The sequence below is a fragment of the Gossypium hirsutum genome, chromosome D01 (genome assembly GCF_007990345.1).
Source record: "Gossypium hirsutum isolate 1008001.06 chromosome D01, Gossypium_hirsutum_v2.1, whole genome shotgun sequence".
Taxonomy (NCBI): Eukaryota; Viridiplantae; Streptophyta; class Magnoliopsida; order Malvales; family Malvaceae; genus Gossypium; species Gossypium hirsutum.
The window spans coordinates 43468549-43591033 of NC_053437.1; the positions used below are offsets into that span (position 1 = coordinate 43468549).

At 33.2% G+C, this 122485-nt stretch overlaps 4 protein-coding genes, 3 long non-coding RNA genes and 1 pseudogene across 28 annotated transcripts; 6 read left to right on the top strand and 2 right to left on the bottom strand.

Annotated features, from left to right (window-relative positions):
* The first annotated feature begins 42764 nt into the window (after window positions 1–42764).
* LOC121213515 (uncharacterized) lies at window positions 42765–44894 on the top strand. Its single transcript, XR_005908890.1, has 3 exons — window positions 42765–43460; window positions 43735–43805; window positions 44572–44894. It is a non-coding gene; the product is annotated as an uncharacterized lncRNA (long non-coding RNA).
* A 1788-nt stretch (window positions 44895–46682) lies between these two features.
* On the top strand, window positions 46683–48238 carry LOC107921848 (lignin-forming anionic peroxidase). The gene is made up of 4 exons (XM_016851683.2): window positions 46683–46987; window positions 47087–47278; window positions 47402–47567; window positions 47668–48238. The coding sequence occupies exons 1-4, from the start codon at window positions 46772–46774 to the stop codon at window positions 48060–48062; spliced, it is 969 nt and encodes a 322-aa protein (XP_016707172.1). The 5' UTR covers window positions 46683–46771; the 3' UTR covers window positions 48063–48238.
* Window positions 48239–62932: 14694 nt separating this feature from the next.
* LOC107921602 (uncharacterized) lies at window positions 62933–65716 on the bottom strand. 21 transcript variants are annotated; one of them, XR_005908900.1, is made up of 6 exons: window positions 65503–65678; window positions 65021–65061; window positions 64865–64923; window positions 64349–64431; window positions 63587–63710; window positions 62933–63223 (listed from the first exon to the last, which is right to left on the bottom strand). XR_005908900.1 is itself a non-coding variant. In XM_041086268.1 (6 exons), exons 1-4 carry the CDS (start codon window positions 65699–65701, stop codon window positions 64408–64410), a joined length of 333 nt encoding a protein of 110 aa, XP_040942202.1. In that variant the 5' UTR covers window positions 65702–65716; the 3' UTR covers window positions 62933–63223; window positions 63587–63710; window positions 64349–64407. The 21 variants fall into 21 exon arrangements, 10 of the variants coding, with proteins under 10 accessions (XP_040942202.1, XP_040942203.1, XP_016706921.1 ...); XR_005908893.1 differs by having other exon boundaries at window positions 64342–64431; XR_005908894.1 differs by having other exon boundaries at window positions 64860–64923.
* Window positions 65717–66436: 720 nt separating this feature from the next.
* LOC107945915 (uncharacterized) lies at window positions 66437–78226 on the top strand. Of its 2 annotated transcripts, XM_041086276.1 has the most exons (10): window positions 66437–66560; window positions 72291–72836; window positions 73209–74426; window positions 74541–74865; window positions 75095–75350; window positions 75446–75662; window positions 75888–76240; window positions 76353–76892; window positions 77429–77483; window positions 77648–77836. In XM_041086276.1, the coding sequence occupies exons 1-10, from the start codon at window positions 66489–66491 to the stop codon at window positions 77696–77698; spliced, it is 3633 nt and encodes a 1210-aa protein (XP_040942210.1). In that variant the 5' UTR covers window positions 66437–66488; the 3' UTR covers window positions 77699–77836. The 2 variants fall into 2 exon arrangements, with proteins under 2 accessions (XP_040942210.1, XP_040942209.1); XM_041086275.1 differs by lacking the exon at window positions 77429–77483 and having other exon boundaries at window positions 77648–78226.
* A 7424-nt stretch (window positions 78227–85650) lies between these two features.
* Window positions 85651–97366, top strand: LOC107942898 (uncharacterized; annotated as a pseudogene).
* A 1563-nt stretch (window positions 97367–98929) lies between these two features.
* Window positions 98930–101199, bottom strand: LOC121213516 (uncharacterized). The gene is made up of 2 exons (XR_005908902.1): window positions 101107–101199; window positions 98930–99371 (listed from the first exon to the last, which is right to left on the bottom strand). It is a non-coding gene; the product is annotated as an uncharacterized lncRNA (long non-coding RNA).
* Window positions 101200–109224: 8025 nt separating this feature from the next.
* Window positions 109225–111120, top strand: LOC121213517 (uncharacterized). Its single transcript, XR_005908903.1, has 3 exons — window positions 109225–109686; window positions 109961–110031; window positions 110798–111120. It is a non-coding gene; the product is annotated as an uncharacterized lncRNA (long non-coding RNA).
* Window positions 111121–112907: 1787 nt separating this feature from the next.
* Window positions 112908–114463, top strand: LOC107945916 (lignin-forming anionic peroxidase). The gene is made up of 4 exons (XM_016880076.2): window positions 112908–113212; window positions 113312–113503; window positions 113627–113792; window positions 113893–114463. The coding sequence occupies exons 1-4, from the start codon at window positions 112997–112999 to the stop codon at window positions 114285–114287; spliced, it is 969 nt and encodes a 322-aa protein (XP_016735565.1). The 5' UTR covers window positions 112908–112996; the 3' UTR covers window positions 114288–114463.
* The last annotated feature ends 8022 nt before the right edge of the window (window positions 114464–122485 follow it).

Here is a 122485-nt window from a genome sequence, read left to right on the forward strand (position 1 = left end):
CGGGGTGATAGCCAATCACTAGCTCATAATGTTTTATTAGTTCAAGCCACCTTCATTGTTGTAAATTCAGGTCCTTTTGATTTATTAAGTACTTCAAACTTTTATGATCAGTGAAAATTCAGCATTTCTCACCATATAAATAATGACGCCAAATCTTTAAAGCAAAAACAATAGCAGCCAATTCCGAATCATGTGTCGGATAATTCTTCTCATGCGGTTTCAACTGTCTCGATACATAAGCTATTACTTTGCCTTCTTGCATTAACACACATCCAAGACCATTCAGCGATGCATCACTGTAAATTATAAACTCCTTCCCTGATTCAGGTTGTACCAACACTGGTGCCTCAGTCAATAATACCTTCAATTTATCGAAACTTTGTTGACATTTATCTGTCCATTCAAACTTGACATTCTTTTGCAATAACTTAGTCATGGGAGAAGCAATCATCGAGAACCCCTTGACAAAACGTCTGTAATACCCGGCTAAGCCCAGAAAGCTTCTAACTTCTGATACATTCTTTGGTGGTTCCCAATCAACAATTGTTAAGATTTTTCTTGGATCAACCCGAATACCCTCACTTGAAACTATATGTCCCAAGAATCTGACCTCACGAAGCCAAAACTCACTTTTGCTGAATTTAGCATACAATTTCTTCTCCCTTAGAATCTGCAACACAGTCCTCAAATGTTCGGCGTGCTCGGATTCATTCCGAGAATAAATTAAAATATCATCTATGAACACCACCACGAACTTATCCAGATACGGCTGAAAAATTCGATTCATCAAATCCATAAAAAATCAGCACATACATGACTCCCTAAATCTCAACTGATAGTAACCAGATCTCAGATCAATCTATGAAAATACTGTTGCTCCTTTTAGTTGGTCAAACAAATCATCAATTCTCGGCAAAGGATACTTGTTCTTTATAGTCACCTTGTTGAGCTGACGATAGTCAATACAAAGTCTCATAAAACCATCTTTCTTTTTCACAAATAATACAGGAGCACCCCAGGGAGAAAAACTCGATCTCACAAATCCTTTATCGGTCAACTCTTGTAACTGAGTTTTTAATTCTTTCAATTCAGTTGGAGCCATCCGATACGAATCAATAGAAATTGGTGCAGTACCAGGTAACAAGTCAATAACAAACTCAACTTCTCTGATCGGAGGTAACCTAGGCAATTCCTCTAGAAATACATCTAGAAATTCACAGACAATCGGCACTGATTCAAGCTTCGACCCAGTTATACCAGTATTCAACACGTAAGCAAGATAAGCTTCGCACCCTTTTCTCATGCATTTCTGAACAGACATGTACGAAATCGCTATAGGCAATTTATTCGGCTCCTCAGCTTCAACCCGAAGAATTTCACCATTTTCACACTTCAATTCAAGGATTTCCTATCTACAATTTACCTTGGCATCATGCAATTTCAACCAATCCATCCCCAGAATAACATCGAAATCATCAAATGGTAACAACATCAAGTTAGCCGGGAAACAGTGACTTCAAACCATCAAAGGACAATTCTTGCAAACCTTATCAACTAAAACATATTTTCCTAGAGGGTTTGATACTTTAACCACAAATTCATTATTTTCTACAGGCAAATTCTTTTTAGATACTAAACTAGCACATACATATGAATGAGTAGACCTAAGGCCAATCAAAGCAACAACATCAATATCATGAAGAGAAAATGTACCAGTAATCACATTAGGGGATGATGCATCCTCACGAGCACGTATGGCATAAGCTCTGGCAGGCGCTCTGATTTCTGATCTTCCAGCTATATCTTTCACTACACTTTTACCGCTAACTTTACTCCCAAAATTTCTTGGTGGTCTGCCTCTACTAACAGTATCACCTGATCCAACTCTTTGTAATCTTTCTTCTTCTATCCTCTCAGGGCAATCCTTTATGTAGTGTTTTTGAGAGCCACATTTGAAATAGGCTCGATTAAATCCCCAACACTCGCCTACATGTCGCCTGCCACATTGTTGACACTCGGGTCTAGTATTCCCCATATTGCCCACACTTGCCACTGAGGTAGCTTGAGTTTTAGCTCCAGAATATGTCTTCCATCGATCCCTGCGTGGATACCCAGCTGAACCAGTTGATCGTGGATTCATCTCTTTAAGCTTCTTTGGTTGAGGTTGAAATGTCTTACTCATTGACCTTTTTCTTACATCTCGAGCCTCAATCTCTGCCTTTCTCTTTTCTTTACTCAATTCTTCAGCCTTGCAAGCTCGGTCAACCAGTACTACAAATTCTTTTAACTCTAAGAGCCCAACATAGAATCTGATGTCTTTGTTTATCCCTTCCTCAAATCTTTTACACATGATGGCCTCCGTGGAAACACATTCCTGAGCATATTTGCTGAGCCTGACAAACTCCCTTTCATACCCTGCCATAGCATCCAGCCCTGCTTTAATTCGAGAAACTCCTTGCATTTTTTATCAATGAACCGTTGACTTATGTACTTCTTTCTGAATTCTTCCTGAAAGAAATCCCATGTAACCCTTTCTTTCGGAACCACAGATATTAATGTTTTCCACCAACGGTAATCTTCAAGTTTCAATCCACTGGGGCATAAAATTTTTACCATCTTCATCCCACAGTAATTCAGGAGTACAAGATTTGGCTCTTTCTTAATCCTCTCCTACTGCAATTCAAGGATACAGGATGTGAATCTCTTTGGTCGCTTACACCATTCCAGGGTGTCGTACTAATGTAGGATTTTCTTTTCCAAAGAATAACCCCCTCTTATACTTGGTGATCATTGCTCGTTTGTTCACCAACACAATATCTTGTTGTTTTGTTCAATCAATATTTTGACAACAAAATCCGAAGGGATAGTCTTAATTTATACTCTTCCTTTAAACTCGATGTGTTCTAAACAATAGTCTTGTTTCGAGTTCTTGTATTATTTTGAAAATTCTAGAATAATATGCAGAACTTCCTTTGTGAAAATATTATTAGTCCATTAATCATTATTCCAATGCAACATTCTTGCAAAAGATCATAACCATGGATAAGAATAGAATTGATTTGGGGCATAGCTCGAACTGAATAAATTACCAAGGATAAAGAAGAATAAAAAGGGAATTTATTGGGAACATGCATCTTGAAAAGAATAAGTATTCCAAGAATAGCAAATTCAATATAAATAGTATGAAGACTAAGTGCCCCAGATATCGCAGCTTGAACTTCTTTGTACAAACTTCTAAGAACCGGTTTGAGTTTGACATGTGTTTAGGAGATCTATAGTACTTTGTCGATGCCTCAGATGTCGCATACCCCTTTCTTGTTAATTCAGGTATAGCAAGATCACCGCATGCCCCATTTTGATCACTTTGAAGCCACCCTTTTAGGGTTTTCAACTCAAATCCCCTTTGTTTTCAAGGTGCCCTTTTTGGGTTTTCACCTTGGCCTTTCCTTTTTTTAGGACTCAAAACACCCTTTGCGGGTTTTCACCTTGGTCGTCTCATTTTTTTTAGGACTTAAAGTGCCCTTTGCGGGTTTTTACCTTGGTCCCTTCTCCTTCTTTAGGTGAAGTATTTCTTTACAACATAAGGCCCTTCCCAATTTGGCATCCACCTTCCTCTAAAATCCTTTTGTAAGGGAAGGATCTTTTTCAACACCAGGTCTCCCTTGTGGAACTCTCCGGGATGAACCTTTTTGTTGTAGGCTCGCATCATTCATTTTTGGTACGTCTGACCGTGGTGAATGGCTTTTAGCCTTTTTTCTTCAATTAGGTTCAATTTATCATATCAAGATTGGATCCATTCTGCTTCATCCAACTATAACTCAGCCAATACCCGGAGAGAAGGAATTTAAAAAATCATGATAGGCCAAAGAGAAAGGCGTTGCTCCAGTAGAGGTTTTTGTTTCTTTTTTAGTTTTGTTCTTTGTTTTGTTTTTTGTCCTTTGTTTTTTTGTTTTTTTTGTCCTCTACTGCCGTTCATTTTGGGGCGACATGGCAACAAGTTATGGTGTCTGATCTTGAATTGACTGTAGACCTCCACTATTATGCCGTTGTTCAAATTTAGCGCATTGTCAGATATGATTCTTTCTGGCCTTTCATACCAACATATGATCTCATTTTTCAAGAATTTGCTGTTTACCGACTTTGTGACATTAGCATATAAGACAGCTTCCACCCACTTAGTAAAGTAACCAATGATCGCAAAGATGAAGTGATGCTCATTAGAAGCCTTCGGTGATATTGTCCCAATGACATCCATGCCTCACATGGAGAAGTCATAACGTGAAGAGGAGAATGAGGTATGTGGTGGAGGTAATTCTCGTATCACTTTGACTTTATCTGGGTTGATCTCGATTCCTTTTTCATTGACTATGAAGCCTAACAGTTTTCCTGACCGAGCTCTGAAAGTGTATTTTGCTGGATTGAGCTTGAGCTAGAACTTCCCCAATCTTAAGAACAATTTTCTCAGGACTTGTACATGTTCCTTTTCTATTCAGGATTTTGCAATCATATCGTCGACGTAAACCTCGATTTCCTTGTGGATCATGTTATGGAATAAGGCTACCATGGCTCTTTGATATGTTGCTTCCGCATTCTTTAATCTGAATGGCATCACTTTATAGCAAAACGTTCCCCACAGGGTCACGAATGTGGTCTTTCCCATATCTTCAGGATGTATCTTTATCTGATTGTATCCAAAGAAACCATCCATGAAGGAAAACAGCGACTAGCTTGTTGTATTATCCACTAAAGTGTCAATATGAGGCAATGAGAAATTTTCTTTTAAGCTGGCCTTGTTCAAGTCCCTGTAATCCACACACATTCGTACATTCCCATCTTTTTAGGGATTGGGATGATGTTGTCTACCCACTCTGAACATTTGATCGTATGAAAGAACCCAGCATCGAATTGCTTTTTGACTTCTTCTTTTATTTTTAGCACAATATCAAGCATCATCCTCCGAAGTTTCTACTGAAATGGCTTGCAATCCTCTTTTAAAGGAAGGTAGAGTACTACAATGTCAGTGCTTAACCCGGGCATATCCTGGTATGACCATGCAAAGACATCATTGAATTCTTAGAGTAACTCAATGAGGTCTCGCTTCATCTTTACGGTAATGTCAATTCCAATCTTCACCTCCTTTCCTTCTTCCAAGCTCACAATTTCCATTGATTCCTTATGAGGTCGGATTTGTTTCTCCTCCTATTCTACCATCCTTAACAAGTCCAGAGATAAGCCACAGTCTACGTCATCTTCAAAGTCATGAGATCCCTCTAAACACATGTCTTATTCAAAAGGAAATTTTGAGTCTGTAGCAGCGTCACTCATGTCATTGATATCCAGGGACCTATTGTAGGTAAAAAAGAATATACAAAGAATGTATGAATTAAAGAATAATTATCTATACAATATGATTATGAATAAAATGAAAGAATGATTTGGAAAAAATCTCAAAAGAATGAAAGAATTTAAAATAATTTCTCATATGGAAAGAATGAAAGAATATTAGCTCGAAATGAATGCAAAGATGTATTTCATTGAAATAATGGTGTTCAAACATGAGCCTTTTCCATAGAATGATTCTTATCACTTCTAAGCTAAAAACAACAAGTGTGTTTTGAACATTACTCTTAGTAAGTTCTAAAAACTACAGGAATTTCCTCTGTAGTCCAATTGTTTAGCACACTCCCAGGTTCATAAGGGCGGATATCTAACAAGGTCCCTCCTTCAATTGCTTCTTTTTATATGGCATTGATGCCCCAATTTCTGGACATTCCTTCCGAGCCTTCATTATATTCAAAGAATTCTAGTTCCTTATTATCCATTAGGCCTTGCACCAAGGCTTTGAATTCATTGCACTTTTGAATCTCGTGACCCTTCTCAGTATGGAACTCACAATAGTTCCCCATCCTTTCAGACCTCTTTTCTGAATCCTGTTTGATTAATCCTCCTTCTACCATCTTTTTCTATACCCATCTTAATGGGTTTTTTACTTCCGCCACATCAAATTTTGTTTTCCTACTCCCACATTCAATTATCTCATTTACCCCTTGGTCAGGATGACTGGGTAACAGATTTCCTGCCACATTTGGTTCTGATGGGTCGTCAAACTTTACAATTCTAATTTTAATGAACCTCTCAATCAACTTTTTAAATGTAGTGCAATTTTCAATTGAATGTCCAATAATTCTCGCATGGTATTCGCACTGGGCTTTTGTGCCGTACCATTTAGGAAATGGGGGCTGCATTGGTTTTAGGTAAAAGGGGGATACTACATGTGCGTCAAATAGGTTTTGATATAGCTCTCTATACGTCATTGGTATAGGCGTGAACTGAGGCCTTTCTGTATTTGTCCTCGTGTAAGATTCGTAACTTAAGGGGTCCTGATGGCTAGTGATTACTGTCTTTGGTTGGCCCACAGTAATTGGTTTTGAGTAACCCTTGTTATACATGCTTGTGTTATTCACCTCATTCTCCTTCTTCCTCAGGTCCTTTAAAGTATTGATTTGGGAATTCCACTCTCGCCTTTTTGTTTACACTAGTTCATCCAAATCAAGGACAACGGGATTGGTTAGATTGTTCCCCGGGTTAGAACCTGAAATTTTTGGGAAGTTTGTTGGTTTTCAGATTAACTCTGAAATGATTTTAACCAATTAGGATCTTTTGGTGGACTTTAATGCATATGATGTAATGTAATGCAAATGCATGAAATGAATGCAAAAAGAGACGTTGATTCTGATTCAATTCTATTAGAACAACTTTACTAGAAAATAAATCTCTTTACATAAAATAGATATATATAAGGCTTTGCCCTCATACTCCAGGCGAAGACATCAATCCTTTCCTTCATCCGGATGTTAAGATAAACCTCGCGAATTTTCCAATAGATGTCTCTACTAGCTCCTTTTTGCTTGATCTGAGACGCGACTCATTGCTCGCTCATCCTCGTGATGCTCGTCAGCTTCTTTAAAAAAGGTCGGGACATTAACGACTCTCGAAGGATCTTTGTCAACTTGAATCTTCAGGCAACAAAATCAAGTCGTGTACTCCTCTGTTAGACTATCACCCTTCTCTTGTTGTGTTTTCTCGGAACATATTCAGACAGCCGTATTATTTTCCACTTTATCAAGAAATCTATTTTCCATGACAAGCTCTCTATTTAGTAACTAAATGCGAATCAACACCTCTTTTCTATGATGAAAATGCAATGCAATCATAATCAAAACAAAAGAAAACGTGTCAGTACAAAAACATAAATAACAAAAAGAGTACCTATTTGGATTACCACTAGGGGTTTGGCGTGGTTCTACCTAGGGTAGGCTCTTAGGGTTCACTATATGTGGTTTGGTTCTAAAGTAAAGGTACCTGAACCAGCAGATTCCTCGATCCTCACCCATTATAGGTTCATACAGATCGAGTTCAGTTCAAAGGAATACATTTCCCTATGACTAAACGGAGATGAAAATCTCACAAAGGCATAGGTACGTATGTATCCCGAAAGTGATCCACTATCCTATACGGAGGTGAAAACCTCACGAAGGACTAGTTTCTCACTCCCACTTAAGATAGTATAACCGAACGGTTATGCAGTGCAATATGTAATGATTTAAAAACTTAAGCCAACAAAGCAAATATACCACAATGATGCAAACTATAACAATGCAATGAAAGAATCATAAATTTAAATTGAATTTTCAAATTTCGACAAAAAGATAGAAATTAATCAATTTGTGACTCGACTCTCAAAACCAGTCGCCTAGCTGTCGAAACCAATTTTTTGATAAAAGGGATTAACTTTTATTTTGAAAACGAAAATGAAAAAACGTGAGTCGCCACCAATATTTTTTTTGAGGTGTGATTGGATCACCTTGCGATTCAGTCATTTTAATAAAACATTTTAATTTTACTAAAACAATAAATTTGGTCTACAGAATTCAAGAAAAATGGGTTCGGGAGTCAGTTACATGAGATGAAGGATTAGCACCCTCTTCATGCCCAAAATTGGTACCTAATTGATTAATTAATGTCTTAATGTCGAAAAATTGAAAAATTCGAAAAGAAATTTATAAATATGATCCTTTTATTAAAAATTTAAAGAAATGTGTATTTTACATTAATCGAGAAAAAGAATTATATCCAGTGAGTTAGGACACAATACCTTTAATCTCAACACGAGAATAAACACCAAAAATTTATTTATTTTTTAGAAATTTTGATCATCTCAGTTTCGAAAAAGAAATCATATCCCGTAAGTTGGAATACGGTCCTTTTCTGATTCCCGAGATAATTTTGAAGAAATGTATTTTTTAAAGAAAAAGGTTCGTATATTTAAAATTATCCAAAAATCGAGACCCCGTAAGTTAGGGTACGATCTTTTCAAAAATCCCAAATACCGAGTGTTACGCTATCTTGTAAGCTTTTGGATAAAAATAATTTCAAAACTTTAGCCATATTAAACGTAATTTTTGAGCAAATAAAGCGTGATGGAAATGATAATATACAATGTGAAGTGATAATTCGTAAACCAAAATATACTCTAATGAACGACAAATAATCAATAAATATACATAAGCAATACAATACACATAAGAGCAATAATCTCACATCACATATTATGTGAATACTAACATTAATATTTGAAAGCTAGTGAAGAAAGCTAATTAAAAAAAACACCAAGCAAATTAACACAAACACAAACAAAATGTACAAGTTTTAAAATAGCTAAAGAAATGAATGGCAAGAAAGAAAGGAAATTGTAATCAATAAATTATATGTACAAAAATTTTAAAATAATATATGCGTAAGTTTGAAATAAATAAAAAATAAAGTAAAAATAAATAAATTCTATATGAAATGGTAATATATAAACATCTCAAGATGATATTTAGTAGGGAAACTCCTCTCCACTCAAATCCTTAATACGCTAAGCAATTATCCGAAGTCCCCCTACTTGTCCAACTTTCGACCCTTGATTGGGTGAACTGACCTTCCTTGACACCCCCTGTTGATAACTCTAAAATATAAAGTTATCTTCAACACTTTTAAACTAGTAATTCATGCAGATTTTGAGTGTTTGATAATAAATTTTGAAGTTTTTATTATAATTTTATCTTATTAGCTTATACTAAGATGAATTTTCTAATTTGATCATTTTATATACTAAAACACATTATTTTTTTAGTTTTTGAGACAACTAATGCTCTAGAGGAAAAAATAGTCTTGAAGATCACCCTTTTGGTGCTCAATGCTATAGCATTTCTACAGTATAAGACATCTAAGGCTGATATATGGTCAACTTTTGACGCCCAATTAAAGGAATATTGGACCTTGGAAATTCTCTTGACCCAGCTCAAGAATTGGGTTAGCAAAATGGATAGCTTACTAAAAAGATAGGAGCCTAAACTGTCCACTAAGCAAGAAAAGGCCCAACCATCAATAGAGGTGCCAAAATAAACCACCCAAGACTTGGTAAAACATTTAAAATCAGCCACAAAATTTCCACATGTGAGCGTCCAACTCCCCCCTCATTTCAGTGTTTCTCTCCCATGAATCAAGCAAAAATAGCAAAGTCATTCACCCACTTTCCTTAAAGCAAGGGCCGACCATGTGAAGAGAGATTTTCAAGGCTCTCATTTGCTAAAAGTAGCAAACCTCTACAAGTATAAATAGCCCCTAGCTATTCACTCATTTCACTAATCCCTCACTCACCATCTCTTCTCTCATTCTTAATTCTTTCACTTCCCATTTTAAAGAGCAACACAAGAGTTTGAGAGAAGCATTTCACAAGTTCTTTGAGCATAAAAATTTGGTGACCTAAAGGAAATTGAGCAAAGGAGCAAAGCAGAAAGAAGGAGGAAAAGGAGCACAAGCTGAGCTATGGAGAAACACCAAATTGCTCTTCTAGTTTCTTTTCCTTTTAAATTTTTATTTTGTTCTGAATTGATGAACATGATTGTAACACCCCGAATTTTTGGCCTAGAAGAAATAGGTTTTGAACAAGAGACCAGTTAGGAGACTGCACATAAATATTTAGTTGTGCAAGGAAGTGGCATAAATGAATGTCTGCTTCAGTGGTTAAACGATTTAGGAGTGTTTGAAAGTGTCTGAGAAGTCAGGAGTTCAAGACTTGGCTTATGCAAAATTTTTATTTTAAGTGAATAAAATCTTTGGATCTAGATAGTAGGTTCTTAAATTATTGTGGTTAAAATATGATACAAAAGATTTATTGGTCTAGTGGTAAGGGGCGTGTGAGTGTACATGGGGTCTAAGGTTCGAGAGGTGGCGCATCAAAAAGGGAGTATTTATTTTGCTGCCTAGTTCATGTGGGTGGTAGAGTTGGATTGAAATACTGCTAAATGGAGTTTGAACTGGCCATAGGGAGAATTGAGGAGGGATATTTGGAGAGATTTGAGGAGAGAATATTGAGATTTGGGGAGGTTGTTGTTGTGGAGAGATAATAGTAGAAAATTAAGGCTTAGGAAGTGGATGGAGAGTGTGTAGCCGAATTGAGGAGGGATTTTTAAGATTTGGGGTTGTTTCCGATTTGGTGAGAGTTAGAATTTGGGTTTCATTCATTTTCTTTCAACCTTGGCCGAAAACAGCTTCTCTCCTCCCTCACTATTTTTCTTTTCAGTTTTTTAAGCTCTTCCGAATAGCTCTCAGCTTTAGCAAAGGTTCGTTGATCAATTTGGAATGCACGATTTTTCTCGTCCTCTCCCTTAACTGCTCTCCATTGGTCGAATACTGATAGATTAATCTCGATTCTCGGTTCTTTGTGCGCTACATCTCTGATCTGCAATATGTTTTATCGTTGTTGGTAAGTGGTTATGGTATGATAAGGAGTCATCTGTTACTTTTTGAGAAACAGTATTGAGTGGTAAGTGGGGTGGAATTGAGATGGTTTGTCAAGTATGAGTCTAATATAAAGATGGTGACTTTTGTGTAGGTGGTGGTCGAGGTTGATTGGCACATTACCTGGGAACCAAGGGTGCGATGATCATTGATTTTCAGAATAAGAGTGTTCAAAACAAAGGGAATCTACAAATCGCATCAGGTGTGTAAACACCCCACTGTAACTGTAGAACGGCAAAAGCTAAAAAGCCGAAAATACCACGTTTGAGACCACACGAGCGTGCGATCGCTCGTGGGGTAAGCCAAACCCACGAATCATGGGCGATAGACTGTGGAGGCCTCCATGAGCATTTTCATGGGCTTAGGTAGTAATGGGCCACATTGGGCTAAAATGGGTCGTGTGGGCTCATTGGGCTCATAGGCCTCGCAGGGATGAAATCCATGATTTGTGGCAAATACTGGACTGGGCTATGTAGATCTCATAGCCGTGGCAAAATCTGGGCTAAACGGGCCACACGAACGTGTGGGCCCACTTGGGCCAAGTAATGGGCCTTGGGCCCATTTACATTCTTATGACCATTTAGGTTACCTAAGTCGCTCGAGGTAATTGTGGACCTTTCGAGAGATCAATATCTGCACCAAAATACCCCCATAGGGTAAATGACCAAAATACCCCCATAAGGTAAAATGACTGAAATACCTTCATAGGGTAAAATGATCGAAATACCCCTATAGGATAAAATGATCGAAATACCCCCATAGGGTAAAATGATTGTTATAACCCTAGGAGATGAAATGACTGTTATGGCCTTATGTTATGTATGACTGATTTGCTCTATGATATATATTGACTATGATTGAGCATAACATTTTGCATACACGTATGATATTATGTCACGATATATTGCATGGGGATGGGTTGTTATATTTGGAGGAAGTGTACCGTACTGATAAGGTTGCACGGGTCGCCCAAGACGACTGTGGACCTACTGATGGCTATATGTCATTTATTTTAACGGCAGCTTTGCTGCAATACTGTTTAATGCCGTAATCGGTGCTAATATTGGTGTGTCTGGCTGGGTGGGTTGATTTTATCCCCACATGGTGTCTTTGGCGGGATAGAGTGGTGTGTAGAGGCTGGATTGGGTAGGATTTCTAACTGCATATCTGCACTGATTAATGATTTTGTACTGTTACTGCATCGATTAATGATATTACATATTGTTCACTGCATGACTGATATATGTTACTGTTATGGGCAAGGCCCCACTAATACTATTACTGAAGTTGAGCAAAGGCCCTACTGGTTACTGGCATTGTGATGGGCTCAAGCCCAATCATTTACTGTTACGGGAAAGGGCTTAGGCCCACACTAAGCTGGACTGTTACTGTAATGGGCTCAGGCCCAAACTGCATTTATCTACTATTTAATTAACTGTTTGCTTGTTAGGGGATTACACACTGAGTTTTCGCAAACTCACCCCTCTGTTTAACTGTATAGGTAATCCCAAGTTGTAGGCAGGTCGGTGCTGCAAGGGACTCGATGATGGCCACACACCCGTATCAGCTTTCGTTTTTAGCCTTTGATTTAAAAGTAACTGAATTTGGGTATTTTTATGTAAAAAAGACTCTTTAAAGTTATAAACTTTAAATTGGGGTTTTTTTATTTAATTTGATATAAATTGTTAGTTGTAGAAAAAGACAGGTTTTCAAAAGGTAACTGTTTTCAAAGACACCATGTTTTCGCAACATTTCCAAAAAAAAAAAACTTCGGCAATAAATGAGATTTTAGAAAATTTATAACGTTTTAAAAGTGATTAGCTTTTAATGATGCACGCTTGGAAATAAACAACCCATTTTGGAATCACCGTTTAATAACAAAATAATTAATTCATTTTAAAGATTTAAACGACAATAAGTTTTACGCTAAACACCTTAATGTGACACCGCCAGATTCGGCCATAACTCCTAGGCCGGGTTTGGGGTGTTACAATGATTGCTAAATATTTTTCTGCTTTTGATTTAATTAAAATGACTTAATTTTGTTGTTGTTAGATTGATTGCATTCTTTTAGCTTAGACTATTAAAGTTCTTTTAATGATGTTATGTGCCTTGATTGCTTATTCATTCAGATAAAATAATGGACATGTTATTCATGCATTATAAATGTAAGGATACAATTGAATTAATTATTTAATTAGAACAAGATTGTAATTAATTGACACAGTATTTGAATGGTGCATGTTTGATATTTTTATGATAAATTAGGTCAAATTAATAATAATATCGAAAAAAACTAATACCTTCATAACTTTAGGATTAAAGTGATTAAACTATTTCAGTATAGAAATGTCACTATTACCTCACATAATATGATGTCTATTTTAGAAAATTAATAAGTTGATGAAACATTGAAATATGCTAGAAAGTGTGACTTCATGGGTTCATAAATAGCGGAGTGGCCATGGATATCTTCCCTAACATCATTAGCATTGTTTTAATGATTCTAAGTTAAAGAAGTGAATTAATCTAACTCTATCACGTCATAGTAATTAAACTTATGAATTGTTGCTCATACTCTATGTATACGTTTTTCATTCATTTTTAGTGTACTTAGTTAATTTTTATTTAAGTTAATTAGTTAAGTCAATCTACTCCCAATTACTTTCATCACCAATTAGCTAAGATTTTATTTTCACCATATTTGCCTATACAGTCTCTGTAGAGACGATACTGTTTACTTACTACTTTATTATTTGTTGACAACAGCACATCATTCGAATATTTCTTAACACATGTCTCCTTCTTCTCTATTTCCATTGATACTATGTATCAACAACAATAAAGAAGATATGATAAAAAAACATATGTAGATTAAAGAAAATAGAATTAATTTGGACTGTTGAGTGATTGCTTTAATTTGGGTTTGATTGAGCTTTGACATTTTTTTAATGGTTTTGCAATTTAAAATGTAGATATTTTATTGCTAGTTTTTTTATAGTGTTTGGAATAATGTCATCTTTTGTTGGTGCGCTGGTTGAGTGAGATACCACACGAAAAACTTAAATTAGAAATATATAAAACTATATAAATTAATAAATAAAAGTATAACTTTTTTCACGTCAACAATGAATCTGGACAAACGATTGCCAGATACATCTAAATGTGTTCCAAGTGTATTTTTAATAAGTTTGTTAAATTTTGCGAAGTTGTGCTCAATGAATAATTTTATTCAATAATTATCAGCATCACCTTTAACTAAAACCCAATCTACCCTACAACACCTAGAGTGACTCCAATTGTTACAAATCACTTACTCGAAAACCGCACTTACATCAAATATTAATCATCCAAGAAAACTTAACAAGAGTGTCACAAAATAACAAGTGAAAGAACAAAGAAACTGCTTACAAAATACACTGCACTTGGGTGTGCAACAACCGACAACCTATTTATAGGTCGATACAAGAGCTTTTAAGCAATATTTTAATAAACTTAAAACTATTGGTAAAAGATTAAATTGATAACCTAAAATATCTTCAATAATTATCTCTTAACTTCCTTCATATCTTAGTAAAATAGCTAGCTTGGTCTCTATGTAAAAAGATAAGTATAAGGATAATGCTTGAGATGATATTGCTGAATTTTCTTCTCTTCCTTACCCAAATTTGATCACCATCAATTATAACGAGATAAAACATAGCTTGAGGATCATTTGTTGATAGTGCAGAGACCATGAAAATCAAAGTAAAAAATGTCAATTTTATAATGCACTTAGGATGTCCTAAAGGCATGTCTACACTACTATCCAAAGGCCTATTGAGATAGTTGCTTAAACAAGAGATAAAACATAGTGACTAATCATGCAATTCAAGGAGCTATTCGAACATGATGAGAAACTTGAAATACAAGGACAAATAAGTCCCAATAGTGTATTTTAACTAAAATTTAGGAGAATGAGTATAAAGATCTCAAGGGGTTTTTGTGAGATTTTCTTCAAAGCTGAAAGGCTAAGCGGGCCTTCTTGTAATCATAGGGTTGTGTATTTTACACTAAAATTGATGAGATTAAGTTCCATTTATCCTTAATGTTATATATATTAGTAGAAAAGTCAAAATATTAGGTAAAATATAAACTCATTTAACTAATTATAAGTTTTGTATTGATTTTGATATCATGAGTTAGCATCAAAATAATTAGTTAAATTATAAAGTAAAACAAATATAATACTATTAAAGTTAAAATAAAAATAAATATGTTTTTTAAAATTTCAAATAAATATATTTGTTTTCAAAATTAAAAAAAATGAAACTCTATGTTTTATGGGGTTTTTGTACAAATCAGGAGAGGATAAGGCCATCAAAAGCTAATAAAAGATTTTGAAGCACATGTTGCCCATTGTTTAGCTTCCTTGGATAGTTGGTTTCTATCCATTGGTCCATTTTGTATGGTGACAGACTAGAGGAGATGTCTAATGTCATCAAGTGTTGGTTGAAGTTTCCATTCTACCTTGGTACGTCCATGTATGATATTTTATGATTTCTTGTCACTTTTAGGAGCCTGCAAGAAGTAATATTGTTGGTTTTGAAAGTGAAAAAGAAAGATTGAAGAGTGAGAAGTCTAGCTTGGGTTTTTTCACAAATTTTATGCATCGACTAGACAAAAATGGGGAGTCTTTATTGTCTTAAGCAATAGCAGCTCCACCTATCATATTATCTCGTATGCAATGGATAATACAGACAGAGAGTAGTGGGAGAGGGGTTCTTGCATAGTCACTAAATTTTGGACCATTGGTTGATGATTTGGAGAAGTGTCAAGGGGATAAGCATTCAGGCTTGAGTCATGAAGATTTTGAATCCTTATGATTGTCCTTGTTGGTGAAGGATTAGTCATTTTGAAGATGAGTTGATTCCTTGATTTCCAAATGATCCAAAGAGTACAAGCCACCAAAGTATAAAAGCCCCTCGAGTCATGTGAGTTGATACTATTTAAATCGACCTAATAAAGGAACCATATGAATATAAAAGAGATCTACAGGAAATCAAATCGAAGAGGTAAAAGAGACCCAAACCAAACAACACAAGCGAAGTTGCATTAAAGGAAGAGGTGCTCAATGGATTCCCTATTAGCCTTACAAAATGGACAGGGATTATCATCAAGGAAAAGACACCTCGAGAATAGATCCTTTGTTGAAAGGAAATTATTACAAATTTCCTAGACAAAGATGATAATTTTATATGGGAGTTTGAGTTTCCAAAGTTTTATCCGTGTTTATGGGAAGATAATTTCGTAGGTGTAATTGCAGTAGACTGAAGCAGAAGGGCATAGGTGTTTTTTCTAAAGAAGCTACCATTAAAGTCAGCTTTCCATACAATTCTGTCTTCACCCCCTTGAATCGAGAGGGTCTTTCTGAAAAGGTCAAATGCTTGACTATGATCAAGTATATTTAAAGGTTTATTTTGGTCCCAAATGTTGATGTATGGAAGGAAGAATGATTGTACTTCAAAGGAGATGATAAAAGGTTTGATAATGTTAATAAAGGGAAAGTTTGAATTTTTATTTTTCAGTATTTCTTACCTCCCTAAAGCTAAACACCCATTCTTTGTAAACATTTGTATCTACATCTATGAATTCCTTTCCATTCCCCGGTTTAACATATTCAAAGGGGTGATGACTATAGTACTTGGATAACAATTTCCAAGAAGCAATTTCGATTAGTCATTATGCTCCATATGATTTTTGAAAGAAAGGCTTCATTGAAAATTCTAGTCTTCCAAATCCCCAATCCTCCCTCAGACAAAGGAGCACAAATTTCATCCCAATGCTAGGTGTGAATTTTTCTATCATCATGGTTATGTCGCCACCTAAAGGTGCGAATAGGCTTCATTATAGCCTACGCTTCTAGACAACTTAAGCCTCATAAAAAGAATTAGCTTATTCATGAACTGGAGTTAGCTACAATTGTGTTTGCATTGAAGATCTAGCGACATTATTTATATGGTCAAAAATGCCACATTTTCACCGACCACAAAAGCTTAAAGTATTTGATGACACTAAAAGAATTGAACCTAAGACAAAATTGGTGGCTTGAGTTGTTGAAAGATTATGATATGACCATTGATTATCATCAAGTTAAAGTGAATGTGGCTATTGATGCTTTGAGTCGAAAGTCTTTGTTTGCTCTGAGAGTGATGAACATGCGCATGACTTTGCAGTGTGACAGTTCCATTTTAGTTAAGTTAAGGGCTAAACTGATATTATCACAGAGAATTCAGGAGTTACAGAAAGATGACCTTAACTTGCGAGCCAAATGGAAACTGGTTGAAATTGGTCAAACAATTGAGTTCAACATTGGTGATAATAGTAGTCTATACTTTCATAACCATTTGTGCGTATCGAAAGATTTGGAATTGAAACACGAAATTTTTCACAAAGCTCATAAAAGTACCTATTCGATTCATCCGGGTAGTACTAGAATGTATTGTAATCTGAAACAGATGTACTGGTGGTTGGGAATGAACAGGGAAATCTCATAATTTGTTTCAAAATGTTTAGTACGTCAGAAGGTGAAAGCCGAGCATCAGGTTCCGTCAGGTTTACCTATAATGATTCTGGAATGGAAATGAGAGAGAGTCATTATGGATTTTGTATCGGGTTTGCCTTTTTCGTCAAAAAAGAAAGATGCAATTTGGGTTGTTGTTGACAAACTAACTCAGTCCACACATTCTATCCTCATCAGGATAGATTACTCAAACGAGAGATTAGTTGAGTTGTCTATTTTCGAGATTGTTAGATTACACGGTGTGCCACTATACTTTATTTCTGCTTGAGATCTGAGATTTACCTCCAGATTTTGGGGTAAATTACAAGGAACCCAGAGTACAAAATTGAATTTCAATATAGCATTCCATCCTTAAAAAGGCGGACAATCAGAGCAGGTGATTCAAACACTTAAAGACAAGTTGCGATGTTGTGTAATTGAGTTCGAAGGTAGTTGGGAAAAATTTATGCCGTCATCTAAATTTTCTTATAATAACAGTTAGCAGTTAAGTATTAAAAATTGCACCGTCTAAGGCTTTATACGAACACAAATGTAGAGCTCCATTGCATTGGCTAGAATTGAGTGAAAGAATGTTAGTAGGGACTGATCTGATATGTGAGATAGGAGATAAATTTAGGGTTATACGAGACTATTTGAAAGCTTCTTCAGATCGTCAAAAATCACATGCTTATTAGAAAAGAAAATATATTGAGTTTTAGATTGGTGATGAAGTATTTTTTAAAGTATCACCCTAGAAGAAAGTTCTGCGTTTTGGCCTAAAAGAAAAACCCAGTTCGAGGTTCATTAGGTCGTATAAGAGAGAGAAGAGTTATAATAGCTCATTTTTGAAACCCCATTTCTAATGAGTGAGTCCGTAAATATTATTATTTAATAGTTCAAAGTCTAAATTAAAGCTATATTGAGTTTTGGTCCCTTAATTTTATTGAATAGATAACTAATTAAGGTATAAGCACTAAATCGTAAAAATGGTAAAATTTTAATCGATATAGATTTTTAGTTAGCTAATGGTCGAATTATGCAATTGGACCAAATTATTATACTGAATAATGGAAAATGATGTAGGAATGCACTAACTTAAGCTAATTGTGATTAAGTTTTACTAATTAAGGTTTAATTAAGTTAATTAATATTAATTATGTTTTAATCTAATTATATATATTAAATTAAAATGAAATAAAAAATATAGATGCTCATCTTCTTCCTCATGAAAGAAAGAACTAAAACAAAGGGTTTCAACATTTTCAACTTAAACTCTTCAAATAGTAAGTGGTTTTTAGTCATTTTCTTGTAACTTTTATGTTTTTAAGATCCCATTAACTTGATTTAGTTGACCTATGTACTATTTTGTAAAATTTTTTATGTTTTTAAAAATTTTCATTAATGATTTCTTGAAGTTCTTTGTGACAGCCCAAAATTGACCCTAGTCGGGAAGTGGTTTCGGGACCACAAAACCGAGTCTTATAAATAATTAAAGATTATATTCTGTGTTTATGATGTGCGTAAATGCTTGTGTGATAGTTCCATACTTTAATTTGGTCAGTGTATGTGGAATTTATTAGTAGGGACTTATGTGAGACAATTTAGAAATATGCTAGGCAAGTGTTCAAGTGGCCCATTAATATATGTGGGAAAGTGTTTGTCCTTGCATGTCAAATTAGCCAAATTAAAGCATAGTGGCTGGCCATGCTATGGGTGGAAACATGTCACCAACATGTTATGCTAGTGATGTATGCTAAGAAAAATAAAATAAAGAGCATGGTAATTAAACAATGAAAAGGAAGGGTGATGAAAAAAAAAATGGTCTCATCCATACCCCCCCCCTTGTTGCCGTGAGTTGAGGAAAGAAAACAAAAAAAAAATGTGTTCATTCTTGAACACCTTTGGCCGAATAGAGGAAAGAAAGGAAGGGGAAGAGCTTGAGAAAATCGGCTATGGTGGTTTGCTAGACTAAGGTATGTTTGATGTTGTTCTTGAGATGCATGCATGTTTTAGTAGTTGACTTGAGTTCTAAAAACCCATGGTTCAATTTTGTGGATTGATGATGATTTTGTGTTTTGCCATTGATGAGTGCTTGAGCTTTTTGATAGTTGTTGATGAAAAGTGAAAGATATGTTAAAGATTAATATGTTAAATTAAGGCTTGGTAAGCTAGCTATTAAGGTGAAATGCTAATGTTAGTATTTGATTTGGTAATAATCTGTTTGGGGACAGCAGCAGTAAGGTGATTTTGGAAAATCGCCATAATTTGTAGGAGTTGAATTAGAAGCTGAGTGAATTATGCCATTAAAGCTTGAAGAGTCTATTTTCTTACAAAAGAAACTATAAAAACAAAAGAGTTACCGATCTTGAGATATTTGAAGTATTGTGGGGCTGAGTCAAAATGACTACTAGATTCCCTGTTCTGTTTTTAGGAAATCATTATAAATTGTACAAAAATGATTATAAGATAAAATTTATATGCTTAGACTCCTTAATGAGTCTAGTTTCAAATGAGATTAAATACAACACATTTTGAATTCTGTAAAATGAGAAATTTGATTCGTAGTGAAGAGTGGTCAGAATAGTCAAACAGTGAAACAGGGGAAACTTTAAGAAAAATCTGGTATTGATTGGCCAAGCCAAAAATTCTGAAAATTTTATGGATGGAAGATATACGAGTCTATATTCAGGGAAAATTAACGGCTAGTGATTTGGAGTTTTGTAGCTCCAGTTATAAACAATTTAGCGACTACTGCTCAGGAAAACAGCTCGTAGTGAATATGTGATTTTGTTGTAAACATTAATGAAAATTTGCCAATGAGTTATTTATTGACTATTATAAAGCTTACTATAATCTATGTGTGTGAAGGTCAAATCAATATATATATTATTCTGAAAGTAATACTTGAATAGTCGATTAATGACTATTTTAAATTTTGTTGAACTTAAGCTCAAGAGCAAAAGGGAACTAGATCCGATAAAGGCAAAGAAAAGATCACTGAGTAGTCGAGTTGGAACCGTCTTACCCAACACAAGGTAAGTCATTAAGCATGTAGTTGGTATTATTTCAAATGGTCATAATGTTTATGTATTGATGCTGAATGGAATGAATAAATACATATATATATATATGCATGTACGTATGTGATGATGAAATTGTTGAATGAAAAGAAAAGAGGTAAGATGTACTGAGTTGTTGATCTCGGCACTAAACGTGCGGGTATAACCATTTATGACCATGAGATTGGCGCTAAGTGCGCGGGATTAAATTGTACAGCACTAAGTGTGCGATTTGACTATGTTGCACTAAGTGTGCGAAATGAATATGATGCACTAAGTGTGCAAATTGACCATGCGGCACTAAGTGTGCGAGTTTGACTATGTAGCACTAAGTGTGCGATTTGATTACGTAGCACTAAGTGTGCGAGTTGATTATATAGCACTAAGTGTGCGGACTCAATATACATTCGTGAATCATTATGGACACTATGTGTGCGACACTATTGAGTCGATCGCGGACAGCGGATCGGGTAAGTGTCTTGAGTACATGGCTAATAGGTGCTATGCTTATACTTGGTGTTGAGCTCGGTAAGTTTGAACCTATGTGACAACTATACTTGAAGTCACGTACATAAAATTTATCGTAGGATGGGTGAAAGGCCGTTTAGTCGTTTGATTGTAACGAAAATAAATTGATTTATGAAAATGCTTCAATGTCCTATTGATGAGTATATGGAATGTGAATGCATGAATTGATATGAAATTGAATCGATAGGTTGGAGGAACTATGGTATGGTTCGGAATGGATGGAGTAATTAGCCTCGTTCCATTTTGTTTTCTCTTGTGATAATGTTATTGATGGATGGTAGTGCATAGCTTATGACTTACTGAGTTATAAACTCACTCGGTGTTTCCTTGTCACCTATTCAAGGTTTCTTGGACACATCTCTTTTTGCGTGATCGGGCCGTCATCGAAGTCATCACACCGGATAGCAAGTTTTGGTACTTTCTTCTTAGTTGGCTTAGAAGAACATTTTGGCATGTATAAGCTATTACGTTGTGTTTGAACTTTGGCATGTAAACTTTAAGCCATGCGAAAATGGTACGAATGTTCGATTGAGTTGGATCAAGGGTAGGCATGAAATGGACCTAGTTACTTTCGTAACAGATGCTGGCAGCAGCAGTGTCATGAGATTGAAAAATCACTAAAAATAGTAGGAGTGGAATTAATTGATGAATAAATTATGTAATCGAAGCTCGATGAGTCTGTTTTCATGAGGAAGTAACGAAAAGATCATATGGGCAGTATATTAAGAGATAATCAGATTTTTGTGGGACAGGGCCAGGACGGTTTCTGGATTCCCTGCTCCGACTTTGGAAATTCATTATAAATTAACCAGAGATAATTAGGGGTCGTACCATATATGTATAGATTCCTCTCTGAGTCTAGTTTTCATAGAAACAAACGGCATCAGTATTGAAGCCCCGTGCAGGGAGATATCCAAGTCGTAATGGGCAAAGGTCAGTGTAGTAGACCCCTGCAACATGGGAGACTTTGACTAATAAACTGTACTAATTGACCCGACCAAAAATTCTAGAAAAAAATACATAGATGGGCACATGAGTCTAGTTTCTGGGAAAAATTACAAAACTGATTTTCGAGTTACGAAACTCAAGATATGATTTTTAAAACGACTAGTACACAGATTGGGCAGTGTCTGGAAAATAAATTTTATAAGGGGTTAAAGTCAGTTAACACCTCGTGTTCGACTCCGGTGTCGGTTTCGGGTTCGGGGTGTTACATTCTTGGTGTTAAATGATTAGATTTGAAGCTTATATATGAAAAAAAGACTAATTTGTAAAGTGAAAATTGTTAGTTTTGAACATATAGATTAAAGTGTAAATAATTTGCAATTTTTATAATTATGGATAATATAGGGCTATATAAGGATGGAATTGAGATCTATTTCAAAATTGAAGCTCAAATTTGATAGTAATAACAAAATTGGTTTTAGGGACTAAATTGAATACAATGTAAAACTTTAGGGAGCATTTGAAAACTAAAATTGAATTGTTATATGAATTCAATAGGATGTTATAAAGTATTTGAAATTGATAAATTGAAATGAATTATCATATAGATCAGGAATTGAACCAATCGGAAGATAACCAAGGAAAAGACAAAATTACAAATTAGTCCTTCACAACTTATTCTTGCAGTTTTTTCCATTTAAGTTCATATGGCGTGATTATGTGTAATATTAATATAAGTATGTTTCAATTATTAAATTTCTTGTGTAAATAAAATTTTGAATTTGGTACAATTTGGTACAAAACAGTGAGACGTGGATTAAATTGTAAAGAAATGTTCGATTATGGGATGATATGTATGTAATTACTCTATAATGAATTAAATGATACTAATATAGTCTTAATGCCCGCGTGAACTTAGTAAGTAATTAGAATACGATTGGCATGTCAATAGGGTTAATTGCGCGCTTGTACGAGTTTAACACTTATATGCTCTCTATTCAGAACTTTGATACTCTTTGTTTATCACTTTTATTCTCTCTGGTGTGGTGTAGTTACCCGTATCCAAGTTGATTTACTAGAGTTCATCAGGCTAGTTGGATAATGAAAAGTGAATTGAAAATGACATGTTATGAGCTTGATGATTAAATGGTATATGATGATTCAATAAGGTACATGATATTGAAACGTGAATTCTATGTGAATGTTACTAAATTGAATAGCATTATAAATGTTGAAATTACTATGTTATTCGTTTATACTGAACTCCCCTATTTGTTGTGAATCTGTTACATCAAGTTAATTGTATTGTGTTACATTATTTAGTTATAAGATTAATTTTTATATTGAGGTAAGTTATCATTATTTATCTATAAACTTACTAAGCATTCGAAATACTTACCTACTTGTTTTTCATTTAGATCGTCGTTTGTGGAAATCGTCAGTCAAATATGCTCTAAGATCACACTATCCCTCTATCTACTCAGTAGGCTTTACTTATTTTAGCTCGGTATTATGGCATGTACTTAGGGGCTTTTGTATGTCAGCTTGTGAGTTGTTATTTTCGTTAAAATCATGTTTGAAGTTTGAATTTGGAAAACTAATGTTCAAATTTGCTATATGTGTATATTAGCAATGTGATAGGCCTTATATGTGCATCTTGTGGTATGACAAATTTTAATCATGATAATAGTATGATTAAGTGTTGTTTTGAATGGTTGAAAGTATGATAGTTAAGTTGATATTTTTGCTAAGTTATGTGAAGTGTTTTGGTGTCAATTTAAGGCAAAATGAATTGGTTGATTTTGGCATAAGCTAATTGATGAAATGTGTTAAAACTGAACATCGATAATGGAAATATAGAACGATCGCAAAGTAATAAGAAAAAAAATAAAACACAGATTGACGTGGAAACCCTATCGGGAAAAAACCACAGGCAGGGGAGAAGAAAATTCACTAATGTTGAAAATTGAATGATGCAAGAGGAGTTTCGACTACATCTATTTAAAGGTTGAAAAACATTATTCTAATCAATATCAAATAGAAGAAGTGTAGTTCTATACAGATTCTACTTTTGCAACATAACCCGTATCCCCTAGTTTTGCCACTAATTTTATTTTAACAAGGATTTGGGTCACACAAATTTAACGAAATGGCATGTATTTTGAAGTGTTTAAGCATATTTGAGGTGTGTCTATCATCACCATCTGATTTTGACTTGGCCTGAACATGTAAAAGTACCAAAATGTGAGATTTTTTACCATCTGGAGAAAGATACCATGGATTACAGAATCGGTACTTTACCAAATTATCATGATTCAAAATTGACAGAAGCCAATTTGGTATTGATACCAATATAAAGAATCAATACTTATTCTCATGGATTGATACTTTATAATGGTGCTAATACAAATTGACTTGTGTTCAAATTTTGAAAAATGGCAGAATGTCAAAACGGTACCGATACTGAATTTGGTATCGATACCTTATTCCAAGTATCTATACTTGTAAATTTTACTTTGAATTTTGAAACATTGAAGCTGAAAATGGTATCGGTACCTATTGTCAAATTTTGAAAATTTATCAATATGATCCTTCTTCATGCTTGGGTCAACTTGGGGAGCTTTCGTAAGCTCGATTGAGACTCAGAAATATTCATTGATCATGTTGTGACTGAATATGTGAAATGCTTATATGTTTGGAAGGTTTAATTTCAATATTTTCGTCAGTACTTTTTCCAATAACGGTTTTAGCATTCTATAACTTGGACCGGGCAATCGGGTCGAGCAATGGGTGTTATAGGAGTTTTCCCAGCTCTAGTCCCAGACCTAGAAACTATCAAATCTAGTGTAACAACCTATTTTTAGTGGTTTTGGGACCACAAATCCTACGAGTGCGTCCGTATATATTATTATTTAATAATATTTACGAGTCAAATATAGTATTATATTAAATTTTAATTTTATAATTTTTTGTTATTTAAATGAATAGTTAAGTTCAAGTAGTTTGCCCCTAAAGTTAAGTGGTTTTGAAAAATGCGGTATTGGGACCTCATTTCTATAAACTGAGCCCATAAATATTTTTATTAATGTTTAGATAGTGATTATATAGGTATATTGAAATTTGGTCCAGAAATTTTAATGTTTAGATAGCTAATTTAGTAAAAAGGATTAAATCGTAAAAGTCATAACAGTTAATCGCTATTAGTTTATTTATGCTTAATAGCCATAAAATTATGATTGGAAGGCCTTATGTTGGAATTAGACCATATTAAAGTGACTTGGACGGTTAGTGGGTTGTTTTCAAGTGTTTTATATGTTAAGTTATATTTATTTTATAATATATGTTGAAATAATAAAAGTAAAACAAATAATAAAATGAAAAGACAACCATTGATGATCGAAACTCCATGGGTGAGCAAGGAAGCATTCGACCAAGCTTTAGGTCTTTTGCATGGTATGTGATTTGAGTCTGTTTTTATTTTTTTTATGTTTTTGAGATCGTTCTAACTTAATCTAGTTAACTCAGGGACTAATTCGAAAACTATTAAATTCTTTTAGTTATGCCATTGATGAATTTGTGATGTTTTTGAATTTTGATGATAGATTATTAAGCTTGATAGTTAAATAGGATTATTTTGTAAAGTGATTTTGATTAGTTTTATGTTTAGGGACTAAATTCAATAAAAGGTAAAAGTTTACGGTAAAAGTGTAAAATATTGAAAAAATGTCAAATATGTGAATTTTAGTATTTAAAAGTATTTGAATTGGATAATTGAATTAAATTACTATATAGATCAAGAAACGGATTAATCGATAGACAAACGCAAAAAAGGAAAAATTGTCGATTAGTCTTTGGAGTCATGTTTGCTACGGAATCAGTTAGGTAAGTTCGTATTAGATTTTGGTTATGTCTATTGATGTTTTGAATTAAAATTGGATATATGTGAATAGGTATACAAATATGTATATGTGTATACTTATGATTTACATACTTAACTAGGTAAGTTTGAAAATGGAAACAAAGAACCAATTTGTAAAATATGGCAAAGGTATATGTATGAATTGAATTGTAACAGTATTATGGAATTGTAAAGGATTTTGTGATCAATTGATTAGTTATGAAATGGAACGGTAATGGATCAAAGTGTAAAGTAGTGAAATGTTACAAGTTGAAAATGAATTATATTATGGAATGGTATGCGTTGATTTTGTGAAATATGATATTATGCTATAAAGATGGAAAGATTATGGAATGTATGTGATCAAGAAAAAAGCTGTAAGCATGTATAGGTGATGGTATACAGGATAAGACCATTTGAACTTAACGAATAGCTAGGATACAAATGACATGTCACTAGGGAGTAGCAGGCTTTGTGTTGGTGTATATTTAGTAGCCTTCATACCGGTGCATATTTAGCAAGCTTCATGCTGGTGTATTCAGTAGCAGGCACTCTATGTTGGTGTCTTATTTAGCAGGTACTATGTACCGGTGATGTATACTGTACCGATGGCTTGAGGTCCTACATGTGTTGTAGATTCTCTGAAGCTTGTGTGAGGAGCATCGTGTATCAGTGAATGTCCTTGTGTTAGCTCGTATGAGCATTAACCTCCTTCGTATCCAAAGTCAATTTACTATTATTCTCTGATTAAAATAGTTAACTATCAAAATGGAAATGGAATAGAAAGATACGAAGATATATATCTTGATATATGATTATTGACATGTTACGTTTGGTTATATGAATCGGTTATATGAAAATATAAATATGAAATGGTTATATGAATCAGTTATATGAAAATCGATATATGAATGGATGGAACTTTGGATTTAAATATTTGCAACGAAATGAGAGTTTTAGATGTGTTTACTTGTAAGGTTTATGACATGATAAAGTTATATGTTTTGTATATGTGGACTCACTTACCTTATGAGATTACGGTGTGTATAGGAAGTAAATGAACTCATGACCTTATTTATGAAATTAATTGCAAAATGTTTTAGTTACCACAGTTATGGTAAGTTAAAGTTTACATTTAATACGGACTTACTAAGCTTTACGTAAGCTTAATTTGGTTGGTTTTCTTCTTTGTAAATCATCGGACACTTGCAGCCGATTGGAACTTCATTGGAGATCACACTATCCATAAAATCTTTCGATAGTTATTTGTTAAATTTGGTTAGTTATAAGTGGCATGTAAATAGGGTTTTGATATATATATATATGTTATAAGCATTTTGGTTACATGTTGTGCACTTAAAATTATGGTGTATGTGTTGGGGTAAATCCTAGTTAGTAAATTGTTTGGTTATGGTTGTGATGGTGGATGCATATGGTGATATCTAGAGGCATTCAAATGGTTATTTTTGTATTTTTTTTTGTTAATATGCAATTTAAAATGTTAGGTTATGCATTTGGAATAAGGTTTTTGAACATTTAAAGGTTTGGTTTGTGGATAAACTTTGATATTTTCTATCTAAAGTTTAAAGGATGTTTGAATGAAACCAAATTGTGTACATGTATTGATTGAATCGTTGTTGTATATATGTCTAAATTATTGTGCTAATGAGAGCATATTGGTTAGGCACTTACATTTATTGTGAATTGTTATGTTTTGGCTTGTTTAGGTACATTTTGGATAGGTTTAATTGTTGGTTATTGCATAGTTTGGAGCCCAATCATTTGGATGTGAAATGGCTTGATTTTGAAGGTGCATTTGGGCACACACGGCCTGTGGCACGGGCTGCCACACGGTCATGTGCCCTACTCGGTCATATGACATGACTATGTGATCCTTTAATTTTTGGTGCAGGAATTGTCCACACTTCTCAAAGAGTTACATGACCTGACGACATGACTCGGGTCAACAACCACACTAGGTATAGGGTGTTACACCACTTATCATCAGTTTGAACTTAGAAAATCAATAAGCCAATACTTTCTTGTCATAATTTCGCTATATATGCAAAATATGAAAGACAAAAACACAAAAGATATAACACTGAAATGTGAAATTAACTTTATTTATTTATTCATCATTCAAATACATAGAAAATAGTTATCTGTTTACTACAAGATGGACACATTTCCCAACATGTAGAACCAAATAGATAGAAATGAATAAGCAAGAGAAATGGGTCACATTTACAAATAATGTGTTTTCTCGCTGAGTATTAAACAGGGTTTATTTCTCCTCTAATTTAAGCACATCAAACATGGATCAATAATCTGGAAATATTAAACCAAGAATTAAGCACACATAATTAAGTACAAGATCTAAGTATTTATTTCGTAAAATAAAAATCAAAAGACAAAATTCATCTTAGGGTTCATCTCCCCTAGGTATTTAAAAGATTAGTTCATTCTTGCAAATAAAAACAACAAAGAACATATAACCAAAAGAAATAAAGAAACTCATTATAATCTCCTAAGAATCAACTTGGAATCTTCAATATCAACAGAAATCTGCTTCAGAATCGGCTTTAATGGTGTTTTTCGAGTTGCTTTCTTGAATATTCTATGATGGCTCACTCCTATCTTTTTATTGTTGCCATAAATATGTCTTAGAATGTTTGAAAGACCTAAAAAATGTGATTTCATATAACACCCCTTACCCAAGACCGTTGCTGGATTCGATCACGAGGCGTTACTTGACTTAACTTATTAGTTTGAGGCATAAACATTTGCTTTTAAAATTCATTTCACTATTTACAACAAACCTGTCTAATCGCGTAGCAGTTACTAAATTAATTATAACTAGAGCTAAAAAACTCAAAATTTAGATCCATAAATTTCCCTGAAACTAGACTCATATATCTTCTTACCATAAATTTTTCAAAATTTTTGGTTCAGCCAATTAGTACATTTTATTAGTTAAAGTATTCCCTGTTTCACGGTTCGACTGTCTTGACCTCTCATCACTAAAATTAAAATTTCTCATTGTATGATTTTAATATGGTGTTATCACTTGTTTATACAGAAAATAGACTCATTAAGGAATCTATAAATATAAATTAAAACTCATAAATATTTTTTTACAATTTTTAATGATTTTCTAAAGTCAAAACAGGGGACTCCAAAAATAGTTCTGCCCATATCTAATTAAAATCCACAAATCTCAGAATATAAAATTCCTTTTTCTACACCGTTATTTTTCTATGAAAATAGACTAAATAAGATTTAATTCTATATATCATTCACCCTCTAATTCATTTTATACTATTCTTGGTGATTTTTCAAAGTCACGTCACTGCTGATGTCTAAAATCTGTTTCATTGCAAATTTTTACTTTTTCACAATTTCTAGGTATAAACTATCACCTAGGCATACATAATACCAAACATATTCTTACTTAGCCATTTTAATAGCTAAAAATTATCAAATATTTACACATCATCCTTTAGCATTATCATAAGGACATAAATTCAAAATGACTAAGTCCCTATACATGCCATAGTTCAACATTGATCATCATAAAATACTGAGTTGTTGTGGTTGATAGTGTGGACGCTCTCCGACGTCTTTAAGATCCCTGAATTAGCTTTGCAATACTATAAAAGAAAGAAAAATAAAAGAAGTAAGCATAAATATTAGTAAGTTTACAAGTAAATAAATAACAACACTTAACACAAATAATTATACTCAAGTAACATGATCCCTAATTTCCTCTTTACTTAATCTCTTACTTGTTCTCTTGCTTGTTTACTTAGCTAACTCATTATTATAACTTACTCTTCTCTTGCTGAAATGTTTATTCTCAATTGATAACATAATATGTTCTTAACTCTTATAACTCACCTGAATTTGCTATTTATGTTTTTACCTGAACTTTCATGGAACATAATTTGTTTACTAGCCCGTTGAACCACATTGGAATAATAGGGATACTTGGGTCTCATATCTGATAATAACATGCCAAAGCCATGTCCCAGACATGGTCTTACGAGGGACCTCTCATCTCGGTGCCAACGCCATGTCCCAGACATGGTCTTACATAGGACCTCTCATAGTCTCAATGATGCCAATGTCATGTCCCAGACATGGTCTTACATGGGATCTCTTTACCCAAATGTCATGACATTTGTATCCAATACATTCCTAATGTTTCAATGGGGCTTTTATCACTGATTCTTTATCATCTCATACTTAGGTCAACATTAAATAATTTCATGAAATCAATAAATAACTGTTGGAAAATAGCAGCATTAATAATAATTATTGAAATATTGCATTTATTTTCCGTAAACTTACCTCGGTACAAAAATGTAATCAATCTAACACTTTAGTCTTCAATCTTTTTCTTTCCCCAGTCTAGCTCCGGATTTCCTTCTTCTTGATATATAATAGCAAATTTAGCTTATTTAATACTCACATTCATCAAAACAGTCCTTGACTCAATTTTGGAAAAATTACAGTTTTACCCCTAAACTTTTGTATAATTACACTTTTGCCCCAAAACTCGAAAATTAAACTTCACCTCTTATTCTTATGTTTTATAACATGCTGAAAATTTTCCATTCTATGAAAATATCAAATTCTTACTCTAACACTTACTTATGAACATTAGGTATTTTTGCCAATTATGTCAATATACTCGTTTTCACTTAAAATCGACTAGCAAAAGTTGTTTAACATAATTCCTAGCTTCATATTTTACCATAAAACATCAAAATAAACATATTTCACATATGGGTATTTTTCCATATATGAACCCTAGGTTAAATTATTGCTAAAATAAGCTAAATTACGCTACCGGGATTCTAAAAACGTAAAGAACATTAAAAACAGGACTTGGAATCACTTACTATGAGCTTGAGAACATGAAGAAACCCTAGCTATGGCTTCTTTCAAATTTGGCAGCAAGCAAAGATGATGAACACAAAATTTTCACATCTTTTTCCCTTTTTAAGTCATTTATTTACTAAATGACTAAAATGCCCTTACTTAAAAAAATCCTATTTCACTTATCTCTTGTCCATTTTTGTCCATCACTAACTAATGGTCTAATTACCATATAAGGACCCCTAATTTATAGTTCCATAACAATTAAATACCTTTAACATATAAAACTCAACTTTCACACTTTTTACAATTTAGTCCTTTTGACTAAATTGAGTGCCCAAACGTCAAAATTTTTGAACGAAATTTTCACGAAATCTTTTCGTGAAATTGTAGGCCATAAAAATATAGTAAAAATAATTTTTTCCTCATCAGATTTGTGGTCACAAAACCACTGTTCTGACTAAGCCCTAAATCGAGATGTTACATTTCCTGTAGTTTAGGGTGCAAATTTGAAAAATCGACATGACCTACCACATGACCATGTAGTAGGCCATGCGGAATGGGTCAGCCCGAGTGGTTCCTATAGCTTTATCCACTTTTTTGATTTTCGCTCATTTTGCTCCTAAATGCTTTATCAAGCATAAAAGCGTGAATTTAAAGGATTAGGAGCATAAAATTCACAATTAACATTGAATAATCATCCAAAAACACATTAAGAATGAAATTAAAACATGCTCCTTTTAGCACTTATCATAGAATAAAATAGATAGAAATGAATGAAAATGATTAAGTAAAAGAAATGTATCACATTCACAAATGAATGCGTTTTCTCTCTAAGTAACCACAATTTTTTATAAAGGCTTTAGAATATCTACAAGCATGAATGGAAGAGTTAAAAAATATTTTACAATGATTAGCAAAAAGAAAATGATAGATATATGGGGCCTTTCTAGAGATCCTGATATATGGAATGGATCCAATTGCTTCAGCTTTCTAAAGCATGAGTGAGAGGATATTCACGCAAAGGAAAAACAAATGGGCTGAAAAGGGATCACCTTGGCAAAGGCCCCTAATTGAGGAGAAACTTTTAGAAAGCGAGACATTGACTATAAAATGATGGGAAACTATAGAAACACATCGATAAATTAAGTTCATCCATCTCTAATCTAAACCTATTCTTTCTACGACAATGGTAAAGAAATTCCCAATTGTTCCTACCAAAGGTCACCCATGAGGCTCAAGGTTGATCCCTAAGAACAAGGATCTAGAAGGTTCTTTTAGAGAATTAGTCGGTGGGATTGATTTTCCAAGTAAATATATATGGTTTTCAAAAACTATATTTTACAATTATTTTTTAATTTATCAAAATTTAAGTGGTAATTAGCTTCAAACTCAAAAAGTTATACTAACAATAGCTAAAACAGTCTTAATTGTCTAATTTTCTAAATACCAATCCCACATAAACCACATAATGCACAAGCCAAGTTTGTTCAAAGTACTCAATCGTTAATTTTATGTGAGTTAGAATTTTGGAGATAAAGAAAAGGATTAGACAAACAAAGAGACGTGGTTTTTCAACTAATATCTTAAACAAGGCAATCTAATGCTTACCACTAGACTTTGGCAACCAATGCATGAAAAGTAAATGTTGAATTTTGGCTTCTCAAATTAGGTTTGAGAAATATGTAATTATTATGTGCGATTTTTTTTTACTATGTGCAATTGTTGTATATGGATTTTATTCGATTATATTTTAAACATCCGTTCACTTATAGTTTGTATTGATTTAATTTTATTTTCTTGTTGCTCAAAGTTGTATTTGTAATTGTATTGAGCTTGTAAACCCTCAAAAATATTTATATTTAATATAAAAATTTATACTTGACGCACACACGAAATATAATTTCATGCAATATCAAAAAACCCAATGTCACATCATTAGAAATATTAGAAATGAAAATAAGTGCATTGAATTATACATTGACAGTACATCAAATATTAGCCCTTAATATATTGTTTGTCAGACTATAAGTTTAACCTTAAATCTTAAAAGTTCAATTATTTGTATCTACTTGTAAAGTCTATTATTCATAGGTATATGAATTGGGGAAGAATGCACTTATATTATTGTAAAACTAAATTAGTTTTAGACATTTTCATAAATCTTTCTACCATTAATAATGGGGTGAGCATTTGGTATACTATCAATCTACCTTTTTTTATTCTACAAGTAGTCTCAAAAAATTGATATGTTTCTATTTTTTAAAAACATTTATTTTTAAATAATTTACTATACCCCTATAGATCACTTGTCAACCTCTTGACCCTGCTTGTACCAAATAATTTACCTTAACATTTAAACAATTTAATTGCTATATATCATATTTAGATTATGCATGGTAAGTTTTTAATAAATTAAAAATGTTTAATAATTTATTCAATATAAACTTCCAACCATTAAATATATATCAATAATGATGGTTTTTTTCTAATATGATAGAGATATCCAAAATTATTTGAAATTTTACATGCATGATAGACTAATAAAAACAACCCTCAAACTGTTTAAGTATTAATTACACAAAGATAAGGAGAATATATAAGATTACACTAATTTTAAGATAAATTCATTAATTAATTCAATGAATGGAACTATACAATTTAGGGGAAAAAAATAACAAACACTTGTCGTAGATGGGGAACGACAAACTCCGTCAACACAGTAAAGGCTTTAGCCTCGGCATCGATAGAACATTCTGACACGTTGACAATTGGCTTTGTCACAACTCAAGCACAACATATCTGGAGTGATTGTAAGTACTTAACACGATAAGATTACACTAATTTGCTGATCCCTGGCAACGATGCCAGAAACTTGTCACGTGTGAATATGATATGCAAATTGTGCAAGTATACACGTCGGATCAAGTAATAAAGTGATAAGTGAGACCGTCTCCACAAGGATTGGATTAGGTACAAACATGGTCAAATTATTATAATGAATTACGAGTAATGTTATGGCAAAACCAAGATAAATATACAGTGGTAGATTAAAGTAGTAAAGATGTATGCGAAATGTATATTGACTAATACTGGAAAATGCTAAGACAAGAGTAAAAATGCAACGACAATGACGAGAATAATCACTTGAATAAAATGCGAGCTGATAAATAAATAACTACAAATGCTATGGAAAATATACCATGGCAAAGGCTAAAAGGTCTATGATGTTGATTTGGAAGGTTGGGATTACTAAAAATTTGTCCTTACTTTCAGTAATGCCTCGGCAAAATTGTACTCAATCTACTCATCAGAAGAGACCTAAAGTGACCTGCTTCTTTCGAGAGCAACAACTCAAGTTACCTAGCCTGTGTCTACAAGCCTTAGCACGATACACTGCACTATTTTATCTTCATTCAAACATTGCTCTATGTCTAGAGTCCATTGCAAGTATTTGGTCGAATACCTGCTTGTATCATTCAACTATGGTTCAACTATTCTAACCTTTTCAGAATTAGGTTTAGTTTATGGGCATACTGCACATTCAACTATTTCTAGAGAATCATGCATACAATTGGGAAATAAAAGTAATTGAATGAAACAGTAGATTAAATTGAATATATGCTTCAACCAAGGAAATAAAAGTTCATCCTGTAATCCCAACCCTATTAGATTTAGTTCATGGATTGGCAATTAAAATTCAAGTTCAAAATAACACCCAACATCATTTCAATCAAATTAATTCATGGGAGAATAGATTAAGAAATAATGGAAGAACTTAGGAAGATGGTTGTCGCCAAACCAATACGTAGTCCAGCAATATAGTGTCCTGTAGTGGCTGAGAGGGACTGCTTTTAGTTTCCTCTTTCCGTCTTTACCCAATCGCTACCCTCAATTGTTGCCTCCGGATCTTCACACTTAGGGCTTTCTCCTTTGGATTTTTATAAGCTTTTCTTCCTAGGGTAACTCCAACAACCCACGATATTTTCTCCTATTTTTTAGGCAGATTTTTCTGGTACAAGTAGAGTTGGGCTGAGACTGGTATGCGTTGAGTGCTGACTCGGTCATCTTCCCGAAATTGCCATGGCATTCATGTTGGCAAAATATCCAACCATTTGCCCCCGCAAACCTTCACTTATTTATTTCGCTCTCCACATCCTACACCTGCCAAACCACCAAACACAACCTTTCCACATGCAATTAAAAGTATCTAACATGTAAACACAGCCCAAGCTCATAATGCAATGATAAAAATACTAATAAAATGTCTTACAATGCCACTAAATGTACCCAAGTACAAGCAATTAGCTAGGCCTAAAGATATGAAATATAACTCTTTTCAAGAGTTATCACACATCAAACATGGATCAATAATCTAGAAATATTAAACCAAGAATTAAGCACACATAAGTAAGTACAAGATCTAAGTATTTATTGCGTAAAATAAAAATCAAAAGAAAAAATACATCATAGGGTTCATTCCCTAGGTATTTATAAAATTAGTTCATGCTTGCAAATAAAAATAGCCAAAAAAAATATAATCGAAAGAAATAAAGAAACTCATGATAATCTCTTAAGAAATCAACTAGGAATCTTCAATCTTTACGGAAACCTACCACATGACCATGTGGCTCACACTGTCGTGTGGCCAGGTCATGTGGAAAAGGTTAGCCTATGTGGCTCCTATAGCCGACTCTGATTTTTTTTATTTTCACTCATTTTTCTCCCAAATGCTCTATTAAGCATAAAAACATGAATTTAAAGGATTGGGAGCATAAAATTCATAATTAACATCGAATAATCATCCAAAAATGCATTAAGAATAAGATTAAAATATGTTACTTTTAGCACTCATCATAGAACCAAATAGATAGAAATGAATGGAAATGATTAAGTAAGAGAAATGGGTCACATTCACAAATGAATGCATTTTCTCGCTAAGTAACTGAAATTTTTGACGAGAACTTTAAAAGATCTACAAGCATGACTGGAAGAGTTAAAAAATATGTTACAATCATTAGAAAAAAGAAAATGATTGATCAACAATGGTAAAGAAATCCCAATTGTTCCTACCAAATGTCACTCATGAGGCTCAAGGTTGATCCCTAAGAACGGGGGTCTAGAAGGTTCTTTTAGAGAATTAGTCGGTGGGATTAATTTTCCAAGTAATTATATATGTTTTTGAAAACGTATAATTACAGTTGTTTTTAAATTTATCAAAATTGAAGTGGTAATTAGCTTCAAACTCAAAAGTGATACTAACAATAGCTAAAACAGTCTTAATTGTCTTATTTTCTAAATACCAATCCCACATAAATCACATAATGCAAGGTCAATTTTGTACAAAAGTACTTGATCATTAATTTTATGTGAGTTAGAATTTTGGTGATAAAGAAAAGGATTAGACAAACAAAGAGACGTGTTATTTCCACTAATATCTTAAACAAGGCAATCCAATGCTTACCACTAGACTTTGGCAACCAATGCAAGCAAAGTAAATGTTGAATTTTGGCTTCTCAAATTAGGTTTGAGAAATATGTAATTATTATGTGCGATTTTTTTTTACTATGTGCAATTGTTGTATGTGGATTTTATTCGGTTATATTTTAAACATCCGTTCACTTATAGTTTGTATTGATTTAATTTTATTTTCTTGTTGCTCAAAGTTGTATTTGTAATTGTATTGAGCTTGTAAACCCTCAAAAATATTTATATTTAATATAAAAATTTATACTTGACGCGCACACGAAATATAATTTCATGCAATATCAAAAAACCCAATGTCACATCATTAGAAATATTAGAAATGAAAATAAGTGCATTGAATTATACATTGACAGTACATCGAGTATTAGCCCTTAATATATTGTTTGTCAGCATATAAATTTAACCTTAAATCTTAAAAGTTCAATTGTTTGTATCTACTTGTAAAGTTGATTATTCATAGGTATATAAATTGGGGAAGAATACACTTATATTATTGTAAAACTAAATTATTTTTAGACATTTTCATAAATAGTTCTACCATTAATAAATGGGTGAGCATTTGGTACACTAACAGTCTACTTTTTTTTATTTTATCATAATCCATATGTTATAAAATTTTACAACATCAAAAAGTTAGAACATTGTAATGACATTCTATCATGTCATTATACATCCAAATATTACAAACACAAAAAGTTACCAAAATATCATCAATACAACCATGATTTTTAATGGCCAACAACAAATTTTCTGACCCATTCCAATTGCACAGAAGAATGTAAACTAAAGAAAATGAGCATTTGCGTTGGATGATCTTGAATTTTGCTCAATGCGCGATAGCGCTCATCCTCAGTTAAACCTCCCACTTCACATAATGTTGGATATAAATTTAGAGCTCTTTCTTGAATGATCATTTCTGACTTTTGTTGAATTAGCACTTCGGAGGCAATACTCCTACTGATTTCAACGCTAACGGTCTGTATGTTTTCCGCCAATAAAGTGGCAGTATCATGAAATGAAGTAGAAGAAATATGATCACTTACATCAGAAATCTTTTTTATTCTTCTTTAAAAATGTGGAATCACCTTGGTTTCTAGCTGGCTGCGGTTGTGTAGCTAAAACATCCATGTCATCCAAAGAAACATCAGCTTCGCATCCATAGAAATCGTTTCTTTCTTCATGAATATTTGTAGTAGCTACATCCTCAACATCTATTTCTTCAATAATATCAGCGGCTGTTTGAGCATCTTTCCCAGTGGCTTGATCTTTTGCGTAGATGGCAGTAAATTAGCCATAATAAGGGAAACTACGATGTTTGAATTGACCGGCTTCTTTGTGACTCTATAAAAATGAGGAATTCATACTAGATATAAGTTTGGTTAAAATAAGATAATAAAGACTTGAAATAATTCTTACATTTATATATGAGTTCCATACCGCATCTTCAGCAACAACAAGCTGCCTATGCTCATCCCAACCAAAACCGCTATTTCTTTTTCCACTAAGCATGTCATAAACGATTGACCAATCCCTTTTCAATGTTCTAATCCTCGATTCAAGATTAGGTTTAGCCTTCAACATGGCATTGGGTAAAACTTTTTCTAATATTTTTTCCAACTCATTTAAATAACCAGCTCTGAATCCCGTATCAGCATTAAAGGTTCCAATATTGTGCAAGTCAACCATACAGGCAACCAATGCAACATCTTCTTCTGGAACCCATTTCCTTTTGGTTCCTCGAGAATTTTGGGAAGAAACACTTGATTGTGAAAAACCTGACATAACTGTCGTAAGAAAAAAACAAATTAAAATTAAGTTCAATATTATGAATCAAAATATCAACACTTTATAAAATTATAACACGTGATGAATCAAAAGAAAATAAATTATAATTCAACAAGTCTAGTATAATACAAAAAACAATTCAAACACCACCAAACTTTCATAAACTAGATGCATGAAATAACATAAACTTAAATATTAGCGTTTACTATTTTTACCCTAAACTTAACTAATTTTTAGATGCTTGCCATTCATCGAACATTTGGTTGTCTAGTTCCATCCTCCAAGTGGCCCATGCATCCGATGGATGAATATTTACGATATTCAGTTCATCGTCATCTATCACATTACTAGGTAATCCTTCTCCCAACTCCACTTCAATAGGATCAAGACTCATATAGGTTCGAATAAAATTATGAAGCAAACAACATGCAATAATGATTCTATTGTGCACCCTCACAGGATAAAATGATGGACTCTTAAGTATTCCCCATCTAAGTTTTAATAACCCAAAGCATCTTTCAATAACATTATGTGCTTAAGCATGTTTCATATTGAAAAATTATTCCAGAGTACTTGGCTGGTAACCCTGACGCCACTCATTCAAATGATATATTTGTCCTCTAAAAGGTGTAAAAAATCCCTCACAATTTGTGTATCCAGCATCAACTAGATAATAACAACCTATAAAAAAATTATTTGTCATGGTTAATTTCCCAAAAAAGTATGATCTTAAAGATTAATTCAAAGTCCTCTAATTTTGCACTTTACCATGAGGAACTTTTAATCCATGTCTCCTACTAATGGCATCTTGAAGAACCCGTCCTTCAGCAACAGAACCTTCCTAACCAGGAAGAACATAAACAAAATGCATATCAGGTGTACAAACACCTAACATATTTGTTGCTATGTCACCTTTTCACGTTTGATATCTGGGTTTATCAACTATTGGAACCCTAATCTTGATGTGGGTTCTATCTAAAGCACCTAAGCAATTCTACATCACATGTATAAAACCTTGAGTTAGGATACTATATTTAAATCTAAATCAACTATATGTACAAGCTATATATAGAACTCACTCCAATACCTTAAACCATTTCCACCTTGGGTCTGTAGAAGCTATAATTGGCTTTGCTTTTTTAAATAACACATCTTGTAAACGTATGACAACATTTAAAATATTGTGAAATGATCTACTAATGGTTTCCCCGGACCTATTAAAGTGATGCTTGATAACTAGATTTTTAAGTTGATGAGAAACGATATGTAAAAACATTGCCACTTGTTCATCAACAAGCATGTTCCTTGACGACTTCAATCCCTCTAAAGTTTGCAACATCTCACATAGTTTAAAAAATCACAGGTCTAGTCACTAGCATATACAAGTCTTTTCACATAATCTCGTTTTGCAAAAAAAATCTAAAATATAGGATCGAATCCTTGGTCTATAAGTATGTAGGCTATGGATGGCACCCAATGTAAGTAAGAACCAACTCACAACTGTACACATTTGCAACCATATTTTCAATGCAAGACCAATTCTTTTACACCTCACACTTTGTACTATTAAAGGCAGACGAGCCATTACTGCAAGATATAAAGTGTTACATATCTTCAAATCGTAGTAAAAGGGTCACATTTCTCCAATACTAATTTCAATAACAGTAAAATAAAATCAAAGAATTTAATTGCCAAAGAACTTACAGTGATTCAGTGAATACAAGACACTCAACTGTGGGTGGAGAAAGCAATCAAACAAGCCAAAAAAGAAGAGGAAGCAATAACACACTATCAAAGAAAAATGAACAATATATATTAAGAATCTTTACAAAGCACAAAATAGAAATTACAACTACTTTGCAAGTAAAAAACTAGAAATTCTTTTCTTTATCAATCATTAGTAAAAGAAAAAAAAAGAAAGAAAAGAAAAGAATGTGTTTTTGTAGATTTGATTAATTGATGACTGACGTTTAATAATTATTTTTTAAAAAAATACCCATTTAACACATCCACATCCAAACAACAAAGTTTCCAATTCTATAGAAATATGCATATATATTATATGAATTTTTTTTAAAATATCTGATCCTTAATTTACCTTCTAAAAAGTTTGTATTCATCCTCACATTGTAATTAACTAATGTTTTATTTGAATTAATAATTGTGAATAGAAAAATATATATTATTTTATTTGAATAGTTAAAATTAGTAAAAGGAAAAAAATAATATGAATTTAATAATTTTTATGAGAAAAGAAAATAAGGTCTTAATTTCTTTTATTTTGTATTAACTCAATTCGATTATAGGTATATAGTGTGTTAAATATCTTAAAAATTATGTATTTTAAAATATTCGATTATTATTTGTATTTAAATAAAATCTAAAACTCCATATACATTACATTCTTACCATAACATGATTTGTTTGTAGCATTTTACTTTCTTTTTTTTCTGTTTCATGATTATTATTTGAGATGATTTTTGTAGTGTTAATTATAATTTTTAATCGAACAATATAAGTAATATAAAACATTGTTTGAAGACCAAAATTAAATATAACATAAATTAAAGATATCAAAAATAAAAATAGTTTAAAAATATATTAAAAGATTAAAATAGTTTTAAACGAAACATATCAAAAATAAAAAAATATCGAAAATTAAATATAACCAAAATGTTCTTGTTTAAAGTAAAAAGATCAAATCCGAATTGTAAATGTAGTTTAACATGTATATATTGTCTTGTTGCTACCTTAGCATACCCTTAAGTGATATTTTTCCCCTTCTTGTTGCTACCTTCAACCACTTCTTTAGCTAAAACACAAACTATTCCATTATTTCAAGAGGATACACATTTAAAACATAATGGTTCCAACTAAAAAATCCAAATAAAAATAAACTTAATAAAAAACCAAAGGCCAAATGAATAGAAAACATGAAAATATCCTTAGCAACCATGTAAATGCCAAATAAAATCTGCAACTTTTGAATCAATCAAAATAGATGAAAATTAGTGGTACACAATCACCAATTATTTGAGCACATATATATGCAAAATATATATTTGAATTCAATATGGTAAGATGGTCCATCCCATGCAAATGTTATCAATACAAATCAGCAATGATTAAAAAAAAAAAACCAGCCCACATTAGCTGCAATCTTAAAGTCAGATCATACAAACAATTGACTATCAAATGATTAGGATGGACTAAGATTCATGTTTGTGCTAAGCAAGAATTGCAAAAGCACAAAGCCTGAGTCAAATTCATGCTTGTGTTAACTAACTATACCACAGCAACATAAAGACCAAAAGAACATCCATAAAACAAACTTACAAATTCACGAGATTTGTAATAATATCATGAGTCATGGAACTGAAAATTCTGTAGAATTTAAAGAAAATCATATCTTCGTTAAGACTATTGTGAGGGTTCCTACTTAGAACTAACCCATTAATATTTTAAATAGAACACAATTTTCAACATTGGAACTGAATACCGCAGAAAGTTAGCATCACATAATTAATGCCAAAAAAATGCAATAAAGGGCTTTATCTGATCTTTAAGTCTGAAAATAGGTACATGCATGGTAAACACTTTTTACTTGGTACTATAAATACTAAGAAAATGAAAAAGATTAAATGAATTTGCTACCTTAGCAAACAAATTTGAATCCAGCAAAACAAAAAGGATGGCGAGATTACAGACAAAAACTAAGTAGGTATATCATTTTCTTGCATTCCACTTCTAAATCTTTCCTAGAGAGCATATGAATGATAAAGTACGCTCATTTTCTTTCATTCTTCCTACCAATCCTCTATCCTCCTAGTTTTCAAAACACTCCACCAATAAAATTTAAAAGTTAACCACAACAACATAATGTATACGGTACATTCCAAGAGGGAAGAAAATGCAAAGAAATAAATGCTCTTACTTCTTTCAACTTAGAACATTATACTAACAAAATTTAAGAAAAAGAATGAAAGAAGAGGAAGAAAAAGTAGCATTTAAGGTTAAGAACACAGTTTGAAAATTACCTTGTTCTCACCGTATTCTTCTAAATACTCTGATCCATCTCATCTGAAACATGTGATCTAAAAAGCACATCAAACTGTATCAAATAAAGCATCATTAAACAAATCCAGTAAAAAGTAGTGCATAAAGTCTCGATTTAACAAACTTGTTATGGAATTCATAAGCATTGTCACAAAGCAATTCAAGATCAAAATAATGATGTTGGTAAAACTTTATCTAAAACCCAATGCAATAGCTAAATCTCTATGCAACTTATAATTCTCTAAGCATTAAGATTCAAAAATAAACAAATCGTAAATTATGTTCATGGGTATAAAATTTTAATCATATTTGTGGAATTAAAAATTATCAGTCTAGATGTATCAAATAATTATTCATTTTGTAATATTTTTAGAACTATTTTTATCGTTATATTTTAATTTTAATTAAATGTTTCGGTCCATTATATTTTAAGTTGTTAATATATATTGCATTTTCATGCTGATTGAGCATTACTACAATCAAAATTAATATGATTGCTAACTCTTAAAAATTTTCAGTTTACGAATAAAAATGTATCAAAAGAAAAGAAAACGTTTTCATCAACATTTTGTAATTAAAAGTAAAAATGATATGAAGAACAAAAATTGACCAAATACTTACATTTTGTTTTTGGCCAGTATGTAATATTTTACGTGGTAAATAGTGTGCGTTTTGCAGAAAATACAAAATGTCAGATCAGAACCGAAGAAGTAGCAAAATGGTTGTCCTTTAAAAGTGTCAGAGAAGCCATCCAACCAATATAAAACCCAGCTAACACATAATGGAAACAAGGAAGAAAAGAATAGAAAACCAATCTACTTTTATTGATAGAAGCTTTAATAATCACATAATGATTAGATCGAGCTTAGCATTTGTACAAATAATTAGTAGCTGTAAATACTAACCAGTACTAATAAGAATCTTACGGCATGTTTGGTTCGACAAAATGGCCATTCCATTCCGTCCCTATTCCACGTGCTATAGTGATACATTTGTATGGTTGAAATTTGATTATCGAATCATTTATTCTGTACGGGCCCTATTACGTGTAAACATTGCATATCCATTAAGAGGGTCAGGTATTGAATTACCTATTCAATGCTTCTCGTAATAACTCTCTTATTTTAAGACGAAAATCTTCTCCCACCTTCGCTCATCATTTCTGTAACAAGAGCAAGAGATCTTCTTAGGTTTTGGATAAAATGTATCAGAAGACTCTATTATTGGGTTTTGCGTGTGGCGGATTTGTGTGTGGTGGAAAATATGGAGAAATTGATGTCGAAGGCAGAGCTTTCCAAAGAAATGTGCACGTTTCCCGCCGTGCATCCCAGCAATTGTGGGATCAACGAGGCTCCGATCAACAATGACGTGAATGCTGGGAAGGGCGAGACTTCTTCGGCTACTGTGGCCGTGGCAATACCTATTGCTGATAGTTAGTTCTTGTTCTCAAATTCAATGTCATTTCCTTTCAATCTGAAAAAATAAAATAAAATAAAAGAGAGAATGAAATCAAATCTTTAGATTTATTTATTTAAATTTTCTCTCATTTCCTGCATCTCCGATCTACAAAATTCTATCGTTTGTTGGAAAGAGCAAGAGAGGAAAATTAAATCAAAAGTTCTAATTCCTAATTTTATTTGAAAAATCATTTAAATTTTGGTTTCCTTTTCTTATCTACTAATTATTTTAGTCTATTTTTGTTTTAGATAAAACGATTATTAGCAATAAAAAATGACAATGAAGAACTGTGAAAGACTCGCCAATTTAGCTTTAGCAGGTTTACTTTTCTTTTTCTTTTTTATTATTGGTTCATTTTAGTTTATTATTTAAATTTGTTTTGTTTTGAACTTTTTTTAGACAATTTATGTTCAATTTCGTTATTCAGTTCTTGAATTTAGTTGAATAGGAGAATATAGGACTCGGTTAACTACTTAGCTATATTGTCTGGGTTTTATTGGTAAAGAAAAGAAGAGAACTGAAGGGATAAAAGTGATTTGGGTTGAAATTTGACTTCCTTTCAACCCTGGTATCTAGAATTTGTAATTTTGGGTAGAAATGTGATAGCTTTGTTGTTTGATGGTATGAATGATCAATCCTTTCTTTATGAAATATTGATGGATTGTATTTGTAAAATTTAGAGCAATTACATTTAATTGGTCTCTAAATCATTATCGATTTCGAGGAAAAAAATTAAAAGGAATGTAAATTTAGTCTTCGGTTGGTTGTTGCTTTGGACAGAAAGCCTAATAAATTTGAAGAATTAAGAAGCAACAAAATGCATAAGTGTAGTTTTATGTGACACAACTATGTTTACAGTTTGTCTTGCTTTATAATCTTTACCTTATTTTAACTATGTATGATATTTTATTTTCCTTTCTAGACATTTTTTTTCTTTTTAGCAACTTTTTACCAACATAAAAGTAATGAGCAAAACAAACAATCAAATGGATACTCAGCAAATAATTTAAGTTGTGGTTGTTGGCTTGGTTATGTTTAGTATTTTCTCAGGTTAAATTAGATTTAATGAAGTTGCCGATACTCAGGTGACAAAGTGGATGTTGAATAAAGGCCAAGGAGCTACGATGGGAACATATGACACCCTTCTACTTGCATTTGATATGGATAACAGAGTGGATGAGGCTAGATCATTGTGGAACATGGTTTTACATACACACAATTGTTCGATCTCAAAATGGTTGTTTTCTAGGATGATTTCTTTATTTGATTATCATAGCATACCATATAAGATAATAGAGGTATGCCAATCACCATCCCGAATGCCATGCAAAACCAATTCCGATTATTTACTTGATACCACTATTATGTTTGTGAGCATTTATATCAAATGAAGCACAATTATCCCGAATGCAAGGTCAAGTTTGTACAAAAGTACTTGATCGTTAATTTTATGTGAGTTAGAATTTTGGTGATAAAGAAAAGGATTAGACAAACAAAGAGACGTGTTATTTCCACTAATATTTTAAACAAGGCAATCCAATGCTTACCACTAGACTTTGGCAACCAATGCAAGCAAAGTAAAGGTTGAATTTTGACTTCTCAAATTAGGTTTGAGAAATATGAAACTATTATGTGCGATTTTATTCGGTTATATTTTAAACATTTGTTCACTTATAGTTTGTATTGATTTAATTTTATTTTGTTGTTGCTCAAAGTTGTATTTGTAATTGTATTGTGCTTGTAAACCCTCAAAAAGATTTATATTTAATATATAAATTTATACTTGATGCACACACGAAATATAATTTCATACAATATCAAAAAGCCCAATGTCACATCATTAGAAATATTAGAAATGAAAATAAGTGCATTGAATTATACATTGACAGTACATCGAATATTAGCCCTTAATATATTGTTTGTCAGCATATAAATTTAACCTTAAATCTTAAAAGTTTAATTGTTTGTATCTACTTGTAAAGTTGATTATTCATAGGTATATAAATTGGGGAAGAATACACTTATATTATTGTAAAATTAAATTAGTTTTAGACATTTTCATAAATCGTTCTACCATTAATAAATGGGTGAGCATTTGATACACTAACAGTCTACTTTTTTTATATTACAAGCAGTCTCAAAAAATTGACATGTTTCTATTTTTTTTTTTAAAACATTTATTTTTAAATAATTTACTATACCCTTATAGGTCACTTGTCAACCTTTTGACCCTGCTTGTACCAAATAATTTACCTTAATATTTTAACAATTTAATTGTTATATATCATATTTATATTATGCATGCTAAGTTTGTAATAAATTAAAAATATTTAATAATTTATTCAATATAAACTTTCAATCATTAAATATATATCAATAAAGATGATTTTTTTTCTAATATGATAGAGATATCAAAATTATTTGAAATTTTACATACATGATAGATTAATAAAAACAACCCTCCCACTATTTAAGTATTAATTATAGAAAGATAAGGAGAATATATAAGATTATACTAATTTTAGATTAATATAAGTGAGCACTGACCATATATGTATATTATAAATATTACAAAAGCCTTACTGTATATTCTCTTCTAATCAAAATTCATTATTTCAACACTTCACTTTAAAGATTGAGATGCCAATTTCCCCTGGCCGTTGAAGTTTTGAAGAAAAGAAAACGTGGGCTGCCAACACCAAGCTAATCTCTTTTATAAAGATATTTGGGTAAATGGTTGTTTAAGTAAGATGCAAATTTTGAATTTTATAGATAGAAAAAAAATATTAAAAGAGTTCGAATTTCATTTACGAATTCAATTTTAGGTATAATTAATGTCTAATAATGCGAGATTTTAAGAAAAAAAAAACAATAATATATATGCGGTGATGCGAACTAACTAAATTAATTAAAAAAAAAGAAGCGCAAATTTGCTGAAAAAAAAAAGAACAAACAGACATTGACAAGGACAACTTTTGGTACATTTTCCACGTAGAATGTAAGATCAAGTAACGCGCCATGCAAGCCAAATACGAATGAGTCATAATCATAAAGTCAGCCGTTGGAAAACAGAAAAATTCGTTAATTACAGCCATGATATCATATCATATGGCAGAAAACTATGACCAACGCAACCTCCAATAAAGTCTAATCCTAATTTCTTAAATACTCTCTATAAATACAACTTTAGCCACAAGCTCTTTCTTCATCACCCATTCACTTTCTTCTTATTAGATATCTTGTGTATTTAACTCTAGTTTTTGTTTTCGGTAGTGAACAGAAAAAATGGTAACAGCTGCAATATTTAGAGCTGCTGCTACGGTGATGCTGCTGGTTTTGAGCTTCAGCGCATGCCAAGCACAGCTTTCTTCTACGTTTTATGGTGACACATGCCCCAATGCACTCGGTACCATTCGCACATCCATCAGATCCGCCATTGCAAGAGAACGTAGGATGGCTGCATCTCTTATTCGGCTTCATTTCCATGATTGCTTTGTTCAGGTACTTGTTTAATATGTTTATACTCGTACGTATATTACAACAAATTTCAATTGCATGCGTGGATTGTATTAAATGGAGTGCTTGCTTTGCTTTATTCAGGGTTGTGATGCTTCAATCTTACTGGACAATTCCCCTTCCATCACAAGCGAGAAGTTCGTAACTCAAAATAATAACTCTGTAAGAGGCTTTGAAGTTATAGATGAGGCTAAATCTGCAGTTGAAAACGTATGCCCTGGGGTTGTATCTTGTGCCGACATCCTTGCCGTCGCTGCCAGGGATGCCTCTGAATACGTGAGTCAATATCACTATTCGCCGCGTACATATATATATATATAGAGACGTTAAATATTCTACTTAAATTTTTCATATTTAATTAATTCTAATTGATTAACATGATCTCCTGGAACAATCCAGGTAGGTGGTCCATCGTGGACAGTGAAGCTTGGAAGAAAAGATTCAACCACTGCAAGCGCCAGCCTAGCTAGCAGAGATCTTCCTCGTTTCGCAGATGGTCTTCAAAGGCTTATCGATCTCTTTGAAAGCAAGGGCCTTAGTGAAAGAGACATGGTTGCTTTGTCAGGTTTGGGCACAACTAATCCTTTTAATACCATTTCATTTTCCCTACTAAACAAACAGTACTGATAACTGAGATAATTAACTTAAACCATTTGTGGGTACAGGTTCTCACACCATTGGACAGGCGCAATGCGTGACATTCAGGGATAGGATATACAGTAATGGAAGTGACATTGACGCTGGGTTTGCCAGCACTCGCAGACGCAATTGTCCAGCTACTTTCCCCAACGGAAATGGAAATTTGGCACCACTTGATTTGGTCACACCAAATTCCTTTGACAACAACTACTTCAGGAATCTACTGCAAAAGAAGGGTCTTCTCCAGTCGGATCAAGTGCTGTTCAGCGGTGGATCCACAGATAGCATAGTCAACGACTACAGCAGGAACCCTTCAACTTTCAGATCCGATTTCGCTTCCGCCATGATCAAGATGGGAGATATCGAGCCTCTAACAGGTTCTGCAGGGATCATAAGGAGGATTTGCAGCCGTGTTAACTAGTTCAAGTATCTGTTTCTTTTCCTATTCATAGTCCTCTTTTAAGTGTTTAAAGTTGTTGTAATGCTTCTTTCCCATACCTTCATAGTTTTGTTGCAAGACCTCAGTAAGGAGGATTTTGCAGCCATTTTATTTTTCCTACACTTGTAGGTTTATATATGTAATTTATTAACGAGGAAGGAAATGCCTATGTCAATTTAAAATAATTTTTTTTACAATCTTTCATATAATTCTTTTTTTTTTTAATGTTTTAGCAAAAGAAAGCATAAAGTAGTAAAAATTGAAATGAATGAAGTCCCAAAAACAGTACCGTACAAGTAATTAAAGGATTAGTGAATTATCATCATATGTCAACATGAGTGGCTCCCAAGTTTTTGCATCTTCAATTGCAAAAGCAGTAGCAAATCCATCCTCACCTCATTTTTACTTTCCCCCTTAAATTATTTATTTTTACGAAAGTTGTCTAGGCAACTTATTAAAATTTTAAAAAGTTTTCAGCATAAAATCTTAAAGATTTATTCACATTAACAGAACACACGAGTTGCCAATTTTAATAGCTGAATCCATTTTTTCCATAAAAACTTTAATTTAACTAAAATTTAAAAATTGAGAGTTAAACCGATAAAAAAAAGATTAAAGTGAAAAAAAAACAAATAATTTATTTTCAAAGGACTAAATTTTAAATGATGATACATCCTCCAAAATAAAATTAAATGGGTTTAGTTAAAAATTTTGAATGATGCATGCTTATAATTCATTGTTAATATATAAATTTTATACTCTTAACATAATTTATACAATATTGCACGCCTTATACGAACGGGTGTGTACGATTTGGTATCAATTTCTTGGATGTTTTGGGTGCTCTTTGTGTTTTTTTAAATCGATTTCCAATAAAGTAGCCTCAAAGCAATTTTTTACTCATAAATTTTTCGAAAAAAAATGTTTTCCAGCCAAGGAGTCTGGCGAACAGGAAATTTCCCAAGAGTGTGACAAACAGGTACTCGTTAGTAAGATTGGTGAACAGGGGTTCGCCGAAGGAAATGACAAGAATGTATACGCCAGTAGATTGGCGAACAGGTGTACGACCAACAAGTTCGACGAGCTAAAGTACGCAGTGAGCTTGGAGAGTAAGAGTTTGCTAGAAGGTTTGGTGAACTGGAGTATGCCAAAGAATTTAGTGAACTTAGATCGCCAGCAGGCTTGGCGAAGTAGGGATCTCCAACGGGCCGACGAACTACAGTTTTGGGCTGTGAGTCATAAGTAATAATGGCCAAAGTAGAGTCATTATTTGAGGAGACTCTAGTTTAAATTCTGTGATTTTTTTATATTAGGGACTGATAACACTCTAGAATAATGTATTTTTATGTATTTATTCTGAGTATGATCCTGCTAATTTGAGCTATTTATGATCTTTTATCTCATAAGGACTAAATTTGAGGCAAAAGCAAAATTAAGGGCCAAAAGCGTAAATTTAGAGATAAAATGGGCCAATGTGTGACACAAGGAAAAGTTGGTGCCAAAAGTGCAAGCATGGAGGACACAAGGGTTGAAATGCAAAAAAAAGAGATTTTATTCTATCAGACTCTATTTTAATTATATTAGGATAATTAATATTAAGATAATTATTAAGGATTATTTAATTTTAGGATTTTATTTTATTTATCTTTATTTATCTTCAATTAAATGTATTTATCTTTTGGGAATTTAAGTAGGATTAGACTATCTCCCCTAGCACTATAAATAGGGGGTGAAGTGACTCAAAAGAGATACATCTTTTTCTGTAAACACTCTCTCCCCAAAAGTCTAGGCTTTTGTTCTTCTCATATTTTCTTTCAATAAAATCTCCATTTTTATTTTATTTATTTTCTTTTCCACCACAACCATGAGCCACTAAACCCATCTAGCCGAAAGTTGTCGATATTCCCCAAAAAGGGTTCTTGAGGCTTAGAGTCCGTACTTAGCCTCCTTGCTGAGTATTCATCATTTCTCCACACTACGGGGATGACGCTTCCGTCCATGTCCCTTAAAAAGTAAGCTTTTCAACGTATGCAAAGGTGGCCGCTTTGTATGTTTTGGGAAAGTTGCACAGTCGGTTCATTAGCTTATTACGTCAGAAGTTGGTGAGCCTAAGAGACAAAATGGCGTGGGATTCGCCATTGAGAAGCGTTGATCTAGCATAAGACGATCCCACAGAAACGATTGTTGGCTAGAGTCAGGTTCCACTAAATCGTATCCTTGGAGCTGGTGGTCGTAGGCATCCTCTTCCACTATAAATGACTTATTCAGTTTGGGAAGGATCATCTAAAAGCCGATGATTGAACCCAAGGTGGAACGAGGCAACTGGAGGTTGGAATCTCCCATAATAATTTCCTTTCTCTTAACTCTATTTTTAATTTCTCGAATTTTCGATTCAATATTCTTAATTCTATTTTTATTTTATTTTTCATTTCCAGATCCAAACCTTTAATTCTGTTATTTTTATTTTTTTTCAGGAACACAGGTTTTCTTGAGCAAGATTCTGCCGGGATTTCACTGAACAATATATTGTGCAAATCCAGTCCCTGAGGATTTGACCCTACTTCCCTTTTACTATTCTTTTTCATTATTTATTAGGGATAGGATATTTTTGGTGCTTTCAACGACCGCATCAGGGACACCTCAAACAAAGTTTGTCAAGTTGCTCAGCAATTTTCTGATTTTTGGGTTTCAACAATTTTCGTTGACTCTTAGCCTTAGGTTTTTGTTTTCTTTTGTTTTTATAGTTCCCGTACGCATTTTAACACTTTATTGTTTCTTGTGTTAGCAAGTTTAAGCACGTTGTACATTCATTCCTTTGTGCAACACGATTATTTTGTGTCTAGCCGATTTTGGACTCCTAATTCCAATAGGTTTGCTTTGCTTGTTCGATTCTCACACATTCTGATTGGTTGATATAAACACTTTTAATAGACTCACAAGATTAATTCTTACTTCATTGAGAGTTTGAATTTATTTATGATTGTATAACAGTGAGGTTTGCTTAATTTTTCTTTTTGAGTGTTGTGTTCTTTTCAAGCTTTCACAATGACTCTTGATACTCATAATTGTAAAAGGAGTGATAATCTGACTAAAAAGCCATCGGTTACCATAGACAACCTTGTTGGTTTCTTGATGATGTTGAAATAAGGCCTCTTTAAGGTCAATGATAAATTCAAAATGTTCGCAAAGTTACCAAAAGATCAAGAGACTCAAGATGCTAGAGAGGCTCAAAAGGACATTGTTCTGCAAATGATCAGCAACACCTTGGCTCGTTCGAGTGTCCAAATAGAATGTCAAAATAATGATTGGGATAGTAAGAATGTTCTCATATATATTGTTAAATGTTGTTGGTGGTAGCAAATGTCAAAGAAGTCTCGAATGTCCAATTCAATACCCACCCATAGAAGATATTTACTATCACTTTGTACCTATTATTGAATCCCCTGATAAAGATATTTGTAATGATGAACTTACTAATCATGAAGATAGTAACAGTGAAAAAAGTTCACAAGAACCTATGAACTTAGAGGAACTCGAATTGTCATGTTCTCCTAGAGAATTGAATCATGATGCGTTACATATTAATAATTTTTGAGAAAGGGATATGAGAAGTAACGAAACATCATGTGAAAAGACTGAGAGAAAAGATACCTTAAGTGATAAAAGTCTACTTGATGGTCTAATTTTGGTGAGTGAAAATACATATGAGGTAAAATTGAAGAGTTATCAAGTGAGAAAAGAAAAGGAAAAGAAAGAAAATCCTCATAGAAAAGTGAGGAATGATTATGTTTTAACTGTAAAATAGAATTTCGGTAATGGCAATATATCACAAAGAAAATAAAGGAAAATAGAACACAGATTTTACGTGGAAAACCTTTCAAGAAAAAACCACGGATAGAGGAGAAGAAAATTTACTAGGTCGAATTCGAATGATTACAAGGAGTAAGAATGTGCGTACTTATAGGTTTAGAAAACCTTATTCTAATAAACATCTAATAGAAGAAATGCAATAAGGTTGAAACACCTTATTCAAATCAATATTAAATAGAGGAAGTAAACTTTTATACGGATTCTTCTTCTGCAGCCTGTGTCGTACCTTTAAAGATGACTTTTTACATAAAACCCTCAACCTTTTTTTTATTATTATGTGAAATTATTAACTCGTCTTTCAAAATTTTTATGGATGACCATGCATATTCAAAAAAAGTAAGACGTGATATTTTACTTGAACTTTCATGTGCCTAACAATTTTTTTTTGTTTAGTGTTGATGGTTTGTCTTTGAAGGAGAAGTGCTTGATCCATGTTGATCTGAGGATCACAATCATATCTTTGATCCTGAAGATAACTTTTGTTCACAATTTCTAAAGGGGTGCTTAGGTGAGTATTTGTTAAATTCATTACTATTAAGCCTAATCATGTTTCTTTTTATGCAGCTAAAGATTTAAGGACAAATCTTCTTAAGGAAGGGGGAATAATGCAAGTCTCAAGGCCCATGGATATGATGGGCTCTTTTTACCTCATGGCCTAATAACAAGTTCAAAAGCAAAACAAATCAAGGATAGATTGAACAGAACTTTCAAAAACTTTGTTACAAAGCCTTAGAATCACATACGATGAGAAAATAAAATTAAGATTCACTTTCTTGTTTTCAAGAAACCGAATCTTTGTTCAATTTTTCCATTTCAACTTATTTTAAGAATTAAGAAAATCAATATTTTAAATCATGAAATTCTTGGCCCAAGAAATGGAATCTTGAAGCTGGTGGATTACATCTACGAGCTTAAATGAGCCAATTTCAAGAGCGAACTACAGTTTTAGGCTATGAGTCATAAGTAAGAATGGTCAAAGTAGAGTCATGCCTCGGTTAGGAAAGTCAGCTTACTTTTCTCTTTTCAATACTATCTATATACGTAATTAATTCCTACTTATATTACTATTAAAGTATCCTAATGACGTTAGGACACATAAAGCCAATAAATTAAGCCTTTACCATTAAAGGAATTTCATATTTTGTTCTCCTAAATTTACTATCAATTGTTCTATCATCTAAAAGCTCAACACTTACAACTTAAGAACCATCTTCAAACAAGGTTAAGGGAATAGCAAAGCTTGTCTAAGCTTTCAAGCAAATTGGTGAGTGTTTAGGGATCGCCACTTGTATGTGTGAACCATAATGTTAATCAGGAACTTTGGGTTTTGACCTAAGTTATGAGAGTAAGTCTTTCCTATTACTTTTTTTTATGGAACTATTTAAATATGTATTTTCATGAATAGTTACATCTGAGCTCTATATGGTGAGCTCTATATGATTATGTGTTTTGCGAACTCTATGCTAAGTAAATGTTTTAAAATGACCTTCTTAACTTTTTGGATATAATGGCATGTCATAAGATTGTAAGTACTCACCTATAAGTTTTATGTTTTGGGCGTTGAAGCCCTGGAGCAGACTAGAGAGATAAGGGAACGTCGAGCTGAGCTCCATTCATTGGGACATGTTGGTGTGCTGGAGAGTGTTTAGCTTTATGCTACACTTATGAGACATGTTAAGGACTCATAGAGTCATATTGAAGCATTATAAGGAGACTCGATTATCCAACAGGAATGAACAAGTGAGTAAAATTAAATGGATTTATTTAAAAAACTTGAATGATGCATGGTTATATTTCATAGTTAATAAATAAAATTCATACTCTTAACATAATTTACACAATATTGCATGCCTTATACGAACGTGTGCGTATCATTTGGTATCATTTTCTTAGGTGTTTTCGGTGTTATCTGTGTTTTTTTAAAACTGATTTCCAGCAAAACAGCCTCAAAGCAATTTTTTACCCAGAATTTTTTTAGAAAAAAAATTTTTTAATAGGTAAACATTTTCCAAAGATCTAAAATTTTACATTCTGATTCTTGACACTCTCTTAGAATATTAAAAAATATTTCTCACAAAAAAAAGTGATCAAAAAAGGGAAAAAAGAGAGCATAAAATACGAAAAAGAAATAATAATTTTAAAAAATATTTCGTGGGCTTAATTTCATGCCAAAACTTTTTAATTAAATCTAATTATTTTAGGAGGCTCCAGTTTAAATTCCGTAATATTTGGAAATTAGGAACACCTTAAACGAAGTTTGTCAAGTTGCTCTGCAATTTTCTAATTTTTAGGTTTCAGCGATTTTCATTGACTCTTAGCCTTAGTTTTTCATTTGCTTTTGCTTTTTATAGTTCATTTACGCATTAGAACACTTTATTGTTAAACTAAAATTAAAAAAAATTGATAAAACAATGATTTTTAGAGTTTAAATTTAACTAAAATTTAAAGGTTGAGAGTTAAGCTGGTAAAAAAATTAAAGTACAAAAAAATAATTTATTTTAAAAAGGACTAACTTCAAAATGATGATACATCCTCCAAAATAAAACTAAATGGATTTATTTAAAAAAAACTTGAATGATACATTATTGTAATTCATTGTTAATATATAAAATTTATACTCGTAACATAATTTACACAATATTGCACGACTTATATGAACGTGTGCGTATCATTTGGTATTCGTTTCTTAGGTGCTTTGGGTATTCTGTGTGTTTTTTTTTAAACTGATTTCCAATAAATCAGTCTCAAAGTAGTTTTTTACCCATAAGTTTTTCAGAAAAAATATTTTTTAGCCAAGAAGTCTGGAGAACAGGAAATTTCCCAAGAGTGTTATGAATAGGTACTCGTCAGTAAGATTGGTGAACAGGGGTTCACTAGAGGAAATGACAAGCATGTAAATGCCAGTAGATTGGCGAGCAGGTGTACGACTAGCAAGTTCGGCGAGCTAAAGTACACAGTGAGCTTAACGAGTAAGAGTTCGCCAAAAGACTTGGTGAACTAAAGTATGCCAAATAATTTAGTGAACTTAGATCTCCAGTAGGCTTGGCGAAGCAGGGATCGCCAATGGGCCAACGAACTATAGTTTTGGGCTATGAGTCATAAGTAAGAATGGTCAAAGTAGAGTCATGCCTTGCTTAGAAAAGTTAGCTTACTTTTCTCTTTGCTACACTATCCATATACGTAATTAATTCCTATTTCTATTACGATTAGAGTATCCTAAGGACGTTACTTAAAGCCTATAAATTAAGTCATTGTCGTTAAAGGACTTTCATATTATATTCTCCTAAATTTACTACCGATTGTTCTATCGTCAAAGTCCTAAGAACCCAGCACTTAGAAATCAAAAACCATCTTCAAACAAGGTTAAGGGAATAGCAAAGCTTGTCTAAGCTTTCAAGCAAATTAGTGAGTGTTTAGGGATCATCACTTGTATGTGTGAACCACAATTTTAATTAGGAGCTTTGGGTTTTGACCTATGTTCTGAGAGTAAGTCTTTTCTATTACTTTCTTTTATGAAAGTATTTAAATATGTGTTTTCATTAATAGTTACATACGAGCTCTATATGATTATGTGTTTTGCGAACTCTATGCTAAGTAAATATTTTAAAATAACCTTCTGAACATGTTGGATATAATGGCATGCCATAGGATTGTGAGTACTACTAACCTATATGTTTTACGTTTTAAGCGTTGAGGCCTTGGAATAGGCTGGAGAGATAAGGGAATGTCGAGCTGAGCTCCATTCATTAGGACATGTTGGTGTGTTGGAGAGTGTTTAGCCTTGTACTACACTTATGAGACATGTTAAGGACTCATAGATTCATTTTGAGATGTTATAAGGAGATCCGATTATCCAACAAGAATAAACAAGTGAATAAGAATGTGATTTCCAAGATACTATGCTTTTACTAAGCTATATGTCTGTAAGTAATTGCGAACTAGGCTTCGCACAAGAATGGCGAATCCTGGTTCGCAGCTCAGTAAAATTGGCTAAGTTTCTACTTAACTTATGTTTTATGTTTACTATGTGGTTATTATTTCTTCTTGTATGTTCATTGGGTTCGTAAGAACTCACACACTCTTTCCTAAACACCGCAAGTAAGTAGATCACAAGGTGAGCAGCTGTGAGACGAATGATCCAAGTGAAGCATACATGTTGGAAGGGTAGAGCAAGCGACCCTTGGACAATAAAGGCAATATGGGATCATCTGTTTGGGTTTAGAAATATATATCTAATGACCTCGCCAAGTGATTAAAATATAGAAAATTACTTTATGTTTCTCTGTGTTTTGTTTAAAGTTAAAATAATCGTTAATGTTTAACGAAAACATCTGATATTTAAATATTTTATTATATACGAAGTTTTCTTTGATGTTCTCTTAATTCTCTTGCCACTATAACTTTCTCTCACGCATTTGTTTGCGAACCCTTGTTACCTTAAATAGCAGCATGTACGAACCATTTTGACTATCTTATTGAAGTTCGCCAAATTATTATTACAGTTGTTGGTCTCAAAGTGCGAACCCCAAATGTGACAGACTACATCTAGCGAACCCTTAAGCATATTACGACAATATTTCTTAGAAAATGGCTCTACGATCCAAGTTTCTAGGATCTAAGTACTTAGGGGGAGTTCATGAACCTTATTTTGTTTTAAGTCCTTATTGTTTTGCAAACCCTATTCACAAAGCTAACCTTGTTTGGAAAATTTTAAGAATCTTCCAGTATGTAGCACTTAGCAAAGTCATTAAGCAGACCCCTAATAGCCAATAGGCAAACCCCTATGTGAAACTTTACTTGTTAAAGTATGTAAACCCATATTTGTTCTGAGCTGTGACTAAATGAAACTTAGTTAAGTGCTTTTATTTAAGCGTTTTTACCTTCATGAAATTTCGCTGCATATGAGTAACTTACGTATATATATCCTATTTTCATAGTGGTGTGATGGAGGTTAGGTTAGGATTTAACGAAGAGTCATTGATGTGGCTAATGTGGCGTTCCATAGCTCAGGTTCGACAATCAGACTGTGTATGGGGTGTTACATATACTACCCTCAATGGTTTTGCACGCAAAGCAAAATTGAAGCAAATATCAGTTCACTAGTTGTCTAACATTTAATATTAAGAAGTATTGCATTGACTGATCGTAATACGAAAATGCATCTTATATTAGTAGATCATCTAAATACATTATTAGTCTAATCAGAATTGAGCAGATCAATTGAAAGGCTAATATGTCGTCTATCAAGTCCAATTGGGGAAATATCTCGTCTTGAGTATTGGAGCGAATGACTCCTAAAAGATAAAGACATAGATGTGACTAATTACACTAATAGTACATCGAACAGGACCCAAGTAGAATAGATCCTAGATTTGTTTATGAATTTATTCCCTTGTGACATTCATAGTGTGACATACCTTAATCCTTAGTGGATGATGAATTATGTATGTGTGACTCGTATTCTTTGATGTACATGAAAGCCTAAGTTCAAATAGATAAGAAACTAAAAGCTAGAACATTGGGTATATAACTTCTGTCTGCCACCCCAACCTGACTGTTCGATGTTCTGCTTGCCGCGGTGTAAATCAAGGGTCGAGACAGATGAGTGTTTTCCCATTGATGATTCATGGATATCATAATGAGAAGTTTCTAACAAAGTGGTGGACCCACCACACAACTGTGTTGTTGGACTATCGTCATGTTCTTCCGTTCTGACATCCAAACATGAACATATGTCGACGTCTGAGGGCCTTGGTCTGGCATTGAAAACTCGACATATAACTCAAGAAACAATGATCCACTATCCAGATGCGTTTGCACAATCGCCTACAACCCCATCGCACTCTGATATCGAAAGCATCATATCTGACGGGGTCGTCCGAAGCACAAAATCGATATTTAAGGGACAATACTCTCAGTTTGTTGGATCCAATGATTTTTGCCTAATTCTTGTTTGTAGTTCTAGCAATTGTATGTTTTGGTTAAAAGTCAGTCGCACTGTATTCTTAGATTAAAACCCCATTTTCGTCGTCACACACTTCACCGTCGTAACAAATAATAGCATTAATCCATCCATTCATTTTCAACCAAATAATCAGTCGGGAGACTTTCGAAACAAAAGCATCATGCAAAAAATTAATGCTGCAACTAAAAATGAACAACAAAAATCAATGCATACTTTTACCCAAATTGTGTCATTGCTCCAACTTATTCGTACCCCATGAACTTCTCTTCTTCTAATCTCCTTAAGAACTTTTTTTCCTCGTAAATGGCTTATGCACTCGAGCCTGAAATATATTTCATTTATAGTCAAAGATGAACTCCAAGTTCATTCTAAAAATTTTCCTCGGCTAGTGAGGGGTTAAAATTTGTAGAAAGAAAACGCTCCAAGTAGGATGCACTGTCAGCAAAAGTATTGAAAGCGCGTCCAGCTGGAAGCGGTTTTAGCTGACATGGTACTGAAAATGCTTCCAACTGGACGCGCTTTCAATACTTTTGCTGGTAGTAAATGCTGCTTGGAGTATTTTCTCTCTACAAATTTTAACCCTACTTGGACATAAAACATATCATATATCCTGGGATATATTTTTAAAACCCATATCATAAGTATTAAAAATGTGCAAAAATTTTAAAACTAATATTTCATTCCAAACGAGTACTCCGAGTTTCAATGAAAATACGATGTTTTAAATTTCAAATGCAAAAAAAAACTTATTTAATATTTCAAAACCCTAAATAATCTTATCTCAAAAACTCTAACCCTAAATCCTAAAACAAATAACCTTAACCCTAAAAAAAACCCTAACACTGAAAGACACATGAGAAAAATGCTTCCAACTGGAAGCTTTTTCGGTTCACCTGTCAGAAAATGCGTCCACCTAGAAGTATTTTTCTGACAATACATTAAAAACGTGTCTACGTGGAAGTGCTTTCAGCTCACAACTCTAAAAACACGTCCATCTAAGAGCGTTTTTCTAAATTACACCTAAAAACGTGTCTACCTGGAAGCGCTTTAAAAAAGTCGGCCTATTTTCATAATTATTTCAAAAAATAGCCTATTATGGTAACTTTCAAAAAAAAAACATTCATTTTTTTGATAATTAAGTCCATTGGTTTTGAACATTTTTCTTAGATTATGATTTGGAATTTTTTAGCCGTTTAACTATCAGAGTACAGAAGCTTTACCAATTTTTGCAATTGTTAGAGTAAAATCAACCCAGAAGAAAAAGTGTTATTCATTGTTGATTGTTCCACTTCCACTGTCAAAAAGGAGAATGGGGGACGGAGATAGGAATGGTTTTTGGCATTCATGCATTTCAATTGCCCTTGTAATTATGTCAATTAAAACAAAGACAAAGAAGAAAAACACATTGAATCAATAATGATTCTAAAAAAGAACTAAAGAAGGAAAAAAAATGGCAATTTTGGTATCATCTTCTTCCCTCATTCTTGACTCATTTATCTTCCATATGCCGGAGAGGAAAACCAAATTGAAAAAAAAAAGAGTAGTTTTACCAATGAGATTTTTTTTTTGTTCCTTTCATATTTTAAGTTTTGCGGTTTTATTCAAAGATTTCTAGGTTTTCTAAGATTTTTGGGTTTTCTCATTCAGATTTGTTGCTAAGATTTCTAGCTTTCCTCTTTTCTCAGTGCTTTAGTTAAAAACAGAAGGAAGGAAACACTAATTTTTATTGTTTTTTTCCTATTCTAATAAGAATAATTAAGAAAAACCTGAATGAGAAAATGAAGAAGGAAATATAGAATTAAAAAACATAGGACGTGGGGAAAGATAGAATTAAAAATATATATATAATTTTTATTTTTATTAATAAAATCGTAAGTGTATTTTTAATTAAAAAATAATTATTTCTTATATATATTTTAGAGTTTATATATAATTTTTATAATTTATATTTAGATTTTATATAGTTTTTTTCTTATATATTTAATTACTTTTTATATAGTTTAGAGTTTATATATACTTTTTATAGTTTGTTTCCTATTTTTATATATATATTTTTAGATTGTATATATATATACATATTTTTTTGAAATTTTAGATATTTATTTCTATTTTTATAATTTTTTAAGGCTTATATATGTTTGGCAAAATAAAATATATACTTTTAAAAAAATGACAAGTGGTGTCTTCTTGTTGACTAAAAGACTTAAAAGTAGAGGTGCTCATGGGCCGGGCCGGGTTTGGGTCGGGCCGGGCCCATAAAAAATTTTGGCCCGGGCTCGGCCCGGCCCGAATTATGGGCTTGAAATTTTGCCCAGGCCCGACCGGAAAAAAAATCATAAGCCCGGGCCTGGCCCGGCCCATTTTTTAATAAATACCAAAAATTTATTTTAAAAATAAAAAAAAGTATTTTAAAAATATTTTAAAATTAAAAAATTATTTTAAAATATTTTAAAATTTAAAAAATAAATATATTTATTATATCGGGCCGGCCCGGCCCGTTTTCTAAATGGGCCTCATTTTTTTGCCCAAGCCCATATTTCGGGCCTATATTTTTACCCAAACCCTCCCATATTTCGGGCGGGCCGTCGGGCCGGGCCGCCCGGCCCATGAGCACCTCTACTTAAAAGTGACATTCTTTTATTGTCTATACGTTTTTTTAACGTCTAGGGCTAAAAAGTATAACTTATACATATTTAAGTACTAAGTTGGGATAAAAAAGTTGAAGTATCAAAATGAAAAGATGGTATACTTCAAGTGTAGAGTTGCTCATGGGTTGGGTTGAGTCGGGTCCTAACAAAATTCTAGGCCTGATCGATGTGCTTAGAACCCACCTAACACGAAAAAATAGGCTTAAATTTTTACTCAAACCCGACTTGGATAAATATGCTAAAACTTGGGTGTGACCCGCCCGTATTAAAATTTTTATACAAAAAATTAAAAAATATATAATACATCAAAAAAATTAAAATAAATGCTTCCCAACAAATTGAAAAATAAATTTAAAAAATCTTTATATTTAAATAACACTAGATTAGGTGCAATTTAATAAGCAAATGCCTCTAAAATAATAGCAAAATTCACAATAAAACAAAAGTTATACAATACTCAAACAATAACAACAAAATAATAGTAACATAATAGTGAGATGACAACAAAACAATAGAAAAATAGCAGCAAAATAATGAAAAACAACAACCAAACAACAAGTTTTTTTTTTGCTAAGTCGGCCCGGCCCGAGCCCAAAAAACTTACTCGAGGCTCGACCCATTTTTTAAACGGGTTTTATTTTTTGCTCAAACCTATTTTTTGGGCCTATATTTTTGTCCAAATCTAGCCCACTTTTCGGGCAGGCCTTCGGGTTAGGCCACTCGGACAAGTCTATTCAAGAGTCAAATCATGAATTAAACCTTTTAATTTTTTTATAAATTTTTAATAATTTATTTGATTGAATCAAAAGAATTAATCAAATCGAGAACTATTAGTTTGACTGGTTAATCCATTAGCCTAATCTTTTAAGAAAAAATATAAAAATAAAAACAATCTATATAAAAGAGAAAATAATACTTTTTGTCTTTTTATTGTTGCATGTCAATTTTTTTAATTGGTTATCTTTTTTAAGGAATAAACTTAAACAATTTAACTAATTATTGAATTAAGAGAGGTCCATCTTGGGAAAAGAAACTAGTTTAGGTACTAATTCTAACAAAAAAATATATTTAGGTACTAAAATGAGAAAAATATATAGTTTAAGTACTAATTTTTTTAAAACAGAATTAGTGGTTTGATTAATGAGGTACCAACTTGGAAAAAAATTGTTTAAGTACTACTTGTGACAAAAAAAATTTAAGTACCAATTTGTGAATTAAGTTATTTAGAAAATTTGACATTTTTTTTTGTATTTTTGGTCTTTATTTTGTATTTTAGAAATAAAAATATTCTTTTTTATTTTTGGGAATTTGATATAATTTTTTATAACTTTCCTATTTTCTAACTTTTTTATATTTTTTTTGCTATTTTCTAATTATTTTTTCATTTTCCTTATTTTTTAAATTTATTAAAAAAAATTAAGGGTACGTTTGGTTCACTGTAATGGAATAGGGCTGTAATTGAATAGAGCTATAATGGAATAGAGCTTTAATGGAATAGAACTGTAATCAGTAAGTCAGCTGTTTGGTTGAATGGAATGGAATAGAACTGTAATAGTATTCTTGTGTTTGGTTGAATGGAATGATATTGTAATAGCATAAGGAAAAAAACTAAAATGACTAGAATACCCTTAGTAGAATTTTTTTAGATAGATGATTATTGTTATTGTTATTAATTTATAATAGGATTATTATTAAATATAATTTAATAATAAATAATAAATAATTTAATCATACTTTAATATAATTATTATTAAATATAATTTAATAAAGATAATAATATATAATTTAATAACATTCTTAATATAATTATTATTAAAATATGAATGAATAAAAATCATAATATATAATATTAAAAAATAGTATATAATTATTTTATTATTTTTTAAATTACAATGCATATTTAATATGTTAAAATATCATTAGCGAAACAAATAATTTAATTATGTTCTATAAATTAATCTTCCTATAAATTAATCTCAATTTTATGGTATCATCTAAAGTTTCATTTGGACTATAATAACTGGTGTCATTATATTCCTATAAATTAATCCCAAATTTATGGTTTCAACTAAAATTTCATTTGTTATTTACATAATTTTTATATAATTTTTTCATTTGTGTTATTATCTAAAATTGATAAATTGTATTAAACATGAATTTTTATTAAAAAGAAAAAGTCACAAAGCACCGAAAAGAAAAAGTGTTATCTTTTTATTTTTCTACTTGTCCACCATTGGTATTAGTATTGCTGAAACATTTGTATAAATAGTCTGAAATTTGGTACCAACATAATAAAATTATATAAATTGTCTGAAATTTTTATTTTTCTACTTATCCATTGGTATTAGGATCACTGAAGCATCGAAAAGAAAAGGCACAAACATTTTATTTCTATTTATTCAACACTCGGAATCTTGTCAAGTTGCAATATCTCCTCTATTTCCAAAGAGACCAATTGGGGACAATCCAAAATCATAATAAAATGATGTCAAAACTTAACCCATATTGCGATAAAGATTCCAACTCTTTCTAACCAAATATGTCAAAATTTATTGAGTTTGCGAATCTCAACAATGCCTTCTCTGTTGAATCTCAACAATGCCTTCTTTGCTGAAATATCAAATTTATTGAGTTACTCGGCCTTGCATTTGCTAGTTTACCTGTTATTAGTAATTTAACACAAAGGCAAGGTTAGAACATCCAAGAAAAGAAAATCATTATTTAAGGTAATTAAAACGAATACTATTGCTAGCAGTGGCAGGTTAACATCCTTCATTACATCACTTTTAATATGACAGAACAAAATACAGCTACATTTGGCGAATATGATCGTTAATTTGTTAAATAGCCAGCCCCAGCCAATATGTATGCTATTCCCCCCTCCCCTCCCTACTCTTTTCTCAGATTAAAACCGGTTGTCATTGTTTCAGATTAAAAAGAATATGGTTTATCATCATGGACTTAACTGAGACAAAGAAACACAAATTAGGGAAAATAAAACAGTTAACAGGTGAAAGGCTTACTAGCTGATATGAACAAAGAAGCTAATTTATCAACTGCTTTTGGAGTTGAACCCAGTTGCTGTAATCTTGCACTAGTTGCTGAAGAAGCAAAGGAACAAGTCTATCCAGTAGAGCTTGTATCATTCTGTATTAATAACAAATCCATTTTATAATATATGCATGGAAAAATTAGAGAGTGAAAAGAAACAGCTAGAACAGAACAGAAAGATGAGATAATTAAACATGTTAACATACTAGAACAGAAGTACAATCACATTATCATGCTGACATTCAAAAAAATATGACTAGAATCAAGATTCTACAGAAGTAAAATATAAATCGAATCATATGAGCCAGAACTGTCTAGTCAAAGGGGCTCTCAAATTTAGGTAATGCACCAGGAGCCTGAAAACTTTGAAATTCATACAGACCATAGATCTCACTTGTTTAGGCATTAAAGGACATCTCTAAACTCTTTCTAAAGCTGATACAGAAAATCTGAATGATGCACCCACACTCAAAAATAGATAAACAGCATAATCCATTTGAACCTACTAAGGTACTATCGATTTGAACATTAACCTAAAATAATAAGTAGACCATGTTAAAGCACTAAAAGAGAGCATGCGAGAGTCAAATAGCAGAGTTTAAAACATTCATATGTTTTTCAGTATTCAAACATAAACAAATTCAGACACAATCACTTATACAGTCACTCAAATTTAAAATTTAGTCCAAAGTCTACAAAAAGAACACATAAAAAAAAGGGTACATACTAAAAACCTCCGAAAGCAGTGCAGGCAAGGCTTATGCATGCATATAGCTTGGTTTTTACTTCAACTTCACAACAAATTTTGACCAAATTCCTGAGAGAAGTAAAAAAAAAAAACAAAGGTATAAATAAATCAACATTTTGTTCAATAAAGACAAAATCATTTTTATAACACAAACTAATAAAGCAGCTGCCAGAGGGGTTGTGAAAAACTCACTAACATGTTGCTTTATTTAAAAACACTAACAACTAACAACTTGCTAGCATAAAAAACAATCGACAACTTTGATTTTCTACCATCAGAATATATAACATCCATGGCATGAAACTTCCTGGCTGCAATTCCGGGAATTAGAATCTTATTTACCAGTGCAATTTGCCCAGAAAAAAAAACTAACAATTAAAATGTTGACAGAAAGTAACATTAATTTCACTCAAAAATCAGTTGCAATTCAACTAATTTGAACAGATTTGCAAATGATATAGCCTATATCTATATAAAAAGAACAAATCAGTTAATACCTTACCACCGTGTTGTTTTAGCTCAGACATATCATCAAAATATCCTTTATTCAATTCATCAGCACTGCCCTAAATCAAATTAAAACAATTATTTATATTAAATTTCATGGAAAAAAGAGAACGTAACAAAATTTCAATAAACAAACAAAGGTTAAACTTACAGTCTTGCTCGTTCTTTCTCCATTTTTTCCTTGCTTGCAAGCTGCACACACAAGACAAAAAGTTAAAAAGAACTATAACTTAAAAAATCAAATATTTTAGAGTTAAAAAGGGGGAAATGGAGGAATTGCCGTGTAAATATCGAAGAATCGAATGGATGATTTTGAAGCAAAATGTTGAGGAGGTGAAGGGGAAATCTTTGGGTCATGTCTTAGAAGGTATTGACTAAATGAAATCGAAGCTTGTGCCCTGTTTATCACTCGGTTTACCCTCAACATTTTTGGTTTTCGATTTAGATTTCAATTCCCCCTCTAAGAACCCTCTTGCTCTTTCCAGCAATAGATGGAATTTTACTGATCAAGAAAAAGAAACGGAAGAGAGGAAAAGAAAACTCTATTGAAAGAAAAAAAAGAAAGCAGAAAAAAGATGGCTGAAAATTTGGAAGAGAGGAATATGGAAGGAACAGAGGGAGAAAATGTTTTACCTGACCCTGCGATGAAGGATTGTCCGTCTGCTTTTTTCAAGTGAGAAAGTGGGAGAAGGGGAGAGGGCAAAGTGGGGAGCGTCTTTGTATTGAGCGTTTCCTTAAACACCGAATCAGTAATCGGTGCTGATGAAATGGAATAGAAATAAGACAATTTCTTTGCATAGGCGCGTAATGGAATAAGCCCGTAATAGGGCATTCCATTGAACCAAACAAGTGTTTAGTGTGGGCCCACGGATTAGGATTGTAATGGCATAGCCATTACACTGAACCAAACATGCTGTAAATGATGTTACATGTTGAGACTGCATCTTTTACTAATGCTTAAAGTGTCGAAAATTTTAGCAAAGTGATAATTGAGAGTAAGTTTGAGGGTAAGTGATGCATTTATCCAAATTTTTTGTTCAATATGTAATATTTCATATCGTGTGTATTGCAATAAATACTAAACATTTTCCAAAGGAAACAAAATACGAGACGTGACAAAACCAAAAAAACAAAAAAAGAAAAAGAAAAATACGAGACGTGAGATCAGAGCGCTAAAGTAGAAGAAGGATGGTCGTCCTTTAAAAGAAAGAGAGAAAAAAAAAGGCAAAAGAGTTAGAAGACTTTTTTAAGACGATTAAGACTCATTTTTTCTCTGATTCTCCTTTTTAAGGTTTCTTCATTGTCATTTGGCGATATAAAAGCATGGCAATGGAAATGGCTTTCTATTTCTGTTGGTGATGTCGATTAAAGTGTGATAAAGCTTAGCTTGATCATGTATATTAGTGCTGGTACGGACGATTAACTTTCATATATGATACATTCATCTTTCTTCGGAGCTAAGAAACCGTACACTTTCTGTTTGTTTTTTTGTGGGTTTCTTTTGAAGGTTGAAAGTTGAAGTGAGCTTCTAACTGTGTATGTTTGCAACAGATATTCGGAGGAACGATAGGAGGTATAGGTTCAAGTGAGTAGAGTATTGAGTATTGATTAAAAAAGATATGGGTTTCATTGATATTGTGTTTCAATGGTCTCTTGAAGACATATTCAACGATAATCTTTATAAGGATCAGGTGGGTTTGCTTTGTTCTCCATCATAATCATCATCATCACCCTTGATTCTTTGGTTTTCTTTTTTTGTTAGACCTTATTTATGGGTTTTCTTTGCAGCTTTTGGAATATCCACTTTTATGGAAGTTGAAAATGATTGCTCTTATACTTAAAAATAGCTGTAGCAGTGAGCTGGAATAAACTTTCTTTGTCTGTGTGTGTGTGTTGCAGCCCTAGCCCATTTCTGCATTCTGTATTGTGTACGTCTTCCTTTTAGTCGGTCATTGGCAGCTATTTAAAAGTGGTATATAGTTACGTAGGTAGTGAATCGAGTATAAGTGATACGAGTCACAAAAGCCCAAATTCTTGAAGGCGAGGCCCAATAAGCAAATTCCCAGCCCAATCAAGAAATCCATCCATACTTAGTTGAAAATCAGGCCAAATTGTCAAAGTGGCCCAAGTTGTAAAGTTTTATTTTTATTTTATTTATTTATTTACTTAGTTTAAATTTTTATGTCAATATTCAGTCCAAGAGTCCCAGATAAAATGACCTTTGACCGAATTTCCATATTAAAATAATTAGGAGTTTTTTTATTTTAGTTTTCTAATTAGATTAGGACTAGTTATAAGGCCTATTTAAAGGCATGGCTATCCACCTTGTTAAACATTTATCATTATTATTAAAATTTCAGATTTGTTGAGAGCAGAATTTTCTTTGAGTTTTCTCCAAGATTTTTCTCTTGAGTTTTCTTTAGAAGTTGTTTTAACAATCTTTTTTATTGTGGGAGCCATCTTCAACCTTCTTCTTGCCATTGATATTCTTTGGAGGGGAGATTAGAGCCGTTTGAAGGGAGTTGTGAGATCTTTCGAGATTTCAAGGCTTCTTAGGACTTATCTTTTAATTTCTTACTGTCAATTCTTTCTTTATTTCTACTTGTGCTGAATCATTATCTAATCTATTTTCTGTTCTTATTGTGTTTTCAGCCTTTTTCTATCTTAAGGAATCAGCCCAAAAATCCCCAATTTCTAGGGTTTTTCCATACTCTTTTTGGGTGAAATTAGATTGTCGAAATTTGGGGAAAACTATCTTGGTGTTCAATTGGGCAGAATCACAATCTCCTTGAGGGTTTCAAGAACCCTAACACTTATTTCTATTCTCAATTTGATTCTTTGCTGATTTGGGGATTTTATTTCAGATCTGAAAATTCAAAAATCTAATCTTTTAATTTTCTGTTTCGTTTCAGATCTAATTGTTTAAGGTTTTCGTAGGAGTTTCTCGTGACTTGGCAACTCGATCTTGGTCCGCGCGCAACCCCGTATCATTTGGTATCAGATTTTGGGCGTTTTGGGTGTTCTTGGTTGATTTCTAAACTGATCTCTATTTTTTAAATTACAAACAGCAGTTTTACCCAGAAAAATTTTCGAAAAAAATTCATTTGAGTGGGTAAACGTTTTCTGATTGATCTGAAATTTTACATACATATTTTTGGCACTGTTATTGAATATACAAAAATATTTCCCGCAAAAAAATAAGTCGAAAAAGTCAAAAAATTGAAAAAAGACGAAATCCAATAAAAAATTAAAAAAATATTCAGCGGGTTGAATTTGGTGCCCAAATTTTCCAGATCAAAAATTAAATATATAAGGACACTCCAGATTTAATTTCGTGATTTTTGGAGATCGGGAACACCTCGAACGAAGTTGTCAAGTTACTCCGCAGTTTTTCGGGTTTTCTGTTTTCAGCAATTTTTATTGATTCTTAGCTGTAGGTTTTCATTTGTTTACCTTTATTCTTCCTTTACGTTATCTAACACCTTCTTGTTTCTTGTGTTAGTAGGATTTAAACGTGTGCACAACTTCTTCCTCGGTGCAACACGAATCAATTGGTGTCTCGTCAGTTTTTGGCATCCTAGTGCAAATTAGGATTCTTTGGTAGTTTGGTTCACACTCTCTAATTGGTTGATATAAACTCTGATAAAGAACTCACAAGATTGAATTCGACCTCATTGAGAATTTGAATTTTCTTTTTGAGTGATTAATGGTGAGGTTTGCTAACTTTTATTTTTGAGTGTTGAGTGTTTATTTTTTACAGGTTTTGAAGATGTCTAAAGGTGATAATAATGATGCACTTATGAAAGTCCAACAACAGTTAGATGGACATACTGCTGCAATCACACAAATAAATGCTACACTTCAAGCATTGAATACTACTTTGAATGAGGTACGAGTGAATCAAAAACATCAATATCGAGATCCAATTAAGGAAGATAGGGATAACCAACCCCAAAGGCGCGGCCCTCGACGTGTCACTAGAATGGATGATGATTTTCATGATCGTGGACAATCATCTTTGGCAAAACCAAGGAGCGAGCAGCAACGAGAACATCTCTTTCATACTCGCTGCCATGTACAAGGTAAGCTTTGTAGAGTTATTATTGATGGTGAAAGTTGCTCGAACATAGCTAGCACGACGATGGTGGAAAAGCTTTGCTTAACCACTACCAAGCATCCACAACCTTATCAACTACAAGGGCTTAGCAACGAAGGCCAATTTAGGGTCACTCAACAAGTGCGCATTGCCTTTTCTATCGGTAAGTATCAAGATGAAGTTGTGTGCGACGTAATGCCTATTCAAGCTTGCCATTTGTTGCTAGGAGAACCATGGCAACTGGATCGAAAAGTCACTCACGATGGTCGTACCAATAGGTATTCTTTCAAGCATCAAGGAAAGAAACTTACCTTAGTGCCGCTCACTCCGGAACAAGTCCATGAGGACCAAATCAAACTGAGAAATTCTGTTAAAACAAGTGAGGAAAAAGAAAAAGAGAATGAAAAAGAGCAAAAAGAGATTGAGAGTGAAAAGGAATGTGAAACAGAAAAGAAAATTGAAAAAGAAGTTGAAGAAAGAAGAGAAAATGAGTTAGAAAAAGAAACAAAAGAAAAAGACGAGGAAAGGCTAGTGAGGAATGTTTCCACTAACCAAGATATGAATTTTTCTTGTGTTGCTACTTTTCAGGTTCCCGAAAGATCGAAAGATAACTTTCAACTTCAATACCTCTCAAATGAAAGACGCTTTCATACGATCAACTTAAGCAAAGATGAAATCACACTACATGATCTCGAAGGTAAGCGAGGTAAGGAAATTTTAGAAACCGAGTCCAGTGCAGATTTGAAAATTATTGATAAAACTTTTGGTGACTTAGTTCTTAAAAGATCCCATCATTTTGATCCGATTAATTGTTACTCTTCGATTGTGGTTGATAAAGTCATTACGAAAAGAAGCGTGATTTGTTATTCTCTTGATTTACCTTGTGTAAAATCCTTGAATTTGTCCAAATCTGTTTTGGAGAATAAGGTAACGAAATTTGCCAAATTTGTTTTCAATTTATATTCTTGCCTTAAACAGTTTATGTGGTTGTACATGAAGTTTGAGTTCCATTTGACAAAGGTTAACTCAACAACGGAGATTCGACTACACTATGCCCCCGATGAACGAAGGTTTGTTTTAAATGAAAAAGGTAAAATCGACCCTTATTCTTTTGCTTATCGAGGTAAGATGCTTGAAACCTTTGAAACACTTTTGTACTCCTCGGATAGTGATAAAGATCGTGTTGATGAACACTTAGATCGAAACATGCTTGACTGTCCTATTTTATTTATTGATGATCTATCTGTTTTGATGGTTGATAAAAAGATTCTTGTTTTTGATAATGCATGTGTGAGTGAATCTATAGACCGTCGATTAATGCATGGTATGATTATGCAACTCTGTGAACCATGTAAATCTTTTCAAATACCTACTTGTGACGATTATGTTTACCATTTGATTTATTACTCGCAATTTATTCATGGTTTGTGGGAACAATGTGAGACGACTGAATGCCTTAAAACATGTCCATCTTTGTTTCAAATATTTGACGAGGCAGTGGTGAGTAAATTAGATTGTTTGCATGGTAATCTGAATCTGTCCATTCACATGCGTTATACCTGTTCTGTTATGCTTATGATTGGACTACAAGCTTGTTTCCGTTGCTATTTACTATCTCATGGCTATTCTTTTCAGTGGACTCAATTGCCATTAGTCCCGTTCGATAGAGGAAAGTCGAGTTCATTTGATTTTTCAGATTCGAGGACGAATCTTTTTGAGGAAGGGGGGAATGATACGAGTCACAAAAGCCCAAATTCTTGAAGGCGAGGCCCAATAAGCAAATTCCCAGCCCAATCAAGAAATCCATCCATACTTAGTTGAAAATCAGGCCAAATTGTCAAAGTGGCCCAAGTTGTAAAGTTTTATTTTTATTTTTATTTATTTATTTACTTAGTTTAAATTTTTATGTCAATATTCAGTCCAAGAGTCCCAGATAAAATGACCTTTGACCGAATTTCCATATTAAAATAATTAGGAGTTTTTTTTATTTTAGTTTTCTAATTAGATTAGGACTAGTTATAAGGCCTATTTAAAGGCATGGCTATCCACCTTGTTAAACACTTATCATTATTATTAAAATTTCAGATTTGTTGAGAGCAGAATTTTCTTTGAGTTTTCTCCAAGATTTTTCTCTTGAGTTTTCTTTAGAAGTTGTTTTAACAATCTTTTTTATTGTGGGAGCCATCTTCAACCTTCTTCTTGCCATTGATATTCTTTGGAGGGGAGATTAGAGCCGTTTGAAGGGAGTTGTGAGATCTTTCGAGATTTCAAGGCTTCTTAGGACTTATCTTTTAATTTCTTACTGTCAATTCTTTCTTTATTTCTACTTGTGCTGAATCATTATCTAATCTATTTTCTGTTCTTATTGTGTTTTCAGCCTTTTTCTATCTTAAGGAATCAGCCCAAAAATCCCCAATTTCTAGGGTTTTTCCATACTCTTTTTGGGTGAAATTAGATTGTCGAAATTTGGGGAAAACTATCTTGGTGTTCAATTGGGCAGAATCACAATCTCCTTGAGGGTTTCAAGAACCCTAACACTTATTTCTATTCTCAATTTGATTCTTTGCTGATTTGGGGATTTTATTTCAGATCTGAAAATTCAAAAATCTAATCTTTTAATTTTCTGTTTCGTTTCAGATCTAATTGTTTAAGGTTTTCGTAGGAGTTTCTCGTGACTTGGCAACTCGATCTTGGTCCGCGCGCAACCCCGTATCAATAAGACTTGTGAAATTTTTGCTAACAAGGGAATTAGGAACTAATGGCAGCTAAAACACAATAACTTGTTATTTTCTTGCTATTATAACTCTTTTGAAATTTTACTAATAGAACTTTTTGTTACTATAGTTGTTGTGCACGTTATAAAATACCTCAGAACATTAAAAGCCCTTGAGTTGATCAAGCTTGTTTAGTTCAACCAGAGAGCTGAATAAAGATTGAACATAATAAATTTGTTGAATGGTTGAGCTTGGCTTCTAAAGGTTGAAATTTCCTTAAGTTTAAGATGAAAATGAAAAATCAGTTAAAAAAGCTGAAGTAAGTAGCTCATATATGCCTCATGTGTGTTAGTGCATTCTTTAACCTTAATTATGTAGTTTGATCTAATCAGTACCTTTAGGCCTTCCATTTGTTATGAATTTAGTCCTTGAGTTATTTATTTTGGAAAGCCATGGAAAACGATATAAGAGATTTGTTATTGCACTAGTCTCCAAAATGGTTGTCTGAATCAAAGGATTAAACTATTGCAACTTTTTCTTCTCTCTCTATTGTTAGTTTGTTGACTGTTATGGATTGATTTGATCTGTTTCAATTTGATCTCAATTGCTAGGTGGAAATGATTCCAGTTTCATTTCAGTCGGTGGAACAATATTTTGGGTCATATCTTTTGCCTTTGTTGGACGAGACACGCGCAGCATTGCGCTCATCTATGGAAGTTATAGCTAGAGCACCATACGCCGAAGTGACATATCTTAATGAGTCAAAGTCACATGGAACATTGCTGCTTGATGTGAATGTTGATTACTGGAGAAACAGGTTCAGTGATCGTGAGAAGGAACCATACAAAACATTGCCTGGAGATGTTTTTGTGATAGCAAATGTGAAACCTGAAACTGCTTCTGATTTACAAAGGGTAGGAAGAACCTGGATTTTTGCCCTAGTCACAAATATTCAAGAGGATGATGATGAGGATAATAGCTCATCTACTTCCTTCAAAGTGAAAGCACTGGAAGACTTTGTTTCTAAAGATGAAGCGCAGAAATCACTATTTGTAGTTCACTTGACAAATCTAACCACAAACACACGAATATGGAGTGCATTGCACATGGAAAGAAACTTAAAGATTATCAAAGAGGTTTTGCACGCCGATTCCATGGTATGGTACCACAGTGCAAATATGTTTGAGATTTCCTTCTGTAAATGTGGCATTATACTGGATGATTTGCAATTGCTTTTCATCGTTGGTGGTTGCTTATGATGCAAGTGGCTATGTTTATTAAGCATCATGCAATATGCTTATTCTTTGTGTTGACAAGTTGAGACCTTGCGTTTGTCCTGCACAATTAACGTACCATGAGTTTTGCATTTCATATTTTCCTTTTGGTTTACATGTGTTTCAATATAACCTCATAAACAGTTTCCATAAACTTATTGTTATTACTTGAGGACCATGTCTGAGGAATTTATTGTTGCTTTAATGGTATATATTCGCAGGAATGAATTTTGTTAAATTTCATGTTGTATGTAGGTAGCAGAAAGCTGCAGTCTCTGTTCCTCAGATATTGGTGGAAACTGGAATGAGATTTTTCTGAAAAACTTGCTATCTAAACTGAATGAATCTCAAAAGAAGTCGCTTGTTGCTTGTCTCAACAAAATGTTGTGCAATCACAAGTCTCATGTGGAACTTATTTGGGGTCCACCAGGAACTGGGAAAACTAAAACTGTTAGTGTGCTGCTGTTTGCTCTGTTGAGGATGAAGTACAGAACACTCGCTTGCGCCCCGACAAATATTGCAATTACAGAAGTAGTTGCACGTGTCTTAAAGCTGGTAAAAGAAGCAAAGAAAGCATGCTCTGTAGCTGATGATCAGTTTTGTTCGTTGGGAGACATCCTCTTATTTGGCAGTAAAGAGAGACTTAAAGTTGATTCTGAGATTGAAGAAATATTTCTGGATTATCGTGTAAAAAGGCTTACAGAGTGCTTTGGGCCACTAGGTTGGTGGCACTGCTTTACTTCAATGATTACTTTTCTTGAAGATTGTGTTCCTCAGTACCATATTTTCTTAGAAAATGAATCAACCAAAAAGCAGGAACATGTTAGTGAAGATGAAAACCAGGAGAAAGGATGTTGCAGTGAAACTGATGATAAGAAGGGGATACACAAATCATTTCTTGAATATGCAAGAGAAAGATTTGCCACTACTGCATTACCACTGAGAAGATGTGTGTCAATTTTACATACTCATATACCCAAAATCTACTTTCAGGCACATAATTTCAAAGACCTTGAAACTCTTTCGGGCCTGCTCAATTCATTAGAAACATGCCTGTTTTTTGATGGTTTAGCTTCTGAAGAAGTGGAGGAGCTCCTTTTACGTTCAAAAGATGATAAATTGCTTCCCCAAAATCTTTGTGATCCATCTCGCTTGTTGTGCTCAATAAGAAGCCAGTGTCTTTCTGTTTTGAGAAGGCTCCGTGATTCTCTTGGTCAACTTAAACTGCCAAGTGCAAGGAACAAAGATTCCTTAGTACAGTTCTGCTTTCAAACAGCTTCTTTATTCTTTTCCACTGCATGCAGTTCTTATAAACTATATAAACTGGAAATGAAACCACTGAATGTGTTGGTAATAGATGAAGCAGCGCAGTTGAAAGAATGTGAATCAGTCATACCCATGCAACTGCCGGGTATTGTACATTCAATTCTTATTGGTGACGAATGGCAATTGCCTGCATCAGTTCAAAGCAATGTATGTAAATTATACTTGGTTTCTTGTCTTCTTTTATCTCCAAAATTCCTTTGCAAATTTCCCCTTCATTTATTTCCGAAAGCAACATTATCAATTTGTATCCTTTCATTATAGGTTTCTAATGAAGCTGGCTTTGGAAGAAGTTTATTCCAAAGGCTGACTACTTTGGGTCATTCAAAGCACCTACTGAATATTCAGTACAGAATGCATCCATCAATCAGTTTCTTTCCAAATGCGTGTTTCTATAATAAAAGGATCTTGGATGCAGCTGGTGTTAAGCATAAGAGTTACGAGAAACATTATCTTCCGTGGCCTATGTTTGGCCCCTATTCCTTTATAAATGTCTCTGGAAGAGAAGAAAAGGATGATGCTGGGCGTAGCCACAGAAATATGGTTGAGGTAGCCCTTGTGCAGAGATTGGTGCAAACTCTGTTCAAAGGTAATTATCTGGAGCTTAATTTGTAATGCTATAATATATATTTTAATATAATTTTGCTTATATCTGGATGATTAATTTTCTGCCCTTCGCTGCATTGCCTTAAAGGAGATGGTTCAATTTAAGGGCTAGATGAGGCCTTTCCAGTTCACTTTATATTAAAATCAGAAAGCAATATTCATGTATTATTAGATTGATTTATTTTTGTTATATTGGTTGCTTTTTCATACAGCATGGAATAGCTCAAGAGAGAGGCTCAGCGTTGGCATAATTTCTCCCTATGCTGCTCAAGTTGTCGCAATTCAGGAGAAACTTGGTAGGAAATATGAGAAAACTGATGGCTTTGCAGTGAAGGTGAAGTCAGTTGATGGGTTCCAGGGTGGTGAAGAAGATATTATAATAATATCAACTGTGAGATCCAATAGTTCAGGAGCACTTGGTTTTGTATCCAATGCTCAAAGAACTAATGTTGCTCTTACGAGGGCTAGGTATTTCCTTGGATTAACCTTTTTTTATATCTCTCCAGTTTCTGCACTGTTGTGATAAGTTGCTATATATTACATGTTTTTTTTTGCTTTCTCAGGCACTGCCTCTGGATTTTGGGGGATGGAAGAACACTGGCCAAACATGAATCTGTTTGGCAGGGTTTAGTTCATGATGCAAAGATGCGTCATTGTTTCTTTAATGCTGATGAAGAAAAGGGATTGGCTAAAGCTATATTTGATGCCAAGAAAGAGTTTGATCAGCTTGATGACTTGCTTAATCACGATAGTGTTCTATTCAAGAATGCCAGGTGGAAGGTTGTAACTTATAATGGTTAAAACTTGTTATCATGCTAGGTCTATCAAGTTATTTTTGTTGGCATGAAATCATGTTTGAATTTTGTAAGTTTGACATAAAATTTTTTTTATCGAAGCTAACAGTGACATGATTTGTCCTTATTTTAGTTGACGAGATTGCATTAGATACTATGACATTTTACACTTAGTGGTGAATTATTTTATTTTCATTTTCTATGACTTCAGGTTCTTTTCAGTGATAACTTCAGAAAGTCATTTGGGAAGATGAAATCTGCCCAGACTCAGAAATCAGTTTTAAACCTTCTGTTAAAACTTTCCTGCGGCTGGCGGCCTAAGAAGAGAAATGTGGATTTAATTTGTGAAAGCTCTTCTATGGTCTTGAAACAATTTAAGGTTGAAGGTCTTTATATTGTCTGCTCAATTGATGTAGTGAAGGAACAGAGGTACACTCAAGTATTGAAGGCTTGGGATCTTTTGCCATTAGAGGATATTGTGAGGCTGGTTAAGCGCCTTGATGGCATCTTCAAAATGTATACAGATGATTTTATCTGTCATTGCAATGAGAAATATCTGGAGGGGTAATGACCATAATGGTAGTTCAAACATGTAAATATGAAATTTTCCTTTCTTGAATATGATTATTATGAATATGCAGTAATTCTTAACTTTTCTTCTTTTTTATTTATTTAGGGATTTGGAAGTTCCGAAAAGTTGGACAACCTCATTTGATATTGTCAGGTTTAAAGCTTTAAGCCAAGATGAAATAAAAAATAGTTCATGTGGTAGTAGTGCTTCAGATAATAGATGTTACTTAGAGAACTCAAAAGTCAGTGAGAGCTTACTGCTGATGAAGTTCTACTCTTTATCATCGGGTGTTGTGAGCCACCTTCTCTTTGATCATGATGGAAGAGAACCAGAACTTCCATTCGAGGTGACAGACCATGAACGTGATATAATTTTATTCCCAAGAAGCACTTTTATATTAGGCAGGTCAGGCACCGGGAAGACTACTGTGCTGACTATGAAGTTGTTTAAGCAAGAGCAACTGCATCTGTTAGCAACTGAAGGTTTTGATGCAGTTAACACAAATAGGGTTAGTGATGTCTGTCTGGCAAACAGAAATATGGGTGGTGTTGGAGGCACTGAAGCAACTCTATTGCGCCAGCTTTTTGTCACAGTCAGTCCTAAACTTTGTTATGCGGTGAAAAATCATGTTCTTCAATTGAAAAGGTGTGTTGGATAATGAGATAAAGCGCTAGCTTAATGGTAGTATGAATACCTTTGAAATTATAGTTGGCACAGAAAAAAAATATAATATTTTGGATATATAACATGGCTTACCGCAGTGATAAAATGATAGGCTTAGACCTTATGAAGTTTGAACTCTAAGTCCTACCACCCTTTTATGTTTTAATGCAATGAAACCTTTTTCTTAAAATTTATTTTCTAATATTTTGGAAATGTCCTGTCATGTTTGTGGTTAAATCATAGCATTTGCATGTTTCACGAAGTGCTTCCTTTTAGGGTAGAACATCAAATTAACTTTTTTTTAAAGAATTCAGTAAATGTAATTGATGATCAGAGCATCATATATAGACCCTAGAGTGGAAAACAGAACTTCGATGTCTTGCTATGTAAAAGCTGATAACCTTGCATCTTCTCTTTGAATTTTGGAACAAAACAAATCATTGAAAAGATTTTTGTCTAAAATTGTTGGCAACTCTTCTCTATTGTATAATACTGAAAAGTGTTTTCTGACTTTTCAGCTTTCGAATCTATGAAGGTCTTTTGACTACGTTTAACGAATTCTGCTTTCCTATGGTAAAGTGTAGAGGTTTCTTTGTTACTGTTTATATGGTTTGTTATTTTGTTGACTTCCCTGTAAATTAATTTGATTAACTTTTCTTTTAATTAGCGCTCCGGTTAGGGTACTTTATTTAGATGCATGTATTTGTTTTCCTGGTTTAACAATCCTTGTTATTCAGGTTTGTCAGCGGTGGAAACTTTTCTCTAGAGGGTGCTTTTCAAGATGTTGATGATAATGATGGTGCAGCACAGTTCAAGGATATTCCAGATTCATTTGTGGATATTCTTCCCAAGGCATACCCACTTGTCATAACTTTGCAAAAGTTTCTGATTATGCTTGATGGAACAATTGGCAACTCATTCTTCGAGAAATTCTATGATGCCAGGGAGCTATCAAATATGGAAGTTGTAAATGCTCCAACTTTGGTACGAAATTGTATAAGAACAAAGGAGGTAACCTATGAGAAGTTTTGATACGAGATCAAAGGCCCGACAAATGTGTTCCAAACTAAATGGGATCATTCAGGAGTTTGTTAACAAGGTCTTAGATGCGTACACAAAAGAACGGGAAAATCAAGATTTCAAATATTGGGAATCTTGGTCCAAGAAACAAAATCTTGCAACCAAAGCGTATTGGATCTCCATTACGAGCATCAACGATTCAATTTCGGTAGGAAATGGATTACAAGCCCAAATTCTTGAAGGCAAGGCCCAATAAGCAAATTCCCAGCCCAATCAAGAAATCTACCTATACTTAGTTGAAAATCAGGCCAAATTGTCAAAGTGGCCCAAGTTATAAAGTTATTTATTTATTTATTTATTTATTTACTTAGTTTAAATTTTTATGTCAATATTCAGTCCAAGAGTCCCAGATAAAATGACCTTTGACCGAATTTCCATATTAAAATAATTAGGAGTTTTTTTATTTATTTTAGTTTTCTAATTAGATTAGGACTAGTTATAAGGCCTATTTAAAGGCATGGCTGTCCACCTTGTTAAACACTTATCATTATTATTAAAATTTCAGATTTGTTGAGAGTAGAATTTTCTTTGAGTTTTTTCCAAGATTTCTCTCTTGAGTTTTCTTTAGAAGTTGTTTTAACAATCTTTTGATTGTGGGAGCCATCTTCAACCTTCTTCTTGCCATTGATATTCTTTGGAGGGGAGATTAGAGCCGTTTGAAGGGAGTTGTGAGATCTTTCGAGATTTCAAGGCTTCTTAGGACTTATCTTTTAATTTCTTACTGTCAATTTTTTCTTTATTTCTACTTGTGCTGAATCATTATCTAATCTATTTTCTGTTCTTATTGTGTTTTCAGCCTTTTTCTATCTTAAGGAATCAGCCCAAATTTTCCCAATTTCTAGGGTTTTTCCATACTCTTTTTGGGTGAAATTAGATTGTCGAAATTTGGGGAAAATTATCTTGGTGTTCAATTAGGCAGAATCACAATCTCCTTGAGGGTTTCAAGAACCCTAACACTTATTTCTATTCTCAATTTGATTCTTTGCTAATTTGGGGATTTAATTTCAGATCTGATTAGTTTAATCTTATTCTTTGTTTTTAATTTTCAGATCTGTTCGTTTAGAGCTTTCGTAGGAGTTTCTCGTGACTTGGCAACTCGATTTGCTCCGCGCGCAACCCCGTATCATTTGGTATCAAATTCTGGGCGTTTTGGGTGTTCTTGGTTGATTTCTAAACTGATCTCTATTTTTTAAAGCACAAACAGCAGTTTTACCCAGAAAAATTGTTCAAAAAAAATTTATTTGGGTGGGTAAACGTTGTCCGATTGATCTGAAATTTTACATACATATTTGTGGCACTGTGATTGAATATAAAAAATTTATTCTCGCAAAAAAATCAGTCAAAAAAGTCAAAAAAATCAAAAAATACGAAATTCAATAAAAATTAGAAAAAGATTCAGCGGGTTGAATTTTGTGCCCAAAATTTCCAGATCAAAAATTCAATATTTAAGGACATTCCAGATTTAATTTCGTGATTTTTTGAGATCAGGAACACCTCGAACGAAGTTGTCAAGTTACTCCGCAGTTTTTCGGGTTTTCTGTTTTAGCAATTTTTATTGATTCTTAGTTGCAGGTTTTCATTTGTTTGCTTTTTATTCTTCCGTTACGTTATCTAACACCTTCTTGTTTCTTGTGTTAGTAGGATTTACACGTGTGCACAACTTCTTCCTCGGTGCAACATGAATCAATTGGTGTCTCGTCAGTTTTTGGCATCCTAGTGCAAATTAGGATTCTTTGGTAGATCGGTTCAGCCACTATCTAATTGATTGAGATAAACTCTCCTAAAGGACTCACAAGACTGAATTCTAGCTCATTGAAAATTTAAATTTTCCTTTTGAGTGATTAACGGTGAGGTTTGATAACTTTTATTTTTGAGTGTTGAGTGTTTTGCAGGTTTTTAAAAAAAATGTCTACAGGTGATAATAATGGTGACATATTTAAAAAATTCCAACAACAGTTGGATGAACAGGCTGCTGCTCTTCGAGCTTTGACTGCTACCATCAATGAGGTGCGATTGAATCAAGAACCTCAATATCGAGATCCAATCAAAGAAGATAGGGATAACCAACCCCAGAGGCGCGGCCCTCGACGTGTCACTAGAATGGATGATGATTTTCATGATCGTGGGCAACCTTCTTTGGCAAAACCAAAATTCACAATTCCCTAATTTCGTGGTAATAATGATCCTGACGCTTATTGTGAATGGGAATCTAAGATTGAACTTATGTTTCGGTATTATAAATGTCCGGATGATGAAAAGGTAGCGTTAGCAACACTGGAATTTTCTGATTATGCATTAAGTTGGTGGACTCAACTTGGGGTAAACCGCCATCGAAATTATGAAGGTGAGATTTCGACATGGGATGAGTTGAAACAGATTATGCGTAAAAGGTTTATTCCACCTCACTACTATAGAGAAATTAAAACAAAGCTGAGAAGACTTATCCAAGGTAGTAGGACGGTGGATGAATATTTTAAAGAGATGGAGATGCTCATTCAGAGAGCTAACGTGGAGGAGGATGAAGAAACAACTATGGTTCGATTCATTGATGGTTTGAACAGGCCGATAGCTAATACATTGAGGCTACAAACTTATATTGATTTGGAAGAAGCAGTTCACAAAGCCATTGAGATCGAGCAACAATTAAAGGAACAAAGGTTTGGGTCATTCTCTACTTCACAATATTACCGAGGTAACAATTCCAATTCTAATTTTAAGAGTTCAAAACCACCTTTTGCTACTAATAAGTCTTCTTTGAGTAACAAGCAATCAGATTGGAAAAAAGGGGCTCCTGCTAAAACGCAAACACCTTCTAAGCAGCCCAATTTAGGTGATTCGAGTGTGAAGAGGACTCGTGAGGTTGAATGTTTTAAGTGCAAAGGGCGTGGTCATTATAGTAGGGAATGCCCTAACACGAGATTCCTTCTTCTAAAAAATAATGGTGAGTATACTTCCGACTCTGATAAAATAGATCCAGATATGCCAGAACTTGTTGATGACAGTGATAATGGCGAAGAGTTGGTTGAACCACCCAGAGAAGGGGACTTTGCTGATTTTCAATGCCTTGTAGTTCGTCGAACCCTTAACATTCAGATGAAAGATGATGATAGTCAAAGGGCCAATATTTTCCATTCTCGGTGTTTTATTAAAGGTAACTTATGTTCACTCATTATTGATAGTGGTAGTTGCTCAAATGTGGTGAGTAGCTATTTGGTTGATTCTTTAAAGTTGCCTTGCACCAAACACCCTAAGCCATATCACCTTCAGTAGCTTAATGAATGTTCCGAAGTTAAAGTTACGAAACAGTCCTTGGTCACTTTTAAACTCGGCAATTATGAGGATGAAGTATGGTGTGATGTAGTCTCAATGCATGCAGCACACTTGCTCCTTGGACGACCTTGGCAATTTGATCGCGATGTTACACACCAAGGTAAACTTAATCGATACTCCCTTGTATTTAAAGGTAAGAAATTCACTTTTGCTCCTTTAAATCCTACTGATGTATATAAAGATCAATTGAGGATGATAAAATTTTGTGAGGGGGTAAGGGAGAAAGAGCAAGTACAAAAGACAGAGAGAAAAGAGGCTAATAGTAGTGGAAAAAGTCAAAATTTAAAAAGCCCAAAGGTGAGTGAATCCTCTAGTTGTAAAATGAGCGGAAAAAATCTTTTGGCAACAAAAAAAGATGTGAAGAGAGCCCTACTTAATAAACAGCCTTGTATCCTTGTGAGGTTTAGGCAAAATTATTTATCTTTATCTAACATTAACGAAAATTTGCCTAGTGTGTTTCAATCTCTTTTGCAGGATTATGAGGATGTTTTTAGTGAGGCCCCTAAAGGTTTACCACATTTATGAGGGATAGAACATCAAATTGACTTAGTACCCGGAGCTTCAATCCCAAATCGACCAGCCTATAGATGCAATCCCGAGGAGACAAAAGAATTGCAAAGGCAAGTTGAGGAATTACTAGACAAAGGGTACGTTCGTGAAAGCCTAAGTCCTTGTGCTGTTCCTGTCTTATTGGTGCCAAAGAAAGATGGTACGTTTCGTATGTGTGTTGATTGTCGCCCAATCAATAAGATAACGGTAAAGTATCGACACCCAATCCCTAGACTTGATGATATGCTTGATGAATTACATGGTTCAATAATATTTACAAAAATTGATTTAAAAAGCGGTTATTATCAAATTCGAATGAGGGAAGGGGATGAATGGAAAACAACTTTTAAAACAAAATTTGGATTGTATGAATGGTTAGTTATGCCTTTCGGCCTTACTAATGCACCTAGTACATTTATGAGATTAATGAATCATGTTTTAAGGCTTCACTTGGGTAAATTTGTAGTAGTTTACTTTGATGATATTTTAATTTACTCCAAGTCATTAGATGATCATGTTTTCCATGTTCGAACCGTTTTGGATATTCTGCGAACTGAAAAATTATTTGCCAACCTTGATAAATGCACATTCTGTTGTGATAAACTAATATTCTTAGGTTTCATAATTAGTGCTCAAGGTATTCATGTCGACGAGGACAAAGTCAAGGCAATTAAGGAGTGGCCGACTCCTAAATCGGTAACTGAGGTGAGATCTTTCCATGGTTTAGCTAGTTTTTATAGACGATTTGTGAAAGATTTCTCTACTATTGCTGCCCTATTGACAGAGGTTATAAAGAAATCAGTGGGTTTCAAATGGGGTGAAACCCAAGAAAAGGCCTTTCAAACTCTAAAAGCTAAGTTATGTTCTGCTCCTTTGCTTAAATTACCTGATTTTGCTAAAACTTTTGAACTTGAGTGTGATGCTTCAGGAATTGGAATCGCCGCCGTTTTAATGCAAGATAAGCAACCTATTGCTTATTTTAGTGAGAAATTGAATGGTGCACAGTTAAACTACTCGACCTATGACAAAGAACTATTAGCGTTAGTTCGTGCACTTCAAGTATGGCAACATTACTTGCTACCCAATGAGTTTGTCATACATACAGATCATGAATCCCTTAAATGGTTAAAGGGACAAGGTAAATTGAGTAAACGGCATGCCCGATGGGTAGAATTCATTGAAACATTTCCTTATGTAATACAATATAAAACAGGTAAAGATAATGTAGTTGCAGATGCTTTGTCTAGACAATATGCTTTAATAACTACATTGAATGTTAAAATCTTAGGGTTCGAACATATTAAGGAGCTATATGATGATGATGCTGATTTCGGCCATATCTATAGGAATTGTGGACATACTACTTTTGAAAAATTTTATCTTGTAGATGGCTTTCTTTTTCGTATAAACAGGTTATGCATACCAAAGTGTTCCATGAGAGACTTATTGATTCATGAGGCCTATAGTGGGGGTTTGATGGGACATTTTGGAGTGGCCAAAACACTAGACATCTTGCAAGAACACTTCCATTGGCCACATATGAAAAAGGATGTCGAAAAGGTATGTTCCAAGTGCATTACATGCAAACAAGCAAAATCTAAGGTAATGCCTCATGGCCTTTACACTCCTTTACCGATTCCTACTTCGCCTTGGGTAGATTTATCCATAGATTTTATTCTAGGTTTGCCTCGAAATAAGAAAGGAAGAGATAGTATATTTGTTGTTGTTGATAGGTTTTCAAAGATGGCACATTTTATTTCTTGTCACAAAACAGATGATGCTACACATGTGGCAGACTTATTCTTTAAAGAGGTGGTAAGACTTCATGGCATCCCTAAAACAATTGTTTCTGACAGAGATGTCAAATTCCTTAGCCACTTTTGGAAGGTATTGTAGGGTAAGCTTGGTACTAAATTACTTTATTCCACTACATGTCACCCCCAAACTGATGGCCAAACCGAAGTAGTTAATCGGATCTTAGGGACTTTATTACGATCTATTGTGGGAAGGAACATTAGAAATTGGGAAGAATACCTACCGTTTGTTGAATTTGCATATAATAGATCTATTCATTCTACAACTGGTTATTCTCCATTTGAACTTGTTTATGGTTTTAACCCACTAACAGTACTTGATCTTGCGCCATTACCACTTGAACACATTGTTAATTTAGATGATGAACAGAAAGCTGAGTTGGTGAAATCCTTACATGAGAAGGCTAGGCAACGAATAGCCAAAACAAATGATGCCAACACTAACAAAGCAAACAAGGGGCGCAAACGGGTTGTCCTAGAACCCGGAGATTGGGTTTGGGTCCATATGAGGAAAGAACGATTTCCTGCAAAAAGAAAGACCAAGTTGGACCCAAGGGGCGATGGGCCTTTCCAAGTACTCGAGAGGATCAATGATAATGCCTATAAAATTGATCTACCTGGTGAGTACAATGTAAGTTCCACTTTTAATGTGGCTGACTTGTCCCCATTTGATTTTTCAGATTCGAGGTCAAATCTTTTTGAGGAAGGGGGAATGATACGAGATCAAAGGCCCGACAAATGTGTTCCAAACTAAATGGGACCATTTAGGAGTTTGTTAACAAGGCCTTAGATGCGTACACAAAAGAACGGGAAAATCAAGATTTCAAATATTGGGAATCTTGGTCCAAGAAACCAAATCTTGCAACCAAAGCGCATTGGATCTCCATTACGAGCATCAGCGATTCAATTTCGGTAGGAGATGGATTATAAGCCCAAATTCTTGAAGGCAAGGCCCAATAAGCAAATTCCCAGCCCAATCAAGAAATCTACCTATACTTAGTTGAAAATCAGGCCAAATTGTCAAAGTGGCCCAAGTTGTAAAGTTTATTTATTTATTTATTTATTTATTTACTTAGTTTAAATTTTTATGTCAATATTCAGTCCAAGAGTCCCAAATAAAATGACCTTTGACCGAATTTCCATATTAAAATAATTAGGAGTTTTTTTATTTTAGTTTTCTAATTAGATTAGGACTAGTTATAAGGCCTATTTAAAGGCATGGCTGTCCACCTTGTTAAACACTTATCATTATTATTAAAATTTCAGATTTGTTGAGAGCATAATTTTCTTTGAGTTTTCTCTAAGATTTCTCTCTTGAGTTTTCTTTAGAAGTTGTTTTAACAATTTTTGATTGTGGGAGCCATCTTCAACCTTCTTCTTGCCATTGATATTCTTTGGAGGGGAGATTAGAGCCGTTTGAAGGGAGTTGTGAGATCTTTCGAGATTTCAAGGCTTATTAGGACTTATCTTTTAATTTCTTACTGTCAATTCTTTCTTTATTTCTACTTGTGCTGAATCATTATCTAATCTATTTTCTGTTCTTATTGTGTTTTCAGCCTTTTTCTATCTTAAGGAATCAGCCCAAATTTTCCCAATTTCTAGGGTTTTTCCATACTCTTTTTGGGTGAAATTAAATTGTCGAAATTTGGGGAAAACTATCTTGGTGTTCAATTGGGCAGAATCACAATCTCCTTGAGGGTTTCAAGAACCCTAACACTTATTTCTATTCTCAATTTGATTCTTTGCTAATTTGGGGATTTAATTTCAGATCTGATTAGTTTAATCTTATTCTTTGTTTTTAATTTTCAGATCTGTTCATTTAGAGCTTTCGTAGGAGTTTCTCGTGACTTGGCAACTCGATCTTGGTCCGCGCGCAACCCCGTATCAAGTTTTGTTCAATTTATTGGCCTCATTTTAATGCTAACCTGACAAATAAGCTTGACTCATCCAGAGTCTTCACAGAGATAATGTCTCATATAAAAGGAGGCTTGAGATCAGGGAATTCCTATGATGGTAGACTCAATGCGGAGGATTATGTAAAACTATTTGGGGGTCGGGCGTCTGCCTTAAGTTCACATGAGAGGCAAATGATATATGATATTTTTCAAGATTACGAAAAAATGAAAGGAGAAAATGGTGAGTTTGATATGGCTGATGTTGTGGTTGATCTTCATGATAGACTTCAAAATGAAAGGTATGAGGGTGACATCATGGATTTTGTTTATATCGATGAGGTGCAAGATCTTACAATGAGGCAGATTGCTCTTTTCAAACATGTTTGCAAAAATGTAAGTGAAGGCTTTGTTTTCTGTGGGGACACAGCACAAACTATTGCCAGGGGTATTGATTTTAGGTTTGAAGATATACGATCCTTTTCTACAATGAGTTTGTTTTGGAATCAAAATGTGAAACAAATCATGGGAAAAAGGAGAAGGGTCAAATATCTAAAAATTTCCACTTAAGCCAGAATTTTCATACTCATGATGGCGTCCTGAGGTTGGCGCAGAGTGTCATTGATCTTCTTTACCATTTCTTTCCTTCATTTGTTGATATTTTATGCCCTGAAACTAGTCTTATATATGGGGAAGCCCCAATTTGGCTTGAATCTGACAACGAAGACAATGTAGTTGCCAAAATATTCACAAACAGTGGTAATGCTGGGGCACATATGGTTGGATTTGGAGCAGAGCAGGTCATATTAGTACGTGATGATCCTGCCAAGAATGAAATTTTAAAGTATGTTGGCAAGCAAGCTCTTGTTCTGACCATAGTGGAATGCAAAGGATTAGAGTTTCAGGTATTTCGGGTTTAGTAAATATCCTTGTTTTCTATCATCCTATTATCTGCTAGTTTATGCATGTCAGTGTTTGTATTTACTAGAAATGCTCATTGATAGTTTTGTGTTGTCTAGCTAATGTTTTCTTTCTCGAAAGTTCAGAACCTAAGCTCAAGTTGGCTGGCTTGGCTTTGACCAAAAAAAAATATATGTTTACCATTTGTATTTACTAATTGATCGGGTCTGCATGCATCTCAGTGGAGCCTTTTTCACGTTTTCCTAGTCTTTGTTTCAGAAGATATCAAAATGATTTGTCCATGTTATGATTAGTTTTGTACATAACATTTCTGTAGGATGTATTATTGTACAACTTTTTTGGTTCATCACCTTTAAAGAATCAGTGGAGAGTTGTATATGAATACATGAAGGAGCATGGTTTACTTGATGCCAGTTGTCCATCCCCAAGTTTCAAACAGGCAAAACACAACATTATGTGCTCTGAATTGAAGCAGTTATATGTTGCCCTCACCCGCACAAGGCAAAGGCTGTGGATTTCTGAAAATGTCAAAGAGTTTTCCGAGCCGATGTTCAATTACTGGAAAAGGAAGTGCCTTGTTCAAGTTAGGAAGCTGGATGATTCTCTTGCACAAGCAATGCAAGTTGCAAGCAGTTCAAAAGAGTGGAAGTCACGTGGTTATAAGGTTTGTTGTTTCTTGCTTTAAGAAGGTGTTCTACAACTCATCTGGTTGTTCTAGTCAGATAAATCTTATTTGTAAATTCAATTTGTTAAAAATAGATTGTCGATAATGGCTAGAAAAGAGAGAGAAATAGAACACACAGATTTTAAGTGGAAACCCTTTTGGGAAAAAATCACGGACAGAGGAGAAGAAAATTCACTATGTCGAATTCGAATGATTATAAGGAGTATAGACTGCTAGGTTTAGAAAACCTTATTCTAATCAACATCTAATAGAATAAGAATTTGGGTCACAACTCTAACACAATTAATTTAATTGTATTAATAATCTATTGTTAATATTTTTCATACATGATCCAAGCTATATCCTGCTATTTTCCAAAGAATTGATCTTTGTGCAAATCTAACTACTCTTTTCTCCAACTAATTTGTGTCCTGCAGCTGTTGCATCAGGATAACTATGAGATGGCAACAATATGCTTCGAAAGAGCAAATGATACTTATGGCAAAAAACTAGCTAAGGCCCTTGGACTTAGGGCAAATGCTGACTGATTGCATGGATCAAATCCCGAAATGGCTTCTATTGCCAGGAGGCAGGCTGCTAATATTTTTGATTCCATTGGCAAGGCTGAGCATGCTGCAGAGTGCTTTTACATGTTAAAGGAGTATGAAAGAGCGGGTACAATTTCATTTTCCCTCTTTGTAACTAGTTTATACCAGGATTTATGATTCTGAAAGTATTGTTTTGAAAATGCAGGTCAGATTTATTTAGAAAAATGTGGGGAATCTGCTCTGGAGAGAGCAGCAGAATGTTTTGTTCTTGCTGGATGTTACATTACTACAGCAGAGGTGTATGCAAAAGGAAACTATATCTCAAAATGCCTGTCTGTTTGTACGAAAGGAAAACTCTTTGATATGGGATTGCAATACATTCAATACTGGAAACAACATGCAAAAGCAGATGAAGAAATGGTCCAAAGAAGTAAAGATTTGGAGGAGCTTAAGCAAACGTTTCTGGAGAACTGTGCCCGTCATTATCATGAGATTAATGATAAGAGAGCAATGATCAATTATGTCCGAGCTTTTGATTCCATGAATTCAAGACGAAAATTCTTGCAATCCTTAGAATGCCTCGATGAGCTCCTATCATTGGAAGAAGAATCAGGGAACTTCTTGGAGGCAGCAAATATTGCTAAGTTGAGAGGTGACCTTCTGTTTGCTGCTGATCTGCTTGGGAAGGGTGCACAATATGAGGAGGCTGTGCATCTTATTCTCTGGTTTGTGTTCGCTAACTCTCTTTGGTTAGCTGGGAGCACAGGGTGGCCGTTAAAGCAGTTTAAAGAGAAAGAAAACCTTCTATCAAAAGCTAAGTCATTTGCGAAGAATTTGTCACGCTGGTTTTTTGGGCTTGTTTGTTCAGAGGCTGACATTTTACTGAACAAGCCAAGCAACTTGTTCTTGATGAAACAATATTTAAGTGCTTCTCAGATGCACAAGAGTACCCGAGGTGAAATGTTAGTTGCTCGAATTATTCTAGATCATCACCTTCATTTAAATATATCGAATTATGAATGGATAGATGAATTGGTCTTTGATCTAGCAAGCTATTCAGAAGAGCAAATTTATAATAACAGGGTTTCCAGCGAGACACTGGTCTACTTTTGGAATTTCTGGAAGGATAAAATTTTGAAGATATTCGAGTATCTTGTGTTAGTACAAAACTCCGGTAAGGAAAAATCTCGAACACACAATCGGAACTCGAAAAGAAAAAGAAGAAATAGGACAGGCTCCAAGGCGTGTATCAAGCCACTATCTTTAAGGTTATATTCGCCCCCACTTATCTTCAGTGTGCAAACGAGTTCCAAGCAAATTAACCTCGAGGATACAATGAAGCCAATGACTATTTGCGTTTTGCACTGACGAGAATAGTCCACTATGCACTGAGTAATGTATAACAAAAACTCAATTTCTACAAAGGATTTCTGCAGCAATACTTTATAGAATAATCTAATAATATTAGAAAATGAAGGAAGAGAAGAAATAATATTAGAATTTGTTGATATGATTTCCAAATGAAATCCCATTCCTATTTATAGGAATTTTCATGTCTCTTCATAGAGACATCTTTCAATAGGTGTCTTTATGAATAAATAAATAATAATTATTCATTTAATTTTGTAACTATTCAAATAATAATTTTTGAATAGTTATAATTCTTTTTTAAAAATCAAATGATATAACTTTTGACCAATGACCAAAAGTTTTATCTTTTGATTAATTACACCCATTCATTTATAGTTATTGGGATACTATAAATATTTGAAAATATTCCAACAATCTCCCCCCATTTTCAAAATATTTAGATTTTGATATTCTTGGAAATCAATTTGCATAAATAAAGGTGTCTTACGATTGAACCTTCACTTAGTGAAAACATGTTAAAGTTAATCGAAATTGTATGGTAGACTAAGCTTTGAACCAACTATTCCATTTGATTAACTGAACACATCTCACACAATGATTTCAACATCAGTCAATGCATAGTATCTAGGGACACTATTATAGCCATGTGTCTATGTCCTCTTTTCATGAGTGCTGTCAGAACCAAGCCCTTAAGCTCCTAGAAGCGGCCACACTTCCACTCACATAGGTAGATCCCATCAAAAGTGTTCCCGTAATTATAACACTCTAACATATTTATGTTATGGGTCCATTAAGAGTACATTACTCATCATTCCCTTATCATTACGGGTACCTAGCACTTTAATCTTAGGATGGATTTCTTTATAGTGCTAACAGTCACATACTAATGATGTACTTTGTCTCATTGAACTCAAGACTTGACGTTATACCAAGCGTTGAGTCGAGTTTCCATCATGGGTGACTCTAATTAATAGGCTTGAGTCCCATCCCTTTTGAGGTCCTTTTTACTGCATCTCTAGCAAGACTTTTTGTCAAAGGATCTGCCAAATTTTCACTTGACCTCACATAATTAATAGTGATCACTCCATCAGAGATTAATTGTCGGACATAACTATGTCTTAATCCAATGTGTCTAGACTTTCCATTATATACTTGGCTATATGCCTTTGCTAGAGTAGCCTCACTATCACAACGGATAGAAATAGGTGAAATTGGCTTAAGCCATAAAGGTACATCATAAAGCAAATTTCTTAACCATTCTGCTTCTTTAGATGCAGCGGCTAATGCAATAAATTCTGCTGCCATGGTGGAATCAGTAATACATGTTTGTTTCTTGGAACCCCAAGAAATGACTCCTCCACCAAGAATGAAGATCCACCCACTAGTAGATGCATGATCTTCCAAACTTGTAATCCAACTAGCATCCGAATACCCTTCTAAAACTGGAGGATATCCATTATAACACAATCCATAGTTAATAGTTTTCTTTAAGTACCTAAGTACTCTATTTAAAGCTTGCCAATGCAAACTACTTGGATTACTTGTGTATCTACTCAATTTTCCAATAGCATATGCAATATCTGGTCTTGTACAAGTCATTATGTACATAAGACAACCAATTAGACTTGCATATTTCAATTGATCAATTTTCCTACCAGCATTAGATACTAATTTTAATTGAGGATCCATGGGTGTAGATGCTGGTATACAGTTGAAAAGATCAAACTTTTTAAGCACATTTTCAATGTAATGTGATTGTGATAAAGCTATAGTGCTTTCATCTCGGGTTATTTTAATCCCAAGAATAACATCTGCTACACCCATATCCTTCATAGCAAAGTTGTTTGACAAGAATTTCTTTGTGTTTTCTATTTGTTCTAAATCCGTGCCAAAAATGAGCATGTCATCTACATATAAGCAAATTATAACACCCTTTCCATTATCAAATTTACTATATATGCACTTATCGGATTCATTTATTTTATAGCCATTAGCTAAAACAACCTTGTCAAACTTTTGGTGCCATTGTTTTGGTGCTTGTTTAAGCCCATATAAAGATTTAACAAGCTTACATACCTTATGCTCTTGTCCTGGAACAACAAATCCTTCCGGTTGCTCCATGTACACTTCCTCTTCCAATTCACCATTTAAAAATGCAGTTTTAACATCCATTTGGTGAACAACCAAATTATATATAGAGGTAAGTGATATTAATAGTCTAATTGTAGCAATTCTTGCTACTGGAGCATAGGTATCAAAGTAATCAATACCTTGTCTTTGTGTAAAACCTTTTGCTACCAACCTTGCTTTAAATTTATCAACGGTTCCATCGACCTTCATTTTCTTTTTGAAGATCCATTTACAACCTATTGGTTTGGAACCTGGTGGAAGATCAACTAAGATCCAAGTTTGATTTCCCATTATTGAATCCATTTCATCATTTATTGCTTCTTTCCAAAAAGCAGAGTCTTGAGATTTCACTGCTTCTTCAAATGTAATAGGATCAGATTCGGTATTATAACAATAAGGTATCTTATTGCATATACTTTCACCTTTTCCTTCTACAAGAAACATAATGAAATTTGGTCCAAAATCTTTGACCTTTTTAATCCTCTTACTTCTTCTTAATTCTTGACAAGATTCATCATTATTATCAATTTGTTTCAATGGAATCTCATTCTCATTTGAAGAATGAATCAATTGTTGTGGTTGTAATTGTCTTGATATAGAATTAAATCTATTTTCATCAAAAATAGCATCTCTTGATTCAATAACCGTATTAATTGAAATTGAATCATTTGGTTCAATTACTATGAACCTATATGCATTGCTATTATGTGCATAACCTATAAATATGCATTCAATTCCTCTTTCACCTAACTTTTTACGTTTATGTGTTGGAACTTTTACAATAGCTCTACAACCCCAAACCTTTAAATAATTAAGGTTTGGTTCCTTTTCTTCCATTGTTCATAGGGGGTTATTTTAGTTTCCTTATTAGGAACTCTATTCAATATATGACAAGCTGTTAGAACAGCTTCTCCCCAAAAACCCTGTCCAAGACCTGAATATGATAACATTGAATTTACCATTTCAATCAAGACTCTATTTTTCCTTTCAGCTACACCATTTTGTTGTGGTGTGTAAGGGGCTGAAACTTGATGGACAATTCCAGTGAGTTCAAAATAACTTGGATTATAGTATTCTCCACCTCTATCCGATCTTAAGCACTTGATAAATGATTCACACTGAAGTTCAACTTCAGATTTATAAACTTTAAATTTATCAAGCGCTTCATCTTTTGAATGCAATAAATATACATAACAATATCTAGAACAATCATCAATAAAAGTAATAAAATATTTCTTTCCACCTAATGTAGGAGTTTATGCAAGTCACATAAATCACTATGTATCAAATCAAGCAATTTTGTTTTCCTTTTAACCTTAGGGAAAGGATTTCTTGTAATTTTAGTCAACATACAGGTATTGCATTTTTTAATATTATTATTAAAAACAGGAATTAAATCCAATTTATACATGTCATTCAATTTTCTATAATTCAAATGACCTAATCTATAATGCCACAAACAAAATGATTCAACCATATAAGCAGAAATAGTATTTTTATTCTTATTAATAATATTAAGTTTGAACATGCTTTCATACATATACCCTTTTCCCACAAAAATTCCTCCCTTAGACAAAATAAACTTATCTGCCTCAAAAACAAGTTTGAAACCAAACTTATTCAACAGACTTCCAGACACTAAATTTTTTCCTAAATTCTGGTTCATAATATACATCATTTAAGGTTAAAACCTTTCCAGAAGTGAATTGTAGTTCAACAGACCCTTTGCCTTTAATTGTTGCGGTGGAAGAATTTCCCATGTACAAGACATTGTCATTTTCACATTGTGTGAACTTTGTGAACATGCTTTTGTCTTTGCACACATGTTTGGTTGCTCCGGTATCAATCCACCATGTATTATCATCTTGTGCCATATTAATTTCAGATATCATTGCAACGAACTTTTCGTTATTATCAGCCTTAGAAGATGATTTCTTCTTTAAAAATCGACATTCATTCTTGAAATGTCCCGGCTTTCCACAATGATAGCATGAGCCCTTTTGTTTCTTTTTGAACTTAGGTGCTCTATTAGTCTGATTGAACTTTCTCTTGAATGGTTTAGTAGTCTGTACTTCCTCCGTAACATGTACTTTGGCATTTTCAGAATTTAGGTTCTGATCTTGTTTTCGATACTCTTCTTCAATATGAAGATGATTTGCCAAAGCCTCAAGAGATATTTCCTCTTTCTTATGTTTTAGACTTCTTTTAAAGTCTTTCCAAGATGGAGGAAGTTTGTCTATTATGGAGGATACCACAATCATTTCATCCATTTTCATATCATATTGCTTAAATTGATTCAGCATCTTTTCAATATCACGAAATTATTCCATAACAGAACGACCATCAACCATTTGATAATTATTGAAACGACTGACAAGAAATTTCTTACTTGTAACATCTTCGGTCATGTATCTTGCCTCCAATTTGTCCCATAATTCTTTAGCGGTGACGTCGTTTTGGTAGGTGTCGAACAAACCATCAGATAAACCATTCAATATGTGGCCCATGCACATGTAATCAGCATTGTCCCATTTTTGTCTTTCTCGGGTTGCAGCAATAGATTCATTTTCATTCTCTTCAGGTCTTGGAGTATCCAAAACATAAGCAATCTTCAAAGTTGATAACAAAAAGTGCATCTTTTTCTGCCATCGTCGAAAATTGCCACCATCAAAACGATCAAGTTTAACAAAGTTGGAAGCCAACTCCCTTAGTGTTCCACTTTCATGTGTTGTGGTAGTCATCATGAAATATAACCTTAAAATTGTTAGTACAAAACTCCGGTAAGGAAAAATCTCGAACACACAATCGGAACTCGAAAAGAAAAAGAAGAAATAGGACAGGCTCCAAGGCGTGTATCAAGCCACTATCTTTAAGGTTATATTCGCCCCCACTTATCTTCAGTGTGCAAACGAGTTCCAAGCAAATTAACCTCGAGGATACAATGAAGCCAATGACTATTTGCGTTTTGCACTGACGAGAATAGTCCACTATGCACTGAGTAATGTATAACAAAAACTCAATTTCTACAAAGGATTTCTGCAGCAATACTTTATAGAATAATCTAATAATATTAGAAAATGAAGGAAGAGAAGAAATAATATTAGAATTTGTTGATATGATTTCCAAATGAAATCCCATTCTTATTTATAGGAATTTTCATATCTCTTCATAGAGACATCTTTCAATAGGTGTCTTTATGAATAAATAAATAATAATTATTCATTTAATTTTGTAACTATTCAAATAATAATTTTTGAATAGTTATAATTCTTTTTTAAAAAATCAAATGATATAACTTTTGACCAATGACCAAAAGTTTTATCTTTTGATTAATTACACCCATTCATTTATAGTTATTGGGATACTATAAATATTTGAAAATATTCCAACATCTTGAGCATGCTGAAAACCAATATGGAACTAATGATTCTAGAAGATATGGAGATTTCTGCTTGAATTATTTTGGTGTATGGAGACAATTTAACAATCTGAATCCTATCTATCTTCTGAATTCTGACGCTGAATGGCTGAGAAAACTGGAGAACAAACATGTTTGCAGAAACCAGAAGCAGGTTTCTATTTCAATCCATCAATTTGTCTCAGCTGCAAGGAGTTATTGGTGTTCAGAATTGTTCTCTGTTGGCCTGCAAGTCTTGAAAATGCATGAGCTACTCTATAATTTCTCACACAGGAATTCTTCGTCATCTTTTAATCAAAGCAGGTCTCTTACTCATATCTATGAGGTTGCAAGTTTTCTCTTGAACTCCAAGTTTCTGAACAGCCAGCATGCAGAAAAGGATTTGATGAAGTTCGTCAACCTGTCAACAAAGCACTTCTTTGGCTATATATTTCCTCTTGATTGGCGAGAATCATTGAGAGAAAACATGATTTCTCTTAGAGAAACTGAAATCTCAAGGAAGTTACTTGAAGAAGTTATATTGGAAAGTACCGGATCAAAATGTAATAGCTTGTCATATGGGGAAATTGGAAAGGTGGCGTTGATAATTCTTGGATCTGGTGAGCTTACTACTGAATTTTATGGGAAGATTTTTGAATGTTTACACTGGAATAGAGCATGGAAGAACTTCATTGTGAATCTCAAAGAGGATAAAGGTTCTCCTACATTTTCTACGACCGACAATATCAGTGAATATGTTGGGGAGAATAGAAGCTCAGGAACTACAACTGAATCTGCTGCTTGTCATATCAAACAAATTGGGAGTATTGAGCCAGTTATTTTGAAGTTCCACGAAGCTTTACAAGATACGTATAAAGTAAACTGGAGGAAAATATCTGATTATATGTCACCGGTTTGTTTCTTGTATCTTGTTGAGCGCTATCTAATGTTGTTATGCTTCGTCAACGGATACTTCTTCTCTACAAAGACGACATTTGTGGAATGGGTTGTATACCAGGATGGGAGACCCAGCTCAACTTCCAGTTTTGTGGCTGTTGATAAACAATCCTTGGAAGACATTGTTAAATTTGTAATTGACATGGTTCAGCAGTTCCTGTTTTGTAAGAGAGAGACCATAGATTGGATCAAGAAGTCTCGTATAGCTGTGAAGGAGTACCATTCACTGCTGGTTTTGCGATTGGTTCTCATTACATGTTTTCTTCATTTGAACTTTGGCAAGGGCCTTGATTTACTTTTTGACTTGCTGGGCCAAAAGAATATTACAGAACTACTCCCCTGGGAGTTTTATGATGCTCTTCGGAGAAGGCAGAGAAATAATCGTCTGAATATTGATGTGAATCTGCTAGCTGATGCATTTAAGAAAATTGGAAACCCTCTGGTAATAGTGAGCATGCATGGAAACTGTCCTAAATTTGGATGCAAAGATGCTATATTTGTAGATATGAAGCTCAACCCATGCAAGGAGGAATTATTGAGAATTTTGTTCCCTAAAACTGGATGTTCTCAATATCAAGCTGCTGGTTTCTCTTGTGAAGTACTTCTTCCAGCCAATTACAATGAAGGGACGAGCTCAGAGGTTGTTCCGTTTTCAAGCTCGGTTTCTCTGTCAGATCAAGACTTGAATACCCAGAATCAAAATGTTGGTGATCTGCAGTTTAACCATGATCGTTTTTGGGAAATTATTGAAGCATTAACCGTGGTGAATGGTATCAAAGATCTAAGGACCTTTATCTCGTATGCTTCAACACTGATGGTAATGATTATATGCATGTTACTAAATAACCTCAGATGTCTTGCTGCTTTTTCCATGTATTTTATATTTCTAGTATTATTTCACTGTTATGATCTTTCTTATTGTTGTTTTTTGTTGTTTATCATCACCGTTTTCTGTAGGTGTTTCTAGGAAAACTTGTTTCCATCATCGATGCTGGAACAAAAGAATATTTGCTGAAGAAACCTGCAGGTGGTGAAGACGACGACTTTTCAGGGGATGCAATGAGCGTGCTCAATCTAATGAATCAACTGCATAGTGAACTAGAACCGAGGTTGGTATCGTGCATTGCTTTTCCAGTTGTAGTTGAAAGATGTCAATTTACATGAAATGATTAGTGAAGCATATTTCCTTACAAGTTCCCGCTGCTTTCTCTATTTCCATTTCAGTAAGCTGAAACTTGAATGTAGCGTTCCAATAATTGGCGCCCTTTGCGAGGAGCTGCGTTCAGGGTGGTCTATAATGATGCCTCTCCTGCAGCAGCAAGGCTACTTGGTAAAAGACGGCAACCATGCATCTGAAGAATCTGGTGATCATTGTGATGTGGAAGAGAGTATAAGTAAGGCTCAGGAATGTAGTAAGGGTAAGAAGCCAGCTTCAGCAACTACTTTCAATTCCAAACCCCAAGGAAACAGTAAATCTAAGAAAAACAAGAAGAGTCGAGGCCGAAATCGGAAGTAGATAAACATTCCTAAAATTCAGATCTTCGTTTTAACTTGATGGTTGAAAGTTATGATAGAAGTTCTGGGATGACTTGAAAGCTCATCTATCTACTTGATATTGAAATCTGTGGTCTGAATTGGGTTTGCATTCTGTTTTTTGAACTGCAACCTTTCTGAAAATCTCGGCAGATTCCCAACTTTATGGCCTAAACATATGGCCACCTTTCTCATAACTGATCCAGCTAATGAGAGCAAAATAATAATAATAAGAATAGTAAAACCAAGCTAGTTGAGCTTGTTATTGAACCCCAAAACTCTGGAAGCAACTTATTCCTTTAAAAAAGAAAGTCCCACCATCTTATTTTTGAGAAAATAAACAGTCTCATCTCGTTATTACCTCTGAATTAAAAATATTATATATTTTTTATGGGTAATTATTTGTTACGTAAGTGGTGGACAAACGAGTTAAATGTTATTTTTTTAAAGGGTAAATTATGTTCATGGGTATAAAATTTTAATCATATTTGTGGAATTAAAACTTATCAATTTAGGGTATGTTTGGTTCAGTGTAATGGAATAGAGCTGTAATTGAATAGAGTTGTAATTAGTAATTCAATTGTTTAGTTGAATGGAATGAAATAGAACTGTAATAGTATTCTTGTGTTTGGTTGAATAGAATGATGTTGTAATAGCATAAAAAAAATTAAAATGACTAGAATTTTCTTAGCAGAACTTTTTTTTAGGTATATAATTATTGTTATTAAATTTTAATAAGATTATTATTAAAAATAATTTAATAATAAATAATAAATAATTTAACCATATTTTAACATAATTATTATTAAATATAATTTAATAAAATTCTTAATATAATTATTATATTAATTAAAAAATCATAATATATAATACTATAAAAATCATATATAATCTACTTTATTATTTTAAACTGCAATACATATTTAATGTGCTAAAATATCATTAGTGAAACAAATAATTTAATTATTCTACAATAAAAAAACAAAATATTAGAAGTAATAAATAACTTGAGAATTATATTTCACATCCAAATATAATATTTATATATTAACAAAAAGTTACATGATTTCGTTAGTTTATATGCCATAATCCATATGTTATAAAATTTTACAACATCAAAAAGTTACAACATTGTAATGACATTCTATCATGTCATTATACCATCCAAATATTACAAACACAAAAAGTTACCAAAATATCATCAACACAACCATGATTTTTAATGGTCAACAACAAATCTTCTGACTCATTCCAATTGCACAGAAGAATGTAAACTAAAGAAAATGAACATTTGCGTTGGATGATCTTGAATCTTGCTCAATGTGCGATAGCGCTCATCCTCAGTTAAACCTCCCACTTCACATAATGTTGGATATAAATTTAGAGCTCTTTCTTGAATGATCATTTCTGACTTTTGTTGAATTAGCACTTCGGAGGCAATACTCCTACTGATTTCAACGCTAACGGTCTGTATGTTTTCCGCCAATAAAGTGGCAGCATCATGAAATGAAGTAGAAGAAATATGGTCATTTGCATCAGAAATCTTTTTTTTTCTCCTTTAAAAATGTGGAATCACCTTGGTTTCTAGCTGGCTGCGGTTGTGTAGCTAAAACATCCATGTCATCCAAAGAAACATCAGCTTCGCATCCATAGAAATCGTTTCTTTCTTCATGAATATTTGTAGTATCTACATCCTCAACATCTATTTCTTCAATAATATCAGCGGCTGTTTGAGCATCTTTCCCAGTGGCTTGATCTTTTGCGTAGATGACAGTAAGTTAGCCATAATAAGGGAAACTACGATGTTTGAATTGACCGGCTTCTTTGTGACTCTATAAAAATGAGGAATTCATACTAGATATAAGTTTGGTCAAAATAAGATAATAAAGACTTGAAATAATTCTTACATTTATATATGAGTTCCACACCGCATCTTCAGCAACAACAAGCTGCCTATGCTCATCCCAACCAAAACCGCTATTGCTTTTTCCACTAAGCATGTCATAAACGATTGACCAATCCCTTTTCAATGTCCTAATCTTCGATTCAAGATTATGTTTAGCCTTCAACATGGCATTGGGTAAAACTTTTTCTAATATTTTTTCCAACTCATCTAAATAACCAGCTTTGAATCCCATATCAGCATTAAAGGTTCCAACATTGTGCAAGTCAACCATACAGGCAACCAATGCAACATCTTCATCTGGAACCCATTTCCTTTTGGTTCCTCGAGAATTTTGGGAAGAAACACTTGATTGTGAAAAACCTGACATAACTATCGTAAGAAAAAAACAAATTAAAATTAAGTTCAATATTATGAATCAAAATATCAACACTTTATAAAATTATAACACGTGATGAATCAAAAGAAAATAAATTATAATTCAACAAGTCTAGTACAATACAAAAAATAATTCAAACACCACCAAACTTTCATAAACTAGATGCATGAAATGACATAAACTTAAATATTAGCGTTTACTATTTTTACCCTAAACCTAACTAATTTTTAGATGCTTGCCATTCATCGAACATTTGGTTGTCTAGTTCCATCCTCCAAGTGGCCCATGCATCCGATGGATGAATATTTATGATATTTGGTTCATCGTCAGCTATCACATTACTAGGTAATCCTTCTCCCAACTCCACTTCAATAGGATTAAGACTCATATAGGTTCGAATAAAATTATGAAGCAAACAACATGCAATAATGATTCTATTGTGCACCTTCACAGGATAAAATGATGGACTCCTAAGTATTCCCCATCTAAGTTTTAATAACCCAAAGCATCTTTCAATAACATTATGTGCTGAAGCATGTTTCATATTGAAAAATTATTCCAGAGTACTTGGCTGGTAACCCTGACGCCACTTATTCAAATGATATATTTGTCCTCTAAAAGGTGTAAGAAATCCCTCACAATTTGTGTATCCAGCATCAACTAGATAATAACAACCTATAAAAAAATTATTTGTCATGGTTAATTTCCCAAAAAAGTATGATCTTAAAGATTAATTCAAAGTCCTCTAATTTTGCACTTTACCATGAGGAACTTTTAGTCCATGTCTCCTACTAATGGTATCTTGAAGAACCCGTCCTTCAGCAACAGAACCTTCCTAACCAGGAAGAACATAAACAAAATGCATATCAGGTGTATAAACACCTAACATATTTGTTGCTATGTCACCTTTTCGTGTTTGATATCTGGGTTTATCAACTGTTGGAACCCTAATCTTGATGTGGGTTCTATCTAAAGCACCTAAGCAATTCTACATCACATGTATAAAACCTTGAGTTTGGATACTATATTTAAATCTAAATCAACTATATGTACAAGCTATATATAGAACTCACTCCAATACCTTAAACCATTTCCACCTTGGGTCTGTAGAATTAGCTATAATTGGCTTTGCTTTTTTAAATTACACATCTTGTAAACGTATGACAACATTTAAAACATTGTGAAATGATCTACTAATGGTTTCCCCGGACCTATTAAAGTGATGCTTGATAACTCGATTTTTAAGTTGATGAGAAATGATATGTAAAAACATTGTCACTTGCTCATCAACAAGCATGTTCCTTGACGACTTCAATTCCCCTAAAGTTTGCAACATCTCACATAGTTTAAAAAAGGTAATTCTATTCATCCTAACTTGTTCAATACAGGTCTAGTCACTAGCATATACAAGTCTTTTCACATAATCTCGTTTTGCAAAAAAATCTAAAATATAAGATCAAATCCTTGGTCTATAAGTATGTAGGCTATGGATGGCACCCAATGTAAGTAAGAACCAACTCGCAACTGTACACATTTGCAACCATATTGTCAATGCAAGACCAATTCTTTTACGCCTCACATTTTGTACTATTAAAGGCAGACGAGCCATTACTGCAAGATATAAAGTGTTACATATCTTCAAATCGTAGTAAAAGGGTCACATTTCTCCAATACTAATTTCAATAACAGTAAAATAAAATCAAAGAATTTAATTGCTAAAGAACTTACAGTGATTCAGTGAATACAAGACGCTCAACTGTGGGTGGAGGAAGTAATCAAACAAGCCAAAGAAGAAGAGGAAGCAATAACACACTATCAAAGAAAAATGAACAATATATATTAAGAATCTTTACAAAGCACAAAATGGAAATTACAACTATCTTTGCAAGTAAAAAACTAGAAATTCATTTCTTTATCAATCATTAGTAAAAGAAAGAAAAAGAAAGAAAAGAAAAGAATGTGTTTTTGTGCATTGATTAATTGATGACTGACGTTTAATAATTATTTTTTTTAAAAATACCCATTTAACACATCCACATCCAAACAACAAAGTTTCCAGTTCTATAGAAATATGCATATATATTATATGAAATTTTTTAAAATATCTGATCCTTAATTTACCTTCTAAAAAGTTTGTATTCATCCTCACATTGTAATTAACTAATGTTTTATTTGAATTAATAATTGTGAATAGAAAAATATATATTATTTTATTTGAATAGTTAAAATTAGTAAAATGAAAAAAATAATATGAATTTAATAATTTTTATGAGAAAAGAAAAGAAGGTCTTAATTTCTTTTATTTTGTATTAACTCAATTCGATTATAGGTATATAGTGTGTTAAATATCTTAAAAATTATGTATTTTAAAATATTCAATTATTATTTGTATTTAAATAAAATCTAAAACTCCATATACATTACATTCTTACCATAACATGATTTGTTTGTAGCATTTTACTTTCTTTTTTTTCTGTTTCGTTTGTTGAGATGATTTTTGTAGTGTTAATTATAATTTTTAATCGAACAATATAAGTAATATAAAACATTGTTTGAAGACCAAAATTAAATATAACATAAATTAAAGATATCAAAAATAAAAATAGTTTAAAAATATATTAAAAGATTAAAATAGTTTTAAACGAAACATATCAAAAATAAAAAATATCGAAAATTAAATATAACCAAAATGTTCTTGTTTAAAGTAAAAAGATCAAATCCGAATTGAAAATGTAGTTTAACATGTATATATTGTCTTGTTGCTACCTTAGCATACCCTTAAGTGATATTTTTCCCCTTATTGTTGCTACCTTCAACCACTTCTTTAGCTAAAACACAAACCATTCCATTATTTCAAGAGGATACACATTTAACACATAATGGTTCCAACTAAAAAATCCAAATAAAAATAAACTTAATAAAAAACCAAAGGCCAAATGAATAGAAAACATGAAAATATCCTTAGCAACCATGTAAATGCCAAATAAAATCTTCAACTTTTGAATCAATCAAAATAGATGAAAATTAGTGGTACACAATCACCAATTATTTGAGCACATATATATGCATAATATATATTTGAATTCAATATGGTAAGATGGTCCATCCTCATGCAAATGTTATCAATACAAATCAGCAATGATTAAAAAAAACCAGCCCACATTAGCTGCAATCTTAAAGTCAGATCATACAAACAATTGACTATCAAATGATTAGTGTGACACCCCTAATTTGACCCTAGTCGAAAAGTGGTTTCGAGACCACAAAATCGAGTCATAAAAATAATTAGCCGTCATATTTTATGACTATTATATGTGAATACGAATGTGTGAAAGTTTTAAGCTTTGATTTAGTAAATTGCATGTGAATTTAGTCAATAGGACTTATGTGTGACACTTTTGAAATGTGATAGGTCAAAACATAAGGATCTATTAGTGCATGAAATAAAAAGGGTGGACTTGCATGTCAATTTCCCCCCAATTAGTAGTGGCCGGCCATGAGCATGAGAGTGGACAAAATGTTATGGGGTGAAACATGTTGGAAACATGTTGTGTTAGTGTGTTATGGGAGAAAGAATATAATAAAAGTTAATGAAATAAATGAAAAAACATGTTTGAGGTGAAAATAACAAGGCCATTTTCTTCTTCTTCTTGCCGTGAGTTGAGAAAGAAAATAGAAACCTTTGAGCTTAGGGCATTCGGCAAAAGAAGGCTTCAAATAAGGTAAGGTTCATGTTATTTTCTTTGAAAAGTTGTGAATTTTGGTTGCAACAAGACCCATGTGAAAATTTTTGTGTTCATGAAGCATGTAGCAATCGGTCATGAGCTTAATGGGGTATATTTTGTATGTTTGATGATTTTGGGAGGATAATTGATTCTAGTTGAGTATGAACAAACTAAATGTGCTTGATGGCTCAAATGAGCTTGGAAAGTTGGCCAATGTTGTTTAAGTTCATGAATTAGGGCATAATTTCATTCGGCCATAGAAATTGAGCATGGAAAAAAAAATCTGGTGTGGGATATATGAAGCTGAAAATTTAGTTTGAAGTGTGGTAATTGTGTTAAAGATGAACATTAAACCTTAAAGCATGATTTAGTTTAACCAAGGGAGAACTTGTATATTTGTAGGAGGGCATGTTTGAACGTGTATTGATAATTGATTTTGAAGGTTCGGCTTTATGCCTTGATAGTTGGTTTGAAGTATATGATGCCTTGGTATAAATATATGTGCATTCGGTTACCTTCATAACATGCATTTAAAGTGTCCTTTGGATGCAATTGCTTATGCACTTGAGGGGATATGAGTTAATTTTCTTTATGGCAAATTTGGATAAGAAGCTAACTAATAATATGCTAAGGTAGTCATGTGGATAATCGGCTTTGTGAATATTATTAAAGGTGTAATTAGTTATATGCATAGGTCATCGGAAAAATTGACCACATAACTAGTATATGTATATAAGGCGACATGGTGATACCTAGGTAAATGTATTTGGGATGGTTTTTATGAAATACCGAATGTGTGCAGATGTATCGAGGTGTTGCCTTATGTATGAGTTTCATTGAGAAGATTTACCTTGTTGTTTTTAATGATATAACAAGGTGATTAAAATAGTTTAAATTTTGTTAATTAAGCTCAAGAGCATAGAGGGGCAATTTTGGATAAAGAGAAAGTAAACGAATAGCCGTGGATATCTAGTTGTCGACCACTTCCGAGGTAAGTTTTAAGTGATTAAACGTTGAGTAAATTCAATCATAATAGGACATAATGAGTTGATTTAATAAGATATGATGTGGCCATGATATGTCTTAAACTCAAATGGTAAGTTCATATGTGTTTGGACTTGGAAATTTAAGAGCAAATTGTAATAATTTGCTTTGGACAGCAGCAGTAACGTGATTTTAGAAAATCACTATAAATTGTTGGTGTGGAATTATAGGCTGAATAAAATATGTAATCAAAACTTATTTAGTCTAGTTTCTTATAAAAGAGACCGTGGAAGCAAAGAAATTTCCTATAAAGAGATATTTAAAGTTGTGTGGGACAGTGTCAGAATGACTCCGAAATCCCCTGTTCTGTTTTTAGAAAATCATTATAAATTGTACAAAAATGGTTATAAGATAAAATTTATATTATTAGACTCCTTAATGAGTCTAGTTTCAAATGAAATCAAATACAACACATTTTGAATTCTGTAAAATGAGAAATTTGATTCGTAGTGAGGAGTGGTCAGATTAGTCAAACAGTGAAACAGGGGAAACTTTAAGAAAAATCTGGTATTGATTGGCCAAACCTAAAATTCTGGAAATTTTATGGATGGAAGATATACGAGTCTATATTCAGGAAAAATTAACGGCAAGTGATTTGGAGTTTTGTAGCTCCGGTTATAAATAATTTAGTGACCATTGCTCAGGAAAACAGCTCGTAGTGAATATGTGATTTTGTTGTAAACATGGATAAAACTTGTTTTAGTTGCTCATAAGCTATTGATTAAACCCATACTTGAATTCTAAATCGTGATATTGTAAGCTTATGAGTATTCGAACATGAAATGATAGTATGGCGTAAAATTGAATTATTCATTGGAAAGTGATGGATGTAGATTCGGCCAAGACCAAGTCTGTACATGATAGTATATGTGGTATGTGAAGTATATTTGAATAAATGTGAAAGTGTATATATGTGATAAGGCCGAATGGCCAATGTGATGAATGTGAAAGTGTATATATATGTGATAAGGCCTAATGGCCGATGTGATGAATGTGAAAGTGTATATATGTGATAAGGCCGAATGGCCAATGTGATGAATGTGAAAGTGTATATATATGTGATAAGGCCTAATGGCCGATGTGATGAATGTGAAAGTGTATATATATGTGATAAGGCCTAATGGCCGATGTGATGAATGTGAAAGTGTATATATGTGATAAGGCCGAATGGCCAATGTGATGAATGTGAAAGTGTATATATATGTGATAAGGCCTAATGGCCGATGTGATGAATGTGAAAGTGTATATATGTGATAAGGCCTAATAGCCGATGTGATGAATGTGAAAGTGTATATATGTGATAAGGCCTAATGGCCGATGTGATGAATGTGAAAGTGTATATATGTGACAGGGCCGAGTGGCCAACGTGATGGATGTGAAAGTGTATAAATGTGATAAGTCCCGAAGGGCAATTGTGTCAGTACTATATCCGGGTTAAAACCCCGCAGGCTTTATGTGAGAATATTATCCTGATTAATGTCCGTAGGCTTCGTGCTCGTACTATATCTGAGCTTTAAAGACCCGACGGCTAAATGCTAGGATTCAAGTAAGACTTTGATATTGAGTATCTGCATTAAGTTACCATCAAATAAGTATTATGTATTCAAGATGTTCAGGTACGTATTACTTACTCATCGGTGGAGTGATTTCGAGGTGAATTATCAGTATCAAAGAGGTAGGTAAATGTGATTAATATTATAACTCCAAATGTGAGAATGATCTAATTGGTAATGGTATGTTTGTATAATAAATTATGCGATGAAATATTCTTATGTATTAGTGCATATTCTACCCAAAAGCCTTATGATCTGAGTATGGGTTGGGTTGAGCTAGATGTGCCAGTACAAGGTAAGGATTATGATTTGTAAGCTTACATATATGTGATAAAGAATATGTTGGTTCTTTATGTGCCTATGGTAATTTAGTACTTGTCATGTTGAAATACTTAAAAGTATGGATGTGATTATGAACAAGTGGAAAGGATTATTGAAAGTTGAAAATCGATGAAGAATGTGCTTTGGCAATATTTGACCATCTAGGTCATTATTATTCGAAAGTATATATGTGGCAGCCAAGTGTTGCGTTTAATGATATTATAGATCGAGCTGAAGCTCTAGATTAACTTCATCGAACAGTTGAAATGAATGACCAATAATAGTGATTGAGAACACTTTGTCTTGCTTAAAACTTACTAAGCATTAAATGCTTACTCCGTTCTTTGAATCTCTGTTTTATAGATTTTGGTTCGTCAGCTATCGGACTCGGGATTATTGAAGTCGAAGTCGCCCACACTATCAAAGCCCTTTTGGTACACTTTTGGTTGAACTCTGAAAATGGCATGTATAGGACTACCCTTTTGTTGTTGGTCATGTACCCTTCGGTTTTGTGTAAATTTGGATAGCCATGCGAAAATGGCTTAAATATACTTTGATCATAGCATTATAATCGTTTTGTATATTATCCGTCGAGAGGTATGGAAATGTTGGTAACGGTTAGCCATGGGAAGGGTTATTCTTGATCACTTTTGGAATATGTATGACAAACTCTAGTTGATCCATGGAGGATCATGAAAAAGGTAAAGTTTACCTTAAAAAAAAACAGATGCTGACAGCAGCAGTGATGTGGATGTGAAAAATCACTAAAAATAGTAGGAATGGAATTAAATAGTGAATAAATTATGTAAACGAACCTTGATGAATATATTTTCATAGGAAAGTAACGAAACGATCATATGGACAGTATGTTAAGAGATATTCAGGTTCTCGTGAGACAGGGCCAGAACGGTTTCTGGATTCCCTGTTCCGACTTTGGAAATTCATTATAAATTAACCAGAGATAATTAGAAGTCATGCCATATATGCATAGATTCCTTTTTGAGTCTAGTTTCTATGGAAACAAACGACATCAGTATTGAAGCCCTGTACAGGGAGATATCCAAGTCGTAATGCGCAAAGGTCAGTGTAGTCGATCCCTGTAACAGGGGAGACTTTAACTAATAAACTGTACTAATTGGCCCAACCAAAAATTCTAGAAAAAATATGTAGATGGACATATGAGTCTAGTTTCAGGGAAAAATCACGAAACTGATTTTCGAGTTGTGAAACTCAAGATATGATTTTTAAGGTGACAGCGACACAGTTAGCCAGCTGTCTGGAAATTTTTAAAATGGACTGCGATAGTAAGCGAATTTAGTCTGTGAACCCCTCGTGTCCGACTCCGGCAACGGTCTCAGATACGGGGTGTTACAATTAGGATGGACTAAGATTCATGCTTGTGCTAAGCAAGAATTGCAAAAGCACAAAGCCTGAGTCAAATTCATGCTTGTGTTAACTAACTATACCACATCAACATAAAGACCAAAAGAACATCCATAAAACAAACTTACAAATTCACGAGATTTGTAATAATATCATGAGTCATGGAACTGAAAATTCTGTAGAATTTAAAGAAAATCATATCTTAGTTAAGACTATTGTGAGGGTTCCTACTTAGAACTAACCCATTAATATTTTAAATAGAACACAATTTTCAACATTGGAACTGAATACCGCAGAAAGTTAGCATCGCATAATTAATGCCAAAAAAATGCAATAAAGGGCTTTATCTGATCTTTAAGTCTGAAAATAGGTACATGCATGATAAACACTTTTTACTTGGTACTATAAATACTAAGAAAATGAAAAAGATTAAATGAATTTGCTACCTTAGCAAACAAATTTGAATCTAGAAAAACAAAAAGGATGGCGAGATTACAGACAAAAACTAAGTAGGTATATCATTTTCTTGCATTCCACTTCTAAATCTTTCCTAGAGAGCATATGAATGATAAAGTACGCTCATTTTCTTTCATTCTTCCTACCAATCCTCTATCCTCCTAGTTTTCAAAACACTCCACCAACAAAATTTAAAAGTTAACCACAACAACATAATGTATACGGTACATTCCAAGAGGGAAGAAAATGCAAAGAAATAAATGCTCTTACTTCTTTCAACTTAGAACATTATACTAACAAAATTTAAGAAAAAGAAAGAAAAAAGAGGAAGAAAAAGTAGCATTTAAGGTTAAGAACACAGTTTGAAAATTACCTTGTTCTCACCGTATTCTTCTAAATACTCTGATCCATCTCATCTGAAACATGTGATCTAAAAAGCACATCAAACTATATCAAATAAAGCATCATTAAACAAATCCAGTAAAAAGTAGTGCATAAAGTCTCGATTTAACAAACTTGTTATGGAATTCATAAGCATTGTCACAAAGCAATTCAAGATCAAAATAATGATGTTGGTAAAACTTTATCTAAAACCCAATGCAATAGCTAAATCTCTATGCAACTTATAATTCTCTAAGCATTAAGATTCAAAAATAAACAAAGCGTAAATTATGTTCATGGGTATAAAATTTTAATCATATTTGTGGAATTAAAAATTATCAGTCTAGATGTATCAAATAATTATTCATTTTGTAATATTTTTAGAACTATTTTTTATCGTTATATTTTAATTTTAATTAAATGTTTCGGTCCATTATATTTTAAGTTGTTAATATATATTGAATTTTTATGCTGATTGAGCATTACTACAATCAAAATTAATATGATTGCTAACTCTTAAAAATTTTCAGTTTACGAATAAAAATGTATCAAAAGAAAAGAAAACGTTTTCATCAACATTTTCTAATTAAAAGTAAAAATGATATCAAGAACAAAAATTGACCAAATACTTACATTTTGTTTTTGGCCAGTATGTAATATTTTACGTGGTAAATAGTGTGCGTTTTGCAGAAAATACAAAATGTCAGATCAGAACCGAAGAAGTAGCAAAATGGTTGTCCTTTAAAAGTGTCAGAGAAGCCATCCAACCAATATAAAACCCAAGCTAACACATAATGGAAACAAGGAAGAAAAGAATAGAAAACCAGTCTACTTTTATTGATAGAAGCTTTAATAATCACATAATGATTAGATCGAGCTTAGCATTTATACAAATAATTAGTAGCTGTAAATACTAACCAGTACTAATAAGAATCTTACGGCATGTTTGGTTCGACGAAATGGCCATTCCATTCCGTCCCTATTCCACGTGCTATAGTGATACATTTGTATGGTTGAAATTTGATTGTCGAATCATTTATTCTGTACGGGCCCTATTACGTGTAAACATTGCATATCCATTAAGAGGGTCAGGTATTGAATTACCTATTCAATGCTTCTCGTAATAACTCTCTTATTTTAAGACGAAAATCTTCTCCCACCTTCGCTCATCATTTCTGTAACAATAGCAAGAGATCTTCTTAGGTTTTGGATAAAATGTATCAGAAGACTCTATTATTGGGTTTTGCGTGTGGCGGATTTGTGTGTGGTGGAAAATATGGAGAAATTGATGTCGAAGGCGGAGCTTTCCAAAGAAATGTACACGTTTCCCGCCGTGCATCCCAGCAATTGTGGGATCAACGAGGCTCCGATCAACAATGACGTGAATGCTGGGAAGGGCGAGACTTCTTCGGCTACTGTGGTCGTGGCAATACCTATTGCTGATAGTTAGTTCTTGTTCTCAAATTCAATGTCATTTCCTTTCAATCTGAAAAAATAAAATAAAATAAAAGAGAGAATGAAATCAAATCTTTAGATTTATTTATTTAAATTTTCTCTCATTTCCTGCATCTCCGATCTACAAAATTCTATCGTTTGTTGGAAAAAGCAAGAGAGGAAAATTAAATCAAAAGTTCTAATTCCTAATTTTATTTGAAAAATCATTTAAATTTTGGTTTCCTTTTCTTATCTACTAATTATTTTAGTCTATTTTTGTTTTAGATAAAACGATTATTAGCAATAAAAAATGACAATGAAGAACTGTGAAAGACTCGCCAATTTAGCTTTAGCAGGTTTACTTTCTTTTTCTTTTTTATTATTGGTTCATTTTAGTTTATTATTTAAATTTGTTTTGTTTTGAACATTTTTTTAGACAATTTATGTTCAATTTCGTTATTCAGTTCTTGAATTTAGTTGAATAGGAGAATATAGGACTTGGTTAACTACTTAGCTATATTGTCTGGGTTTTATTGGTAAAGAAAAGAAGAGAACTGAAGGGATAAAAGTGATTTGGGTTGAAATTTGACTTCCTTTCAACCCTGGTGTCTGGAATTTGTAATTTTGGGTAGAAATGTGATAGCTTTGTTGTTTGATGGTATGAATGATCAATCCTTTCTTTATAAAATATTGATGGATTGTATTTGTAAAATTTAGAGCAATTACATTTAATTGGTCTCTAAATCATTATCGATTTCGAGGAAAAAAATTAAAAGGAATGTAAATTTAGTCTTCGGTTGGTTGTTGCTTTGGACAGAAAGCTAATAAATTTGAAGAATTAAGAAGCAACAAAATGCATAAGTGTAGTTTTATGTGACACAACTATGTTTACAGTTTGTCTTGCTTTATAATCTTTACCTTATTTTAACTATGTATGATATTTTATTTTCCTTTCTAGACATTTTTTTTTCTTTTTAGCAACTTTTTACCAACATAAAAGTAATGAGCAAAACAAACAATCAAATGGATACTCAGCAAATAATTTAAGTTGTGGTTGTTGGCTTGGTTATGTTTAGTATTTTCTCAGGTTAAATTAGATTTAATGAAGTTGCCGATACTCAGGTGACAAAGTGGATGTTGAATAAAGGCCAAGGAGCTACGATGGGAACATATGACACCCTTCTACTTGCATTTGATATGGATAACAGAGTGGATGAGGCTAGATCATTGTGGAACATGGTTTTACATACACACAATTGTTCGATCTCAAAATGGTTGTTTTCTAGGATGATTTCTTTATTTGATTATCATAGCATACCATATAAGATAATAGAGGTATGCCAATCACCATCCCGAATGCCATGCAAAACCAATTCCGATTATTTACTTGATACCACTATTATGTTTGTGAGCATTTATATCAAATGAAGCACAATTATCCCGAATGCAAGGTCAAGTTTGTACAAAAGTACTTGATCGTTAATTTTATGTGAGTTAGAATTTTGGTGATAAAGAAAAGGATTAGACAAACAAAGAGACGTGTTATTTCCACTAATATTTTAAACAAGGCAATCCAATGCTTACCACTAGACTTTGGCAACCAATGCAAGCAAAGTAAAGGTTGAATTTTGACTTCTCAAATTAGGTTTGAGAAATATGAAACTATTATGTGCGATTTTATTCGGTTATATTTTAAACATTTGTTCACTTATAGTTTGTATTGATTTAATTTTATTTTGTTGTTGCTCAAAGTTGTATTTGTAATTGTATTGTGCTTGTAAACCCTCAAAAAGATTTATATTTAATATATAAATTTATACTTGATGCACACACGAAATATAATTTCATACAATATCAAAAAGCCCAATGTCACATCATTAGAAATATTAGAAATGAAAATAAGTGCATTGAATTATACATTGACAGTACATCGAATATTAGCCCTTAATATATTGTTTGTCAGCATATAAATTTAACCTTAAATCTTAAAAGTTTAATTGTTTGTATCTACTTGTAAAGTTGATTATTCATAGGTATATAAATTGGGGAAGAATACACTTATATTATTGTAAAATTAAATTAGTTTTAGACATTTTCATAAATCGTTCTACCATTAATAAATGGGTGAGCATTTGATACACTAACAGTCTACTTTTTTTATATTACAAGCAGTCTCAAAAAATTGACATGTTTCTATTTTTTTTTTTTAAACATTTATTTTTAAATAATTTACTATACCCTTATAGGTCACTTGTCAACCTTTTGACCCTGCTTGTACCAAATAATTTACCTTAATATTTTAACAATTTAATTGTTATATATCATATTTATATTATGCATGCTAAGTTTGTAATAAATTAAAAATATTTAATAATTTATTCAATATAAACTTTCAATCATTAAATATATATCAATAAAGATGATTTTTTTTCTAATATGATAGAGATATCAAAATTATTTGAAATTTTACATACATGATAGATTAATAAAAACAACCCTCCCACTATTTAAGTATTAATTATAGAAAGATAAGGAGAATATATAAGATTATACTAATTTTAGATTAATATAAGTGAGCACTGACCATATATGTATATTATAAATATTACAAAAGCCTTACTGTATATTCTCTTCTAATCAAAATTCATTATTTCAACACTTCACTTTAAAGATTGAGATGCCAATTTCCCCTGGCCGTTGAAGTTTTGAAGAAAAGAAAACGTGGGCTGCCAACACCAAGCTAATCTCTTTTATAAAGATATTTGGGTAAATGGTTGTTTAAGTAAGATGCAAATTTTGAATTTTATAGATAGAAAAAAAATATTAAAAGAGTTCGAATTTCATTTACGAATTCAATTTTAGGTATAATTAATGTCTAATAATGCGAGATTTTAAGAAAAAAAAAACAATAATATATATGCGGTGATGCGAACTAACTAAATTAATTAAAAAAAAGAAGCGCAAATTTGCTGAAAAAAAAAAGAACAAACAGACATTGACAAGGACAACTTTTGGTACATTTTCCACGTAGAATGTAAGATCAAGTAACGCGCCATGCAAGCCAAATACGAATGAGTCATAATCATAAAGTCAGCCGTTGGAAAACAGAAAAATTCGTTAATTACAGCCATGATATCATATCATATGGCAGAAAACTATGACCAACGCAACCTCCAATAAAGTCTAATCCTAATTTCTTAAATACTCTCTATAAATACAACTTTAGCCACAAGCTCTTTCTTCATCACCCATTCACTTTCTTCTTATTAGATATCTTGTGTATTTAACTCTAGTTTTTGTTTTCGGTAGTGAACAGAAAAAATGGTAACAGCTGCAATATTTAGAGCTGCTGCTACGGTGATGCTGCTGGTTTTGAGCTTCAGCGCATGCCAAGCACAGCTTTCTTCTACGTTTTATGGTGACACATGCCCCAATGCACTCGGTACCATTCGCACATCCATCAGATCCGCCATTGCAAGAGAACGTAGGATGGCTGCATCTCTTATTCGGCTTCATTTCCATGATTGCTTTGTTCAGGTACTTGTTTAATATGTTTATACTCGTACGTATATTACAACAAATTTCAATTGCATGCGTGGATTGTATTAAATGGAGTGCTTGCTTTGCTTTATTCAGGGTTGTGATGCTTCAATCTTACTGGACAATTCCCCTTCCATCACAAGCGAGAAGTTCGTAACTCAAAATAATAACTCTGTAAGAGGCTTTGAAGTTATAGATGAGGCTAAATCTGCAGTTGAAAACGTATGCCCTGGGGTTGTATCTTGTGCCGACATCCTTGCCGTCGCTGCCAGGGATGCCTCTGAATACGTGAGTCAATATCACTATTCGCCGCGTACATATATATATATATAGAGACGTTAAATATTCTACTTAAATTTTTCATATTTAATTAATTCTAATTGATTAACATGATCTCCTGGAACAATCCAGGTAGGTGGTCCATCGTGGACAGTGAAGCTTGGAAGAAAAGATTCAACCACTGCAAGCGCCAGCCTAGCTAGCAGAGATCTTCCTCGTTTCGCAGATGGTCTTCAAAGGCTTATCGATCTCTTTGAAAGCAAGGGCCTTAGTGAAAGAGACATGGTTGCTTTGTCAGGTTTGGGCACAACTAATCCTTTTAATACCATTTCATTTTCCCTACTAAACAAACAGTACTGATAACTGAGATAATTAACTTAAACCATTTGTGGGTACAGGTTCTCACACCATTGGACAGGCGCAATGCGTGACATTCAGGGATAGGATATACAGTAATGGAAGTGACATTGACGCTGGGTTTGCCAGCACTCGCAGACGCAATTGTCCAGCTACTTTCCCCAACGGAAATGGAAATTTGGCACCACTTGATTTGGTCACACCAAATTCCTTTGACAACAACTACTTCAGGAATCTACTGCAAAAGAAGGGTCTTCTCCAGTCGGATCAAGTGCTGTTCAGCGGTGGATCCACAGATAGCATAGTCAACGACTACAGCAGGAACCCTTCAACTTTCAGATCCGATTTCGCTTCCGCCATGATCAAGATGGGAGATATCGAGCCTCTAACAGGTTCTGCAGGGATCATAAGGAGGATTTGCAGCCGTGTTAACTAGTTCAAGTATCTGTTTCTTTTCCTATTCATAGTCCTCTTTTAAGTGTTTAAAGTTGTTGTAATGCTTCTTTCCCATACCTTCATAGTTTTGTTGCAAGACCTCAGTAAGGAGGATTTTGCAGCCATTTTATTTTTCCTACACTTGTAGGTTTATATATGTAATTTATTAACGAGGAAGGAAATGCCTATGTCAATTTAAAATAATTTTTTTTACAATCTTTCATATAATTCTTTTTTTTTTTAATGTTTTAGCAAAAGAAAGCATAAAGTAGTAAAAATTGAAATGAATGAAGTCCCAAAAACAGTACCGTACAAGTAATTAAAGGATTAGTGAATTATCATCATATGTCAACATGAGTGGCTCCCAAGTTTTTGCATCTTCAATTGCAAAAGCAGTAGCAAATCCATCCTCACCTCATTTTTACTTTCCCCCTTAAATTATTTATTTTTACGAAAGTTGTCTAGGCAACTTATTAAAATTTTAAAAAGTTTTCAGCATAAAATCTTAAAGATTTATTCACATTAACAGAACACACGAGTTGCCAATTTTAATAGCTGAATCCATTTTTTCCATAAAAACTTTAATTTAACTAAAATTTAAAAATTGAGAGTTAAACCGATAAAAAAAGATTAAAGTGAAAAAAAAACAAATAATTTATTTTCAAAGGACTAAATTTTAAATGATGATACATCCTCCAAAATAAAATTAAATGGGTTTAGTTAAAAATTTTGAATGATGCATGCTTATAATTCATTGTTAATATATAAATTTTATACTCTTAACATAATTTATACAATATTGCACGCCTTATACGAACGGGTGTGTACGATTTGGTATCAATTTCTTGGATGTTTTGGGTGCTCTTTGTGTTTTTTTAAATCGATTTCCAATAAAGTAGCCTCAAAGCAATTTTTTACTCATAAATTTTTCGAAAAAAAATGTTTTCCAGCCAAGGAGTCTGGCGAACAGGAAATTTCCCAAGAGTGTGACAAACAGGTACTCGTTAGTAAGATTGGTGAACAGGGGTTCGCCGAAGGAAATGACAAGAATGTATACGCCAGTAGATTGGCGAACAGGTGTACGACCAACAAGTTCGACGAGCTAAAGTACGCAGTGAGCTTGGAGAGTAAGAGTTTGCTAGAAGGTTTGGTGAACTGGAGTATGCCAAAGAATTTAGTGAACTTAGATCGCCAGCAGGCTTGGCGAAGTAGGGATCTCCAACGGGCCGACGAAGTACAGTTTTGGGTTGTGAGTCATAAGTAATAATGGTCAAAGTAGAGTCATTATTTGAGGAGACTCTAGTTTAAATTCTGTGATTTTTTTATATTAGGGACTGATAACACTCTAGAATAATGTATTTTTATGTATTTATTCTGAGTATGATCCTGCTAATTTGAGCTATTTATGATCTTTTATCTCATAAGGACTAAATTTGAGGCAAAAGCAAAATTAAGGGCCAAAAGCGTAAATTTAGAGATAAAATGGGCCAATGTGTGACACAAGGAAAAGTTGGTGCCAAAAGTGCAAGCATGGAGGACACAAGGGTTGAAATGCAAAAAGAAGAGATTTTATTCTATCAGACTCTATTTTAATTATATTAGGATAATTAATATTAAGATAATTATTAAGGATTATTTAATTTTAGGATTTTATTTTATTTATCTTTATTTATCTTCAATTAAATGTATTTATCTTTTGGAAATTTAAGTAGGATTAGACTATCTCCCCTAGCACTATAAATAGGGGGTGAAGTGACTCAAAAAAGATACATCTTTTTCTGTAAACACTCTCTCCCCAAAAGTCTAGGCTTTTGTTCTTCTCATATTTTCTTTCAATAAAATCTCCATTTTTATTTTGTTTATTTTCTTTTCCACCACAACCATGAGCCACTAAACCCATCTAGCCGAAAGTTGTCGATATTCCCCAAAAAGAGTTCTTGAGGCTTAGAGTCTGTACTTAGCCTCCTTGCCGAGTATTCATCATTTCTCCGCACTACGGGGCTGACGCTTCCGTCCATGTCCCTTAAGAAGTAAGCTTTTCAACGTATGCAAAGGCGACCACTTTTTATGAAGGTTGCACAGTCGGTTCGTTAGCTTACTGCGTCAGAGGTTGGCGAGCCTAAGTGACAAAATGACATGGGATTCGTTATTGAGAAGCGTTGATCTAGCATAAGACGATCCCACAGAAACGATTGTTGGCTAGAGTCATTTTCAGATCCAAACCTTTAATTCTGTTATTTTTATTTTGATTCTACGAACACAGGTTTTCTTGAGCAAGATTCTGTCGGGATTTCACGAAACAATATATTGTGCAAATCCAGTCCTTGAGGATTTGACCCTACTTCCCTTTTACTATTATTTTTCATTATTTATTAGGAATAGGATATTTTTGGTGCTTTCAACGACCGCATCAAGGACACCTTAAACAAAGTTTGTCAAGTTGCTCTGTAATTTTCTGATTTTTAGGTTTCAACAATTTTCATTGACTCTTAGCATTAGGTTTTTGTTTGCTTTTGTTTTTATAGTTCCCGTACGCATTTTAACACTTTATTGTTTCTTGTGTTAGCAAGTTTAAGCACGTTGCACATTCATTCCTTTGTGCAACACGATTATTTTGTGTCTAGCCAATTTTAGACTCCTAGTTCCAATAGGTTTGCTTTGCTTGTTCGATTCTCACACATTCTGATTGGTTGATATAAACACTTTTAATAGACTCACAAGATTAATTCTTACTTCATTGAGAGTTTGAATTTATTTATGATTATATAACAGTGAGGTTTGCTTAATTTTTCTTTTTGAGTGTTGTGTTCTTTTCAAGCTTTCACAATGACTCTTGATACTCATAATTGTAAAAGGAGTGATAATCTGACTAAAAAGCCATCGGTTACCATAGACAACCTTGTTGGTTTCGTGATGATGTTGTAATAAGGACTCTTTAAGGTCAATGATAAATTCAAAATGTTTGCAAAGTTACAAAATGATCAAGAGACTCAAGATGCTAGAGAGGCTCAAAAGGACATTGTTCTGCAAAGGATCATCAACACCTTGGCTCGTTCGAGTCTCCAAATAATACTTGGGATAGTAAGAATTTCTCATATATATTGTTAAATGTTGGTAGGTAGCAAATGTCAAAGAAGTCTCGAATGTCGAATTGAATACCCACCCATAGAAGAAATTTACTATCACTTTGTGCCTATTGTTGAATCCTCTGATAAAGATATTTGTGATGATGAATTTACTAACCGTGAATATAGTAACAATGAAAGAAGTTCACAAGAACCTATGAACTTAGAGGAACTAGAATTGTAATGTTCTCCTAGAGAATTGTATCATGATGTGTTATATATTAATAATTTTTGTGAAATGGATATGGGAAGTAATGAAACATCTTGTGAAAAGACTGAGAGAAAAGATACCTTAAATGATAAAAGTCTACTTGATGGTCCAATTTTGGTGAGTGAAAATATATATGAGGTAAAATTGAAAAGTTATAAAGTGAGAAAAGAAAAGGAAAAGAAAGAAAATCCTCATACAAAAGTGAGGAATGATTATGTTTTAACTATAAAATAGAATGTCAGTAATGGAAATGTATCACAAATAAAAGAAAGAAAAATAGAACACACAAATTTTAAGTGGAAACTCTTTCGAGAAAAAACCACGGACAGAGGAGAAGAAAATTTACTATATCGAATTCGAATGATTACAAGGAATATAGACTGTACTTACTTATAGGTTTGGAAAACCTTATTCTAATAAACATCTAATAGAAGTAATGCAATAAGGTTGAAACATCTTATTCAAATCAATATTAAATAGAGGAAGTAAACTTCTATACGGATTCTTCTTCTGCAGCCTGTGTCGTACCTTTAAAGATGACTTTTTACATAAAACCCTCAACCTTCTTCTTTTTTATTATTATGTGAAATTATTAACTCGTCTTTCAAAATTTTTATGGATGACCAGGCATATTCAAAAAAAGTAAGAGGTGATATTTTACTTGAACATTCATGTGCCTAACATTTTTTTGTTTAGTGTTGATGGTTTGTCTTTGAAGGAGAAGTACTTGATCCATGTTGATCTGGGGATCACAATCATATCTTTGATCCCGAAGATAACTTTTGCACATAATTTCTAAAGGGGTACTTAGGTGAGTATTTGTTAAATTCATTACTATTAAGCCTAATTATGTTTCTTTTTATGCAGCTAAAGATTTAAGGACGAATCTTCTTGAGGAAGGGGGAATAATGCAAGTCTCAAGGCACATGGATATGATGGGCTCTTTTTACCTCATGGCCCAATAAAAAGTTCAAAAGCAAAACAAATCAAGGACAGATTGAACAGAACTTTCGAAGACTTTGTTACAAAGTTTTAGGATCACATACGATGAGAAAATAAAATTAAGATTCACTTTCTTGTTTTCAAGAAACCGAATCTTGGTTCAATTTTTCTATTTTAGGTTATTTTAAGAATAAAAAAATCAATATTTTAAATTATGAAATTCTTGGCCCAAGAAATGGAATCTTGAAGCCGGTGTGTGATGGATTACATCTACGAGCTTAAACGAGCCAATTTCAAGAGCGAACTACAGTTTTAGGCTGTGAGTCATAAGTAAGAATGGTCAAAGTAGAGTCAAGCCTTGGTTAGGAAAGTCAGCTTACTTTTCTCTTTTCAACACTATCTATATACGTAATTAATTCCTACTTATATTACTATTAAAGTATCCTAAGGACGTTAGGACACATAAAGCCAATAAATTAAGCCTTTGCCATTAAAAGAATTTCATATTTTGTTCTCCTAAATTTACTATCAATTGTTCTATCATCAAATTCTTAAGAGCCCAACACTTACAAATTAAGAACCTTCTTCAAACAAGGTTAAGGGAATAGCAAAGCTTGCCTAAGCTTTCAAGCAAATTGGTGAGTGTTTAGGGATTACGACTTGTATGTGTGAACCATAATGTTAATCAGGAGCTTTGGGTTTTGACCTAAGTTATAAGAGTAAGTCTTTCCTATTACTTTGTTTTATGGAAGTATTTAAAGATGTGTTTTCATGAATAGTTACATGTGAGCTCTATATGATTATGTGTCTTGCGAACTCTATGCTAAGTAAATGTTTTAAAATAACCTTATTAACTTTTTGGATATATTGGCATGTCATAAGATTGTGAGTACTCACCTGTAAGTTTTATGTTTTGGGCGTTGAAGCCTTGGAGCAAACTAGAGAGATAAGGGAACGTCGAGCTGAGCTCTATTCATTGGGACATGTTGGTGTGCCGGAGAGTGTTTAGCTTTATGCTACACTTATGAGACATGTTAAGGACTCATAGAGTCATATTGAGGCATTATAAGGAGACTCGATTATCCAACAGGAATGAACAAGTGAATAAAATTAAATGGATTTATTTAAAAAACTTGAATGATGCATGGTTATATTTCATAGTTAATAAATAAAATTCATACTCTTAACATAATTTACACAATATTGCATGCCTTATACGAACGTGAGCGTTTCATTTGGTATCAATTTCTTAGGTGTTTTGGGTGTTATCTGTGTTTTTTTAAAACTGATTTCTAGCAAAACAGCCTCAAAAGCAGTTTTTTACCGAGAAATTTTTCAGAAAAAAATATTTTTCAATAGGTAAACGTTTTCCAAACGATCTAAAATTTTACATTTTGATTCTTGACACTCTCTTATAATATTAAAAAATATTTATCACAAAAAAAAGTGATCAAAAAAGAGAAAAAAAAGAGCATAAAACACGAAAAAGAAATAAAAATTTTAAAAAATATTTCGTGGGCTTAATTTCATGGCAAAACTTTTCAAATCAAATCTAATTATTTTAGGAGGCTCCAATTTAAATTCCGTAATTTTTGGAAATTGGGAACACCTTGAACGAAGTTTGTCAAGTTACTCCACAATTTTCTAATTTTTAGGTTTCAGCGATTTTCATTGACTCTTAGCCTTAGTTTTTCATTTGCTTTTCCTTTTTATAGTTTCTTTACGCATTTTAACACTTTATTGTTAAACTAAAATTAAAAAAATTGGTAAAACAATGATTTTTAGAGTTTAAATTTAACTAAAATTTAAAGGTTGAGAGTTAAACTGGTAAAAAAATTAAAGTGAAAAAAAATTTATTTTAAAAAGGACTAACTTTTAAATGATGATACATCCTCCAAAATAAAATTAAATGGATTTATTTAAAAAAAAACTTGAATGATGCATTATTGTAATTCATTGTTAATATATAAAATTTATACTCGTAACATAATTTACACAATATTGCATGCCTTATATGAACGTGTGCGTATCATTTGGTATCAGTTTCTTGGGTGCTTTGGGTATTCTTTGTGTTTTTTTTAACTGATTTCCAATAAATCAGTCTCAAAGTAGTTTTTTACCCATAAGTTTTTCAGAAAAAATATTTTTTAGCCAAGGAGTCTGGCGAACAGGAAATTTCCCAAGAGTGTTATGAACAGGAACTCGTCAGTAAGATTGGTGAACAGGGGTTCACTAGAGGAAATGACAAGCATGTAAACGCCAGTAGATTGGCAAGCGGGTGTACGACTAGCAAGTTCGGCGAGCTAAAGTACACAGTGAGCTTAACGAGTAAGAGTTCGCCAGAAGACTTGGTGAACTGAAGTATGCCAAATAATTTAGTGAACTTAGATCTCCAGTAGGCTTGGCGAAGCAGGGATCGCCAATGGGCCAACGAACTATAGTTCTGGGCTATGAGTCATAAGTAAGAATGGTCAAAGTAGAGTCATGCCTTGCTTGGAAAAGTTAGCTTACTTTTCTCTTTGCAAGACTATCCATATACGTAATTAATTCCTATTTCTATTACGATTAGAGTATCCTAAAGACGTTACTTAGAGCCTATAAATTAAGTCATTGTCGTTAAAGGACATTCTTATTATGTTCTCCTAAATTTACTACCGATTGTTCTATCGTCAAAGTCCTAATAGCCCAACACTTAGAAATCAAAAACCATCTTCGAACAAGGTTAAGGGAATAGCAAAGCTTGTCTAAGCTTTCAAGCAAATTGGTGAGTGTTCAGGGATCATCACTTGTATTTGTGAACCATAATTTTAATTAGGAGCTTTGGGTTTTGTCCTAGGTTCCGAGAGTAAGTCTTTTCTATTACTTCATTTCATGAAAGTATTTAAATATGTGTAAGTCTTTTCTATTACTTCATTTCATGAAAGTATTTAAATATGTGTTTTTATTAACAGTTACATACGAGCTCTATATGATTATGTGTTTTGTGAACTCTATGCTAAGTAAATGTTTTAAAATTACCTTCTAAACATGCTAGATATAATGGCATGCCATAGGATTGTGAGTACTCACCTATATGTTTTACGTTTTCGGCGTTGAGGCCCTGGAATAGGCTGGAGAGATAAGGGAATGTCGAGTTGAGCTCCATTTATTAGGACATGTTGGTGTGTTGGAGAGTGTTTAGACTTGTGCTACACTTATGAGACATGTTAAGGACTCATAGATTCATTTTGAAACGTTATAAGGAGATCCGATTATCCAACAGAAATAAACAAGTGAATAAGAATGTGATTTCCAAGATACTATGCTTTTACTAAGCTATATGTCTGTAAGTAATTGCAAACCAGGCTTCGCACAAGTATGGAGAATCCTAGTTCGCAACTCAGTAAAATTGGCTAAGTTTCTACTTAACTTATGTTTTCTGTTTACTATGTGGTTATTATTTCTTCTTGTATGTTCACTGGGTTCACAAGAACTCACACACTCTTTCCTAAACACTGCAAGTAAGTAGATCGCGAGGTGGGCAGCTGTGAGATGAGTGATCCAAGTGAAGCATACATGTTGGAAGGGTAGAGCAAGCGAACCTTGGACAATAAAGGCAATATGGCATCATCTGTTTGGGTTTAGAAATACAAATCTAATGACTTCGCCAAGTGATTAGAATATAGCAAATTACTTTATGTTTCTCCGTGTTTTGTTTAAAGTTAAAGTAATCGTTAATGTTTAACGAAAACATATGATATTTAAATATTTTATTATATATGAAGTTTTCTTTGATGTTCTCTTAATTCTCCTGCCACTATAACTTTCTCTCACTCATTTGTTTGCGAACCCTTGTTACCTTAAGTAGCAGCATGTACGAACCATTTTGACTATCTTATTGAAGTTCGCCAAATTATTATTACAGTTGTTGGTGTCAAAGTG

Coding starts and splice junctions, on each gene's coding strand:
- LOC107921848 (XM_016851683.2), top strand. CDS start 46,772: ATGGTAACAGCTGCAATATTTAGAGCTGCTGCTACGGTGATGCTGCTG. Junction 46,988..47,086: donor TCCATGATTGCTTTGTTCAG/GTACTTGTTTAA, acceptor TGCTTTATTCAG/GGTTGTGATGCTTCAATCTT. Junction 47,568..47,667: donor AGACATGGTTGCTTTGTCAG/GTTTGGGCACAA, acceptor TTGTGGGTACAG/GTTCTCACACCATTGGACAG.
- LOC107921602 (XM_041086267.1), bottom strand. CDS start 65,701: ATGCCCTATTACGGGCTTATTCCATTACGCGCCTATGCAAAGAAATTG. Junction 65,062..65,502: donor ATCCTTCATCGCAGGGTCAG/GTAAAACATTTT, acceptor TTGTGTGTGCAG/CTTGCAAGCAAGGAAAAAAT. Junction 64,432..64,864: donor TGAGCTAAAACAACACGGTG/GTAAGGTATTAA, acceptor TACTTCTCTCAG/GAATTTGGTCAAAATTTGTT.
- LOC107945915 (XM_041086275.1), top strand. CDS start 66,489: ATGGGTTTCATTGATATTGTGTTTCAATGGTCTCTTGAAGACATATTC. Junction 72,837..73,208: donor TTTTGCACGCCGATTCCATG/GTATGGTACCAC, acceptor TGTTGTATGTAG/GTAGCAGAAAGCTGCAGTCT. Junction 74,866..75,094: donor GGTGCAAACTCTGTTCAAAG/GTAATTATCTGG, acceptor TTTTTCATACAG/CATGGAATAGCTCAAGAGAG.
- LOC107945916 (XM_016880076.2), top strand. CDS start 112,997: ATGGTAACAGCTGCAATATTTAGAGCTGCTGCTACGGTGATGCTGCTG. Junction 113,504..113,626: donor CCAGGGATGCCTCTGAATAC/GTGAGTCAATAT, acceptor GGAACAATCCAG/GTAGGTGGTCCATCGTGGAC. Junction 113,793..113,892: donor AGACATGGTTGCTTTGTCAG/GTTTGGGCACAA, acceptor TTGTGGGTACAG/GTTCTCACACCATTGGACAG.